Source organism: Dama dama, chromosome 12 (genome assembly GCF_033118175.1).
Source record: "Dama dama isolate Ldn47 chromosome 12, ASM3311817v1, whole genome shotgun sequence".
NCBI lineage: Eukaryota > Metazoa > Chordata > Mammalia > Artiodactyla > Cervidae > Dama > Dama dama.
In genome coordinates, this window is record NC_083692.1 from 49,641,615 (window position 1) to 49,785,793 (window position 144,179).

The 144,179-nt window shown below is 42.5% G+C and overlaps 2 protein-coding genes and 1 pseudogene across 3 annotated transcripts; all 3 read left to right on the forward strand.

The window, feature by feature from the left end:
* The first annotated feature begins 271 nt into the window (after positions 1–271).
* MYZAP (myocardial zonula adherens protein) lies at positions 272–117,300 on the forward strand. Of its 2 annotated transcripts, XM_061157246.1 has the most exons (13): positions 272–438; positions 13,702–13,788; positions 30,265–30,420; positions 34,004–34,096; positions 38,335–38,448; positions 42,199–42,351; positions 46,245–46,370; positions 47,343–47,471; positions 51,503–51,582; positions 53,005–53,110; positions 74,373–74,456; positions 97,922–98,022; positions 116,363–117,300. In XM_061157246.1, exons 1-13 carry the CDS (start codon positions 373–375, stop codon positions 116,457–116,459), a joined length of 1,392 nt encoding a protein of 463 aa, XP_061013229.1. In that variant the 5' UTR covers positions 272–372; the 3' UTR covers positions 116,460–117,300. The 2 variants fall into 2 exon arrangements, with proteins under 2 accessions (XP_061013229.1, XP_061013230.1); XM_061157247.1 differs by lacking the exons at positions 74,373–74,456; positions 97,922–98,022; positions 116,363–117,300 and adding an exon at positions 57,524–61,687.
* Positions 117,301–118,045: 745 nt separating this feature from the next.
* Positions 118,046–118,105, forward strand: LOC133067532 (U6 spliceosomal RNA; annotated as a pseudogene).
* Positions 118,106–137,210: 19,105 nt separating this feature from the next.
* On the forward strand, positions 137,211–144,158 carry POLR2M (RNA polymerase II subunit M). The gene is made up of 4 exons (XM_061157248.1): positions 137,211–137,460; positions 139,195–139,842; positions 142,513–142,717; positions 143,776–144,158. Exons 1-4 carry the CDS (start codon positions 137,348–137,350, stop codon positions 143,920–143,922), a joined length of 1,113 nt encoding a protein of 370 aa, XP_061013231.1. The 5' UTR covers positions 137,211–137,347; the 3' UTR covers positions 143,923–144,158.
* The last annotated feature ends 21 nt before the right edge of the window (positions 144,159–144,179 follow it).

The following is a 144,179-nucleotide window of genomic DNA, read 5'->3' on the forward strand; positions in this document are numbered from 1 at the left end:
CAGGATAGAGGATTGGTGGATTGGTAGATTGTGTTGACTGCTGGTAGGCACTCATGGTAGGCACTCAGTCCTGCCCTAGGACTGACCCTGGGAGGACTCAGAACCGTGGGGGAAGGTTGGTGACCAACTGCTGCTGGGTCTGCGCTCTCAGGAGAAAATGCAGCCTGACAGGTCAGGCGAGTGCGCGGGCCCCGCCCCGGCCCCGCCCCTTGGCCCAGCCCCCGCCCCGGCCCCGCCCCGCTCCCGCCCCGCCCGCCGGCGCTGCCGGCCTGCGCGGTTCCCAGCCTCCCCGCCTCCCGCGGGACGACCGCGGGCTTATTACACCCGGGAGCAGCGCCGCGCCGAGCCCGCCACCGACGCCGCTGCTGCGGGATGCTGCGCTCCACGTCCACGGTCACCCTGCTCTCGGGCAGCAGCTCCGGGGCGCCCAACAGGAGGGTGAGTAGCTGAGATTGGGAGCTGCTGCTGTCCCACTTCCCGTCCAGCCAGCCCCGCTTGGGGGTCTGGGGATGGAGACGCGCGAAACCGGTCCCTCGGCCCGACACTCCACCTGGACTCAATTTTAGCTTCTGTCCCAGCTCCACGAGCAAGTCCCTTCTTTTCTATGCCCCAGGGGCACCCCATGGGATCGAAAGACTTAAGGGACTTTCTGGAATTCCCAGAGATTTCCTCTCCCTTCCCGCCTCCTCTAGCAAGCCAAGTGTATTGGTGGCACCGTTTTAAAAAAAGCACGGGAAACTTTCTGCATTATCCTTATCTGGAGACTCAAAGGTGATGAATGTCTTTAGCCAAACTTTCCTCCTTCCAGAGATGAAAAGAAAGGGCCACTTGTCGCCATTTGGTGATAGAATAACACTGATTTGGAGTGGTCTTGACTAAGGTAGGCTTTATTTTACAAAGTAGAGATTGGTAGCTGGCCACCCAGTAGGCCGATTGTGGGACCTGGGTTTATACAAGGTGCTTTCTTTCTGATTTAAATATTAGCACAGTGGGCTCCGTCTCCACCTAGGTTGCCCTTTGGAAGTGCTGTTTCTTTGCCATCTTTGTTGCATCTTTTCTCATCGCTCCAGGTGCTCTGTGAAAGAATTGCTAGCCACATCTTTACCATTTCGCATCTCTTCCAAGACTGGTGCCTCAGAGCACACTGCCAGGGCCTTGGTTTGTGCCTTTTGTTTTTGTTGTTGTTCAGTTGCTCAGTCACACCTGACTCTTTTCGACCCCATGGAATGCAGCACGCCAGGCTTCCCTGTCCTTCATTATCTTCCAGAGCTTGCCCTAACTCATGTCCATTGAGTCGGTGATGCCATCCAACCATCTCATCCTCTGTTGTTCCCTTCTCCTCCTGCTTTCTATCTTTCCCAGCATCAAGGACTTTTCCAATCAGTCAGCTGTTCGCATCAGGGGACCAAAGCATTGGAGCTTCAGCTTCAGCATCAGTCCTTCCAATGAATATTCAGGGCTGATTTCCTTTAGGATGGACTGGTTTGATCTCCTTGTGCCTTGTAGGTTCATCTGTTCACTATGATATTCAGTACTCATCATCTCAATGCGTCTTTTCTGTGCTTGAAAGTTCTCTAATCTATTTCCCTGTGTCTGTCTGTCTGCTTAGTTGTGTCTGACTCTTTGCAGCTCCATGGACTGTAACCCACCAGGCTCCTTTGCCCATGGAATTTTCCAGGCAAGAATACTGGAATAGGTTGCCATTTCCTCCAGGGGATCTTCCCGACTCAGGGATTGAACCTGCATCTCTTGCGACTCCTGCACTGGCAGGCAGATTCTTTACCATAAGCGCCACCTAGCTCAAACAGTAAAGAATCCACCCTGCAATGCAGGAGACCGCTTGCATGCAGGAGACGAGGGTTCGATTCTTGGGTCAGGAAGATCCCCTGGAAAGGGAAATGGCTCCCCACTCCAGTATTCTTGCCCGGGAAATCCCCTGGACAGAAGAGCCTGGTGGGTTACAGTCCATGGTGTCACAAGGGTTGGACACAACTAAGCGGCTAAACCACCACCAACTTATTTCCCCTATGTTTAGCTAAACAGGTGGCTAAGTCCAAGCCAGGGGACCCTTTGACACTCCTGCCTGTTTTTTAGTCTTACAGATGTGCTTATTTCATTTTTACATACCTCACCCAAATGACAAGCAGTCGTCTTCAGTGCTGTTTTTCTTTAGCTCCAGAAGTACTCTGTTACTCCTGGGTCTGGGCCAGATGATAGGTTCAGATGTGTGTGAACACCAGACACTTAGGGTTGATGGAAGCCAGTCATTGACTTCATAAAGCAAGATTCCCGTTAAGTCCAAGTGGGTTTCCAACTACAGTCCTAGCCTTATACCAGGATGGGTATTTGTCTTTTTTCTGTGGAAATCCTTTTCAGTTGGAACATAATTGTGATTGAGAAAGAATGAAGTCGCTGCAAAACCAACCCTGAACTTGGTCAGGATCCTGTGTGAGACCAGATTGTGTGAAATTCTCTAGGACCCCTTCCAGAGTGGGTACTCATTGAGTGGCTGGAGTGATATGGGTGAATGCAAATGTGGTTAGTATAGTAGATAACCTTTCTGAAGATTTTTTTCTCAAGCATTTACTTTCAAGTATTTCTTTAGCTATACATACTGTGGTGTCTGATGGAATGAACACACTGTTGAGAAGGCTTTGCCCTTTGAGTAAGACATCTGAAATACTTCGGTCTGAAGTGGTCAGTGCCCTGAATCAGACTGTGGAAGGCTGCTTTGAGCACATGGGTACTTGCTCTGCAAAGAAGATAACTAAATATTTCCTTATGATTTCCAACTCTGTTCAGAATTTGCAAATAGCACTGGTACTGTGTGTGTTTGTGGAAACTGTGATCTTTGGTTGATTAATTGATTTATTAAACAATATTTATAGACCTGTGTGATGAAGGATTAGATATTTGGATTCATTCTACCTGTGGGTATAGACATTTGTCACAGACTATCATCATACAGAGTGATGGTTGTAATAGTAGGGTAGAGTGTTGACAGGTTGCATGGAAGCTTAAAGGAAAGATTCTTCTTGAAGCCTCTGAGGAAGGCCTCCCTCTGCAGCAGACATTTGTGTTTAGTCTTGCAGGGTGGAGTGAGACTTCTTAAGGCAAGTGACATAATTGAGATACTGAAAAAAAGAAGTATCATTTCTTCTAAATGGAACTCTTGGCATATACTGTTTATCAGTGATGTACTGGACCGCTTTAGGGCAAAACACTTATTTTTTTGGATGAACAAGGATAGGATGTCTTAAAAATAAAGTTGTAGACCAAACAAGTGAAAAGTTTTCCCTAAGTTGAAAGTTTTTCAATAAACTCTATATTGTTCTATCTTTCCTCTCTGACATGCCACGAGCGATGGTCTTGTGCAGTAAAATGTTAGCCATTAAAATAACATTTCTGTTTCATCCCAAGAGCTTACCAAATTAGGGACTGCTGGGGAACCGGGATGTGTCCGGCCAGGCCTTCAGGCCGACCAGAAATGGTGGTGACAGCTGACATTGAGCAGGGAGTTCTCTGAGTCAGCTGCCCAGGGTGGTGCAGCCAGACCAGACTGTCACTAGTTATCCTTCGTTTAATAGCTGCCACCTACAATTTGTACCTCCTTCTTATCTGAAATCTCTCAAGAGAAAAAAAAAAACAGATGGGAGAGTAATTTCTGTCAGCTGATAAACCTCTGAGAGGCATTTATGGATGCCAACCAACAGGGGTTGTAAAGTTAAAAAAAAAATCTGCCTTCATACCCGTTGTGCACTAAAAATAGTTTTATCTATGACAACAGCAGGAAGATATATTGGCTGGAGGATAACCATAGATAGATTGATGACCTTGGAGAATGGAAGAAAATGTTTAAAAAAAATATTGACATTGCTTTGTGATTTTGAGAGGAATTTTGTAAATGCAGTTAATCACACTGAATGAAGCTTTGCAGTGCAAGGGCAATTGTGTGGCCAGGTTGTGTGCTTTGCGGGGAAGGCATTTTTGCTTTGTGCAGCCAAATATTATTGGTTTAGCTGTTTGGTGAGGGTGGTGTGAGAAGATAGACTTGTCAAGGGTTCCCCCAGCATCACACCGTGTTGGTAATAGGAGATTGTTGACTGGTGTTACTGGTGTCATGGCCCCTCCATGGCACATTAAAAAATGAAACCAAATCCAGGAAGGCCAGAGGGCAAGGACTGTCTCCTGGCCTGCTTTTGCCAGTAATTTTCGTATTTGGCAGAGTCTTCCTCTGTTAAAAACTGGAATGGGCTGGCCAGTCATCACTTCCTCACTCAGGCAGTACTCTCCTGGGTCCCATTTCTGTCTGATTGACTCAAATAATTCTCCTTAGCTGGCCAGTGAATGGATCAGACAGGTGTTTACCTCACTTCCTTTTCCTTTCACAGAAACATCTGGGAGCATAACTTCCATATTGTCCTACTGGGCTCTGAGGAAGGGACGCAGAGCATTGTGGAGTCCTCAGCATCTGGTGGAAGGAAGCTGGGTGCAGCCTTCCCCAGGGAGGTGGTTGGCAGGGGGCCTGCACTTCCCAGAAGACTGGCTGGCTGCTCCCCTGGGCCCTCCTGAGCCCAGGTGAGGAGTTTTAGAACCTGGTATCCCCAGGATTCAACAAAAGACCCTCTGCCAGTCAGAACTAATAGTTATATGCTCAGGAAAAAAAAAATGCCCTGACTTCTCTGCTTTGGTTCACCCATCTCACTGTGTGAGATGTAGGATGAAGGGACCTGAGTTCTGAGGATTCTTAAGGAAATCTGAGATCCAGAGGCTGATGTTACCACTGAGCTTCTGGTCACTTATGAAACCTTTTCACATTAGCCTCAAAAACTGTAGAGCTGAACACAGGGAGTTGTGGGTCCTGGGCCAACTAACTAGAGACTATGTTGAAATGTTTTGCTTTAAAGTACTTTCAACAATTATGTGCCTTACTCCTTGTTTCTGCAGTCATGTCTCTCAGCCAAAAATGGTCCCTGTCTCACCCAGCACACAGAAGAGTAACACAAAGGTGTTTACCTCTTTTCCCTCCTTAGATAAGTGATATTTCTTGAATATCAGTCACGCTGTTGACTGTTCTTTGTCTTTTAAGGCCAGCGTGTCTCTCTAAAATGCAGAATCCAGCTACCTAACTCTTCTGCTTTAAGAGCCCCTTCGGTATTGCCAGGAACAAGTACAACCCCTTAGTTTAGCACCCAGGGCCTTCTGATCTGGCCTTTGCCCTCCCCACCCCCTGCTCACCAATACTCTGCTGATGTACCAAATTACTTGCTGTTCCCCAAGATTTTGATGCTGTTCCTCACCTCTGCCATTTTTCATGCCTCTTTTCTGATGAAGGGTCAGCTCCTCTGGGAAGCCTGCCTGAACCCCCTCTTCTGTATTCCCCTAGAGGCTCGTGACCCTCATCATTGCTCCTACCTATTATTAACTACTAGAGGAGAAGGTTTAAGGACCCTCCCTTCCCAGGCCTGGTGTAATAGGTGCTTAGAAAGAAGAGTGTCCCCAGGGTCCTCAAACAGCCATACTTGACATTGAGTTGGCAAATGGGAAAACAGGAAGAGAAGCTTGGGATGAAGTCAGCCTATGACCCCTGGTCCACCTGGGCAGGAAGCAGGTGCCCTGTGGATGGGAGTGTCAGCCTGGATGAGGAGCTTGACAGCTCTGGGAAGGCCTCCAAATAGTCCAGGTGCCTGATCCTGTTGTACTGTCAGAGTTTCATTCCTTTGGTTAGGTCAGTGGTTCAACTCTGGTTACACATGGAATACCGAGAAGCTTAAAATCCTCCACCTAGGCCCCACCCCAGACCGTCTAGATGAGAACCTCGGAAACTAGAGAATGACATCAGCATTGTTTAGGAAGCTTCCCTGGGTGATTCTAATATGTGGCCAAGGATCAGGACTCCTCCTTCTGGGGTTGCTCTCTCAGCTTTCTCGGACATGCAGGCAGTCCTGGGTCCATGTCCTCGAAGGTCCCTTTGACAAACTTTTTGGAAAGGCACAATGGAGGTGGGGGCAGGACGGGAGAGTCCTAACATGCCAGGACTCTGGTGTCTTTGTGTGCGTTCATTTACCTGTGATTTCTCTCTGGGTCTTGGCATTTGGGGCACATGGTGAGCCTGGTACAGAAGAGCCAGCTAGAACAAGAGGAAGAAGTCACTGTCCTCCTACTTAGTAATTTTGTCCGGAATCAGCTGTGACAAGAAAGTGGGTGCCAGGACACTTTATGCCACCTGAAGAAGTATCTAAGTATGGAGATCGGGGGGGCAAGTGATGACCCCACAGTCAGACCCTGTTTGGGTCTGTTTTGGCCTGTTTTGAATACTCTGAGCCAAGAATGGTTTTACAGGGCCTGCAGACCCTCAATATTTGCTATCTGGCCCTTTACAGAAAAAGTGTACCTCACCCTGATGTAGATGGTCAGGCCTGCAAGCTCAGGGTCAGAGGAACACTGAAGAGTCCTCCTCCAGACAGGGCGGGCCCTGTTCCACCGGCATGCCCCAGAGATTTTAATGCTTGTGCTGAGCAGAGACTGACCTCCCAGCCACAGCCATAGTGGCCACACCATCTGTTGTTAGGTGGAGCTGAGCAGGGACCCACGGTCACAGAGTGGACTGGGCCCAAGGGAAATGTAAATGCACTTGGCTCATTTCCATAGGGAAATCCATGTTTGTAAACTGATGAGCAAACGCAGCACCTCCCTGGGTCATCTTCTCCACCCCTTTTTATTTGAGATGGACAACTCTCCCTTAGGTGAGCCTGGATACTGAAGCTGAGAGCCTGAGGGTACGTGGATGGCAGAGTCCGCCCTAGACAGGGACCAGCCCTCTGCCTCCACAGAGTGGGTCAGAAACAAGTCCCAGAGGCCTGCTTAGCTCCCAGGCGCCCTGACTGCAGACAAGGGCTTGGCTGTGGATCTTCTTGTGGAGGAGGCTTGAATGCTTACTGCCCCCCCTGCTGTCCTCCTGTGGGGATTGGCTTGAAGGAAGTGGAAGGCTCTCTGGGGAGTGTCAGGTACATTCTCCTTACTGGGTTTTAGTTCAGCCTAGAAAGAAGCCCGTACTGACATTTACTGAGCAAGGGCCTATTACGTGTTGATCCTATGCTGAGTGCTCTAAGGGCTACACAAGCAGTTAAGGTACAAAGCCTGCTTGGGAACCCTGTTTTCCCCCTTCCAGTCCATGCTGTAGGGTGTGGAACATAATAGGAGGTACTCAATAATTGCTGTTGAATCACTGAACTCAGATTTGAGCAATAGTCCCTTCCTCTAGAAATTTAAATGGCTCCCTGATGTCTTCCATTAGAAGCCTTGCTTCACCATCAGGCATTTGTAGGTTAAGAGTTTGGCCCCTACTTGTGTGGTCATTTTCTTCTCCCACTATTGCTTAGGCTGCGGGCCCATTTACCATTCTCAGAACATGCCCTGTTTGTGTCTTTGGATCATCGGGAATGAATACCTCGCCTGGTAATTGTATATTGTTATTCTGATGATGGATTCTCCCAACATCATTGACCTGGGAAGTCCTTTCTGTCCTATATGCAGTTCACATGTCATCTCTAGAACACTTCTGATATACTCCACCTCCCGTTAGATGACTCTTCTCCTCCTTAAATTCCCAGGGTAAAAAAGATGATTTACTGAATGCTTAATATGTGCCAGAAACTATTCTAAGCCCTTTTCACGTATTAGTTTATTAAAGCCTAGCCACAGGGACTTGCCTGGTGGTTCAGTGGTTAAGACCCCGTGCTTCTACTGCAGAGGGCATGAGTTAGATCTTTGGTTGGGAAACTAAGATCCTTCATGCTACTCATTGTGGCCAAAAAAAAAGAATCCTTGTGACAATCCCAAGAGAGTCATTTCTGCAGTGTTGTTAGCTGAGTTTTACAACCGAAATAACTGAAACAATAAAGATTGAGTAGCTTTCCAAAGGTTTCACAGCGAGTAGGTGTCAGAATCAGAAGTGGAACCCAGAAGTGCAGCGCCATATGCCTTAACCACACACGACCCTGTCTGCCAGGTATTGTATTGTGTGATATTGCCTTGTGTGGGTATGTTTCTGGATTATGGGCCTCTTTGGGCAGGGCTCTTTCTTTTCCATATTGGTACCCTCATAGCCCTAAAGTGTCTTACAAGTAGTGGGTGCTCAGTGCTTGAAGTACACTGAGTCCATCTTCTTGCTTTTGATCCGCTGGAAGGGACCTTTGATTGTACGGATGGCAGGTCCAGGGCTAGTGTTCAGCTAAATAAGATTCAGCTCCCCACAATGTTCAGAACACAAGGTGGAGCCAGCTGCTATGGGAACCCCTGGGACCAACTACCTCACCTGCTTCTCAGGCACTGTCCAACCTGGGCTACTCTGGGTATTATGTACCTGAGTGTCAGGAAACCATGAAAGTGAGCATCATCAAATGCTCAGAGAGATAAGCCTTGATCTGCCTTGATCTGACCCAGTGGGAGATTTTCCCAGGGGAGATTCCTGAAAGTGAATGACTAATGGAGGCAAACTCTACAGGGTTAGCCTGTCAGGTACATTCAGGGGTTACTTAGAACTTCTGTTAAGAAATTCAGAGCACCTTTTAGACCTGTGGGATGTTCTCTTTGCTGCTTTGAAACAGTCCTGTGGGTCTAGGAAGGATTGAGGACCTCCCCCGCCTCCGCCGCATCTGATACGTGCTGTGCTGTGAGAAGCTGCTTCCATCATGTCTAGCGTTTTGCGACACTGTGGACTATAGCCTGACAGGCTACTCTGTCCATGGGATTTTCCAGACAAGAGTATTGGAGTGGGTTGCCATTTCCTCCTCCAGGGGGTCTTCCCAACTCGGGGATGGAACCCATGTCTCCTGCGTTGGCAGACCTTTCTCTGTCTCTAATATAGTCCCTCTCAATCTTTACTATTGCTGTAACTGACTGTTAGTTGCTCAGTTGTGTCTGACTCTTTGTGACCCCATGAGCTATAGCCTGCCAGGCTCCTCTGTCCATGGGATATCCCAGGAAAGAATACTGGAGTGGGTTGCCCTCTCTGACTACTAAGATATTTAAAAAATATTTATCTGTATTTATTTATTTGACTGCACTCACTGGGTCTTTGTTGCAGCATGCGAGATCTTAGATCCTCATTGTGGCCTGCAGGCTCTCTTAGTTGTAGCCTGTGGGACCTAGTTCTGTGACCAGGGATTGAACGTGGGCCCCTTGCATTGGGAGCATGGGGTCTTAGCTACTGGACCACCAGGGAAGTCCCTACTATGCTTTTTATTTTAAAAACTTACACATACTTGGAACAGGTGCAGACATTGAAGAAATCCCACTTTCCAAAAGATTACCACCACTACCACCAGCAGGTGGTCATGTTTCCTTAAAGACGTTTTTTTCCCCCATAAACATATACAAATTATCAGAGTGTATTTTAAAAACAGAACAGGTTATTTTTTCCCAGCACTGTCTTTTTTTACATGATAGTACATTTGAGCACCTTACTAAGCAGGGCCTGATCCTGTTCCAAGCTGGATTTAAATTGCATCTGTGCCGTCAGTCCATTGTGGATCAGCACTGATTACAGAATGTAAGCACCAGTCCATGCCCTCATGTTTCCATAAAGGCGCTCCTAATGGCAAGAGTAAACATGCTCCACAGGGGTGTGGGTGGAGCCGCAAGCACCTGACGCACCTGCCGGTTAGCTTTGAAGTCAGATGTTTATTTTACATTCTTGTTTTATGTGAATTCATTATCTATCACCAGGTAAAACTGATAGTGTAGAGAAATGCATTCTTTTTAGCCTGTGGCTTTGTGTTTCGTAGTGTACATATGGCCTGAGGAGGGATGCAGGCAGTGTATTGAGGAAAATCAGCATTCTGGGTGGACAGATAAAGAACTGTCTCCATCAGGGGTACGGGGCTTCTCAGTTTTGAGTGATTAGAGTCATGGAGTCCTTTCTGGACCTTGTCTTTTCTTCCGGTTTTCAGTTTATTCCAAAAACGATTGCCATTAGGGATTACCCCTCTAGGACAATCAGTCTATAAAGCTATCAGTTGCTATACTAATACCCACTAGATCCACTGGCCAAATTGTTTTTATCATGGAAAGCAGAGCCAGAAAGCCGGGTCAGCCGATATCATTTTGGAGCTTGTAGGCTGATGACATATTTAGATAATAATAAAAATATCTAACAGTGATAGAGGCATACTGTGTGCCAGAATCTTCCTTTACCTGTATTTTACCCTTGAGATTCAGAGAGATTAAATAGCTTGCTCATAGTCAGCACAGCCTAGTAGGTGTTGGAAATTGTGAATATGTGTGTACACCTGTGCAGGTGTGTATCTCTGTTTGCACATGTGTGTGTGTGGTATAGGGTATGGTACAAGAGAAAAGTACTTCCTTTTCTCTGCAAAACTATGCTGTGCATCAGATCTGGCCTACCAGAGATGATTACTGAGCATCACAGACTTGGATTACCTGCCTGGTGTGAGTTACATTTTGATGTTCATGCAAATGCCTGCTGGTTTCAACCAGCCCAAGTGGCCTGAAGTCAAAGGGTTACCTCTTTCTGGAGACCCTCGGATTCCCATCAGTGTTGTTTGTCAGCTGAGAGAGCTATGTGCTGGAATGGCTTGATTTCTCTATGACCAGCATGACTGGCGATGAGCTTTGAAGGTTTCATGCAAAGTTGGCCATGTAAGAGGGAGTGATATCTCTGGGGGTCAGGTCACATCTCTCCCTGGGGTCACTGGAGCCAGAACTTGCCCAGAGAACAGTGAGATGGAGAAGGATCTTGAAACCAAATCTTGTGGCTGAAAGGACTGGATTGTTTAGTGCAGAAGAAAGAACATTCAGGCTGATGAAGAGCAAAGAGAATTCTGCTACAGTCCCTGAGGGTACCCTGGGTCTGTTAGATAGGGGTTCTGAGGAAGAACTGTTTAAGTCTGTTGTCAGGAAGTTAGAGGTGTTAGGTAGCAAAATGGGGTGCCTCAGAGGAAGGCAGTGGTGAGAGTGGAAATGCTAATGTGTGTTCCAAATGGGCTGTCACCTTTACGGGGAAGATGTTACCCTCAGGCTGGGTGTCCACCTGCCAGGTATATTGTTGGTGAGGAGGTTCCTTCGTAGGCTAGCAGGTTGGATGTCAAAGGTCTTTTACAATCGTATCCAACCATGGGCTTCTTGGATGCAGGGTCCACAGAGGCTGCCCTGTGGACCAGTGCATAACTGTGATTGCAGACAAGGTTGGGGGGTGTGTATTAGTTTACTGGGGTTGCTGTAAAAACAAAAAAAGAAAAGTACTACAAGTCAAGTGACTTAAACAACAGCAATATATTGTCTCCTGATTCTGGAGATTGGAGGTCCAAGTCAAGGTATCGACAGGATTGGTTCCTTCTGAGAGAAGTGAGAGCAGAATCTGTTTCAGGCCCATCTCCTTTGTTTGCTTACATGGTGTGCTCCCTGTATGCTTGTCTGTCTCTCAATTTTCCCTTTATATAAGGACACCAGTCATTTGGGATTAGGACCTACCCTAATGACCTCATTTTACAAACTGTGGAAAATTCTTAGAGAGATGAGAGTACCAGACCACCATACCTTTCTCCTGAGAAACTTGTATGCAGATCAAGAAGGAACAGTTAGAACTGGACATGGAACAATGGGCTGGTTTCAAACTGGGAAAGGAGTAAGTCAAGGCTGTATATTGTCACCCTGCTTATTTGACTTACATCATGTGAAAGTACATGTATCAGAGTACATCATGTGAAAAGCCAGGCTGGATGAATCACAAGCTGGAATCAGGATTGCAGGGTGAAATATCAACAACCTTAGTTAGATATACAGATGATACCACCCTAATGGAAAAAAATGAAGAGGAACTAGACAGTCTTTTGATGAATGTGAAAGAGGAGAGTGAAAGAGCTGGCTTAAAACTCAGCATTCAAAACACTAAGATCATGGCATTTGGTCCCATCACTTTATAGCAATTAGAAGGGGAAAAAGTGGAAACAGTGACAGATTTTCTTTTCTTGGGCTTCAAAATCACTGTGGCCGGTGATTGCAGCCAGGAAATTAAGATGATTGCTCCTGGGAAGAAAAGCTTTGAAAAACCTAGACAGCGTATTAAAAAGTAGAGACATTATTTTGCCAACGAAGGTCCAAAGGTCCATATAGTCAAAGTTCCATTTTTTCATTACTGTGTACAAATGTGAGAGTTGGGTCATAAAGAAGGCTGAGCACTGAGAATTGATGCTTTTGAACTGTGGTGTTGGAGAAGACTCTTGAGAGTCCCTTGGACTGCAAGGAGATCCAACCAGTCCATCCTAAAGGAAATCAATCCTGAGTATTCATTGGAAGGACTGATGCTGAAGCTGAAGCTCCAATACTTTGGCCACCTGATGCAAAGAGCTAACTCATTGGAAAAGACCTTGATGCTGGGAAAGATTCAAGGCAAAAGGAGAAGAAGGTGGCAGAGGATGAGATAGTTTGATGGCATCATCGACTCAATGGACATGAATTAGAGCAAATTCCAAGAGATGATGGAGGAGAGTGGGGCCTGGTATGCTGCAGTCCATGGGTTGCAAAGAGTCAGACATGACTTAGTGGCTGAACGACAAGCACTGCTATAAAGACCCTATTTTCAAATAAAGTCATATTCTGAGGTACTAGGAGTTAGGACTCCTATGTATACATTTTAGGGGGGACAGAATTCCACCCATAACAGGGACAGGTTGTGCTACCATGAGTGTGTGGGGCTGTGGGCTGGGCACTCTGGGTGATGCTTTGACTCTCTGTTTTTTCCCTTTGGTGTTGTTTTTTAATGGCAGGATAAAAAACAACACATTTTCCACTTCTTTCCAGAATATATCACAGTAGGATCAGGCTGTGATAATAGGGTGAAATAAACATCATGTGGCATTAAGTACATTGTCATTGTGTGTGACCATCACCACCATCTGTCTTTCATCTTTTCAAACTGAAACTCCATATTCATTAAAGAATAACTCAGTCCTTGGCAACCAGCATTCTTCTCTCCATCTCTATGAATTTGGCCACTCTGGGGACTCTGTGTAAGTGGAACCATACAGGTTTGTCTTTTCATGACTGCCTTATTTCACTTAGCATCATGTCCTCAAGGTTGCTCCATGTTATAGCATGTGTCAGAAGTTTTGTTCCTTTATAGGGCTGTGTAAATATTCTGTTCTATGTATAAACACATTTTATTTACCTACTCATCCACTGATGGACATTTGGGATGTTTCCACATTTTGCCTATTGTGAATAATGCTGCTGTGGACATGGGTATATAGACTTCTTAAAAATTTTTGTGATTAAACATGTACCTGTCTGTTACAGGAAAATCCAACATAGAGTCAAGTAAAAAGCACCTTCCCACCCCTCCACCACTGTGTATAGCTTGGCCTCTACCCTTCTAGCTGTATTTTGAAATCAGATCATCCTGTACTGTAATGGAACATGAGCCATTTTAAAAAAATGCTTGAATTCTGTGAAACTATGCAGTAGTTTGCTAAAGAAGGAAAGCATAAAACAAGCAGGAAGGTGGGGAGAGCCTGTGATGGGCCCGGCGGAAGCTGGTCTTTCCCCAGCATCACCTGTGTGATTTGTGCTATCATTCCCATTGCTAAGGAGGCGACGGAGGCTCTGAGAAACCCCAGGTGATCTGGCTCCTTCTGCCCCAGATGCAGGTTTATAACTGGCCTCTCCTCTCTTCTCTCCCAGGCAAATGTCTGCAGACTACGGCTGACTGTACCTCCCGAGAACCCAGTGCCTGAGCCGAGTGAAAATAAGGTTGAAAGAAGAGAGCAGGTAAGCCATCTCGGAGGCGAAGTCTTGACCAGTTCCCACCTGTTTGTTGTCGCTGTTTTATGCTGTGCGGCATGTGGGATCTCAGTCGCTCGACCAGAGTTTGAACCCGTGTCCCCTGCAGTGAAGCACAGAGTCTTACCCACTGGGCTGCCAGGGAAGTCCCTCCCCTCTTTGTACCCTTTTATTTGAACCCCCTTCGCCTGCCGTCCTCCATCCAGGCTGTTCACAGAGCCTGCACGTCAGCAGCTGTGTGATGAAAGGCCGCCCCCCCACCATCCTCCCAGAAGTCAGGCTGCTCTGCCTGGCCGGCTGGGTGGCCCCGGGACCCTGCTGTCGCTTCTGGGTGAACGCCGGCTGTGTGTTGCCTTGCGACTCTAGGGGCGCTGGCTTTGGTGACAGGTGCAGTGGCAGGGGACGAGTTTTTCCTGAAAGAGCCCCGACCAGTTGAGTCAAAGGGCCCATTGTGAGCTGCGGCGGGGCCGGAGCCTTTCTCTGTGGCTGGAGCCAGAGGCTCTTGGGGTGGGGGTGCTGCCTGGGGAGGAATGGCCCCAAAGCAGCTCTGGCAAGGGCACCCGGCTGCAGTGGGGAGGAGCTGAGCAGGCCTTTTTGTGCCAGCTGCTCGGTAAGTGCTAGGCTGCAGAGATAAGTCTGACCTTGGCCTTGCCTTGAGGAACTGACAGATTTTCAGGTGAGACAGACATATAAATAAACCAAGCTGACGTGATAGTTCGAGTGTTAGGATCCTGAAGTGTGAGCAGGGATCAGGGAACATGGAGAATTGGGCTGTATCAAAGGACCCAGAAGCCTGTTTGAAAGGGCTCTCACTGGTAAAAATGGAAAAATTTCAAAATCAAAAGGATTAATGACAATGATGAATTATGACACATTGAATACTAAAAAAGCCCTCATGGGTGTATAGTAGTAGATTATAAAAGGGAAAGCTCTTTTTTTTAATATAACATCAGCTGATAAATTTAGAAAATTTCTTGTTTTGTAACCCCTATGCCAGGTCATCAATGAATGTAAAAACTAGTTGGTGAAAGATTACCGTGGAGCAGTATATTGATGTGGGCTCAGAGTATGACCTCACTGATCACTTATGGACTCTAGGGGGACAGTGCCACAGTATGGCAGCCAGTAGTTCTAAAAGGCGATCTGCTTCGGCTTTACCAGGACTGGGCAGCCTGGCATTCTGTGGCTTCTGGTATGATGCAGTTAAGAAGTAAATAATGTTACCTGTAATATTCATGCCAAACTTGTGTAACTGAATCTAGTAATTAGGAGTCAGAAAAATCCAAAATGTGAGATTGTCTATAAAAAAATTAGCCAGACTCCCTTAATAAATTTAATGTTATTTAAAAAAAAAGAATCTATTGGAGATAAAAGAGATGAGAGAGACTTAACATTATTATAATGAATTAAATGTTGATTAAATCCTGGGTCCTATATATATATATATATATATATATATATATATGTAAGATATATATACATATATTTATCTTTTGATACCATATCAAAGTTGTACAATTTTGAATATAAACCCATATATGACATGTTATTAAAAAATGGTACTTTTCTTACTCATGATAATGATACATTGATGATATATCTTAACTGTTCTTTCGGCTTCTCTGTATCTTTGAATATTTTCCAAAGAAAAAGTTTAGAGGTAAAAGGTCATAGGCAGAGGGAGAGTGTTCAGGTTTTGGCTGCTGAACCCTGGCTGATGACTAGGGGCCTGTGTTGCTGGAGGTGTGGGTCCCCTCTGCCCTCACTGATCCCCTCTCTGTCCGTCCTTTCAGAGCTGATAGAAGGAGGAGTGGCCAGGGGAGGAGGAGCCCAGAGGAGTGGCCCTGGGCTCTGTCCAGAGGTTCATGGGCAGCTCAGCACACAGCGAGTCAGAATGAGTGCTTGCTGGAGAAGGAGCTCAGGCTGGGGCAAGTGACAGGACAGGGGCCCCGAATGCATGGTAGAGGCAGTGGGGAATTGGGTCTGTTGGTGTTAGCTCTGAGCTGCACGCCTGGGGAGATGTCTGTGAGGGGCCCCTGCATGCTAACACTGGGGCGGTGGGTGCTGTGAGGCACTGGAGGGCGTGCCACTGCTCAAGAAGAGTCAAGTATTACCTAAGAAGGTGGCAGTCTGTTCTATGTCACAGGCATGTTGGTCTTCACGTTGTGTCCCGATTTATCTGTTGACCTTGAACAGTGCTTTTCAAGCTTTCAAAAACAGTTAGACCCTCCTTTTTTTTTTTTTTTTTAAATCAAAATGTCATCCTGAAGCCTCATGCAATCCAGGTGAAAGTGGTACTGGTGGGGGCCAGAGTCCTCCCAGTTTCCCTGCACCCCAGAGCCCTCCCACCCAAGAACTCCGGGAGCACAGGGCAGAGACTCCAGGGAGAGACTGTGCCAGGATGCTTCGGGCCTCGGCAGACCAGGTGTGCAGCCTGTGTGCCAATCTCTGATGCGTTGGTGACTCACTGCAGAAAAACTGGGGTAGAGAGGAGGAGGGTGGGGCCGGCTCTTACCCCAGAACCGAAGTTCTTGGGTGGTGGCAGCACTTGAAGGTCCTGGTGGTAACTGTGAGTCTGTTCTGGGTGATTCTGTCACCACGTCCTGGCCGGGTGCCTGGTCTTGAGTCACTGGGACCCAGAGGTGGGCACCAGTGAGGAGGCCCTAGGGCTGCTAGCTCCCCTGATGTGCTTCGGTGTGGCTGCTCCTCTCTGTGACATCGTATGTAGTCCACAGAATTGCAGGATACCAAGAACACTGGCGAGGTGACTTTTTCCTTTGGTTCCTTTGTCTGCGGTGTGACAGTTGGGGGACTGAAGCTCGCTCAGATAAAGAAGCTGTAAATGGCCTGATGGGATGCTGATAAAGCGAAACTTCTCAGAGGATTTCTGGGGCTCTGTTAGTGAGGGAGCCCACTGAAGGCAGAGCTGAGTCTTGTTCTTTTTCACAGTCCGGGAAGATGCGCAGAGTCTTTTTTTTTTTTATTTTTTTTGTTAGTTGGAGGCTAATTACTTCACAACATTTCAGTGGGTTTTGTCATACATTGATATGAATCAGCCATGGATTTACACGTATTCCCCATCCCGATCCCCGCTCCCACCTCCCTCTCCACCCGATTCCTCTGGGTCTTCCCAGTGCACCAGGCCCGAGCACTTGTCTCATGCATCCCACCTGGGCTGGTGATCTGTTTCACCATAGATAGTATACATGCTGTTCTTTTGAAATATCCCACCCTCACCTTCTCCCACAGAGTTCAAAAGTCTGTTCTGTATTTCTGTGTCTCTTTTCCTGTTTTGCATATAGGGTTATCGTTACCATCTTTCTAAATTCCATATATATGTGTTAGTATGCTGTAATGTTCTTTATCTTCTGGCTTACTTCACTCTGTATAAGGGGCTCCAGCTTCATCCATCTCATTAGGACTGGTTCAAATGAATTCTTTTTAATGGCTGAGTAATATTCCATGGTGTATATGTACCACAGCTTCCTTATCCATTCATCTGCTGATGGGCATCTAGGTTGCTTCCATGTCCTGGCTATTATAAACAGCAACAAATGCTAAAGGATCTTCTCTAGACAGGAAATGCAGAAAGGTTGTATAAACGTGAACCCAAAACAACAAAGTAAATGGCAACGGGACCACACCTATCAATAATTACCCTAAATGTAAATGGGTTGAATGCCCCAACCAAAAGACAAAGATTGGCTGAATGGATACAAAAACAAGACCCCTATATATGCTGTCTACAAGAGACCCACCTCAAAGCAAGAGACACATACAGACTAAAGGTGAAGGGCTGGAAAAAAATATTTCATGCAAACGGAGACCAAAAGAAAGCAGGAGTCGCAATACTCATATCAGATAAAATAGACTTTCAAATAAAGGATGTGAAAAGAGACAAAGAAGGACGCTACATAATGATCAAAGGATCAATCCAAGAAGAAGATAGAACAATTATAAATATATATGCACCCAACATAGGAGCACTGCAATATGTACGGCAAACACTAACGAGTATGAAAGAGGAAATTAATAGTAACACAATAATAGTGGGAGACTTTAATACCCCACTCACAACTATGGATAGATCAACTAAACAGAAAATTAACAAGGAAACACAAACCTTAAATGACACAATGGACCAGCTAGACCTAATTGATATCTATAGGACATTTCACCCCAAAACAATCAACTTCACCTTTTTCTCAAGTGCACACGGAACCTTCTCCAGAATAGATCACATCCTGGGCCATAAATCTGGTCTTGGAAAATTCAAAAAAATTGAAATCATTCCAGTCATCTTTTCTGACCACAGTGCAGTAAGAATAGATCTCAATTACAGGGAAAAAATTGTTAAAACTTCAAACATATGGAGGCTAAATAACACGCTTCTGAATAACCAACAAATCATAGAAGAAATCAAAAAAGAAATCAAAATATGTATAGAAATGAATGAAAATGAAAACACAACAACGCAGAGTCTTTTTTTAAAAAAATATTGATTTATTTTTGGCTCTGCTGGGTCTTTGTTGCTGTGTGGGCTTTTCTCTGTTTGTGGCAAGTAGGGGCTACTCTGTAGTTGTGGGGTGCAGGCTTCTCATCACAGTGGCTTCTCTTGTTGGGGACCATGGGTTCTAGAGCCTTTGGGCTTCAGCAGTTGCAGCACGTGGGCTCTAGAGCACAGGCTCTGTAGTTGTGGCACATGGGCTTAGTTGTCCTGCGGCATGTGGAGTCTTCCTGGATCAGGTATCGAATCCACATCTCCTGCATTGACAGGTGGATTCTTTACCGCTGAACCACCAGGTAAGCCCTGCGTAATGTCTTTTGAGGACCTGAGAAAGCTATGGGGCAGCTGGCTGCACATAAGCACCACTGCTACTGGGCCATTTTGTCTCCTGGCCCCAATCATCCCACCTGCCCCAAACCTGCCTTCCCCAGTCCACCAGATGACTCCCAGACACTTTGTTCCTCTGCTACTAGTTTCCTCACCTTTCAAGTAGGCACATGAAAGCCTGGTTGCAAAGAGTAACTGAGTTGGAGTATGCAAAGGTCCCCCAACAGCATCTGGCCTGTAATACTGATTAGAGAAAAGTGAAAAGTGAAAGCTGCTCAGTCATGTCCGACTCTTTGTGACCCCATGGACTGTAGCCCGCCAGGCTCCTCCTGGGATTCTCCAGGCAAGAGTACTGGAATGGGTTGCAATTCCTTTCTCCAGGGAATCTTCCTGACCCAGGGATCAAACCCATGTCTCCCTCCTAGCAGGTGGATTCTTTACTGTCTGAGACACAGGGGAAGCCCACTGACTAAAGAGGCGATGACTAAATGTCAAATGCTTCCCCTTGACTGTCAAACCTAGTGGCCCTGGTTCTTCACGTTTCTCCCCTGTCCCCTGGAGAAGTCATTCTCCTTTCTGAAATTGCCCATCCTGCATCTCCTCCCTCTTGGGCTGTGCCTGCTGCGTCTTTCGGATATTATTACGTCCTCCTCTGAGCATCTCTCTGCCAATACACCTAGGCCTGGCTTCCTCTCTCTGCACAGACCTCACCTCAGAGAACTCCTCTTTAGTGATGATACCCACCTCATATGTCAACCTTGCTCTCTCAAGCCCTGTCCTACTGGTGGCCATGCCGGTGTTCAGTGTTCTTTACATGGTGTTTCTTTTATGTACAGATATTTTATTGCTGTTTTACCATTATTTTTGTATTTAAAAATATGAAATCCAGTCTATGGCCATACCACCCGAATGTGCCCGATCTGGTCTAAAAGTATGAAATCTGGGTCATTTGTGTGCACAGATATGGGTGGCTCAGTGGTAAAGAATCTGCCTGACAGTGTAGGGGACGTGGATTCGATCCCTGAGTCAGGAAGATCCCCTGTAGTAGGAAATGGCAACTCCAGGATTCTTGCCTGGGAAATCCCATGGACAGAAGAGCCTGGTGGGCTACAGTCTATAGGGTCTCAAAGAATCAGATGTGACCGAGCACCCATACACATCCCATTTTATAGTTGAGGAAACTGAAGCATAAAGAGAATAAGTAACTTGCCTGAAGTGATACAGCCCCAGTCTATGGGATCTCAAGGAGTCAGACACAACTAAACATGCACACAGATAACCAGGAAGTGCTCGGCTTGATTGGAACATAGGTAACTCAGAAAATGTTCTGACCCACGCAGATGGGTGCATCCCATGCATCTCACATGCCCATTTCCTGATGACCAGTGAGAACGAGCGTCTTTTCTGTTATTTATTCCTCATATGTATCCCCTTCAGAGCCATGTACTTCAGAGGGACTGATGACGTCATCTTGGAAATGAGGCAGAGATGTTAAGGGCACTATGAGGAGGGTGTGCGGGTTCGAGGGGAGGGAAGGGAGAGGCAGTTCTCTGCACCCAACTCCCGGTACCCCTGGGAGTCTGACACCCCCTTCCCTTCTCTCTTCCTTCTCTTTTGAGTCCAACCTTTCCTTTTCCAGGATAATTCATTTTTACTAGAACCTTCTTCCTCACATAACCTACCTGATTAAGTCCTGGTTTTGGCCCTCTGACATAAAATGGCAAATGACGACAAAGGGTAGAAGATGATGAGTTGATGCCTCTCCTTTTATTTCAATATTTATGTGTTTACCTGGCTGCACCAGGTAAATAGTTGCAGGATTTTCGGTCTTCACTCTTTAGTTGCAACATGTGGGCTCTTAGTTATAGCATGTGGGATCAAACCCAGGCCCCCTGCATTGGGAGTGCAGAGTCTTAGCCACTGGACCACCAGGGAAGTCCCTTCTCCTTTGAAATAAAATAGCTATATTTGATTATTGTAAGAAAATAAATGCCAAAATATCAGTAGTGTGCATTGGTTCGCTTGTTGGTTCCATTGTTGCACTGCTGGTTGGACTGCAGGACTCAGATCCCGTCAGCCAATTCCTCTTGCATGACCACTCAGCCCATCTAAAATCCACTTAGTACTAACTCCTCCTTTTTTCCTGGTTGGTCTGCCCTCACCGGACAGGTTTACTTATCATCTCCCAACCCCATGACATCTGCTTCCTCCTCAGAATCCTTTCTAAGTCTCTAGCCTGTGCCTGGAGCCTCTCCCCAGCCATCTCTCAGTTTATCCAAGTCTCCTCATCCTCAAAGGCCTGCTTCCTGAAACCCTCCTGCCTGCCTGCGCTTGGGTGATTATTCCCTCTCTTGAGCATCAGGACACCCAGGCAGCCCTCTCCCTTAGCACCTAGCCATCTGCTGCTAAGTACTTCACATATGTACACATACATATTCTTGCCAAGTCTGGATAAAACATGTACATATGTGTGTGTGTATGTTAGTCGCTCAGTCGTGTCCAACTCTTTGTGATTCTCATGGACTGTAGCCCTCCAGGCTCCTCTATATACATGGGATTTCCCAGGCAAGGATACTGGAGTGGGTTGCCATTCCCTTCTCCAGGGGATATCCCAACCCAGGGATTGAACCCAAGTCTCCTGCATTACAGGCAGATCCTTTCCCGTCTGAGCCACCAGGGAAGCCCTATGCACATATATACACACACATAAAATGTGCAGTCTTTTAATTTTGTCTCCCAGACCCTAGATCTCCACCTTGCATATAGTTGGTGCTTAGTGAGTGACTGGATTATGGTGATTCAGTTTTGTGTTAGTTTCCTTGGGCTGCCATAAAACGCACCACAAACTGGAGTGGGATGGGGGGCGCTTAAGCAACAGAAATCTATAGAGTCACAGTTTTGGAGAGTAGAAGTCCACGATCAAGGTGTCAGCAGAGCCCTGCTGTCTCTGAGAGCTCCAGGGAGGCAGCCATCCTTGGCTTTTTCAGCTTTTGGAGGCTCTTGGCAATCCTTAGCTATGGCAGCATCACTCCAGCTTTACCTGATGTTCTCCTGTGTGTATGTGTCTCTGGATCCAAATTTTCCTCTTTTTACAAGGCACTAGTCATGTTGGGTTAGCTTTTACTCTAATGACCTCTTATTAACTTGTCCCTGTCCCCAAATAAAGTCCAATTCTGAGGTTCTGGGGAGAAAGACTCCAACATCTATCTGCAGAACACAGTTCAACCCACGATAAGTTTCTTTGTGAAATATTATCACCTTACATTGTATTAACAACTTGGGTGAATGAGCGATGGACTTTTATTTACATATTAAAAGTCGTTAATTATAGGGGAGAGGAAATGCTGATTAGTTTGTAGACACACATTTCATGTTGAGGAATTGATGACATGTTTACTAAATTGTTGAACAGTAAAGTTGGTAGTGGATAATTTTGAAATTTAACCCCTGTCATTTTCAAAGAACTTTGTGAATGTATACATATATATTCCTATCCAAATCTGTATGCAGTATACTTTTATAGAGACATAGACACACACACACACAAATAAGAGACCAAACCAACACCAGCTATTACACCTTTATCACATTGTATCAGGGTCTCACTATATAGTTGAATTTTAGAGAATACTGTCTGAGATCTGCTGATTCTGAGTCTGTGCAGTGGTGAAGTTTTTCCCCATTTACTAAGTCGCTTGAAGTGGATAATATTTTGAACAGCTAATATCGCACTGTCATAGATGTCCTTGGAATGATTTATGTTTCTAAAGAAGCTGTTTTTCTGTAGACCTTGGAGAACCCTGACTGAGAGAGAGCAGATATATGTGTATGTATGAAAAGTCGGGGGCTTTCATAGTCCAGTAAAATGGTTAAAAGGAAACCGTCACCATTTGGTTTTATAGTCTTCTAAGTCTTGATAGTCTTCAAAGCCCCGGATGAGTAAGCCTGCTGAGTTCTTGTCCTTGGTGTGACTGTTTATACAATATCCCGGGCTGTTGCCAGGTGAGGGAGTACACTGCCGTGATTCAGATGCGGCTGGGGCCTCCCTGGCGATAGTGTGTAGGACTCTCTGTGCCTCTCAGAGATAGCAGCCCCTGGAAGGGCAGAGAGGCCTGGCTTCTGGTCCTGGCTGCCTGACCACTCAAGGTCATGGGCAGGCCACTCAAGTCATCTCCAGGGGCCTCGATTTCCTCTTCTAGCAAGTGGAAATGTTAGCCTGGAGCCAGCATTTTCCTAAATTTCTTTAGTTCTGGGACTCTCTATTCAAATAAATATGTATGACAGTGCCATCTGTAGAACAGTGAAGGTGCAGTGACTGGTTTGACATGAGGCCGGGGCTCATTGGCCGCCCCAGCAGTGTGCCCCACCCCCACCTCATCCGACGCTGAGGAGAGATGGGAGACTCTGTACAAAACTGCTGACGCAACTCTTGCCTCTTCCTAACTTCCCGAGACTTTGTGTTTCTTTCCTCACGCGGAGAAACCAAGGCCAGTTCAAGCGTGAGCATGTCGTTGTCAGAGTGAATCTGATGACTGCGATGGAACAGCAAAAAGAAGCCAGAGGAGAAAGGTGGACAGACAGGCAGAAGCATCCAGATGGACATGGAAAATCTAGAAGGAAATCAGATACTCAGAAATCTAAAGCCACCACCACAAGCAATAGAATCTGTCAGTATCTGTTAGTATGCCCAGCAGTGCACCAGATGACTTACATATGTTATGCCGTGTCTTCCTTGAAACAAGCTTCTGAAATTGATGGTATTATCCCCATTTTACCATTCAGGACCTTGAAGTAAGTCACTTGCACAGGCCACACAGCTAGTAACGCTTTGCAGTTCTTACTCAGGTCTGTGCCCTGGTGAGTCGTCATGGTGACGTCAACTTGCATGCTTCCTCCTATCAGGAAGGACTGGTATCAGTCAAGGTAACTTACCTAAGGTGTGTACTGTACCACTGGGTTCCAGAAAAGAACTGACCTCCCGCCTCCCCCCAGATACTCTTCTCTTTTTTCTGGAGTTTTTAGGCCCAAGCAGCTATTGTCTGCTTAGAATGGAGTATTATCTTTGAGAAGTTACTCTTATAAGGATACTATTAGAACTACATTTTCTTGTGAGATTTTTTTTTCTTTTTGAGCTGCACCAGGTCTTAGTTGTGGCATGTGAACTCTTCTTGTGGCATGAGGGCTCTAGTTCTCTGCGTGCGTGTGTGCTAATTTGCTTCAGTTGTGTCCAACTCTGTGCGACCCTATGGACTGTAGCACACCAAGGTCCTCTGTCCAGGTCCTCTGGATTCTCCAGGCAAGAATACTGGAGTGGGTTGCCATGCCCTTCTCCAGGGGATCTTTCTAACCCAGGGATCAAACCTGGCTCCTGCATTGGAAACCTTAGCCACTTGGACCCCCAGGGAAGTCCCTCTTGTGTGATTTCTGCTTGACTAGAAATTTTCTTTTGCTTCTCATCTTTAAGCATTCAAAGTGATCTTTTTCCAACCATAAGTTTATGTAGGAAGTGGTCTCTATTCATTCTTGTGAGATAGTTAAAAATAACAAACATCTTAGTTACTCAAAGGTCTCCATTTGTCTGAGGGGACAAGCCTGCCCATCCCCTCTATTCCAGAGGGAATAGTCCTAGTCCTCTTCCAGACTGTGGAAGAGCCCCAGAGGCTCAGTTATAGTGTCCATTTTTGTTATAATCAGGCTAAACAATGTCAAGCATGAATAATGAGCAGGAACCATAATTTGCTATGATGGGCACACAGGTCAGACCACATTCCTGAAAGTGATCGCCTCTGCCTGCAGGATGGATCTAGCACCCAGACACTCAGCACTTAAAGAGTCCCCAGGTCATCTCTTGCCTTCTGGCTGGAAGAAGTGTTAGTTGCTCAGTTGTGTCTGACTCTGCAACCCCATGGACTATAGCTCGCCAGGCTCCTCTGCCCCTGGGATTCTCCAGGCAAGAATATTGGAGTGGGTTACCATTCCCTTCTCTAAGGGATTTCCCCAACTCAGGGACTGGACCCAGGGCTCCTGCATTGCAGGCAGGTTCTTGACCGTCTAAGCCACCAGGGAAGCCCTCTGGCTGGAAGAAGTCCAAAACCAAAAGTTTTGAAAATGGCTTCTAGTTTTCAAGTCACTCAATTCATATTTCAGGCTGTCGAAGTCATACTGGCAGCCGGACGTGTGAGCAGCTGTCTATCCTGGCCTCTGGGGTCAGAGGCTGGCTGTGGCAGTCTACCAGCATTCGTTTGGATTTATGGTAGGCTGTATTTCTGGTACTGTTTATTCTCTGAGACCCCTTCTATTTTTTAATTAATTAATTTTTTAATTGAAGGATAATTGCTTTACAGAATTTGGTTGTTTTCTGTCAAACCTCAGCATGAATCAGCCACAGGTATACGTATATCCCCTCCCCTTTGAACCTCCCTCCCATCTCCCTCCCCATCCTCTAGGTTGATACAGAGACCCAGTTTGAGTTTCCTGAGCTGTACATCAAATTCCCGTTGGCTATCTATTTTACATATGGTAATGTAAGTTTCCATGGTGCACTTTCCATACATCTCACCCTCTCCTCGCCTCTCCTCATGTCCGCAAGTCTGTTCTTTATGTCTGAGACCCCTTCTTGACCATGGGATGTTTTTCTTTTGTAGAGTCAGTGTCTTGGATGGCCACGTACTCCAAATATTCTGGCACAGGCACAGTTCCAACTGTTTTCTCTTTCTTCTTGCCTTCGAACTGTACTTATTGAGCATCTACTTATGCTGAGCACTGAGGATCTAGCAGTGACTACAACAGATAGAGCCACTGTCTCTGTAGATAACCTCTGCAGAGGTGATCTCATTGTAAGATCTTATATTCTGAGTTAGGGTTTAGAAAATATGGTCATCTATCACTGAATTTATACCCCTGCTTTCTAATAGCAATAAAATCTCTACAGCAGGACTTTAGGCTGAGTTACTTTTCTATCGTTTTTCTTTTCTAAGGCACTTGCTGCCAAGTATCTTTAGGGAAAACAGCCAGAGCATGAGCCTGTAAGCAAGTTGTAAGTCACGCAAACATCCCAGGGAACAGTTTCATTGAGAGAGTCTCTGTATAGTTTACTGATGATGCCTGTCATGAATTCTGTTGTTTTGCACAGAGGGACTTGGGATGCTCTTTCAGCTGATTATGTCCTTTCCCCTTCTTTGGCAAAAACTTTTTCGTTCTGTGCCTTTATTAGGGCTTTTGTTTTCATGGCAATTTTATCTGCAGTTGTTTTATGTCCAGGAAGCTTTTAGTAGGCCCAGTGTACATTTTTTAAAATTTGATTTTTTTAAAATACTGAGCAGCATTGTAAAGAAGTTGAAAAAGCTTTTAATTATGGAGAATTTCAAACATAAACAAAAGGAGACTGAATTGTGTAATGAATATTGGAGCCTTCACCCAGCTGACAGCCCTCAATCCGTGGTCAGTCTCGCCCTATCTCCACCGCCATCCACTTCCTCCACTCCGTGTCCCAGATGTCATAAATAGTTTAAGTATATTTCTCTGAGAGATAAAGATTATCTCTTAATATAATCACAATGCTGTTATCATGCCTAAAAATTAATATTTATCTTATGGGGAGATTATTTTAAAGGACATGGGAGGAGAAAAATTTAGCTATAAACACAGTGCCAAACATGTCAAATCTTTTTACTTTTTTTTTCTGGGTTTTCTAGTTTTTGACCAAAACCATGCTGACGTTTTGTAAAAGTAATAGAAGTCACAGCTACTTTACAGTTTTTTCTGGATATAGATTTTATGCTTGGGGCAAATATCACCCCCTACCCCCACCCTGTGGCTTCATCTTAGAGGAACAAAGGATTTCTCTTCAGGGGACCAACTTTACATACTCTGGGTAATTCCCCAGAACCTCTTCCAACTTTCAAAGCTTCTTATTCGTTCAGCAAGTATTTATTGAGAACTCATTAGGTGTCCATCACTGTTAGATGCTGGGGATTATGGTGAAAAAGAATTCAGATAAGACCCTAGGCTTCTTAGAACTTTGATTTGGTAGGGAAACGGGCCTTACATATCTCGTGATGCTAACAGTCACTCCATCATGGTTGTGGTAAGTGTTGTAGAGACCTGACTGTGAAGAGTTGGTGAAGATGACCTTGAAAGAAGAACATTTCAGCCCAGCAGTGGCTCTGCAGTGAGAGGGAATAGTCTGTGCAAATGCCTGAGGCACGAAGGAGGTTGGCTGATAAAGGAACAGAAAAGAGGCCCTGAGGCTGGAGTGAAGTGGGGGACTGTAGGGAGATGGATCCTGGGAGGCTGGAGAAGAGCCTCCCATCCGGGGCTCGCCTCCTCCCTGCGGCCCTGGATCTGAGCGCCTCCCTCTTGGCCCCCGTAACCCTGAGGTCTGGGGCCACATGAAGCTGTGAGCTCTACTTCCTCTCCTCTAGGTTATCCTAAAGGTTTTGGTGGCTCAGATGGTAGGAATCTGCCTGCAGTGCAGGAGAGCCAGCTTTGATCCCTGGATCAGGAAGATCCCCTGGAGGAGGAAATGGCTACCCACGCCAGTATTCTTGCCTGGAGAATCCCATGGACAGAGGAGCCCGATGGGCTACAGACCGTGGGGTCGCAAAGAGTCGGACAGGACTGAGTGATTAACACACAAGCTATCCTGAAGGCTTTGTGGTTAAGGAAAGAGCCTAGATTTGGAAACACAAACAGGCACTTGAATACTGCCACCTTGGAAGAAATAGTAATACATACACAGTAGGGTTAATGTGGGGATTAAAGAAAACATTGTATAGTAAAATGGCTAGCCAAAAAATATTTTCTTTCTTCGTAAACACCCCTTCCCCCTCCCCATCACCGCCCAGCAGCTCCTCAGGAGTCCTCTCCCTCTGGGGTGGCCCATGCTGATGGCCCTGCTCCTGTGTTGGGCCCTTCCCCGTGGGTCTCTCATTTAGATCCTGACTTTGTAATAATTTTTTAGTTGTCAATTTTTGAAAAAGTATTATTGAAGATGTGGAGTCCAACTTTCTAGATATTTTACTCAAACACGCACTTGCAAAACAAAAAATAGAAATATGAAATGTACTATTTTTTACTTAACAGGTCTTTGATATCTTTCCATTTGTGTAACTTTCAGATCCACAACCTCTCGGGATGTGTTTCACAGACCATGTTGTCCCTGGCTGGTCTGTATATACCTCCATCTGTGGTGGTCCCCATCTCCCCTCACGGGCAGGGAGACAAGCTCTCTTGATCTGGTCACCTGAGCATTTTCCTGTAGGCCAGTCCACCTGTGAAAACCTTTGCTTTTCAGAAACAAGTTTTCCCAAAGCCTTAGGCCAGCATCAGCTTGTTTTTCAGGAACTGGGTGGAGCTGGTGACTGAAAGATCTTGCTTTTGTTTCCTGGTACGTGGGAGTTTCATTAGAGCTTTTCCTCTTCCTGATTCTACGCGTAGTAAAGCTGGGATATCTAATCTGAGCTTCTCACTCCTCTGAGTGCCATTTAACCCCCTACTCACCTAAACTTAGGTATCAACATTAAGAGTTGCCTCAGTGCCTGTGGGAGCCAGGTATGAGGGGCTCTAGTGAAAGCATTTTCCAGAAGCAATGCAAGTGTCCCACCCCTCATATTTTATCTCTTAACAAGTTTGTACAGAAGAGTGGGAAGCAATGGATGTTTTGTTATTTTTTAAGATTAATTTAAAAATTTTTGGCTGTGCTGTCTTCATTGTTGCACGTGGGCTTTTTCTAGTTGCAGCGAGCCAGGGCTACTCTTTATTGCGGTGTGTGGGCTTCTCACTGAGATGGCTTCTCTTGTGGAACACAGGTTCTAGCTGCGTGGACTTCGGTAGTTGCAGCACATGGGCTCAGTAGTTGTGGGGCATAGGCTTAGTTACTTCGTGGCATGTAGAATCTTCCGGGACCAGGGATCAAACCTGTGTCGCTTGCACTGGCAGGTGAATTCTTAATCACTGGACCACCAGGGAAGCCCTTCTTATTAATTATTTTTCAAAAGGTCACATTGTAAGTGAATGATACATGAAGTTATAAAGAAAAAAAAATCAAATTTCATTCTGACCTTCAGCATCCCTGCTCCTCCCCACCACCCCCTCTTTAGAGGTCATTACCAGTACCAGTGAAGTTGCTCAGTCGTGTCCAACTCTTTGCGACCCCATGGACTGTAGCTTATCAGGCTCCTCCATCCATGGAGTTTTCCAGGCAAAAGTACTGGAGTGGGTTGCCATTTCCTTCTCCAGAGGATCTTCCTGACCTAGGGATCGAACCCAGGTCTCCCACGTTGCAGGCAGACACTTTAACGTCTGAGCCACCAGGGAAACCCCAGCTTAGAGATCATTAATGATTAATAATTTGGTAACGTTTACAAGCTTTGATTGGATCAAAGGTGGGATCATAAAGGACTTACTATTCTGCCACAAATGAATGATTTTAACATGCACATTGTAGTTTTATATGTCAAAGATATTTTGCAAGTGCATAGAAAGAATTTATGCAAAGGTGGTTTAAAAATTAGTGCAAGAGCAAAGTTACCGTTATGAAACTCAGCCTTCTGACCTGTGACATTGTCAGCCCCAAGGAAGATTAGTTGTAGGCTGGTTTTTCTCTGCCTTCTTTAAGTTGTCTTTAAGTTGTTCTTGTCCCATCTCTTCCATGTTGTGATGGCCTACTCTGTCCCTCTACATCCAACAAAGCCTATGGGGAGGTGTCCTTAGTATCAGACAGAACTGGGCTTGAACCTAGGTGTGTGACCATGAACAAGAGACGAGACTTGACCTCTCTGAACTTAAGTTCTCTCTGCTATAAAGTGGAAAGGACAGTCATTGTGTTGTGGTGTGGCTGTGGAGATTAAATGTGTGAGGAACATGTCTAGCTTAGAGAAGGTGCTCAATAAATCTTAGTTTCTCTTGGCCACGTCTCCCCCTTCCCAAATGTATTTGCACTTCAGCAATGATGGGAGTTGTAACTGAGAGAGCCAAGGAGCAGAGGATTCTTTCGGAGTGATGTCATGCTGCCTCTGCCTGACTTTTCAGAAGTATTTCATGAATAGTCACAACAGGGGACCCCGCCTCCCTTCCTCAGAACTGGCTCCAGGGTCAGCTCTAACGTCAGAGGACAATCTGGCTGCCAGATGGCTGTCAGCATTCTCCCCCCCAACATATCTCAACCTCCTGCATTTCAGGCCACACAGTTAGTGATGACGATAAAGTCAGACAGAGGAACCAGCATAAAAACAGCTTTACCAAGAATGTGAGATTTCAGACACTCACTCTTGCTATCAGGGATGGCATAAGTCCATTAGGCACCTTTCTCAGAAGGCGCCTTTGTCAAAAAGGTACCTTCTCTAGGAAGATGGGTTCCTGTAGAGGTGCTGCTTGATAAAGGGACAGAGCTTTGGTGGAAATTAGGGCAAGGTGCTGGTCTTCCAGGGGAAAGATAGGCACAGGCCAGTTATGACTTGGTGAGTAGAGACCAGGTTGGATTTCTACTGGCAATGCCGCCTCTCTCCCATTGCCAGGCATCTCAGTGCTGGGCACAACCTCCACGACCATGTTCAGTGGGCCCATGATGACAGCTGCCTCTACAAAGCCTAAGAGTCATCATTCTCTTCTCTTTTCCTCCCCTCTTTCAGCATCGTGACCTGAGCAATGGAGAAGCAACCAGGAAACTTCCTCAGGGTGTTGTCTATGGTGTGGTACGAAGATCAGATCAAAACCAGCAGAAAGAAATGGTGGTGTATGGGTGGACCACCAATCAGCTGAAAGAAGAGATGAACTACATCAAAGACGTGAGTAGTTTAAGGATTTTTTTTTCTGTTTTATAGTCTTGTTGTAGCATGTAAGAGGGTTGAGTTGGAAGCTCTGATATGAACGTAATGAGTCATTTTGAAATAATTCTAAACATTGTCATTTTGGATGTAAAAACCACTACAGATCTTCATGGTGATGTGAAAAGTGTTAGTCACTCAGTTGTGTCCGACTCTTTGCAACCCAATGGATTGTAGCCTTCCAGGCTCTTCTGTTCATGAGATTTCCCAGGCAAGAATATGAGAGTGGGTTGCCATTTCCTTCTCCAGGGGAGCTTCCCGACCAAGGATAGAACCCAGGTCTCCCGCATTGCAGGCAGATTCTTTACTGTCTGAGCCACCAGGGGAGCACACATGTAATTTTGCAGTGAGGTATAGAATGAAGTTCTATATGTTACTAAGTAAGGAGACTCAGTAGACCACATAGCTTTTTTCTTCCATGTATGATAAGGAGGCTCTTAGGTAGTTTTGCTTATTATATTGGACACTCCTAATGTAAGAGTTTGGACAGTTGTATAAATTTGGATGCTTTTGGCTACAGGTAGCAGAAAAGCCAACTCTAAAAGGAAATTTTTCTCATGTGGGGATAAGTCTAGGGATAGGTGCACTCCAGGCAGGGCTCTCCAAGCACCAGTTCTACTTCTGAGATTCCCTTGGTTCTTTCCTCCTTCAGCCTCAGGCTTACAGCATCATCTGAATATATGATGGTGTCTGGAGAAGGAAAAGGAGACAATCATTTCTGGTTACCCTTTAGAGACCTGTCATCAGACTTGCACTTTTGTCTCATTGGCGAGGACCCAGGTCACATGCCCCTTCCCAAATCCATCACTGGCAAGGGGAATGGGCCTTGTGAATTGGTTTGATGCTTCAGGCCAATCAGTTGGGTTGAAACAGATGCTGGGAAGTCAACCACAATAGACATTGTCCAACCCAGGTCAATTAATACCATTTCTTTGTAATTAATATTACATTTCTTTTAAAGTGTACATTCTTTGGAGAACTTTTGAAAAATATAAAGATGTATGAAGAAGAAAACAAAATCACCCATAATTCTATAATTCAACCAGAACAGTTGTTAACATTTTGGAGTATTTCCTTGTAACCTTTTCTTTTCTTTTTATCTATCTATCATCTATCTTTCTTTCCTTCCTTCCTTCTATCCATCCATCATCTCCATTCCTTCTTGGTCTACCCAGTGTCTCCCTAGATTGAATAGTGCCTTTGTTGTCAAACTGGAGTGATTAGATAGAGAGGATATGAGCTGTCTCAGACACTGGCCTGTGGACTAGAAAGTACTCGTGAGAAGCAGGGGCAGCATGGGCAATGGAGTCCCCATGGATCTTGGTTCAAGGTCCAGCTCTTTGACCCAGCCAAACTTTTGCCCTATCTGAGCTTCAGTTTCCTCATTTACAGATCATGGGGGCTGAGAAGGGACTGTTAAGGGTCAAAACTAGCTCTGTTTTATTTGGCTGTGTTTGCCCGTAGGGCACAAACACGTGTGGTCAGCTTTTGTTGTGAGTTTTTGAGAAGAACATCTCTTATGAAATATCAAAAAATAATAAATGTACCTTTATTAATGTGTGTTGAAAGATTTGGATAGTTGTACAGTTTTAAGGAATAAAAAAGATAATAAATTCTTAACAGAGAAAATGAAGAAAAGCCAGGTGAGCCATACTCATACACAAGCGGGCAGAGCCTGTCTGACAACTGTCAGCCTCAGAGTCCCAGTCATCCGAACCCTGAAGATCATTTTTAACCATTCAGAGTAGCCCATTCCTATGTTTCTATGTAGGGACAGCTTGTACCTTTTTGGTTGCCCCTGTTTTTCTCATGCAAATGCTTATGCCTTTCTCACTGAGATGCCCCAAATAACATGGCACCACCAATCTGCTAAGCAGATTGGGAAGTCTGTCTGCTAAGCAGATTTGTGAGTTGTAGATTGCCCAAGACAAAGTGGTAGGTTCAGGCTGTCAGGTGTCCAAATCATATGGGAATTTCTGACCTGAATTGCCAACCTCCACTGTGATCTACAATTTAAAATTAATTTTTTGGTCCCACCTTCTGTGGCTGGCTTCAGATCCATCCCAGGCTACTCATTCCTGAGTGTGTTTATGGGTTTGTATGCCTTCCCTCACTTGTGGGTGACTCTGGCAGTATTTGCCAACGGGAGTCACATCCAACTCCACCCACTCCCCTACAGTGAGTAGGCTGAGAACCAACTCAGCCCCACAGATGAAAGCCATTCGGTCTGCCCAGAATGAAAAGGTTGTTGCTTTTGGCCTCATTTCCCCCAAAATGTTTGTATTCAGTGGTGAGAAAGTAGATTCTATCATTACAATTCATTTTGAAAGGGCAAGGTGTTGTGACTTGCTTTCTTCTGCCCTGAAATCTCCACCAATATCCAGTCATTCCTAGTAAACATACAGTTTAAAGCAATGTGCTAGTTGTATAAATATAGTTTCAAAATTGAGTCTCCACATGTTGTGGCCTGCTTAACCCCTCATTCTAACCAAACTGCTGCTTTTGAGCCTTTCCTGTGATAGAAGTTCCAGAGCCTTCTGGAGAGGGCTCCTTTGAGGCTGCTTTTTTTGTATGAGAATCCCTGAGTTCTTCATTCAACCAAAGGAGAACCAGAAGAAGAGTGAAGAAAGAGGCTATCTGTTAGGTTTTTTGTTTCTATTGAGAATATATTTAAGGCCCCACTACTCCTCTGGAAGTGGTATTACAGAGAAATTTAAACAGAGTTTGTATAAACAGGTGTTTGGGGGAATCACCATGACTTTTCTTATATTTAGTGCGTTGTGTAGTGTTGGTGATTATTGAGGAGCTGACTTTCACATTTATGGGCTCTCTAAGCTCATAATTTTCTTCCTTACATTCCAAACATTTATTTGTTCTTTTGCAGTCAGGACAGCAATAGGGAAAATTAGAGGTGCCTTTTTTTTGTTTGTTGTTTTGGTCTGCCTAGTCATGTTTTTTGGCATCCCTGGTGGCTCAGTAGTAAAGAATCCACCTGCTGATGCAGGAGACGTGGATTTGATCCCTGGGTTGGGAAGATTCCCTGGAGAAGGGAATGGCCACCCACTCCAGTATTCTTGCATGGAGAATCCCATGGACAGAGGAGCCTGGCAGGCTACAGTCCATGGGGTTGCAAAAGGGTTGGACATGACATAGCGACAGAACAACAGTAGTCATGTGTTTATGAAGTTGACCAGTTAAACAGTTTCTACTTATAAAAATATGTGATAGGAAAAGGGGAAATCCTGCCTGAATATGATTTTTAGGGTGGTAGGTAAATTTCAATAAACCATTTTTTCTTCAGAGCATGTTATTTGATAATTAATATTTGTTAATAATTATATATAATCCACAATGTGTATTTATTATTATCACTATTATTTGGATAATTCCCTTGTGATACTCTTTCTTAATATCCCAAATTGTCCTGTTCCTCAGATTATTTTTTTGTGAGGCCCTTCTCTCCTTAGGGTTTCTTAAATGTTTTGGAAATCTCACATGAAAATATTGTAGCTTGATCTCTAACCAGCATTTTTGTGGGCCGCAGGTGAGAGCCACTTTGGAAAAAGTAAGAAAGAGAATGTATGGAGACTATGATGAAATGAGACAGAAGATCCGACAGCTCACCCAGGAACTGTCAGTAAGTAGCACATGTGAAGGGATGCTAGCACTTAGAACTGCCTCTCGGTTGCCTGTGCCCGAAGATACTTGAGTTTATCATGTTCCTTGTGAGTGGACTCATAGGAACGTGACTGTGCTGGGTCTTTGGTGCAGCTCGTGGGCTCTTCAGGTCTGAGAGCCCATAGTGCATATAGTTGCCTCATAGCACGTGGAATCTTAGTTTCCTGACCACGGATTGAACCCACCTCCCCTGCACTAGAAGGCAGATTCCTAATCCCTGGACCACCAGGGAAGTCTCTGGAATCATATTTTACATGAATTGAGGGACTATTATCACAGGATGAAGTTTATTATTTGAAGGAAAATTTTTGTGGCAAGAAGAATTTTCACTTTCAAAGCATTCTCTCCAAAGTCAAGAGCAAGATGAGGAAGCCAGCTCTACTATTATTATTTGACATTGTACTGGAGAGACTAGCCATGGAATTTAGCAAGAGAAATAGATTTAGAGGTATAAAAATCGGACAGGTAGATGAAAAACTATCACAGTTCACAAACTGTATGACGACATACCCAGAAAACTCAAGCGAACCAATGAAAAAACTGCTATAAACAGAAGAATTCTGTAAGGTATCAGGGTAAAATATTAATGGACATAGACAAATAGATTGCATTATGCAAAAAACTAGTTAGAGGAAATAAAAGCAACAAAAAACTGCCAGATATGTGGAAATAAATTTTAATAAGTAGAAAGACATATATATCATGTACTTGGAAAGGAAGATTCAACATCATAAGACATTAATACCGTTCATGTTGATATGTAAATTTAATATAACCCAGTAAAAGTAGTAAAGGATTTTTATTTTATGTTGTTCTTTTACAACTAAACTAGGTGGTTCCATGGTGTATAGAAAATAAATATGAAGAGTTAAAATTCTGGGGGAAGAAAAAGGCAATGAAGGAGACTAGCCCTTTTAATATTACAAGAAATTGAGAAAGCCTCAAAGATGAAAATAGCATAGTATTGGCACATAAATAAATAGACATTAATGAAAAAGAGCCCAGAAATGTAACCCAATCTATGATAAATGTGGCACATGAAATGAAGGGAGGAAAATAGACCGGTCAGTATATGCTGTTGGGACAGACTTATATCTGGACAAATTCTGGGTAGAGTTTGTTAAATTTAGTGCCAGAAGAAAATACATGTGAATTATTTTACACTCTTGGAGAGGGGAAGGTATTGTCTTATGAAGAGATGCAATTCCAAAATCACTGAAAGAAGAGTTGATAATTTTGACTACATTAAAATGAAGACTAGTGCTGGCAAAAATACCAAAGTCAAATGACAACCTGGGAAAAATTTTTTGCCTTTGTACTATAGGTAGTAGGCTTAGAGAAGGAAATGGCAGCCCACTCCATTGTTCTTGCCTGAGGAATCTCGTGGACTGAGGAGCCTTGTGAGCTGCAGTCCATGGCGTCGCAAGGAGTCAGACACGACTGAACGACTAGTAGGCTAATATCCTGGGTACTTAAAAAGCGCCCATGAATCAAAAAGAAAAAGGCCACACCTCATAAAAATAGGCAAAATATTTGTGACAGATAATTTATAGTAAAGGACAGATGAAGAGATCTTAAATTCCTCATTCTCAATAAGAGAAACTCAGATTAAAATGGTCCTGTGATGTTGTTTTTATCTAGCAGACTGGCAAAACTGCAAAAGTGGAACAAGGTGCTGTGTTAACTGTGCTATAGAGGAACAGGCAGATTGTTGCTTGGAATGTGGTTTGCATTACTTTTAGGGAGAGCAGTTTGGAATATCTACCCAAATTACAAATGCCCACATCCTTTGACTCAGCAGTTCTCTTCCTAAGAATTTATTCTATAGAAAAACTCTCACGTATGTGAAATGATGTATGTATAGACTTAGTTGTTAAACATTGTTTATAATAGTAAAAAGATTGGAAACCTTACAAGTCCGTTTAAGAAAGAGAAAATAAAAAAAATATTGCATCTCTACAATCACAGAGTTGTGTAAAAATAAAAATGAATAAGTTCTTCAAAAATATGCAGAAAAATTTTAAAGATATAGAGTAAGTGGTGAAAAAGCAAGACACAGGAAAATGTCATGTATAGTATACTACCATTTATGTAAACTAAGAGGAGAAAATAAGTATATCTAGATTGTTTTGTGTGTGTACAAAAAATTACTGGGAAGATCATCAAGAAAGTAATTAACAGTGGTTCCTACTTGAGGTGCAGAGTGGACACGGTGGTAACTGAGCAGATGGGACAGGAGTGAAAAAATATTTCGTTTAGTGTCTAATATTTAGAAATATTTAGTGACTTTTCTACTTTTAAAATGTTTGAACTCTAGGAATATATTGCCTACTCAAAATTAAAGAAAAAATAAGCTTCCCCTGGTTTAACCTAGCTAATGCTTTATGGGAAAAACATTTAAAAGAATACTTGTGGTTAATAACCTTGAAGGAAAAGTCTGTTCTGTATGACGTACTTCCCATAAAAGTTAATATCTACAGTAAAGGAGCACAGTTGCACCAGTCATGTATTCAGTTCAGTTCAGTTCAGTTGCTCAGTCGTGTCCAACTCTTTGCGACCCCATGAATCGCAGCACGCCAGGCCTCCCTGTCCATCACCAACTCCCAGAGTTTACTCAAACTCATGTCCATCGAGTCGGTGATGCCATCCAACCATCTCATCCTCTGTCATCCCCTTCTCCTCCTGCTCCCAATCCCTCCCAGCATCAGGGTCTTTTCCAATGAGTCAACTCTTCGCATGAGGTGGCCAAAGTATTGGAGCTTCAGCTTCAGCGTCAGTCCTTCCAATGAACACCCAGGACTGATCTCCTTTCAGATGGACTGGTTGGATCTCCTTGCAGTCCAAGGGACTCTCGAGAGTCTTCTCCAACACCACAGTTCAAAAGCATCAATTTTTTGGTGCTCAGTTTTCTTGTATTAGAGTCTAGTTTATGTCTGGACTGTGAAATTATCTGCTTAAGTAAGACCTACTACCTTGATTATGTGGAGTGGGAGTATACAGGCATATCCAACTTGTCATTCTCATTGACATGTAGGAAGAGATTTGTGAAATTGTCACCTGCCAATGGAAATTCACTCTGCCATCACTGACACTGACTGTAATTAAAACCAAAGGATTGGATTTGCAATAGATGCATAAGCAGGTCTCTGCTCCTTGCTTTCCATGGCCACGTCCTACACACCCTCGTTTTCTCATCTAGACTGTCACAGGAGCTCCGTCTCTACCCGCAGTCTCCTCCTCCTCTGGGTCACACCACAGACTGTAGCCAGGTTAAGATGCTAACATGGGACTTTCCTGGTGGTCCAGTAGTTAAGACTTCACCTTCCAGTGCAGGAGATGTGGATTCGATCCCTGGTTGGGGAACTAAGATACCACATGCCTCATAGGCCAAAGGTCAAAACATAAAACAAAGCAATATTGTAACAGATTCAATAAGGACTTTACAATGATCCACATCAAAAATAATCTTTAAAAAAATGATGCTAACTTATTGGCTGTATGAATGTGCCCTGAGCAGGAACACACCTCCTGCCCCTGGCCTACTATTTCTTTCCTCTCCCAAGGGTACACCTCTCGCTGTCTCATGCCTGACTGCTTCCTATGGCTCCCACAGGCCTCACAGGATCGACCCTTGAGCCTCCCAGAACCTTACCTCTGGTTCTATTGCCTCCTGGCCTTTCTATATACCCAGCCCGTCTTTAAGGTCTAGCTTAAGACTGGGCTCTGATGAAACTCTCTGAAACACATTAAATGTACATCCAACAAAGACAACACAACAGCAGCAGCCACAAAACAACTCCTAGGAACTGGGTGAGTCAGAGCATATTCCTTCTATGGTGAGTAGACGAAAGCAAGATGGTACAAAGTGGTATCCAACTAGATTCTAGTCGTAAAGGCAGCTATACATTTGCATTCAAATCCCTTCTGTCCTTCCCTTTCCTCCCTATAAAAAGGCATGTTCTGGGGGCTGCAGAGTGTTGTGAGAAGTAAGTGAGGCCCTGTTGGCCAAGGGGTGAATATCATCCAGAGGAAAAGTTGTCTTGCCTTTCTGCTCTGTTGACTTTGTAATGTAAAGCTGTACTTGAAATATCATTGACTGTTATGTGTCTGCCCTCAGGAGAAAGTTGTGACCTAGCTGAAGATTTTTGTGAGCATGTATGGTTTGGTTGCGTGTAACTGTCTCCTCAATCTATCCAGGTTTCACAGGCAAAGCAGGACTATCTGGAGAATCACATCCAAACCCAGTCGTCAGCCCTGGACAGTTTTAATGCCATGAACGCGGCATTGGCGTCGGACTCCATCAGCTTGCAGGTACTCATCTGCTCCCCATTGGCCAGGTTGTCCTCTGCTCCAGTGCATGTGAGCTTAGCCAAGGGTGGGCCCTCTGTCTTTGTATTAAAGTGTCACAGAATGTTCTCGGCTCATTATTCAGAGTACACTCGGCCACAGCAAAGGCTGAGCCAGGGAGACGGTTAAGGAACGAAGCTGATGGAAACGCTTCCAAGCTGAGACTCCCAACCTTGCAGTTGCAGTTGTTTTTGCCCTTATTAAAATGGGGCTTTAGATCCTAAGTTCAGCGCTAATGATGTCACTTGTCCCACTAGACACCTGAGTGGTCCTAAGCATCAGTGCCTGAAGCAACATATCACCTGCTCCCTCATGCTGCAGTGTTAGAAGTCTCACCAGTCACAGGAAAGATGGACTTAACCCAAGGCAATCCTCATTCATTCATGATGAGTAACTCCCAAAGGCTATTAGGCATGTTTTCCTAATTTAGAAATTATTTTGCATTAAAAGAAAAAATCATGTGCCTTCCAAAGAACACCTAGTAGTGCCAGACAGGGATGCCCAAAAGAGTCAGGATCCTACACGTGTGCAGATGTGTGTGGTCAACCCACATAAAGGGGATTCTTCTCGTTATTACTTTGATTTGTTGGGAGTTAATCCCTCACATGCTGCCTATTGTTACTCTTTCAACCGAACCCCACCATGTACTATGCAGATTAACTTGCAAATGTTCAGAGCCAAGCATTAGATTCAACATTATATTCAACAGCCTCCTCGGGCTTTAATTTCCAAACATGCAAATAATAGATTCTGTCCCCTTCCAACTTCATTTGGCTCTTATCTCTTTACCTTCCTCTTCAAAGTTCACACAAGCTATTTCATATCCTTTCTGGTTCTCTATAAATAATTTGCTAGATAAGCAAACAAATTTTTATGTTGGGATGATCCACTTCCCCTAGGATCCAGTATTTTTTGTGACAGATGATTGGGCAGTAGTGCCAGCAACGAAGCTAGGCTATAGTCCCATAGTGGGCCTGGGCCGGCCTTGTGTTTGGATTTGTCTGGAAGCCCATTTCTGGTGGGGCTCTGAGTCCCACCCTTTTCCTGGCTCCCCTTAGAGCATGCCAGTTTTCCCCTGGCCTCAGGCCAGGCCCTGCTTTGGGTCTGGTTTATTCAGTAGCCTTTGTTTTCCCTTCCTCCTGCCATCAAGGGGGCTTGCCCAGGCTCCCTTTTCTTCCCTCTTGTACATGTTCTCACCCTGGTCAACCAGGAAAGGCTGCATCTTACTTGATTTCACATCTGGTTGATATCTGTTTTTTTTTTCTTCCCATCATAATTCTGATTTGCCACCCCCTGTTGACTGGAAAAACAAAAACAACACACAGCCTAAAAGCTGAGAGTTCTGTTTTATTCAGTGACCCCCCCTGAGGACTATAGCCCAGGATTCAGTCTCTCAGAGAGAGCTGAGGAACTATTCCAAAGAAGTAAGGGAGGACCAGGATATACAGGAGTTTTGGCTGAAGAAAAAAAAATGTAGTCAAACATCAGAAGGTTGCTGTTAATCACAAAAGAGAGACATCTTAAGTTAATGTTTTTAATGCTTTTCTATGTGTGATAAGATGTAAGAGTCTGGGCTAACGGACATTATTTCTTTGGTATGCATCTTAACTCTCTAGGCTTAGTGTCCTGCTTTTTCCCCATCCTGAATTCCCCTCAGGGCACACTGTCAGGTGGGCTGCCCTGGCTGATGGCTTGATGGCCAGCGGCATTCATTGTTTTCTGGAATGGCGGGCAGGCAGGTAGCATTTTTGTCCCCATCACTGACACTCCAGGCATTCACTTCAAAGGTCAGCTGTTAGAACAGGGTCCACCCTAACCCAGGGACCCTGACTGATTCCTCATCATGGTCTAGTCTCTTATGCCAGGGCAGTCAGAGGAGCCTTATAATGAAAAGATTAAAAACTGTTGTTTGAGAAAAATAAAAAGAAGAAGTGGGTGGAGGCAGGGGAAGGGGCAGAGTGGAGGAAAGAAAGATACTGTCTCATGGCCAGGAAACCCAAATGAGTCTGAAGATATTAACTTCTTACTTCTTCCATTGTCTAGTCTACCCCATTTTCATTATTAATGACAACAAGACCAGGTCTTCAGTTTGACTTTATAGAATGTCAAAGCTGGAAAGAACAGTTGAGATGATCTCCAACCCCCTTGTTTGATGGATAAACAAACTGAGACCAACAGAAATGACTTGAACGAAGTGTGTAGCTCCAGTCCTGGTCTCTTGGCACCTGATACAGGTTCTGAGCACAGGACTGGTCTCTGTAAAGCCAGTGGGACTTAGAGAGAGGATGCTTGGCCAAGTGGCTTTTCAAGCTCCTTGCATCTCCAATATTCTGTGATTCCAGCCTCCAAATGGCTTCTGTATTTTCTTTAATACCTATATACCACCATTAAAAATCCTTTTTACTGACTTGAATACGTTTAGGAATGAGGCTTATTATCCAAAGTGGAGGCTCAGGAGTGGAGGAGCTTCAGACACTGGCCAGCTACAAAGAGGACACAGGTGTTAGGAAGTGAGTCCAACACCAACATCTTATATTAGAAGAATTTCCAACTCTTCTAATAGAGAGTTGTAGGTAACTTCAGGAGGCGGTAGGAGGTGGTAGAAGTTGCCTTGTGTCTATTGCTAGGAATTCTGGAGTTGTGGAAGTCATTCCTCTGTAATGAGAGTTAAGCATGAAATAGCAACAATATTAATGTAAGCATTCCTGCTTCAGTGGGCGGTCTGGATTAATAAGCATCAGGCATTTGTCAGGCACTTGTCACAGACTCTGTTCCCTGATCCTCCCTTCATCACCACCCTCCTCTGCCTGAGGGAGGAATGTGAAGCATATGCAGCATCATAGTAGCCTCAGCCATATTGTTGCTATTCTGGCAGCTCATCTAAAAGTATTGAAGTAAACAGCCTGTTTAAGAAAAAAGGGGGAATACCTCCTTTTTATAAAATACCTATTTTGTTTTCTGACTTAGGAATTTGGAAAATGTAGAAGATTTTAACAGAGAAGAAAGTTAATACCATCCATATTCCTGTCCTTAGTGAAAGCTGTTATTTGAATTTGGGTAACTCTCCTAGTCTTACCCCTATCTCCCTGGTGGGTCAGCAGTAAAGAATCTGTCTGCCAGTGCAGAAGATACGGGTTCAATCCCTGGGTTGAGAAGATCCCCTGGAGAAGGAAATGGCCACCCACTCCAGTATTCTTGCCTGAAGAATACCATGGACAGAGGAGCCTGGTGGGCTACACTCCACGGGGTTTCAAGAGTTGGACACAACTTAGTGACTAAACAACAGTAAGAATTACAACCTCCTAGTCTTTTTTTTCCCCTGGGCATTTGGACAGATGCTTATGCATTTTTTTTTCAAAGTGGGGTTCTTCTGTATTTACTGTTTTCAAACCCAATTTCTTTACATGTGAAATTATGTATCATTAACATTTTTCCTTGGAAAAGGTTTTGATCCATTTCCATCCACCCTAGGCAGTGACATGTGGTGTTGGCAGCAGCGATGGGGAATTATGGGGAAGCTGACTGGCCCACCCATTACAGGGCTGCAGACCTCCTGACCACCGGGGGGCCCTCAGGCACTCTAATATCAGGGGCCCAGGCTTGTAGCTCCTGTTGCTGATGTCTCCCTCAATGGTTAATGACAAAGGGATGTCCGGTGTGGCCTGGCCTGTTTTCTCACACCGCTAGATCTGGTTTTTATTTTCATCCCATCAGAAAACCCTCGTGGATGTTACTTTGGAGAATAGCAACATCAAGGATCAGATCAGAAATCTGCAGCAGACGTACACAGCCTCCATGGACAAGCTGCGGGAGAAGCAGAGGCAGTTAGATGCAGCGCAGGTTGAAAACAAGCTGCTGAAAATGAAGGTAAATACAGGAGCATGGATTTCCTGCTCACGTCTTCCTTCTCTCTCTCCTTCCATCATCAACTCTCCCATGCCGTTTTCTCTGTTCTCTTCTCTGTTGGGTTTTGTCACCCTTCTATAGCCAACCCCGCAGGATTTAACCTGAAGGCACTGAGGTTTCTGTGTTCAGAGCTGTCCATGCAGATTAGGGGGGGACCCCATACACACCCCATTGGGCTCTCCTGCCTTGATCCCAATGACCTCAGCTGGCGAGACCTCATCATGGCACTGCCCTTATATACTGAGAGGGCCCTTGGGATGCCTGTAGGTTTGGGGCTTGAGAAGCTTCAGTGTTTGGGACTTCCCCGGTGGTCCAGTGGTTAAAAATCTGCCTGCCAGATTCATGGGACACGGGTTTGATCCCTGGTCTGGCAAGATCCCACATGCCACGCGGCAACTAAGCCTGTGCACCACAACTACTGAGTCCTCGCTCTAGAGCCCGTGCTCCACGACAAGAGGACCCACTGCAGCGAGAAGCCTGAGCACCAAAACAAAAAGTTAGCTCCCGCTCACTGTAATTAGAGAAAACCCGCACGCAGCAATGAAGACCTAGCACAATCCAAAAATTAATTATTTAAAAAAGAAGCTTCACTGTTGAGCTTCTCTTTTAGATCCCAAGGCCTTTTTGTCTGGTTTGACAGTGAAGAGCTGAGGGGCCCCCTGGAAGAAAATGGATGGGTGACCAAGGACTCTGGGCGGTGTCCTTCCTGCCCCCAGGCCTGGCTTATTCTGCAGCTCAACCTCTAGGGCCCTGGAGGTCTCAGTGCTCCTCCCAGATGTGAAGCGTGGAGCACTCGCTCGTCTGTGGGTCTGCTCCTGGCTCAGGTTAGAGTTCCTCCCCAGTACCAGGAGCAGAGCCACAAACAGCTCCCAGGAGTCACTCAACAAATTATTTCCTGAATGAATTTGTTTTCATTTGAACCTGTGCTTCTCCGATTATGTTCAACACAGCCTAGGCTGTTCTAGAGGAGAGTGCCTTGTGGGTTGTGTACCCACATGATTTATTGCACAAATCAGAGTATGTTTGGGAGTGAAAGGAAGTGCTGTTAAGAATTAGGGGAGTAGCCTGGGCCACATGGGCCTCTCCCTAAGGGCTACCCATGGGGCAGCTGATGGGGATGACAGGCTGCTATCCCACACCTTGTGGTCTCCACGATGGCTGCCCATGGGCCCTGCCATCACCACCCACTTGGCCAAACACAGCCACCTGGGGAGGGGAAGGAGCCAGGGAACTACACAGTTAGTCAGTTTCTCTCTGCTTTCCCTTCAAACAGGGCTGTTCTTCTATTTATGCTTTCATGTATTGTATTTCTGCGAAAGAGTTACTTCGCAAAAAAGGGGTTTGTTGCTGAAATATTCTGAAGTGACTGTTAGGACATCGGGGGAGACTTTGGTCCAATCTTTGGAGTAAACATCATGTAACCTCTTAAGGTTGTAGTATACCTTGCTTATATAGAGATTATCTACCCAGCTAACTCAGCTCTCTTGAATTAGCAATAAGCTGGAGGGAAGAGACACAAACACACTTTCAGAGGCATTAATGGTCTGAGCTTTACAGGCGAGGGCAGGGCCTGGGCAGAAAGGAAGCAGTAGCCACCCCCAACGTACGCCTGCCTGCCCACTTTACTTTTTCTCATCTCCTAAGCTGGATCTGTGCAAGCCCCCAGGAGCCCCCAGATTAGGTTCTGCAAACCACATGGGAGCGTTTCCAAATGCAACAATTGGGAAGTATGGGAAGGATGAGTCCAGATTTCTCACATGAGCTGAAGTCTTCCCTAGGGACTGATTGTGAGTGCAGCTAATAAGATGGTTTTAATTCCATGTGGCACCTTCTCTTCAAAGACTTTCCTGCTCATCTGACTTAATTTTTTTTTTAGTGTATGCTCGTAGGGGGAAAATATCAAACAAATATGAAAGGTAACGTGGAGGTAGGCATACACCATTTTACATTCCTACCACCATGTAGGAGAATTCCAGTTTCTCCCCATCCTTGCCATTACTGATTACTCTCTTACTGATTATAGCCATCCTTGTGGGTGTGAAGTGGTAGTTAATTATAGTTTTGCATCATTGATAATCAGTGATGTTGAGCATTGTTTCATGCATTTGTTGGTCATTTGTATATTTTTTCTGGAGTATCTGTCAGATCCTTTGCCCATTTTAAAATTAGGTTATTTATATTTTATTGTTGAGTTGTAAAAATTCTTTATGTATTCTAGATACAAATTATTAGATGTATAATTTGAAAGAATTTCCCCCCACTCTCTGTGTTGTCTTTTCAATTTCTTGATGTTATCCTTTGAAGCACAGCAGTTTTTAATATTGAATATTGATGAAGTCAAATTTATTCTCTCTCTTTTTTTGTCAGTTGTACTTTTGGAGTCATATCTGAGAAGCCATTGCTTAATCAAAGGTCACAAATTTTCTTTCTAAGAGTTTCATAGTTTTGGCTTTAACATTTTAAGTTTTTCATACATTTTAAGTTCATTTTTATATATGGTGTTTTAGTGACCCAACTTCATTCTTTTGTATATGACAAATCTGATTGTCCCAGCACTATTTGTTGAAAAGACTCTACTTTTCACAGTGAATGATCTTGGTAATTGTTTAAAATTGTTAATTGTTTAACAATTTAATTGCTTAAACAATTAAACAAGATAATTATTTAAAATTTAATTTTTATATCAGGTAAATTATTGGTTTCAAAGTCGGCTCTTTGTAAGAAATAGAACATCTGTGTCTGCCCTTTCCTCTCTTATTGCCTCTTTCTTCATATGGAAAACCTTTTTATTTTTTAATTTTATAGTTTATCCTGCTCTGACCCAATTCTGATAATGTAGTGGTCTTATTTTCATCCCACAACAGAGTGAATTTGTTTTCATTTGAATCTGTGCTTTTCAAATTATGTTCAGCACAGCCTTAGGCTGTTCTCGAGGAGAATGCCTTGTGGGGAGAATACCCTCATGATTTGTTGCTCAAATCGCTTAGATTCTTGAGTACTCAAGACTTTCAAAAAGCATGTCTTTCTGAAGCCAGTTAGAATGTGGGTATATTACCTAGTATAGTGAAGGATAGGGAAGCCTGGCGTGCTGCAGCCCATGGAGTTGCAAGAGTCAGACACCATTTAGCGACTGAATAACAACAATATTACCTAGAGAAAAAGCATTGTTAAAACTGATAGAATAAAATATGATAAAATTTCAGGAGCAAAAGAACATTACACAGGAAAAGGCACTGAAGAAAAGGGTTAATAAGACAGTGCAGGGGCTTCCCTGGTGGTTAAGAATCCACCTTGCAATGTAGGGGACATGGGTTTGATCCCTGGTCGGGGAGCTAAGATCTCACATGCTGTGTGGCAACTAAGCCTGACCGCTGCAATTACTGAGCCTGTGAGCCACAACTCGAGTCCGAGTGCCGCAGTAAAAGATCCCACGTGAAGCAACAAAGATCCTGTATGCCCTAAGACCCAACGCAGCCAAATAAAAATAAAAAAATAAGACAGTGGAGCACATTTTAGAGAGAACTCAATTTTAAAGCAGTTAGATTTGAGGTGCAGTGTTGATAGAGAAGTATGTTTCTACCTTGTGAAAAAGTCACTCATGGACCACCGTTTCCTGGTGATATTAGTATCAAGGAAATAAGTTTACAGGGCTCCTTTTAATGTTCCACGTACCAGCTCGCCCCTTCTCCTTCTTCTGTCTCTTCCCCCATCAGTTCCTGCTGCCTCTGTCCCCTGCAGAGCCCTGGCCCCTGGGCCCACTCCTCTGTGCGTTCATGCTTGACACATACAGAGTGTAAGGGGCAGACTCGCCAGAACCCGCTGCAGCTGTGGCTCTGAAGTGAGTCTCTTTGCAGGTGGAATCCTCCCAACAAGCCAACGCGGAGGTGATGAGAGAGATGACCCGGAAGCTGTACAGCCAGTACGAACAGAAGCTGCAGGAGGAGCAGCAGCGGCACAACGCGGAGAAGGAGGCTCTCCTGGTGTGTATGTCCCCCCTGCTCACGGAACAGCCAGGGGGCGTTGGGCGCATTATTGTCGGTGAGCTTTAAATGGGAAGGTGTGTGCTCGGAGGTGAGTCAGTGGACTCTAACATGGGTTTAGCAGGTGCCCACTCACTCCTCTCCCTTCCCCCTCCCTTTCTTTAACTCACCTTCCTCCCTGCTTAAAAGAGAACTCAATCTCTGTCTCTCAGTACACCCCTTTCTCCAGCCAGTCTGACCATTTGCCAGCATCCAGGCTGATCCTGGCTTCCTGCAGCTGTGCATTTCCTCACTGCATCTTCTCCTCCTCCCCTGTTCCAATCCTGCTTATGCTCCCTGAGAGTCTTGAAGATGCCAGCATCTCTAGGAATGAAGTCTTTCCCCCTCACACAGCTGCAAGTGTCCCTTGTCTTGGGGAAGCCCATTCTTTCTGTTCTTTGCTGTGGAATTCTCTTGTCCCTGTTATTAGAGCTGTGCTGGCATCTCCCATCTTGGCTTCTCTAGCGGAGCATTGATTCTTTGAGGACAGGGACTCCGATCTGCCTCATCTTGTATCCTCGCAGGCTTAGTACATGTGCTGAATAATTGACTGAGTTGGTGTTTGGGAGAAACATCTGGGCACTCTGCATTCAATTCCACTTCTAGCCCTAATTCCCTTTATGTTGTTGGCAAATACAGTGATACTTTGAGCATCTTGTCAGGAGATAAATAACATTTGTAGGCTCTTTTTTTTTCCTCAAGGGGAGGAAAAAGGCAGAAAGGTAACTAGGCCCTTGCAATGTGTCTTTTCTTCATTGGTTAGAACCAGAATAATGGAATTTTAGTTCATGATTCTCTGAGACTCTTCTAGGCTCCCGGGTCATGCCGGATCATGCTTCTAAAGAGACAAGATGATTTTCAAGGCCTGAGCTGTTTGAACCCTGATTGGTAGTGACTGCGTGCTTTGCTGAGAAGAGTGCATTTCTTTTGCAGGAAGAAACCAATAGTTTTCTGAAAGCCATTGAAGAAGCCAATAAAAAGATGCAGGCGGCAGAGATCAGCCTAGAGGAGAAGGACCAGAGGATCGGGGAGCTGGACAGGCTGATTGAGCGCATGGAGAAGGTAACATAGCTTGGAGCCCGCTTGCCCCTTGCCCAGCCTCCCTGTAGTGTAACAGCTCCCCTCAGGCCTGCCCAAAGGTGTGAGAAGCCCTCACCACAGATCCCTCTCAGTCCTACAACTTGTGACTTGAAATAACAAAGACAGAACTATAAAATAAAGTATATGGATGTAAAGCCATTATCTTTCAATTAAAAATAAATCTAGAAAAAAAGAAACAGCAAAAAGTAAAGTATATGGAAGTTCCACCAAGTCCTAAGTGTTCCTATGTTGAAAATTTTGATGCTTATAACATCATTAAATACAAAGTTATTTACAGAAGTTAATCTTGTAGCAGCCCTGCTTTTCTGGGGCCCTCAGCATGAACTTAGTTTACTTGGCAGGCCGTTAAGCCCTATTTCCATGTTGCATCGACACCCCAAGCCAGTTGTTTCTGGGACCAGGGTCTGAAGGGTGGGTTATGTGTCAGAGTAGGGGACATTGCTCTCCTGGGTGGGGGTGGAGTGGGGAGAGGCCTGCAGAAGACAGGAGCTCAGCTGGGATAATGAGCCAGTCTAGAGAGAGGGAAGAAATGAGGTGGGAAGTGGAGAAAAGAGGAGAGGTGGGAGAGAGGAAAGAGAAAAAGGAAGAAAGATGAAGGGAGGGTGACCTTTACCAGGTGACAGCTGACTTCTAGGGGAGAGTGGTGGTTGAGGACCAGAGCTGTGGCTGGGTTCTAGGAAGTGGCTCTTTAGCTGTGTGAGTTTACAAAAGAGAGAGGACCAGCCAAGGCCACCCCTTGGCATTCTGTGACCCACACTGGACACTGAGAATCCTCAGGCCAGTGATGGAGGGCGGGGGAACGAGAGGGGAAGCAGGGTCAACAGCTGGGCTTCCGGCTGGTTCTGAGAAGAGGGCTGACCTATGATGTCTGTGGCCTGGTCCCCTCTATGCTCCTCTGACCAGGAAGGTGGGAATAGCCTTAAACAGAGCTTCTCGGCTAATATCTTTTGAGGGGAGGGACTTGAACAAATAAAGAGTCAGTTAAAATTTCACCTCTACTCTCTGGGAAAGCAAAATCCCATCTTGTCTTGAAGAAAGGGTCAGTGGCATGGTTAGGGCTGACGTCAGTACTGCTTGTAGATGGTGGTTGTAGTGACTGGGCAGTGAAGGCATTTTCTAGAATGCAGGCGAGCTTTCCCCTACATCGCCGCTCGCCTGCAACAGCAGAAGGTGCTGGTTAAAGCACACTCCCCTCGAGTGACAGGCTGTCCTACAGCAAACAGGACCCAGGTGAGCGGGTGGTCTGGGGAGGGGTGTGGGCAAGGAAACCGTCTCACAGAGAGACTATCCATGTTTTAGAGTCACATGAACCTAGGGTTTGAGTCTTGCCTCTCTTTTTAGTTGCAGGAAGTTACTTGACTCTTCCAAATTCAGTTTCCTCTTCTGTAAAATGTTGATAATAGTAATTCTTATTCTTAGGCCTTTTGTGAGGAGTCAACAAGAAAAATCCAGACCAAATGTTAAGGGCAGTGCCTGGCATATAGAGAGTAAGGGCTCAAAAAATGTGTGGCTCTGATTTTTAGGTTGTGACTTGCATAAATGTCTGCCCCTGGTGTCAGCTTTTTTTTCTTTCCTGCTGGACCTGTTTTATAGCTTAGTTTCTTTGTCTCCTTGGGCTTCTGGAAAGTGCCCAACATTTTCCCACTGATGCCCACGTGGAGCCTGTGTGGGGGTGTGTGGCTGGGGCCTAGGGTGGTAGTAAGGCTGGCCCTCCCTCCCTGCGGTTGTGTGACGTAAAATGTTCCCCACGTCCTCTTGGCTTTATCTTTAGTGATTGAGAATCTGTTGTCTTTTCTTGTAACTTTTCTCATTTAGGCTAGCAAAATGCTTGCTTTAGGTGGCTAAGATTAGATATGCCCATTTACTGTTTTTCGCCCTTCATGGCCAAGTCTGTGAGAGCAGGAGCCATGCCAAGCCTCTGTCACACACTGAACAATATGCCTACAGAGTGTGTATCCTGTTCTCACGTATTTTTGGATTTTTCTCGAGGACAAGCCATGTGCTTTTGAATGGCTTCTCTGCTATACCCCTTAGTTTACTGATTCTGAACATTGTGTCCAAAACAGCTTTCTTTTTTTTCTTGATGAGTTAAAAGTCTTTTAAGGAGTGTGTTTTATGAGACCCTTCTGCAGAATAGATAGTACACTTTGCCTTGATCTTGGTGGTGGTTCCATAAGGTAATGTGAATACAGATATGTCACGTGATTGTGCAGTGTCCACTTAAGATTTGTTGTACCTCAACTTAGGAAAATATCAAAATTTAAAGTATACTGTAAGCTAGGCCTTGCGCTACTTTATGACAGCTTTTTGGGGAGTTGGAGGGAAGGCTCGCTTGTTAAGGATTCATCACTATTATTTCAGGGCTCATGTAAACTTCCAGCCAGTGGCAGAAACCATGGGGACAGTTAGTCTGTGCATTCACTGTAGAGATTTAAAAGAAGTAGCAAAACCCCACGAAAAAGTTGGTCTTCCTTCTTTATTCTGAATATGTCGATGATAACATACCCTCCCTTCCAGAGGGTACTGCTTCCCACTCTGACTGTCCCTACTCTGCCACTGCTGACAGCTTCAGAAGTTGTGGGAGTTCAATTTTCAAAGATTTGCTTTTAGTATTTGGTGGAAAAGAAGTTTGGGATCTGTATAACTAGTCAGAGCTTGTTGGGCAGAATTTCTGAGGGTAAAGATGAGACACAGCCATACTTAGAGAAAGCCCCCAAGCAGAAGGGTCTCCTTCCAATTAGTGAGCAAGATTTGATAAAATTTGATAAAATTTCATTTTAAGGAAATTTGTCATACTAACAGATGTATTTCTGGTGCAATTTTGGTGGTAATGGGCGCTATACCTTTATTAATATTTTTAACTTTGTTCAAAGAAGTAAATGTCCAGATTCTTTCTACTTTTTTAAGGTAAACTAAATTTATATAGAAATGTGTGCAAATCTTCTTAAAAAATATTTATTTATTTGACTACATCACGTCTCAGTTGTGGCATGTGGGATGTAGTCCCCTGACCAGGAATCAAACCCGGGCCCCCTGGATTGGGAGTGTAGAGTGTTAGCCACACCAGACCACCAGGGAAATCCCCATACAAATCTTACGTGCACAACTTATTGGTTCCCTATTGATACTGCGATCATTTACCACAGTTAGTGGCTTTAAAACATCATAGAGTGACCAGTGACCATCTTTAGTTTGGGAGGTCAGAAGTCCTAAAATCAAGGTGTGGGCAGGGCTGTTGGGAGCTCCAGAGGAGCATCCATTTCCTCGCTTTTGCTCCCTTCCAGAGACTGACTATATTCCTTGGCGCACGGCCCCATCCTCCAGCTGCTAAGTCAGCATGATAGTGCCTCCCAGCCTGTGTCCATCTCTTGACTCTAACCTTTCTTCCTATAAGGGCGCAACCAGATAATTCAGGATAATCTCCCCATTGCAAGATTATTAACTTAATCATGTCTGCGAAGTTCCTTTTTCCACATAAGGCAACATGTTCACAAGTTTCAGGGGTTAGAATGTGGACATCATTGCGGCAGATTTATTCTGATTTTCATGGTATGTTTTTACAAGTAAACACAGCTGTGTAAACACTACCCCAGTTAATTTATAGAATATTACAGAATTCCAGACCCTCCTGAGGATTCAGAAAATAATCAAGAAATTTGTAGTATCACAGACCACTGATTTAGAGTATTGATTATCATTATTTAGAACTATAAATTTTCATAAGACATCTGAGCCTGGGCTGATGAAATACTTTTTAAAAAATAAATCTTGAATGGCTTACCCATGATATTTGTCTCTAACTCATAAATACATCTATAAATACACGCTGGCAAATTTAAAATTTTGAGATTTGTTTGGACTCTGGTGAGTAAGTGTATAAAAGCCCATAGGTGTCACATAGATTTGAACTGACTGGTATTGGAGTTGCTTGCTGTACATTCTCTAGCCAACTTGGGATCCATCAGTTAAATATTAATGTCTGTCTGTTTTAGGAACGCCATCAACTTCAGCTTCAACTCCTGGAGCATGAAACAGAAATGTCAGTGGAAATAACTGATTCTAACAAAGAAAGGTAAGGTATACTGTCTTTTGCCTTATAGTGGATTTAGATGGTGGGCACACTGTGTTTGTGTGGGCTCACTTGGTCCTTGCATTTCCATTCGTTTGGTCATCACTCATTGCAGACTGATAACATGTAAAACACTGGACTGAGAGCTTCCAGCCACATCTTGCAGCCCAGGGGTGGTTGTTAGAACAGTGGAACACGTCAATGCCTATCAGTAGTGCCAAAGTTCTGTCTATAAATGTTCCCCATAACCTTGAGCTCCATAGGATGCACCTTGTTGATGAGAAAATTCAACAGTGACTAATACCATTGCCGTGGAAACGAATTTTACAATGTCTTTGTTTCCAAACATTCTTCAATAAAACCTTGCCTTGTCCCTTGGCTGTGAGTGTATAAAGCCCTGCATGGAAATGCAGGAGCAATGAACTGCCTATTCTGGAAACAGAAGGCAGAGAGTCCACACGTGGCCCTCTAGTGAAGGGAAACGAGGTTGGCGGGTGCTGAGCATTTGAGCAAGTTACTTAATCTGCCTGAGATCCTTTGCTTCTCTGTAAAATAAGAATTCTTTTTTAAATTGGGAGGAATTAAAGTGATACTAATAGTGCCCATCTCATTGGGTCATTATTGTGAGAGAACTGTTGGCTGCACAGCCTGCCACAATGTATGCTGAAAAATACCTGTTCTCCTTCCTCTTATGTGACATCAGAGTTTGCAGAGTTCTAGGAGTTTTCCCTAGTCTTTAAGGTTGTGCTAAGGAGGGACCCAGCAGAGATGGGAAGTGGTAAGCAGACCACCAGACCCTTTGTCCATGTTCTAGTTTAGTGACCCCAAAGAAAGAGTCCATCTGCTGGTTCCTTGGGTTTATTTGAACCAAATAGAGTCTGAGGATAATCTGTGCTGGGTTTTTTTTTTTTTTAATATGAAATATTTTCTGAGGTGGTCTATTCTGTTTTGATGGAGGAAGGGTGTTTCAGCATATTTCCCATTTTCTCAAAATAAATGATGTGTGAAACAACTGTAATTCCTGCCTTCCCAGGACTCTGCCACTTGATTTCAGATATGTTGTTGTGTTGCTGGACTCTTCTCTGTTTTCCTAATTGTGGCAATTACTGGATGTTCCAATGTTGTATTAACCCCCAAAGAAACAGTCTCTCATATCTGTAAGTGGTACAAAAAATATTCTCTCTCAGCTCTTGGGAGGTAAAGTAACTGTCTTTACACAGGGTGAAATTTGTGAGTGGGAACTTGAAAGAATCCTTTGTTTCTTCTCCAGCGGGGTGGTTGGTCGGTGGTTAATAAACTAGGATACATACAAAGTAGGAAGAGTGCATCTTGTTCTGGGCAGTGTTTCTTTCGAGCTGTGACTTCGTGTGCTGGTGTTGCTGCGTTGGTCGAGGGTTCACTGGCTCTGTCTTCTATCTGTGTTAGGTATCAGCAGCTGGAGGAGGCGTCAGCCAGCCTCCGGGAGCGGATCCGACACCTAGATGACATGGTGCATTGCCAGCAGAAGAAAGTCAAGCAGATGGTTGAGGAGGTAAGTCATTGTGAAGGGTCATGGGCGTGAGATTGCTTCCTATGGTGGGGACTCTTCAGCCCCAGAGACAGATAGGACTCTCAGCTCCGTCTTCTGTGGTTTGCAGTGAACTAGCTCAGGCCGCTGCTGTCTTGGCCCAAAGGAGAAGCTCCTCATATGTCCCCTTTGGACTAGTGATGATCCCTCTAAAAGAGGGCTCTCTCCAGATCAAAAGCTTACAGTTAAGGAAGCTGGGAGGCACATTTCATAAGTTCACCCACCTATGCAGGTGGGTGCCTTCAGCTCAGGGACAAAAGTGTCCTTTTTCTCTTTAATTGTATAGTATGAAACCAAGGTACATGCTTACTAATTGTTGGACATAGTTTACTATCCTGTTTTTCTAAATGAAAAAACAGGTGAGTTGAACATTTATATTTCTCTAGGAGGAAAAAAAACTTCTTTTAAGTTGTGTTATAGTAACCTGTCTCTCTCTTGCGGTGGTGCTCCATAGGAGAAAATCCATGCTGTGTACAACATATTAGCTTTTTCTTACTCAATTAAAAAAAATCAGAAACAAGAGCAATTAGTACTAACAAGGTTATAAGGATTCCCTAGGGACTCATTCTCTAACTTGCAAAGAAAAGGTTTCATTTTAATTAAACATTTGTTTGGCAGCAGAAAAACTGAAAAAAGCATTATATGTGCTTATATTAAGCACAACTCTGAAAAGTTATTTGTTAATGGATTATTAAAGTGAAAAGTATCTATTTCTAATAATTTACACATGTGATAGACAAATAGAAGATTAAACATATATATTTTTTAAAATTAATCTCTAAAATGTTGGAGCTATGAGTGGGGCTAAAGTCAAGGAATTGTGAGGGTGGGGAGGGACACCTTTTTAAATTTTGTGTAGGATAAACACACATTAGATAAAATCCTCACCCAAATGAGAAACCCACTTACACAGTGTGATTGCCCTGGGTGGAGGAGAATAGGAGAAGGGGGAGCAGGGGCTCCAATGAGGAAATCTTGATGCAGTTTCACGGTCCCTCGGCCCAGCTAGGCAGGAGCACGGCCAGCAGCGGTGATGGGCAGGTCTTGCCCCGTATCAGCACTGTAGATGTCAGGGGTGTTTCCGAAGGAAAAGCATCACTTTGTCACAGTTAGCATCTCAGGAACCATGGCAGTCAGACTGTGGCTTTTCTGCTTCTGACTTCACACTCATGGTGTCTGGGGCCAGCTGCCCCTCATTTACCCAAGGGGCTCCTTGGCTGTGGCATACTCCATTTCTCCCGACTCACCACAGGGTACTGTCTGCACTGTTTCCCTGTCTAATATTAGAGAACAGGTGAACAAAGCCTTATGTGCATTGGCTTCTGATTCGGTTTTAATGATCGGTCTTTTTTAAAAAATATAATTTTATTTATTTATTTTTTGGCTGCTCTGGATCGTCATTGCTCTGGGCTTCTATGCGTTTCTCTAGTTGCGGTGAGCATTGGCTACTCTCTAGTTGCAGTGCGTGGGCTTCTCATTGTGGTGGCTTCTCTTGTTGTGGACCATGGGCTCTGGGGTGCATGGGCTTCAGTAGTTGTGGCATGAGGGCTTAGTAGTGTGATTCCTGGGCTCTTGAGCACAGGCTCAATAGTTGTGGCACACAGACTTAGTTGCCCTGAGATCTTCCCCAACCAGGGATTGAACCTGTGTCTTCTGCATTGGCAGGTGTATTCTTTACCACTGACCACTGGAAGCCCTGATTGGTCTTTTTAAAAAGACATTTCCAAGTTTAGAATTCTAAGTTACTTCTGGAATCTAATAAACATACCGATTTGAAAGGAGTAGGGGAATAATTAGGGCTTCCCAGGTGGTGCTAGTGGTAAAGGACGTGCCTGCCAATGCAGGGAGACATAAGAGATGGGGGTTCGATCCCTGGGTCTGGAAGATCTCCTGGAGGAGGGCATGGCAACCCACTCCAGTATTCTTGCCTGGAAATCCCATGGACAGAGGAGCCTAGCAGGCTGCAGTTCATAGGGTCGCGAAGAGACACAACTGAACTGACTTAGCACGGCACAGGGGAGTATTTATATATGCAAATAAGGAAGCATCTAAAGATCACTGTCCATATCTTGCTTTAGTGTCTCTGATGTAATATCTCCCAAATATAGCTGTTCTAAGTGCCGGTGATGTGGTCTGAAAGACCCAGCCATTGAAGTGAAATCGCAGGCTGAAATTTAGGATGGCATCATCAGAGGCCAGCTGGGGCCAGCTGGGTTTCAGCAGTTAGATGGAGACAGAGAAAGAGAGCTTTAATTCTAAATTTAAACTAAAAATTACTTCTATCAGGTAATATAAGGTGTTTGTCCTGTACACCGTGTTAACTCATACAATAGGAGGATGGTTTAAAATCTCAATCGCTGTAGCCAGTGCTAACTTTTTTTAAACGTTAGAAACAAGGAAAAGGGACAAATGCGCACACAGAGGTGTCCCGGATGAGGTTGGAGAGTACTAGAACTCCTGTAACCCAGGGCATGGTTGAAGGACTTGGACAGGAGATGGCCACGGGGAGACGTGAGAAGGGAGTTCACAGTTTAGGAAAACTGTCATGGAGAAGAGGGAATATATTTTCGTTTGTGTTGCAATGCAAAGCCAGATTGGAGCCACTGGGTGGCACTTGCAAAGAGGCACATTTCAACTTTCTGTTCAACATAAAGGAAACATTTGTAGTACTGGCTGCCCTGAAAGATATTAAGCCTTTAATCAGGTATACATTTATGAGGAGAGAACACGAGATAGAAACTCTTTATATAAAGGATTCTCTATTGTTTACTAGGCTATGCTATTGGTAGGATCTCAGCCTTTTCACTGCTTTGCATAATGAATGAAATCAGCAAAGATATACTAAATTTGGACCAAATTTTGAAAAATCTAGATGGCTGAATTAGTCATGGCTAGAAGTCAGAGTCCTCAACTCTGGCTTGAGAAGAGAAGTGCCTTTCTATCTGTGAACTCCAGGCACCCAGACATGGAGGCAAATTTGACTGGAGGATAGAGGCACCCTTTACGTGTCACCACTGTTAGGGACAGTTTTCCCTCTCTTCTGTGAAGTCTGAAAGCCTGTCCCTGTGATGGCTTCATACTCAACAGGGGTAGGAATCCAGTCCTCATCCATTATTGCTGTCATCTGAGTCATAATGTCTGTGAAGAAAGTTAGTTTATTAAAATGATAGGCTTCCTTCTTCTCAAAACATCTAGGTATTATTACTGAGGTTCTTTGAATCCAGACATGTTAAGCAGTATATTCACTTCCACTCCAGTGGAGTGTAATTTCTTAATAATATACTAAATAAAAATTAACCAGTCTTGGTATTGTCATCCTTAGCTCAATAATGATTTTTCATTGTGTGGGACAGTACACTTCCACAGGGATTTGTGCATGTAATAGGGGGCCCTTTTGAAATGAAGGATTAATACATATCTTATAGGGTCAAGTTCACTGAGAAAAGATACAGAGTATCTGTGTGAAGTGTGAGAGCAGATACCTCCACTTAGCTAGATCGTTGTACTCAATTAAGTCTCCTTTTGTGCTGTTTATCAGGGATTGGTCATCTCCCTCCCACCACTAGTTCTTCTGACTAGTTCTGGATCTGACAAATAGACACACACACACACGCCCAAATATGCCCCTTTTAGACTTTCAAGAGTTTTCCGGAATATACAGAGGCACTGAAAAAAAATAACAGTCATGAGGAAACTCACTCATCCATCCATTTACCAGATCCCTGCCTGCACTTTCTCTTTGCTGGGGCTGGGCACCAGTAAGGGGCGAGACAGATAGTGGCTCTGCCCTCATGGATCTTACTCTCTGGTGTTAGCTGAGTTCCAGTCATCCTTGCTCTTGGGCTTCATTCTTCTGTTGCCAAGCTGTCTTGGGACTGGGTCTTTTGTCTCAAATCAGGTAGAGTTCTTTAGCTTGCTGCTAAAGGACACAGGAGATCAGGGATGAGCACGCGGCTGCAAGAAACCTACAGCTCGAGCAGTGAACACCTGACCTATCTTTAAATATCTTCAGTCAACAGGGCCTTGACACCTCTTTCCCTGCTCTCATCAAGGCCCAGTCCCGTGCCAATCGAAGCAGCTTTCTGCCCAGGGGAAAATTATCTGGAGGAAAGCTATTTAAAAAATTTAAGTTCTCTCTGCTCTGAGAATCTACCCTTTTAAATGGATCCACCATTTGTTAGCACACAGTTTATTTTAAAATTCTTGTGTGGTGTGGTGTGCTGAAATGTACAATGCAAAACACGTTTTCGCCAAGTACCCTGTGTTTAGAGGATTCAGAGTGCTCGCCCTCACTGATAATTAGCCACCTGGGGGAAGGGGAAAGGAGCCACGGCGATGAGCCCACAACCCTAACCCGCTCAATTGCCCTGTTTCCAGATCATGTCCCACGAGCTCTTCTCCAGATTTAGTCTCCGGCTCTTTGGAAGATGACAAAATGGTAGCCTGCTCTGGGTTGGAAGCAGTTGCTTTCATTGTTCGTGGTTAGAAGAACACTGTATTCTCGCTGCTGGGAAGAGGTGGTGTGTATGTGTGATGAGCTGATGAACAAAACACGAAGAACATGCTATTGAAAGGAAAATGTGATGACGTAGGGCTCTTATTTGTGGAAACACCCACATTCTGTAACCTCAGCTTCTATGGCCTGACACCACACAGTCAAGAGAACTCCAAGAACCATAGAGTATTTCTAGCAATGTGGGTTCCTAGGCATCAAAGAAGGAACTGTGGTGAAAGATAGTACTAAAATATAATTTAAAAGTGCCAGGTGGAGGCTGGTCCTAAGATCTTGGAGACTGAAGCCTTATTTATGGAAAAGCTCTCAAGGACACCTGCCAAGGAGATGGGAAGCAGGCTCGAAGAACCTCAGTGCTCCGGGAGGAAGTGCTCCCCACCTGATCACACCCCAGGAAATACAAAAGCAGCCAAGTGTCTCTGTCGTTTGATTATATTTGTATGTAAGAAGTGGCCCTGAGGATGTCATAGTGCTGAATCAAGATACAACACTAATCAACTTAGCACTCTCCTTGTTTAAGTACATTTGGTTTGCTTCTATCACCGTGAATACACAGCTCAACTCACTTCATTAAAAGAAGTATATCTGATGAAAAGAGAAATGTATTTGGCTGAAATGTCCATAACATCTTATGGGAAAACCTGAACAAACTTTTTGACCCACCCAATGTATTGACATGAAATATACTTCATGCATGCTATATTTTTATAGAGGCCTTGAGACAGCCACAGGCCCTGGTATCTCAACTAAATAGTGTTGCTGAGAATTGTAATAGCAGCAGTGGTAATAATAGTCAGTGGGTGGTATTAGCCTAGTGCTGGAGTGAGTTCATCAAGGGGGTGGGTGTCACTTAGACGTTGGGTAGTTTTTTCCACTCCATCCACTTCTCTGTGGCCAAGCGGGCAGGTAAATGCTTTCTTGTCAGTAGCTGGCTTTGGTCTTTCGTTTAGATGTTTCTGTGCAGCAGAAAGGGAGCACATGGATAACTTTGCACGTGAGTAGTGAACTGGTGATGTAGTTTTACTCCCCGCCAGTGTTCTGTTTGAATGTAGATCCACAGATACTCTGCTGGGTTTCCCAACTTCCACCAGGGAACTTGGAATCAGATCTGAGAATCGCTCATCTAGATATCACTCTAGCATAGGGACCTATGCTGTTTCTAGAGATTCCATTACTGCCCTCATGTTTTTCAAAGTCTGTGGAAAAGTTACTGGCATTTGTTCTAGTGGAGTAGACTCGCTACTCAGCTTCAAAGAATGAAATAATATCAAACCAGGGAATGTAATGACTTCTAGAGAAAGTGGGGCACCCATGTGGGCCTCCTTCCTAGGACTGTGTGCTCTTGCCTGCCCTGGGAGTTCCTTCCCTCTTCTGGGCCATGGGTAGTGTCCTGGGGCCAGATGAGCCTTCTGCTGTGGGGCAGAGAATGAGTGAGCGGCTGAGACTGTCTGCAAGACCCTAAGAGTACCTCTGAAATTTCGCCTTACCTAGACGCCCCACGCACCTCTGCTTTGGCCTGAGGCTGGTTCCTGGGCTGGTTGGGGACCTCCTCAGATCTGGGTCCCCTGCCTTGCAGGACCTCCCTCCATCTGCTCCTCCTTGCCTTTGCCCATGTCCCTCAGTTCACCACTCCTGCCAGGACAGCGATATAGTGTGAACTTGACTTACTACATCAAACGTGAGTTAGGTGCTCAAACCCTGCCCCACCCCCACTCACACTACCCCCCATCCCCAACCCTTAATTGGATCCTAAGCCTGGGACTCTTTTTTAAGGCTATACTTTTGTCCTAGGGCCACTCACTCTCCTACCCAAAGGAGACACTACTCACAAGCTGAATTTATGGTAGTTGAAAATGTTACAGTTTTCAATTCTGGTGTTTAACACTGCATTAGCCACTTCTTGATTTAAAAATCTTAGATGCTTGATCTAAAATGTGAAGGTTTTAGAAGGTGTCAGAAAGTTCACACAGATGTAAACTTTTTTTTTCTGTGCATTATTGAAACATTGCAGGTTCATTGTATTGCTGGTACTGGTTAATGTATTCACGATTTGACCTGTCCTTTCAAGGGAGAAGGTCTTTTCTTTGTAAATGTCACTGAACCCACGTTCTGTTTGTTGAAATCATTTCTGATTGGCTCAGATATATTTCTCAGAGACTTGGGAGCTCACATTCTGTCCATAGTAGTTTCTGTGACTGCTTCTCATCCAAGTAACTCTCAGAGAGTGGGTGTTTATTGTGTTGCGTGGCTGTGCATCTAGACCTCCATGCCACCGTTAACTCTCTGTGGGTGGTATTGTTAGCACCATTTTTTAGTACAGGAAGCTGAAGCTTAGTCTTAAAAAAATAAGTTGCCAGCAGCCTCTCCACAAGTGATGACGGTGCTAGGTCTACACCCAGATTTTTGACTCCAAAGCTAGCCTCGTTCTTTGCTTCTTATTTTTTTAGCAGTTGGAAAAAATTATAATTTTTTTTTTGTTTGGCCTCACTGCACAGCATGTGGGATCTTAGTTCCCTAGCCAGGGATTGAACCTGTGCCACCTGCATTGGAAATGTGGAGCCTTAATCACTGGACCACCAGGGAAGTCCCTGGAAAAAATTTTAAATATGGAGAATAATAAAAATAAAACCCATGTACTCTCTTCTGGAATTGAAAGATATTAACATTTTGAGATATTTTGTATTTTTTTCTAAATAAAGAACTTTAAAGAAGTTCTCATTTTACTCCTCCCATTTCGAATCTTTGTCCTTCTTACCCTCCACCCCATCCTGCCCCAACGCTTCCTTCAGAGGCAACTGGCCTCTATCCAGACCATGTTTCTCTGCTTTTATTACACATACACATGTTTATTGTCAATATATAGCTTAGTTTCTGTGTTTAAAAAGGTATGCAGGGAGTTTCCTGGTGGCCTAGTGGTTAGGATTTGGTGCTTTCGTCACAGGGGCCTGGGTCTAACCCCTGGTTGGGGAACCATCCCACATGCTGTGTTGTGTGGACAAAATACAAATAAATAATAAAACTGTGTAATATTTTATATATAGTGTATAAATAAATTTCATTGTATTTATTTTTAAACTTACTCTTTTCCCCAATTTTGTTTTTGGTGTTGTTCCATATACTAGATCTTAATTATTCATTTTGATGGCTCTCTAATATTCCACTATCTGAATATATTATAATGTATCCTCTTGATAGACATTTAGCTTGTTTCCAATTTTTTATTCTTGTGCAAACAATACTGTACATGTGTCTATGCTTATCGAGGGAATAAACTTAGAGGAGGAATTGCTGGGGACTGGGGTTGGGACAGTCTCACCGCTGTCAATCCCCAAAGTACACATAGACTTCTACCCGTCATGTGTAAGGGCAGATTTCCCCACATCCTCATCACCTCTTAGACTATAATTTTAGCCAGTTGTGAAATAATATTTCTTTGGCTTAGTTTTAATTCGCATCAGCCTGGTAGCTGCTCATTACAATTAGAGAAATTGACCCTAAACTTCTTGGCAGTCAGGCTCCCATTATAAATTGGTTGTTCACATCTTTTGTTCATTTTTCTGTTTGGTGTTTCTTTTTTCCTGCTAATTTGTAGGAATTCTGTGTATTGCCAATATTAGCTGTTTATCAAAAAATATTTGCATGCTATTATCTTTTCCCAGTTTGTGGTTTTTGGTTGTTTATGGGGTTTTGTATAATATACACATTTAAAAATTTTTGTTATGAAATTATCAATCTTTTTGTGCTGTGTTGTGCGTCTTGTTTGTCATAAGTTTTAGAGTTTTGTTTTTCATTTTTAGGTCTGTAATCACCACCGTCCCCCCCACCCCCGACATTGTTGCCCACCGTGCTTCCTTACTCTGTTTTTCTCCATAGCACTTTATCATCTTGTGATATACCTACACTTACCTGTTTTGCTTGTTTATGTATTGTCTCTTTCTCTCCACTGGAATGTAAGCTCTCTGAGGGTAGTGGTTTTTGTCTGTTTCATTCATGTCTGTATCCTCAACACTTGGAATAGTCAGACATATAGCAAGTGCTCAATAAATTTTATTGAATAAATAAAGAGTAATCTGTATGGAATTTATTTTTTGTGTATGTAATATGAATAGAAATTTCACCTTTTATTCCCTTATGGAAGGCTTGTTTCTCTGACACCATTCATTGAATAGTGCATCCTTCCGCCCCTGATTTTTTTCACTCGGCCTTTATCAAGCTGAAGTAATTTCCTCTGCGCCACTGCCATATATTCCTGTTCCCTGCCTCTGTGCCAAAGTTTGCAGGAAAGTCAGTCCCCCACACACAGCAGTGGGAGTGGGGGTGCTAGGCCCTGTTTATGGAGAGCGCTCTTCTGATGGGTCAGCCAGTAAACATTTAAGAAGCACCTTTTATGAACTAAATGCAAAGACAGACCTGAGTCCTCAAAGTCCTCAAAGGATTTTCTGGTTGACATTAAAGCTGTTATAACTCAAGGCAGAATGTAAGGGTTGAGCAGGCAATGAGCTGTGTGCTGAGGACATAGAAATTGGAGAACACTGTGGTTAAGTTTGTAGGCGTCAAGTAAATTAAATGTCTTTGCATCTTGCCTCTGCTGCTCACTGGGCTTTATATCTTGAGCAATTTACTTATCTTCTCCCACATTTAATTTCCTTATCAAAAAATGTGAGTGATGATGATAATACCTGCTTCAGGGGTTGTTGATGGAAAGAATGTACACTAAGGGCGTAGGTCAGTGCCTGCAAATACTCACTAATTCTAGTGTGCATGGAGAAACTTTAGGGAGGAGGTGATATTTGACTGGGTCTTGCAGCATGGGTTAGATTTTTCTAGGCAGGGATTGTGTAGGTGGAAAAGGATGTGCCAGACTAGACATAGAATCAATTAAAAGCACAAACATGAAGGCCAGAAAGTATAGGGTGAGTTCAGCAAGCAATATCCCGGTTTGAGTGCACTGTAATGATGACAGGGAGTAATGATGAAGAGACTGGAAATGTAGGTTGAGCTTAACTGTGGTGGAGTAGCAGCAACAACCTGAGAAAACATCCTTTATTTCTCAGCTCCTAATTCCTCAATGGCTCCCCATTGCCAATGCCTCTGGCGGGGGTTTCTTGAAGAATCAGATAGAAGAGGGGCAGGAAGGGCAGCTCAGAGGCTCCCTGGAGAGTTCTGGTCAGTGCAGGTGAGGGTCCATGTTCCAGGGCATCTGAACTTTAGGAACATGTGTTTGTGTGATGTGCACGTGCGTGTGTGTGTGTGTGTGTGTGTTTAATTGAAGCCTCCTGTATTTTTTGTTTTGTTTTGTCTTAGAATTGACACAATAAGTAAACAAATTTTTATTTTTTTAAAAAGTTTTATTGGAATATAGTTGATTTACAATGTTGTGTTAGTTTCAGGTAGACAGCAAAGTGAATCAGTTATACATCTACCTATATCCCCTCTTTTTAAGATTCTTTTCCCATATAGGTCATTACAGAGTATTGAGTAGAGTTCTCTGTGCTATACAGTAGGTCCTTATTAGATATCTATTTTATATATAGTAGTGCACGTCTATCAATAGGAACCTTTTTAAACTACTGTTTTTTTTTTTTTTTTTTTTTTGGTATCAGCTTTGTGTCAGGTGTGGAGCTGGGTGCTTCTGTATACAGGCCTACCTCAGAGATACTGAAGGCTGGGCTCCAGACCACTGTAATAAAGCAAATATTACAGAAAAGTGAACCACATGAACATTTTGGTTTCCCAGTGCATATAAAAGTTATGTTTATACTGTAGTCTATTAAGTGTACAATAGCATTATGTATAAAAAATGTATAGGCCTTAATTACAAATACTTTATTGCTAAAAACTGGTCACTAACCATCATCTGGGGCTTTCCTGGTGTGGCTCAGTGGTAAAGAACCTGCCTGTCAATGCAGAAGATGTGGGTTCCATCCCTGAGTTGGGAAGATCCCCTGGAGAAGGAAATAGCAACCAACTCCAGTATTCTTGCCTGGAGAATCCCCATGGACAGAGGAGCCTGGTGGGCTACAGTCAACGGGGTCTCAAATAGTCGGACATGACTAAGCGACTAGACAACAACAACAGAAGCATCATGTGAACCTTCAGTGAGTCGTAATCTTTTTGTTGCCGGTGGAGGATTTAAAATATTATAAAATATTGTAAGAATTATCAGAATGTGACACAGAAATACAAGGTGAGCAAATACTGTTGGAAAAATGGTGCTGACAGACTTGCTCAATACAGGGTTGCCACAAACCTTCAATTTGGGAGCAATGCGGTATGTGTAAATCACCATAAACGAAGTGCAGTAAAACGAGTTACGCCTGTACATCCTCTGATTGTTTAGCCTGAAACATCTCTACCCAGGAATCCCTGGGTATTCCTGTTCAGTGTATGGTCTTTTGTCTCTGATACTGTGTCCATCCAGGGAAGCTTAGAGGACCCTCCTTCCTGCTTTCCCACCTCACCTTCCTCTAAACTCACGGAGAGAAGAGTAGCCTTAAGACGTAGGGCCCCAGCAAACCGTTTGTAAAAGAAGGTATTGCCTGCCAGTGTTCTTCCCTGCCTGGCCTAATTTGCAGGCAGCACTGCCGAGATAGGCTGTCATCACAGGGAGGACAGAGGCCACCCTCTGGACCTCAGGCTGGTGTGAACAGAAGAGCCCAGGCCTTGTCATCAGAGAGACGTGGGTTTAGGTCTCAGCCCTGCCAGCATCAAGCTCTTGGGTGACCAACTGTCCTGGTTTGCCTGCAGATGAGAAGGTTCCTGACACATGAGACTAAAACCTAGGAAGTTCCAGGCCAGCTGGGACGGGCTGGTCCCCTCTTGGTCCCGCGGTCTGAACCTTTTCCTCACCCCATTAGCAGATGGCCGGTGCATCCCGTCTCTGGGTAGGAGGGGAACCAAACATCGCTTGCCTGCTCCCCTGTTGTGCTAACTTGTGCACTTCTTTCTCCATGCGCTGGTTCCCTGCAAGTGGAGACCAGGTCTCCCTGGCTCATGGCTGTGCTCCTGAAATCTAGCACTGGGTCATGGCTGATGTTGAGGAGTGAATGAACAGTGAAACTATAGGAACCCCAGTTCCTTCATCTATGGGGGTAATGACTCTGAGGGTTGTTTCTGAGAATAATGTGCTAAACCAGCAAAAGCCCTGGTGCCCAGTATCCTCTTTTTCTTCCTTGCCAGTGGATGCCCGCAGATTGGGATGCCAGTTTATCTGCCCTTCACTGATGTTTGTATAGTCCAGTTATGAGTGGGTACCAAGGAGATTTAGGGGGCTGGTTCTTCTTCAGTAGAAGTGGGGTGATCTTTAATATAAGATAGAAATCAAACCAAATTAGATTACTTTACCGCAGAAGCCAGTTTCAACTGATCCTTTAGAATAGTATAGTTCTATGATTATATATTACTTCAAACTTAATAGAAAAAATTGATTAAAATGTGTGCCCTGTTCATATCTGGCCTGGCTGAATGCCACAAGACACATTAATTGAAAATGAATTTCTCCAAACCCAATCAAACATCATGAAGATGAAAAATGTACCTTTTTCCCTCCGTTCCTTCATTGATTTTTCATTTTCCCTACTCAGAGCTTCATTTAGCAATTTTTCAGTTTCGTTTTGTTGTGGCCTTAATTCATCCCTCCGCTCCCCCCAAAATGAGATAATGTCCCATTTTCCTTGTCCTTTTTAAACTGTCCTTTCATGCTGCATTAGTGCAGGGCAGATCCTTGTCTTGTCATAGGTCCCTGTGTTGTATCATTTTTTAAGAAAAGAAGGTAACTTTATTTTAAAATTCTTTCTGTGGTGGTTTTTACCAAAGGGAATGCACTTTAACAAATACACAACTATGAAATTACACTGTTACAGCACTTATAAAATACAATTAAGAGAAACTGTAGCAAAAAAAAAAAAAAACCTTTTCAGAGGAAGAGTATTAGATATCAGTTGTTCTCAGTTTTCATGGTGAGGTGTTTGGGCATCAGACATGATTCCTATTTTGTTGCCAGACCACAGCATGTTGAGCTGAAAACTAGGCTGGGTTAGGACAAGAGGGAGCAAAGAGAGGTGATAAAAACCCCCGGTGAGTTCTAGAAAATTCTTGCCTGTCCTATGCCAGCCGTAACGCAGTCAGTCCACTAGGTCTCTGGGTAACTGGGGGTTCACTGTGAGTAACAATAATAGGGATCTTCAATCTATTTTTCTGTCAGATTTTCAAATAATTGAACAGCATGCATTTCCCATGAAAAGTCAAGAAAGACTCACATTCAAGTATCCTGTTGCTTCTCTTTGACCTAGAATTCAGAACTCCGATTCTCTCATTTTGGCTAGAGGCTTTGATTGGCAGTTATCCATTTTTGGTATATTTTCAATGGGAAAATGACTTCTTTCTTTACCAAGGTGGTTTAAAGTAGAAAGTCTTTTTATTTGTTTGTTTTATAATTTGCTTTGTTTTTAACATCTTTCATGTCAAATTAGGGTTCTATACCATTCATCTTAATGGCTTTATGGGTCCATTAGGAAGAGTAACAGAGAGAGGTATCGGTGAAAGAGGTTTGGAAACTTTTTATTAATGTGTTGAGTTTCATGATAAACACACATACAAATACCAACCATCACACTGATTTTGAATAAAAGTGCTTGGTTTACTTTACTTGGCTATTCTTAAAATTAGAATGAAAACAAAACAAATTTCAGAGAAAATAAACAATACTATCATAAACTTAGGTTGGATTAAAAAAATGTAATTTCCTTACTCTTACAAGATTTTAAACAATTTAATTCAATGTGACAGTTTTAATGTATCTTCTAATATCATGCCCTGTTTCAATGTGTCTCTTGTTTTATGAAAGGCATTTGCGAATCTATGTATATTATCATTTTCCAGCTGGTAAAAGAAAACACTTTAAAGCATAATTTCTTAAAAAAAAAGTATCAAGTGTTATCTAGTATTTAATACTTATTTGCTGCTGTATTTCTTATATTCATTCATTTCTCTCCACATTGCCAACCTCCGTACTGAGTTATGTTTCATGAGTCTTGCACAGTCGAGTACTATTCACATCCTTTTAATTATAGGCTATATCACATTCTGACATCTAACACGAAATGACCCGTGTCTTTCGTGTCTGTCACCAATGTGGAAAAGATTCCAGGAAGCTGACAAGCCTTGCAACCTCCGGGGGTTGTTGTGAATCCATGAGGACCTTACTGAGTTTTTGTATAATTTCATTTTAGTATGGTTGACATACAAGGTCTTCTTTGAAAGAAATTGGGAGGGATCCTTTCACTATAGGAATCTGTTTCCAAAGCAGTTTATAAAAATGTGTGGATGGATAGCAGTGATTTCACCTCCTAAGAGAACTGCTCTTTCATACAAGATAATCGATACACTAAACATCCGTACCGTGTGGGCTTGCTGTATGGTGCAAGGGGAAGATCTAAACAGACCGTGGTAGTGGCAGTGATGGTTCGTGCTAGGGGTTTGCTTGAAGGGCTGAAATGAACAGAGACAGATGTGGAGGCAACCTGAAGGACTTGGCAAGAGCTAGCCTGGGAGGTGACTGTGGAGTACTTCCTGCCAGCAATTTTCCTGGTAGAGAAGGGGATGAAGGGTGGGAGGCCATGCCTGGTGAAGGCACCAGCTGGGGCAGAGGTCCTACTGTGTTCACAGCACAGAGGATGGAGTGGCTTCTTCATAGGGTTCATTGTGGGCCAGAGCTGGCATGAAAGGAAACTGGGGAGATAAAGTGGGACCACAGCAGAAGCATCTCATGTCCACACTAGGGAACTGGAACATTAGACTGCGTGGGAGGGTGGTTCTGTTTTGTTACTGTTTTCTTTTATGAAAGTGTAGTTTATTTACAATGTTGTGTTAGATTTAGGTGTCCAGCAATGTGATTTGGTTATATATAACCAATTCTTTTCTATTATAGGTTATTACAAGATGTTGAGGATAGTTCCCTGTGCTATACAGTAGGCCCTTGTTGGTTATCTGTTTTATATATGGTAGTGTGTGTGTGAATCCCAAACTCCTAATTTGTCCCTCCCCCTTAGAAGCTTGGGAGGATTTGTGAGTAAGAGAGCATCTCAGAAGTAGAGCCTAGAAGTGGACTTGGTCCAGGTGACTCCAGTTATAGTTGAAAGGGATTGCTTGGCTCCAACCATCTATCCAGGTAACTCAATTGTGGTTAATGTGAAGAAAAGCTGTTACCATTTTAGAAACTAGATGACCCCCTAGACCCACCTTAAATATCAAACTGGCCTGTTCCTGCATGATCAGTTAGGCTGCAAGACATATTCAGTTTGAATTACAAAAATTTAAAAAAAAAAAAAAAAACTTGCTAATGAAGACAAAATTAGATATCAGTTCAGTGAGTGAGCATCAGGTAAAAGGTTCTAGATTTTACCAAGATGGGTTTCTTCCCTTTGTTCTATAAGAAGGTTTACTATTTGATTTTTTAGATTAATTAATTGATTTTTGGCTATGTCACGTCTTAGTTGAGGTACTCAGGATCTTCACTGCGGTATGGGAGCTTCTCTCTAGTTGTGGCTTGTGGGATCTCTAGTTGAGGTGCCTGGGCTGAGTAGCTGTGACCCATGGGCTTAGTTGCTCTGTGGCATGTGGGATCTTAGTTCCCCAATCAGGGATTGAACCCATGTTCCTTGCATTGGAAGGTGGATTCTTAACCTGGCTCATCAGGGAAGTCCCCCTGCTGTTTGATATTTAAATTTAACTGTTGCAACAAGATTACATCCTTGGGTAAGTAAGATAGAAGCACTTATTTTCCAGGCTTCATCTAATTTCTTGTTTCTCAATGTTTTGACTTGAGCCTGGTAACCTGGGTCATTTACCACCACCTGGTGACAGCTAGATTTAAGTGCAGCTTTGTGAAGTGGACCTAAACCTCTTAATAGTCAAATTTACAAACTGATACCAGTCAAGTGAGAGCAAATGTGCCAAATGGATTTCACTTGCATACTGCCTGCGTGGTTCCCTGGATTTTGGGATGCCCCCAATTTTGGGGGGTGCTTTGGAGGTTATGTATTTAGCAAGTTTGGTTCCTCTGGGCCTCCCAGAGTCTCTTCTAAACAACTTTGTTTCTGAAGTCTACAGGGTGGATTGTTGAGAGGTAATGGATGGACAGATTCTTTGATTCATTCATTCAATGTCTGAGAATATGAAGCTGATCAAGGTCTTTACTCTCGAGAAGCTGACAGTCTAGGGAGGAAGAAATACCAGTAATAACATAGTAGTAGCTGATTTTTGAGTGTTTATGTTAATATGCGAGTAAGATATAGGAGACAATATGTTAAGGCTCTTTGAAGTTGGCAGTCAGAAATAACAGCATTTTTCACACAAATGGGTGATTTAGATATTACGGAAAAGAACCAAAGGCTTGGGAGTCTGATGTTAGCTAGAATAATAGCAAACCCAGATACATGTGGGCATGCATGCTTAGTGGTTCAGTCATGTCCAACTCTTTGCAACCCATTGGACTATAGCCCAGCAGACTCCTCTGTCCATGGGATTTTTCAGGCAAGAATACTGGAGTGGGTTGCAATTTCCTTCTCTGGGGGATCTTCCAGACCCAGGGAGGGAACCTGCACCTCCTGTGTCTCTTGCATTGTGGGCAGCTTCTTTACCCGCTGAGCCATTGGGGAAGTCCCGCCCAGAAACATGAGAGTCTGCTTATTTTAGAAACTGGATGACTTACTTGGGAGAAGACATGGGGTGTGCTTCAGGAGCAGACTGTAGGGGAATAACTTGAAATTCAAAGTTGGCACCCCTTGCAGGCATGAGGGCCCGCTATGCTCTGCCTGCCAGCTTAAGCATCCTTGGTCCCTAGTTTGAACATGTCAGCTCTGACCACAGAATATACTGTACAGGATGCTTCTATGAGAAATGCTCAAGGATGAAAGCAAATGAGCGTGCACGGCATTCATTTTTAGTGCAAGAGCACAATCACTTCTTGAAGCCTCAGTTGCTGAAAACTTGAGCCTTGTCATCAGAAGCTTCAGATCCCTCACATCCTTCCCACACCCATTTTTTCCTCCAGAACAAGGTGCCCCCTCACACTAACATTAGCCCAGAAGTCTCCCCTCAGCTCTCTTTCCCTAGATGATATCTCTGCTTTGCACTGATTTCTTTTTAAAACTAAAATCTATGGGAAAGGTGAGTAGAATAATCTTGGTCTCTTCCTATGAGCTGTTCATGAGGATATCCTTAACCCTCTCACTTCTCTTGATTCACTGATTACTTCAGAGATGGTGCAACCAATGTGTGTGAAGTCACTTGTGTTATTTGATGAAATATTACTCCTGACTTTGGAATATTTTAGTTCCCTTCAGTACACATTTTGCCTATCATTTAAAGACTTTAGAGGTCAGCTTTTAAGAATTTTAACAATATAAGAAGGAATGAAAAAGGGACACGATAAGGATAATTTCTGCAAATTTTCCTACAAAAAGTGAAGGAAGTGTAAATAAAACATACTTTTGTTTTGCCCATAATCCTACCCTAACTGCAGAATGATTTCATTTATCTAACTTCTCTTCCAGCTTCTACTTTCATCATTGTAAACTCTTGTTTTTCTATCCCTCGAGGCTTTTTGTAAACACTTTTCCATTTTGTAATAGATTTGTTTTTAGTGTTTGTGCAATATATTCCATCAAATTGATATTCCATAATTTATTACCACTTCCTTTAGTGCTGGACATTAAGGTTATTTCCATTTTCTCTCTATTATAAATAATAGGAGTAAGAACATCTTTGTATATATAGCCCTGTTCCTACATCTGAATTATGTCCTTAGGATAAATTCCCAGGAGTGGGATTAGTAGGTCAAAGGGTATGAACAGCTTTATGGCTCTTAATATTTATTGCTAAATTGCCCAAAGGGTCATTCTAATTTACAGCACCACCTGCAACACATGAGAATAGCTGTCTCTCCCAGCCCTTCCAGCACCATTTTTTTCAGTCAGTAGTTTCAGGCAAATTTAATAGATATGAAAGGATAACTAGTGACTGTTTTTAATTGTTAATTAAAAGAATTTTTTATCAACATTGAACATTTTTCCTTAAGTATGTTTCTTGTGTTCTATTTTGTATGAATGGCTTGCTTTTCATGATGGAATATTATATTTTTGACACCAGGTGGAACTTAAAATATTTTATCACAAAAACGTCTAATTCACTCAGGACAAAGAGGGTAAGAATGAATCATTGCCTAGATTCAACAAACAGCAAGATTTGGCCACATTTGCCTCATCTCCACCTTCTTTTCCTTTTATTTTTTCCTTTGTGCAATTATTTTAAAAGGCAAATCCCAGACATTCTGTGTGTTTCACTAGGCATCTCTAAAACATGTGCACTTTTTCCTTCTGTAATCATAATTAGTTATTATTACATGTTAGTTTTCACAGCTAACAAAACAAATAATAATTCTTGGTCCCATTTGATATTGGTCTGTAGTAGCATTTTCCAAAACGCCTTTAAAAAGTCTTTTAACAGGACTTTGCTCCAATCGGCATACAGAGAAGTCCACTATACTTGGTTGTTAGGTTTCTCAAGTCCTTTGATCTAGAGCGTGCTCCGTTTACTGCCCTCTCACCCCCAACTCACATTTACCCCAACCCAGGTACTGCAGGAACTAAGTCAGCTGTCCTATAAATGTTCCCACATTCTGAATTTGACTTTTTGTCTCCTTATTAGCTTGATTAGATTCTGTTTCAACTTTTTTAAGTCGGGGGAGGCAAGACTACTTCCTGGGTGATTCATTTTGTTCTGCTCTGGGGGCACATATTGTCTGGTGATCCCACTTCGGGTGATGGTGAGGCTGGCTGTGCATTCAGGTGGTGACGGCCCTCAACACAGTTATCAGGTTCCTCATCAGCTTTGCTCCTCAGTATTTCATCTGTCCATGAACGTTGCTTGAGTCTGTTAGTAATATTTCCTTGGTATCACACAATGGTTATTTCCAAATTCTCTCCTTCCTTCTCCATTTATTACCTGGAATTCTTCTGTAAAGTAAAACTTCTTTCCTTATAAACTGGGACTTTTTTTTAGTAATCTCAACATGCAGTTTGTGCAAGTAAGGCAGGATAAATGCTTTATCCTTTTCTCTAAATCTTCAAGTTTCTAAGGAGTTGGTTCCACTGTCATTTCCAATTGTTGCTGCTTTTTCTTTTTTAAGAATCATAAAATGCTCAGGGTTTTAAAAAATATATATGTTCCATGTGTTTTACTTAATTACACTCTCTTTGATGTACAGATTATCCTGTCTTTGACCCAAGGGAGACCCTTCATGTCCTTGTTTTCAGGTAGAATAAGGTGTCTCAGGCTTCAGTTCAGTTCAGTTCAGTTGCTCAGTCATGTCCGACTCTTTGCGACCCCATGAATCTCAGCACACCAGGCCTCCCTGTCCATCACCAACTCCTGGAGTTTACTCAAACTCATGTCTATTGAGTCGGTCGTGCCATCCAGCCGTCGCATCCTCTGTTGTCGCCTTCTCCTCCTGCCCCCAATCCCTCCCAGCATCAGGGTCTTTTCCAATGAGTCAACTTTTTGCATGAGGTGGCCAAAGTACTGGAGTTTCAGCTTCAGCATCAGTCCTTCCAATGAACACCCAGGACTGATCTCGTTTCAGATGGACTGGTTGGATCTCCTTGCAGTCCAAGGTACTCTCAAGAGTCTTCTCCAACACCACAGTTCAAAAGCATCAATTTTTCGGCGCTCAGCTTTCTTCACAGTCCAACTCTCACATTCATACATGACCACTGGAAAAACCATAGCTTTGACTAGATGGACCTTTGTTGGCAAAGTAATGTCTCTGCTTTTTAATATGCTATCTAGGTTGGTCATAACTTTCCTTCCAAGGAATAAGCGTCTTTTAATTTCATGGCTGCAATCACCATCTGCAGTGATTTTGGAGCCCAAAAAAATAAAGTCTGACACTGCTTCCACTGTTTCCCCATCTATTTCCCATGAAGTGATGGGACCAGATACCACGATCTTAGTTTTCTGAATGTTTCAGGCTTATCTAATATATTTTTTAAAAAGAAAACAAAAATTATGTGTTCATACTGATACTTCCATTTGAAATCTAACAAAACTTTTTTTTACCTCTTTGATTTCATGTTCATATTTCTTTCTCTTACACTAAAGACTTTGGTTCCAAATGGTGTTATACAATCTATCAAATAGTTTCAAAATATAATACTAATATTACTATCCAAATTTTCCCAGTGAGAGGTTTTTTGCAATTCTTTTTATCTTTAGAATACATCCACTAAAAATATCCAGTCAAATTACCTTGTTCTAACAGTGCCTGAATTACTTCTTTTAACCAATTTGATATATAGTTAAGTTCCTTTATTTCAGTTTGTTTTCAAATTTTAGGATTCACTTTCCCCCCCTTTTTGGTTTTTATTTTTTGAATCTATAAAATGTGCTTCCAAGATTGAACCTATGTAACAAGGTTATTATCAGAAAAGTCTTTCTTCTGTCTCTTCCTTCTAATTTCTCCCTCTTCCTGTTGGTAAATATTAAGACTTGTTTGATCTTTGTAGTGTTTCTTTTTGCAAATATTCATTCATATGTCTTTAGCAGTTTTACACCAAAGCCAGCATACCATACATTCCTTACAATATACTGTATCAGGGTTTTAGAGATCTTCACTTTTTCTTGAAGGTTACAAGGAAATCCATTGTTAAGATGTACCATAGTTTATCAGCCACTTATTGATGTCTTTGTGTGTGTGCGTTTTCTAAAATCCTATGTCCAAGTCATTTCATATTTTGGCTAATGTATCTATAGGATCTATTTCTCGAAATAGAATTGCTGGGTCAAAGGTTAAGTGTAATTGTACACTTGTACTGCTTTTAGTTATTGCTAGAGTCCCTTCCATAGGAATTGTGTCATTTTGCACCAAGAGGGATTTTTAAAAAAAGGTTTTGTAAATGCTCAAATTTCATATAAAAATTGTTGGAAAATTAGTGCATTCTTCCAAATCACATGTTATTTATTGAACCCACACTCTGTTCCCACTATTGTCCAAGGCATGGCCTGGTACAGAGCACTCTGGTTCCTGCTTTTAGGAAACCTGTGATTTGTCCATGGAGACATGATTCGTGAATGCAAAACAAATGGTACTCCAAGGTACATATAGTATAAAAACAAAGGGAAAAATCCCAGCTCAAGCCCCTATCTTTCAGAGGACTTTCCTGCTTGCCCCAGGCCTCATGAGTCCTCAATCCTCTGAATTTCATTATTACTTTCAGTGACAGTGACCTTTTTCCCAGAGCAAAACTTTTGACACTTAGTTGAACAAATACAAATATACAAACAGGATCAACAGAGCTGAATGTTTGAAATACAGGCTGTGGCATAAATTCAAGCTGAATACATTTTTTATGTAGAGTTACGTCTGCACTTCCCAAAGCATCAGTGAAGTTTTACTAAGGGTTCCGTGGCGAAACAGTGCAGAAATGTTAGGCTAAACAAACCTAATGAAACATCAACCATGTTTGATGTCCCAAGCTTACCTGGGCACAGAACCCCCCTCTCCATGGAGCACCTCATGTTAATACTGTTGCACAGAACACAGAAGAACCAATGTGTAGTTTCTGTTTGAATGAAAGCCAAAGGCTTCTCTTCTAGTTGATTAACTTGTACATTTCTGCATCTTTGATTAACAATGTCCAATTTGTTTCTTTCTAGATTGAATCACTAAAGAAGAAGGTGCAGCAGAAACAACTCTTAATATTGCAGCTTTTAGAAAAGATATCTTTCTTAGAAGGAGAGGTAAGAAGCTATGTTTCTTCATGCTGGTGTCTTCCCTACCATTAAATTTTATGTTGCTGAGCCTACTGCCGACACTTAATTAAAAATATGGCTATTTCCTGGCCTTATAAAATTGATTGAAGGTTAACTGCCAACATTGAAAATGAGGTTCTGACAGCTAGTTTTTCTTTACCATCTGACTCTCCTCATCCCCTCTTGCTACTCACCTCTGCGTTTTGGCTCCCATTTTTCTTATTCAGGAATTTTCTTAGCAAGTTGGATAGGCTGCTGCTGAATACTGATAACTCCCCACATCTGTGTTGTGCTTTATAATTTGCCAAGTATTTTCACATACATCTCTCACATGATTTTCTCAACAACTTGAAGAAAGGCAAGATGAGGTTTATTCTGTCAATAATAACAATAAAAAGGCACAGGGAAGGCAGGTGGCTTTTCTCAAGGTTACACAGTTCAGTGCCAGAGCCAGGCTGAGAGACAGACTCCTCACCCAGTGCTCTTCTGTGACATCGAGTCAACACGCTTTAGAGGTGACTGGTTGTTTAACCACTAAGTCATGTGCTACTCTTTGTGACCCCATGGACTGTAGCTCCTCTGTCCATGGGATTGCCCAGGCAAGGATTTTGGAGTGGGTTGCCATTTCCTTCTCCAGGGGATCTTCTTGGCCCAGAGATCGAACCCACATCTTCTGCTTGGCAAGTAGGTTCTTTACCACTGAGCCACCAGGGAAGCCCAGAGGTGACTTAATTTCACTGAAAACTTCTATGATATTTAGTATTCATGACTTTATGGCCTTTTGAAAGGCATTTTGGGAATTTTGTGGAGGTTCCAGGGAAGGAAATTACAGAGTTGAAAGAACTTTAAGAGCTTAGGTGTTAACAGAAGTGGAAGCCTTCTGTTTTCTCTGAAGGCTTTTTATTAAGAACTTGGCATTGAGCCTCTTCATTTAAGGCTCCGTGAATCTCTCCTTGTCTGTGTCCCCTTTATAGTCCTTCCCCAGTGAGAGACAGCCCAGGAGAGAATGGTGAAGTAAGGACACAGGAAAGTAATGGCAGTAATTCAGCTCCTAGTGTGTGTTGGGCGCTTTTACTTTCTGTATCTTTTGTATACCATAGAGGCTAAGAGTGGAATCAGACTCGCCTAGGATTGAACCCTACATTCTTATTAGCTAGGTGACCCTGGAAAAGTTTCTTAGAATTAGAACCTGAGGATGATAACTGCACTTATGTGTGTCCATGTGATGGGAGTGCATAGAAAGTGGCTGGCATGCCTAAGCAATCAATCATTTTTTCTTTATTAAGAGGGATGAGTTAGATTATATTTCCTCCATTTTATAGCTAAAGAAAGTGAGGTTCAGGGATGTTGAGGAACCCGCCCAAAATGACAATTTTAAGTGAGTAAGCCTGAGCACTTAACCACCATGTTTGTAGGGGTGGCGAGCAGGGTCTTTGTTTCTCCTGTTTTGGGGGGCTGCCTATAAAGGTCATAAGCAGAAGCCCCTCATGGCCCAGAGGGACGTGAGAGCAGACTCAAAGCCCGTGGGCTCATTGTCCTGGCAGCTGAGTAAGTGGACGTTCGTCCTGTCCCCTGAGTCCAAGTCTAGCTTTATGAATGGAGACTTCTATATCGAAGACTGTCCTCTGAGATCACAGTTCCCTGTGGAGGAATCACAGCTCCACAGTGAGAGTCAGAGAGCGTGTGACTTGGTGAAAGTCATGGGTCCCGAGAGAGGCTGGTTCCAGGGAGGAGATGCTGACAGGAGAGGCAGAGGGTTACCCAAGACCGTGCCCACCCCCTCCCGTCTCCCCCGGCTGGCTGTGCTACCAAGCCAGCTCCCCTGCTGGGAAATTACAAAATGCCCAAGTGGGGACTGTGCTTTGAGAAGAGCCTCACACATATGTGTGCTTTTGATTTGGTAAACTCCTCTCTTCTCTTCATCTGGGTTGCCCAGACTCTGAGATGTGGGTGTGAGTCCACTAGTTTAGTTAGGAGGTGATCCCTGAAAGCCCCAGTGGGGAGAGGAGGAATGAGTCAGGGAAGGCATGAAGGCCTCTACCGACGACCTTACTGAGATTACCACTGGGGATGGCTGCTGCTCACTTGCCCTGGGTGTCCGGGGCAGATGGCACGCACTGGCCTCTGAGATATCCTTACCAGAAGGTCTGAAAGCTGGGGCATTTGTCCACGAACTCCCATCAGTAGTTGGTTGAGGCCTGCTCTGGGAGGTTGTGGCAATTCTGGCCTGCCCTAGGCAGAGCCAACTGGCTCTGGTGGGCAGAGGAAGCCCCCCCCAAGTAAAAAGTCAGGAAGGCATGTCAGGAATTGGTGAGTATCCAGAGCATGGGGGTGGCGTGGCCATGTCTGCTGTGTCTATCCAAAAAGTCATTCAGAATGGCTTGAAAACCATTTCTCCTTGAGCATTTAAACACTGATTATAGATTTGGTTGATTAAATTTCCCTAAACTATTTAAATTCTACTACAAATTTAGAATGGCTAATTCCTTTTGATCATCCATCTTAAATAACAGATAAAACATATACAACATGTCAAGACTTAATAATACGTTTACACTTTAACTTATTCTAAAATATTAAGTATCTTGGGTTTAATGTATATCTTCATTGTTTGTGTTTTTGGTTTTTAAGATCTTCGAAAGGCCATTGTTTCACTTATTTCAGTGTTTTCTTAGAGTTAACCTAAATGTCATTGTGACATTTTCCAGACAGTTGCACTGATCTTTCATATCCAGAGGACAAGGAATACCTTTTCTGAGCAGCAAAGCCTACAGGATGCTGACTCTTGGAGGGACACATTCTTGCTTTATGGTATAGGACTAGGTGACTTCAAGGTGATTCAAACTCAGGACCCCTTATCGTTGGTGTGTGCTGACCTATCTTTAGTACTATTAAAAATGTGTATATTCCTTATTAACACTTTACCATTCTTTGTTGGACTAGGTAGAGACTTTACCTCTTAGGAGATGAGTTTGAGCTCTTGGTTTTCCTCTTCAGGTTGTGTGAGCAGTTGATGATGTTACAAACACACTGCTCACTGTCATCTCCTTGTTAATTGTGTGTGATCACGATGCCAGTGCATCTCTGCCTCTCTTTCCACCTGCTTGTTGTATGACCACCAATGCCAAGCAGTCCTTCCAAGGGCCCTCAAGTCCTGCATGACCTGACTTATAGTTCCTTTTGTTATTTTTTCCTACTCACCACAGAAATCACGGAAAACAGACATGTAATTAACACTCTGTAAAAGAAACTACATGGCCTTATATATGAATGCTTTTCAGTTTTAAAGATCAATAACAAATGATAACATATCTTATTATTGTCATCTTTGCTATGAAAACTTCCTTTCTCTACACTTTATATTAACTTTCCTTTTGTAGGACATCATGAACACAAGGCATTTCTCAGACTCACGTTGCTTCCACGGTGATTTTTCCCTTAAGTTTCGAAGCTCAGAATATCACAGCTCATCTGGGGAGAGAGTTCTGCAGTCCCTTCCTCTCCCATGTAGCAGAGTTCCTGATGCCTGTGGAGTCATTCTTGCTGTTTGGCAACAGGCATGTCAGACCTGTTCCCATTGTTGATCAATCCCAAGATATGATACTGGCCTGTTTCCAAGGAGCCCTGGTTTTAGTGGAGAACTATACTGCTGACTACCTGGGCATGAGCACTGGTAGTGGGCTAAACTGCTGAGCTTACGTTAGGCCCATTTTCTTTGTTTTGTTAATTTATTTTTTATTGAAGTATAGTTGAATTACAGTGTTGTGTGAATTACTGCTGTATAGCAAAGCTGTTGTTGTTGTTCAGTCCCTCAGTCGTATCTGACTCTTTGCAATACCATGGACTGACATGCCAGGCTTCCCTGTCCTTCACTATCTCCTGGGGTTTGCTCAAACTCATGTCCATTGAGTCATTGATGCCATCCAACCATCTCATCCTCTGTCACCCCCTTCTCCTCCTGCCCTCAATCTTTCCCAGCATCAGGGTCTTTTCCAATGAGTTGGCTCTTTGCATTAGGTGGCTAAAGTATTGGAGCTGCAGCTTCAGCATCAGTCCTTCCAATGAATATTCAGGACTGATTTCCTTAGGATTGACCATTTTGATCTCTTTGCTGTCCAAGGGACTCTCAAGAGTCTTCTCCACCACAATTCGAAAGCATCAATTCATCGGCGCTCAGCCTTCCTTATGGTCCAACTCTCACATCTGTACATGACTATTGGAAAAAACCATTGCTTTGGCTAGACAGACCTTTGTCAGCAAAGTGATGTCTCTGGTTTTTTAATACACTGTGTAGGTTTATGATAGCTTTTCTTGCAAGGAGCAAGTGTATTTTAATTTAATGGCTGCAGTCACCATCTGCCGTGATTTTGGAGCTCAGGAAAATAAAGTCTCTCACTGTTTCTGTTGTTTCCCCATCTATTTTCCATGAAGTGATGGGACCAGATGCCATAATCAGTTTTTTGAATGATGAGTTTTAAGCCAGCTTTTCCACTCTTCCTATTTCACCTTCATCAAGAGGCTCTTTAGTTCCTCTTCACTTTCTGCCATTAGGATGGTGTCATCTGCATATCTGAGGTTATTGATATTTCTCCCTGAAATCTTGATCACAGCTTGTGATTTAATCAAGCCTGGTATTTCACATGATGTACTCTGCATATACGTTAAATAAGCAGGGTGACAATATACAACTGTTCCAATTTTGAACCAGTCCATTGTTCCGTGTCTAGTTCTAACTGTTGCTTCTTGATCTGCATACAGGTTTCTCAAGAGGCAGGTAAGGTGGTCTGGTATTCCCATCGCTTGAAGAATTTTCCACAGTTTGTTGTGATCCACACAGTCAAAGGGTTTAGCATAGTCAGTGAAGCAGATATTTTTCTGGAATTTCCTTGCTTTTTCTATGATCCAGTAGATGTTGGCAATTTGATCTCTGGTTCCTTTGCCTTTTCTAAATCCAGCTTGTATATCTGGAAATTCTCAGTTCACATACTGTTGAAGTCTAGCTTGAAGGATTTTGAGCATTACCTTGCTAGCACGTGAAATGAGCACAACTGTGCAGTAGTTTAAACATTCTTTGGCATCACCCTTCTTTGGGATTAGAATGAATGCCTTTTTCCAATCCTGTGGCCACTGCTGAGTTTTCCAAATTTGCTGGCATATTGAGTGCAGCACTTTAACATCCTCATCTTTTAGGATCTGAAATAGCTCAGCTGGAATTCCATCACTTCCACTAGCTTTGTTCATAGTTATGCTTCCTAAGGCCCACTTGACTTTGGATTCCAGAATGTCTGACTCTAGGTGAGTGATCACACCATTGTGGTTATCTGAGTCATTAAGACTTTTTTTGTGTAGTTCTTTTGTGTATTCTTGCCACATCTTCTTAATATCTTCTGCTTCTGTTAAGTCCATACTGATTCTGTCCTTTACTGTGCCCATCTTTGCATGAAGTGTTCCCTTGGTATCTCTAATTTTCTTGAAGAGATCTCTAGTCTTTTCCATTCTATTGTTTTCCTCTGTTTCTTTGCATTGATCACTTAAGAAGGCTTTCCCATCTCCCCTTGCTATTCTTTGGAACTCTGCATTCAGATGGGTTTATCTTTCCTCTTCTCCTTTGCCTTTCATTTCTCTTCTTTTCTCAGCTGTTTGTAAAGCCTCCTCAGGCAACCATTTTGCCCTGTTGCATTTATTTTTCTTGGGGATGGTTTTGGTCAACACCTCCTGACAATGTTATGAACCTCTCTGTCCATAGTTCTTCAGGCACTCTGTCAGATGTAATCCCTTGAATCTATTTGTCACTTCTAATATATAATCATAAGGGATTTGATTGGGGTCATACCTGAATGGTTTTCCCTACTTTCTTTAAGTCTTAATTTTGCAATAAGGAGGTCATGATCTGAGCCACAGTCAGCTCCTAGTCTTGTTTTTGTTGACTGTATAGAGCTTCTCCATCTTTGGCTGCAAAGAATATCATCAGTCTGATTTCGGTGTTGACCATCTGGTGATGTCCATGTGTAAAGTCGTCTCTTGTGTTGTTGGAAGAGAGTGTTTGCCATGACCAGTGCGTTCTCTTGGCAAAATTCTGTTAGACTTTGACCTGCTTCATTTTGTAGTCTAAGGCCAAACTTGCCTGTTACTCCAGGTATCTCTTGACTTCCTGCTTTTGCATTCCAGTCTCCTATGATGAAAAGGACATCTTCTCTTTGGTGTTAGTTCTAGAAGGTCTTGTAGGTCTTCACAGAACCCTTCAACAACTTCTTCATCTTCTTCTTCTATGGGGCATATACTTCGATTACTGTGATGTTGAATGGTTTGCTTTGGAAACAAACCGAAATCATTCTGTCATTTTTGAGACTGCACCCAAGTACTGAATTTTGGACTGTTTTGTTGACTATGAGGACTACTCCATTTCTTCTAAGAGATTCTTTCCCACAGTAGTAGTCGATGATAGTAGATAATATGGTTACCTGAATTAAATTCACCCATTCCTGTCCATTTTATTTCACTGACTTCTAAAATGTTGATGTTCACTCTTGCCATCTCCTGTTTGATCACTTCCAATTTACCTTGATTCAAGGACCTAACATTCCAGATTCCTATGCAATATTGTTCTTTCCAGCATCGGACTTTACTTTGACCACCAGGCACATCCACAACTGAGCATTGTTTCCGCTTTGGCTCAGCCTCTTTATTCCTTTTGTGACTCTTTCTCTGCTCTTCTCCAGTAGCATACTGATCTGGGGGTGGAGGTGGGGTTCATCTTTCAGTTTCATGTCTCTTTTCCTTTTTATGCTATTCATGGGGTTCTCAAGGCAAGAATGCTGAAGTGGTTTGCTATTCCCTTCTCCAGTGTACCAGTATAGCAAAGTGACTCAGTTATATTCTTTTTCATTATGGTTTATCACAGGATATTGAATATAATTTCTTGTGCTGTACAGTAGAACCCTGTTGTTTAAAGACCATTTTAGTAGTGACAAAATTGGGGAAAATATGTGTTTTTTTAAGATTCTGAGGTTGCACTGACATTTTCCAAATTTATCTAGTTGTTTTGCTTTATAATATAGAGTCCTGTTGGCCATTAAGAATTTCTCTTATGTTGACCTATTCTAACACCAGGAATTTTTATTCCTTGACTTTCCATTCTCTGCTTTACTGTAATGATGCCAATGATGGTGTTTTAGTTATCTTCAAAAAGTTTTGGTGGACAGAGCGAGTAACCTAGTCCTGTCTGATTAATAAACTAGCTACCCTTTGTTAAGGGCCTGACTTCATACTCTGGAGCTAGACTGCCTGAGTTCCAGCATCAGCTCTGTCACTTACTAGTTATGTGGTCTTGAGCAAGTTACTTAACTGCTCTGTGCCTTAGTTTGCTCATTTGTAAATGGGAGTCCTCTGCACAGAGTTGTTAGGAAGACTAAATTAGTTAATACTAAGTGATTAGAAAAGTACATGGCTCCCAGTAAATGCCATGTGTTTACTGTTTCTTCAATAGCTGGGTCCCAGGGACTCCTTCTGTTGTCAGCTGATTTACATATCCTCTTTGTCTTTCTCTTCCTCCTTCTTTTAAATAGAGTGTAGATTATTTTGGTCCCTGAATTCATCATATGTACTTACTGGTGCAGAAACTCATTAGATTTTGCAACCCCTTCCCCCACCAGATTCTTAGAAATTTGTGCTAGCCTGTCCCCATCAGACTAGGTTTTCATCAGCTGATTCAAAAATCTCCCTGATGCAAAAATATGCCCATTCTATTTGCTTTTTTTCCCAAATATATTTTTATTCACTCATCTCTTGAAGAAGAAATACCCCATCCCTTATTTCCAATATATTGTGCTTTATGTGCGTAGTTGCTCAGCTGTGTCTGACTCTTTGTAACCCATTGACTGTAGCCTGCCAGGCTCCTCTGTCCATGGGATTTTTCAGGCAAGAAGACTGAAGTGGGTTGGCATTTCCTTCTCCAGGGGATCTTCCAGACTCAGGGATTGAACTTGTGTCTTCTGCATTGCAGGCGATTCTTTACCTGCTGAGAAACTTTTATTTAAAAAGTTATTGAGCATCTGGCTTCATAAGGTTCATCAGCTTTCTGAAACTGAACAGATCCCATTTCATTTTTCTCTGCTGAAAATCCTAAACTTACATTCCAACTCCAAAGTCAGAGGAAAGGAGTCAGATGTCTTGGTTTTGTCCATCCTGCATTTAACGTGTGTTGTGTGGTACATAAACCTCTCAACGTGTCTGCTGAGCATTCCTGGGTCAATTATGAATCTTCCTGTGTGATGCTGGGGTAGCAGCACCAGGCACCACGTGCAGGTTTTATGGGACGTGCATTCTTGTTTAGAGCTTGGGCTGCAGCTCCGGCTGCTCCCTCCCTGGGGCCTCGGGAGCTGGGGAAGGAGGTGGCTGCCATTCATCTGTGACATAATTTTCCAAAAATGCCAAGAAGTGCCATGCCAGGTCCTTCCTTTCTGGAAGGCACACAGCCTTCCAAGTTCCTGGGTGGTCTGCATTTCACAGCTCAACACAAGGTGGTGGTATTTGAGAGGAGGAAAACCCTGGAACCTGATTCTCAGTCCTAGGAGCAATCTCTTCTGCAGCCCACGCCAGGCAGTCAGCTGCGGCTGCTCTTCAGTCAGAGTCTGTGAGGCTCAGAGCAGAGGGTGTTTGCTTTCCTGTATCAAGACCTACCTTTTAAAATTATTGTTTTTAAAATATTTCTGTCATCCTGCTCTAATTTTCCTCCTGTTGCCCCTATTCAGGCTCTCATCATCCTTTTTTAGGTCCTGTCAACCTTGTATTAATTCATACAAATAAAGCAGCTTTCTAAAGTGTATGGTGACAGATGTTAACTAGACATCCTGCCGTGATCATTTTATAGTTTGTACAAACACCAAATCATATGTTGGATACCTGAAACCAACAGAATATTATATGGCAATTAAGCCTCCATTTTTAAGAAAGTATGTAATTTAATGAGTGTTGATGGTTGTATGTACCTGTGAAAGCACCACCGCAGACAGGATGCAGAACGTTTCCATCACTCTCAAGATCTATTTCCCTTTGCAGTCCATCTCCCTCCCTATTCCCCACCAGGCAACCAGGGATCTTTTTTTGGCCTTGTTTGCATTTTATATAAATAGAATTATATAGTTGTGTGCTCTTTCATGTCTAGTTAGCTTCCTTCACTCAGTGTAATGATTTGAGATATATGCATCTTATATGCATTCTTTTTTTGTGGCAGGATATTTTTTATTGTATTAAGATACCACACTTTATTTCTCCATTCCTTATTGATACACATTTGGGTTGTTTCCAATTTGGGGCTATTGTGAATAAAGCTGCTGGGAACATTACTGTATAAGTCATTATGTGAACTTAGGGTTTAATTTTTTTTTAAGTAATTATTTTAAATGAAGCAAAGATGAATATTTTTAATGATGAAAGGTACAATTCACAAAAAAGGTAGACATCATAAAGTATTAGACACCTTAACAACAAAGAAACAGGCACATAAAGCAAAAATCAGAAGAAATATAAGGGAAAAGAAAAAATATATAATCATGGTGAGACATACTAACATTTCTCTGAGAATATTTTATCAAGTACAGAAAAAATAAGAATAGGGGCATCCTGAATGATGTCATTAATGATTTAAATATAACAGATTTCTATTAATTAATTTATATTAATCATATCCTAAATATATTTGAAATTTTATATCTCATATGTTATTAGATGTCCATAGGACATTTAGAAAAACTGGCAAAAAGATAAACATTACTAAATTTCAAAAAGTTTACTAAATTTCTTTTTTGTGTGTGTGATTCAGTTATACATATACACATGTTATTTTTGAAATTATTTTCCATTTTAGGTTATTATAAGATATTGACTATAGTTCCCTGTGCTATACAGTAAACCTTTGTTGCTTGTTGCATATCTATTTTTTAAAATTAGAAATCTAGCATTCTATTCACACTAAGTCAAACAAGTGGAATCTAAATGTCATAAATTTTTTAGTTAGGAAAAATTTCATAAGTTTTCTAAAATATAGATTATATACATGTATGCAAAAGCTTTTCTACTATACTTGACAAAGACTTGAGAAAGAACACAAAAAAAGAGATGGAAAAATTGGGAAACATAAACTAAATGAAATGGTGCACTGAATATGAAATAGAAGAAGTGAAACAAGCTAGATAAAAGTAAAAGATCCTCATATAGTCCAGTTATTTTTAAACATGGCTGCTCATTAGAAACATATCTGGAGTGCTGGCAAAAACAGCAATACCTGGGCATTTGTATTTTTCAAAAAATTCCAAAATAATTCTCAAATGCATATGGATTTTTAAATGATTACAGGTTTTTCTATTAAATGATAGTTTTGGTGATACAGAATTCTGTAATTTTTCTGTTGACCAATCATAATACAATGGTACTGAGTAACAGTTACATAATCACAATAGTGAAAGATGTTTATCAGTTTTCATAATCAATAACAAGACAAAAAATAAAAGATAATTACAATTGGAAGCCATAATGGGAACATGATTAACCTAACAATATAAAATAATTACATATAGTTTGGGGGGTCAAGCAGAGTGATGTGGTAAGTGAAAGTGCATACATGCATATGTTTTCATCCTCTCAGCCAGTCTATGTCTTTTGGTTGGTGTATTTAATCCATTTACATTTAAGGTAATTATCCATATGTATAATCCTATTACCATTTTCTTAATTGCTTTGGGTTTATTTTCTGTAGGTAGGGCTTTTCTGTTCTCTTGTTTTAGGCCTAGAGAAGTTCCTTTAGCTTATGTTGTAAAGCTGGTTTGGTGGTGCTGAATTCTCTTTAATTTTGTCTTGTCTGGAAAGCTTTTGATTTCTCCATCAAATCTGAAGGACAGTCTTGTTGGGTGGAGTATTCTTGGTTGTAGGTTCTTCACTTTCATCACTTTAAATATATTGTGCCATTCCCTTCTGGCTTGTAGAGTTTCTGTTGAGAAATCAGCTGATAGCCTGATAGAAGTTCCTTTCTATGTTATTTGTCATTTTTCCCTTGTTGCTTTTAATATTTTATCTGTCTTTAATTTTTGTCAGTTTGATTACTTTGTGTATCAGTGTGTTCCTCTTTGCATTTATCCTGCCTGGGACTCTGTGCTTCCTGGACTTGGTTGATTATTTCCTTTCCCATGTTTGGGAAGTTTTCAGATATTATCTCTTTAAATATTTTCTCAGGTCCTTTTTCTCTCCCTTTTCCTTCTGGGTCCCCTATAATGCTAATGTTCATGCATTTAATGTTGTCCCAGAGGTCTCTTAGGCTGTCTTCATTTCTTTTCCTTCTTTTTTCTATATCCTGTTCTGTGGCAGTGATTTCTACCATTCTGCCCTCCAGGTCATTTATCCATGCTTCTGCATCAGTTATCCTGCTGTGGATTCCTTCTAGTGTATTATTGATCTCTGTTTGTTTGTTCTTTAATTCTTCTAGGTCTTTGGTAAGCATTTTTTGCATCACCTCAATCTTTGCCTCCATTGTTTTTCCGAGATCCTGAATCAACTTCACTATCATTATTCTGAGTTCTTTTTCTGAACGGTTGCCTATTTCCACTTCATTTAGTTGCTTTTCTGGAATTTTATCTTGTCCCTTTATCTGAGATATAACTTTCTGCTTTTTCATGCTGATTAACTTTCGGTAATGTGATTTTATTTTAGTTGCTGTGGGATTGTGGTTCTTCTTGATTCTTCTGTCTACCCTCTCTGATGGAGGAGGCTAAGAGGCTTTTGTAAGCTTCCTGAAGGGAAAGACTGGTGGTGGGAAAAACTAGATCTTTCTCAGTAAAGCTTTAATCCAATTATCTGCTGATGGATGGGGTTGTGCTCCCTCCCTGGAAACTTTTTGGCCTAAGGCAACCCAGCCTGCGGGTCTGTGTGGTCTATGGTCAGGTTATGGTGGCCTCCGAGGTTTACACCAAAGGCGACCTTCCCAGACAGCTGCTGCCAGCCCCATGCACCTCCCGCCGCCCCCGTCCCTCTGGGGAGCCCCTGGCAACCTCCACCTCCACAGCGGACCTTCCAACACCGCCAGGTGGTTTTGGTCCAGTTTCCTGTGGAGTCACTTCTCCTTTCCTCTGAGTCTTGGAGCACGCAAGGTTTTGTTTTCACCCTCCAAGACTGGAGTCTCTGGTCCCCCAGTCCTGTGGAAATTTTGTAATCAAATCCCACTGGCCTTCAAAGTCAGATTCCCTGGGGATTCCCAATCCCTTTGTCAGGTCCCCAGGCTGGGGAAGCCTGACATGGGGTTCCACACCTTCACAACAGTGGGAGAACTTCTTTGGTGTTATTGTTCTCCAGTTTGTGGGTCACCCACCCAGAGGGTATGGGATTTGATTTTATCGTAATTGTGCCCCCCTACCATCTAGTTGTGGCTTGTCTTTGGATGTGGGGTATCTTTTTTTGGTAGGTTTCAGTGTCTTTCTGTTGATGCTTGTTCAACAGCTAGTTGTGATTCTGGTGCTCTTGCAGGAGACGGGCACAAATCCTTTTACTTGGCCATCTTGAACCTGAAGCCTGGGTTTATTCTTGTTGAGTGAATTCCTAGTAATGGGATGGCTGGGATGTATGGTAGATAAAGATCTAACTTTTTAAGAAACTGTTTATCAAAGGAGTTTACTTTCCCACCAGGAGTTGGACTGTTCCAGTTTCTCTGCATCCTCACCCTTAATACTGTCAGTTTTTTTAATGTAGCCATCTGGAAGGTATGCGGCAGTATCTCATTATGGTGGTATTTCTGTGGTCACCACTAATGCTGAGCATGTTTTAAGTGCTTAATAGCCATTTGTATATATTATTTTTTAAAGTGTTTGTTCACATCTTTGGCCCATTATTTTGTTGAGTTTTACTTTTCTTTTTTATTGTGTTAAGGGTTCTTTATGTATTCTGGATACCAGTTCTTTGTCAGATATACGTATTGTGAACATTTTTCTCCCATTTCTTGACCTGCTTTTTTATTTTCTTAATGATACTTTTTGGTATCCATTTTTATTTTTGGTAAAGTTCAACTTATCAATTTGTTATGGTTTCTGTTTTTTATGTCCTAAGAAATCTTTGCCTACTACAAGGTTACAGAGATTTTCTCCAATGATTTCCTCTAAAAATGACAGGTGTTTTGCTTTTAAATTTAGTTTTAAGATCCATTTGGAGTTAATTTTTGTATTTTGTGTGAAGTAAGGATTGATATTGTTTTTTTCACCATAGATATCCTATTGTTTCCTTTAAATGCCTCTTTATTCTGATATTGATCATTTGTCCCCTTCCACCCTTCTTTGATCAATCTAGCTAGTGTTATTAATTTTGCTGTTTTTTTTTTAAACTAAAATAGCTTTTGGCTTTGTGTGTTTTGTGGATAGAGAATATTATCTGTTTTCTGTTTTATTGAGGCTTTTTGCTCTGATATTCATTATTCTCTTCCTTCTAATTATTTTGGTGTTACTTTGCTCTTCTTTTTCTAGCTTCTTGAGGTAGACCTTAAGTCCATGATTTTAGACCTTGCTTCTTTTCTAATATATGCTTTTAAATCTATGAATGTCCCTTCCCAGCTCTGCTTCACTTGCAACCTACAAGCTTTAATAAGATGTATTTTCATTATCATCCAGTTCAAAATATTTTCTAATTTCCTTTGAGATTTTTCTTTGACTTATCAATTATTTAGAAGTGTGTTGTTCAGCTTGCAAATATTTATGGTGTTCTTAGATATCTTATTGTTTTTTATTTCTAATTTAATTGTTCGGGTCCTAGAACATGCTTTGTATGGTTTTCATTCTTTTAAATTTAGTTTGACTTGTTTTATGGCTCAGCATATGGTTTCTCTTGGTTGAGTATTATAAAAAAATAAATATTCTGCTGTTTTTGTGTGTGTTCTATAAATATCAATTAGATTTAGGTTGTTGATAATATTGTCTTGATTATTTATGATTTTCCTGGTTGTTGTGTAACTGTTCTCTTAGTTGCTAAGAGGTGGTATTAAAGTCCCTTGCTATGGTTTCAGACTGTCTATTTAATTTTGTTTTTTACTTCATATATTTTAAAGCTCTCTTATTAGGTACATACACATTTTTGACTGTTGTGTTTTGGCATGAATTGATCTCCTTATTATGCAATACTGGTCACTACCTTTGTTCATACTCTTCGTCTTAAAGTCTCTTTTATCTGCTATTATAATTTCTGCACTCTTAAGTTTATTGTTTACATGGTATATTTTTTTCCATCCACTTATTTTTAACTGATCTGTGTTATTTAAAGTACATCTCCTATAGACAATGTATAGTTAGGTTTTGTTTCTTTATACATTCGATATTCTTATACTGAAGTGTACAGTCCATTGACATTTAATTTTTATTGATATGGTTGGATTTAGTTCTGCCACTGTTTGTTTTCTATTTAGTCCCTCTGGTTTATTTGCTGGTTTTGTTCCCTTTTCTTGTCTTTTTTTGGACTATTCCAAAATTTTTTAGAATTCCATTTTAATTCATCCATTCATCAATTGGCATTGTGTCTTTGAGTGGTTGCTCTAGGTACTATAATATACATCATTAAGTGTTCACAGTCTACTTTTGGGTAATAGTGTACCACTTAATATAAAACATAGAAATCTTGCAATGATAAGGTCCATTAACCCTTCCCCCTGCTACCTGAGTTACCTTATGTATTGTATCTATATATTACTATAAACCCACAGTATATTGCTAGAAGTTTTAAGTCATATGTATTTTGGAGAAATTAAGAGAAAATAGTTGTCTTTTATGTTTACTCATGTAGTATTTATTTCTGATAGTCTTCACTCATTCCTGAAAAATCTGAGTTTCTGATACCTCTCTTCAGGGTGAAACATTTTTATTTAGCATTTTGTGTAGTACAGACCAGATGGGGACAGATTCACTTAGTTTTTCTTATTTGAAAATAAGGCCTGTAATTCACCTTCATTATGGAAATATATAGAGAGTTCTAGGTTGACAGTTTCCTTCATTAGTATTCAGTGTCTTCTGGTTTTCATACTTTTTGATGAGCAACCTTTGGTAATTCAGATTACTGTTTCCCTATATATAACAGGATGACTTTCAAGATTTTTCTTTGTGTTTTTCAGTAGTTTGTGATATGCCAAGGTAGGTTTCTCTTTGAATTTGTTGTCTGAGTTTGATGAGATTCTTGAATTTATATAAATTTATGTCTCTTACCAAATATGGGAAAATTTCAGCCATTCTTTGTTTTCTCCAAGAACCTGAAGTACTACCTCCCACCCTACTGCCCCCCACATTAGTTCTTTGACTATTGTTTCTGCTCCAGTTTCTCCTTTCCTTCTGTGATTCCAGTGTCCCTATGTTAGGCTTTTAAAAATTGTCTCACATATCATGAAGTTTCATGTATTATTTTCAACATTATCTTATCTTGATTGAATGACTTCTATTAATGTGTCTTCAAGTTTACTGACTCCTTCCTTTGGCATATCCATTCTTAGGGCAATCTAGTGATTGATCTAATTTCAGGCATTGTATTTTTCTGTTAAAAAGTTACCATTTGTTTTCTATTTATATTTTATATTTCTGTTTTTTTGTTTTTCCTTCTTCATCAGTGATGTGCAGGAAAATAGACTTGTAATTGCTTTAGAAGGTAAAGAATCTGGTTAGACCCAACTGCATCCTGCCTTGCTATGGTGTGTGATGGGTTAGATTTCAGTTCAGTTCTTTAAGCCTTGACTTCATACTTCTTTCACTTTGCTCCACATGTACATGGTTCAGGGGTCTACTGGAGACTGCAACTGAGTTTATACACAGAATATAGAATTTCAGTCTTTTCTGACCCTTCCATTTTGGCTTCCCTCTCACTCTTGGTAACCCTTCTATCTCATAGACTCCTACTGGTTTTTTTTCCTACCAGACAGATGATCTTTCTACCAAATTTTTACTGTGTTTGTGCTGCCTCCACTATGACTATTCTGCTCTTGGGCAAAGCTGCAAACAGAAACAAAAGAATCACAGAGAACCCAGCCAATGCTTGTCATCTGCTCCACATTTTACCTCCTGTCTAAAACTTACCTGTCCTTCAGTCTCTGAAGGCCTCAGCTGTTGTTTGTCTTCTGTCCAAGGTTGATAGCTATTCTTTGCAGGAGTCTCTTTTTTTTGAATTATTTATTTAAATTGGATGATAATTACTTTACAATATTGAGATGGTTTTTGTCATACTTCAACATGAATCGGCCACAGGTATACATGTGTCCCCCCATCCTGAACCCCCTCCCTCCCTCCCCATCCCATCCCTCTGGGTTGTCCCAGAGCACTGGCTTTGGGTGCTCTGCTTCATGCATCAAACTTGCACTGGTCATCTATTTTACATATGGTAATATACATGTTTCAGTGCTATTCTCTCAAATCATCCCACCCTTGTCTTTTCCCACAGAATCCAAAAGTCTGTTCTTTACTTCTGTGTCTCTTTTGCTGCCCTGCATGTAGGATAGTCATTACCGTCTTTCTAAATTTCACATATATGTGTTAATATACAGTATTTGTGTTTTTCTTTCTGACTTACTTCACTCTGTATAATAGACTCCAGGTTCATCCACCTCATTAGAATTGACTCAAACGCATTCCTTTTTTATACCTGAGTAATATTCCATTGTGTATATGTCCTACAACTTCCTTATCCATTCAATTGCCGATGGACATTTAGGTTGCTTCCATGTCCTTGCTATTGTAAATAGTGCTGCAGTGAGCACTGGGGTATATGAGTCTCTTTCAGTTCTGGTTTCCTTGGGGTATATGCCCAGCAGTGGGATTGCTGGGTCACATGGCAGTTGTATTCCCAGTTTTTTTAAGGAACCTCCACACTGTTCTCCATAGTGGCTGTACCAGTTTGCACTCCCACCAACAACGTAAGAGGGTTCTCTTTTCTCCACACCTCCAGCATTTATTGTTTGTAGACTTTGATGACGGCCATTTTGACCAGCGTGAGATGATTCCTCATTGTGGTTTTGATTTGCATTTCTCTAACGAGAGAAACCCAAGTAAGACGGTAGGTGTTGCGAGAGGGCATCAGAGGACAGACATACTAAAACCATAATCACAGAAAACTAGCCAACTTGATCATAGGACCACAGCCTTGTCTAACTCAATGAAACTAAGCCATGCCGTGTGGGGCCACCCAAGACGGTCGGGTCATGGTGGAGAGGTCTGACAGAATGTGGTCCCCTGGAGAAGGGAATGGCAAACCAGTATTCTTGCCTTGAGAACCCCATGAACAGTATGAGAAGGCAAAATGATAGGATACTGAAAGAGAAACTCCCCAGGTCGGTAGGTGCCCAATATGTTACTGGAGATCAGTGGAGAAATAACTCCAGAAAGAATGAAGGGAGGGAGCCAAAGCAAAAACAACACCCAGTGGTGGATGGGACTGGTGATAGAAGCAAGGTCCAATGCTGTAAAGAGCAATATTGCATAGGGACCTGGAATGTTAGGTCCATGGATCAAGGCAAATTGGAAGTGGTCAAACAGGAGATGGCAAGAGTGAATGTCGACATTCTAGGAATCAGCGAACTAAAATGAACTGGAATGGGTGAATTTAACTCGGATAACCATTATATCTACTACTGTGGGCAGGAGTCCCTTAGAAGAAATGGAGTAGCCATCATAGTCAACAAAAGAGTCCGAAATGCAGTACTTGGATGCAATCTCAAAAATGACAGAATGATCTCTGTTCGTTTCCAAGGCAAACCATTCAATATTACGGTAATCCAAGTCTATGCCCCAACCAGTAATGCTGAAGAAGCCAAAGTTGAACGGTTCTATGAAGACCTACAAGACCTTTTAGAACTAACACCCAAAAAAGATGTCCTTTTCATTACAGGGGACTGGAATGCAAAAGTAGGAAGTCAAGAAACACCTGGAGTAACAGGCAAATTTGGCCTTGGAGTATGGAATGAAGCAGGGCAAAGGCTAATAGAGTTTTGCCAAGAGAACGCACTGGTCATAGCAAACACCCTCTTCCAACAACACAAGAGAAGACTGTACACATGGACATCACTAGATGGCCAACACCAAAATCAGATTGATCATATTCTTTACAGCCAAAGATGGAGAAGCTCTATACAGTCAGCAAAAACAAGACCTGGAGCTGACTATGGCTCAGATCATGAACTCCTTATTGCCAAATTCAGACTTAAACTGAAGAGAGTAGGGATAACCACTAGACCATTCAGGTATGACCTAAATCAAATCCCTTAGGACTATACAGTGGAAGTGAGAAACAGATTTCAGGGACTAGATCTGATAGACAGAGATCCTGATGAACTATGGACGGAGGTTTGTGACATTGTACAGGAGACAGGGATCAGAGACCATCCCCATGGAAAAGAAATGCAAAAAGGCAAAATGGTTGTCTGAGGAGGCCTTACAAAGAGCTGTGAAACGAAGAGAAGCAAAAAGCAAAGGAGAAAAGGAAAGATATACCCATTTGAATGCAGAGTTCCAAAGAATAGCAAGGAGAGATAAGAAAGCCTTCCTCAGTGATCAATGCAAAGAAATAGAGGGAAACAACAGAATGGGAAAGACTAGAGATCTCTTCAAGAAAGTTAGAAAAAGGGAACATTTCATGCAAAAATGGGCTCAATAAAGAAGAGAAATGGTATGGACCTAACAGAAGCAGAAGATATTAAGAAGAGGTGGCAAGAATATACATAAGAACTATACAAAAAAGATCTTCATGACCCAGATAATCACAATGGTGTGATCACTCACTTAGAGCCAGACATCCTGGAAAGTGAAGTCAAGTGGGCCTTAGAAAGCATCACTATGAACAAAGCTAGTGGATGTGAAGGAATTTCAGTTGAGCTATTTCAAATCCTGAAAGATGATGCTGTGAAAGTGTTGCACTCAGTATGCCAGCATATTTGGAAAACTCAGCAGTGGCCACAGGACTGGAAAAGGTCAGTTTTCATTCCAATACCTAAGAAAGGCAATCCCAAAGAATGCTCCAACTACCGCACAATTGCACTCATCTCACACGCTAGTAAATTAATGCTCAAAATTCTCCAAGCCAGGCTTCAGCAATACGTGAACCGAGAACTTCCAGATGTTCAAGCTGGTTTTAGAAAAGGCAGAGGAACCAGAGATCAACTTGCTAATATCTGCTGGATCATCGAAAAAGCAAGAGAGTTCCAGAAAAACATCTATTTCTGCTTTATTGACTATGCCAAAGACTTTCACTGTGTGGATCACAATAAACTGTGGAAAATTCTGAAGGGGATGGGAATACCAGACCACCTGACCTGCCTCTTGAGAAACCTGTATGCAGGTCAGGAAGCATCAGTTAGAACTGGACATGGAACAACAGACTGGTTCCAAATAGGAAAAGTAGTATGTCAAGGCTGTATATTGTCACCTTGCTTATTTAACTTATATGCAGAGTACATCATTAGAAATGCTGGGCTGGAAGAAGCACAAGCTGGAATCAAGATTGCCAGGAGAAATATCAATAACCTCAGATATGCAGATGACACCACCCTTACGGCAGAAAGTGAAGAGGAACTAAAAAGCCTCTTGATGAAAGTGAAAGAGGAGAGTGAAAAAGTTGGCTTAAAGCTTAACATTCAGAAAACTAAGATCATGGCATCTGGTCCCATCACCTCATGGGAAATAGATGGGGAAACAGTGTCAGACTTTATTTTTTTGGGGCTCCAAAATCACTGCAGATGGTGACTGCAGCCATGAAATTAAAAGACGCTTACTCCTTGGAAGGAAAGTTATGACCAACCTAGACAGCATATTAAAAAGCAGAGACATTACTTTGCCAACAAAGGTCCGTCTGGTCAAGGCTGTGGTTTTTCCAGTGGTCATGTATGGATGTGACAGTTGGACTGTCAAGAAAGCTGAGCGCCGAAAAATTGATGCTTTTGAACTGTGGTGTTGGAGAAGACTCTTGAGAGTCCCTTGGACTGCAAGGAAATCCAACCAGTCCATCCTGAAGGAGATAAGTCCTAGGTGTTCATTGGAAGAACTGATGCTGAAGCTGAAGCTCCAATACTTTGGCCACCTGATGTGATAGTTGACTCATTGGAAAAGACCCTGATGCTGGGAGGGATTGGGGGCAGGAGGAGAAGGGGATGATAGAGAATGAGATGGTTGGATGGCATCACCAACTTGATGGGCATGAGTTTGAGTAAACTCCGGGAGTTGGTGATGGACAGGGAGGCCTGACGTGCTGCGATTCATGGGGTCACAAAGAGTTGGACACAACTGAGCAACTGAACTGAATAATGAGTAATGTTGAGCTTCTTTTCATGTGTTTATTAGGCATCTATATGTCTTCTTTGGAGAAATGTCTGTTTAGTTCTTTTGCCCACTTTTTGATTGGGTTTTTTTAATGGTATTGAGCTGTATGAGCTGCTTATATATTTTTGAGATTAATTCTTTGTCAGTTGCTTCATTTGCTATTATTTTCTCCCATTCTGAAGGCTATCTTTTTACCTTGCTTGTAGTTTCCTTCATTGTGCAAAAGCTTTTAAATTTAATTAGGTCCCATTTGTTTGTTTTCATTTTTATTTCCATTACTCTGGGAAGTGGGTCATAGAGGATCTTGCTGTAATTTATGTCAGAGAGTGTTCTGCCTGTATTTTCTTCTAAGAGTTTTATAGTTTCTGGTTTTACATTTAGATGTTTAATTCATTTTGAGTTTATTTTTGTGTATGGTGTTAGAGAGTGTTCTAGTTTCATTCTTTTACACGTGGTTGACCAGTTTTACCAGCCCCACTTGTTGAAGAGACTGTCTTTTTCTCCATTGTTTATTTTTGAGGAGGCTGTATTTAACTGCTTCCTCTTATATACTAGAAGTGCGGCTCTCACTCTACATAGAAAATTGCAGTGACCTCCTTGACTGATCTTCCTTCCCTATAGTTTTATTTCCTCCCAATACAGTTTTCACTTGGAGCCCAAGTGTTTGAAGTAAAATTTGAGTCTGGTCTTATGGGCCTGGGTGTAGAGGCTTGGTGATAGCACACACAGCCCTTCATAACTAACTCCTCCGTCCCTGTATACTACAGTCAGGTGCCTGTTCTCAACCTAGTATTCTTCCATAATTCTGGATTACTCATTCCTTTTATTTCCCTTACTCTCTGTCTCTTGCATAACTCCAGAAAATCTTCACAGACAATTCAGTCCTCCATTTTGAGTTAGACATCCCCTCTGAAGTGCCCCCATGATATTTTCTGGGTCCTTCTGGCATGAGACTTAGGAGTTTGTTATGTTGTTTTCTGCTTAGATGTCTGTAACCCAAAAGACTGAATTCCTCAAAGGTTACAAATTATGCCCTATTTCTTTAGCTGCCAACTTCCTCCCCTCACTTGATTTTACATACTACCTGATTCCCAGCAGATACTCAAAGAGTTTTTTTTTTTTTTTTAACTAATAGTATTACATTTTTAAAAGTTAAAGATTTTCATATCAGTGCTTCAGTGAATAGCTGATTCAGGGTTTGAACCCCGGTCTCCTGCACTGCAGGCAGATTCTTTACCATCTGAGTCACCAGGGAAGCTTGATTTGTACAAGAATTCCTTTGAAATAGAACAAAAGACTTAGGACTACAAGTCCACTAGTCACTGTATACCAATTGGGGTACATTTGCTAACGTTGCCTTTATGCCCCCTAACTATAGGTACTCAGCTCTCTGCATTTTACCGAATCCTCATGATTACAGTCTACACTGAGAAAGAATGAAACAGTGAGAGTGTTGATTGTTAATGCGCAGGCCTCTCTTTCTGTATGAATGGGAGAGTTCAGATACTGTTGGGAAGCAGTGTGTGTGCGTGTGTGTGTATGTGTGTGTGTGTAAATGGTGGTGAACCCCTGGCAGTTAGCCAACACCATTCTCCCAGAGCACCAGGTGACGGATGCCGAGCCCACAGATCAGTCATGGTTTGTCAGCAGCTAGGGAACCTGGAGCGCGTTCTCTTCCTTTACACTGTTTCCCATTTATCAGAAGGGATTCCTAGACCTTTACATCCTGCAGAACGTGAGTCTGCACCAGAGCTGCTGCTTTGCACCTTGGTATCACCCACCCAGAGCAGGAGCTCTTTCAGAACAAATGAGCTTCTGTTTCCAAACAACTTTTCAACTTTCATGTGTTGTTGAGTGTCTTAGAATACAGTGCCTTAGCTTCAGTATCAGCTTAGAAAAGACAAGTGCTTAATTTTTTTCTGGTTATGCAAATAAAACACTCATTCCCTGGTGGCTCAGTTGGTAAAGAACCTGCCTGCAATGCAGGAGATCTGGGTTTGATCCCTGGGTCAGGAAGATCCCCTGGAGAAAGGCATGGCAACCCACTCCAGTATTCTTGCCTGGAAAAGAGTCCTATGGACAGAGGAACCACAAGTTACAGTCCACAGTGTCACAAAAAGTTGGACATGACTGAGCGACTAACACACTTTCAAAGGCATTTATACATTTATTCAATACATATTTATCTTGCATATACTACATACTGTGTTCTGAGGAATACAGTCAGGAACATAGTTATGGTTATTGCCTCATGAAAATTTAGCCTTACAGAAAATACATAGAACTTTAAAAATGAAATAAAAAAAATCTCTATACACAGAGATAACCACTGAATTTTTTTAAAGGTGTGTCTTTCTGTCCTTTGAGTTTTAGGCAGCAGCACTTCATCTGTTTTCATTTCAGCATCCTCAACTCTCTTGCTCCTTTGTCCTTCATTTCCCCCATGGGGCAAATTTCCAATTCCTGAGCATCTAATCATCAACCTATGTAATGTTTGGCTCTGGCCTGGGAAAAAAAAAACTATTTCAGAATGCTAATTTTAATCCCAAGGAGCTTGTTCTACTTTATATGTTTGAGATTCTGAATTTTCCACACCTACGAAATACTAATTATTAAGTTACAGAGGTATTTCCCTCTAAATTAAGTTAATAGACTTAAACTCATTTTATAGTTTAATGAGGGAGTTTTAAAACATGAGCTGTACCTTATTTATAATTACAAAAAAAGTGATAAATATCTAAAGGTCATCAGTAAGAGACTAGTTAAATAATGTGGATCCATACAATGGAATGCTATGAACCCATTAAAATAGTTTGTTGACATAAAAAGAAAGCTAATAAACACGGAAGGAGTCACAACACATTGTTGAGTGGGCGAAAAGCAGCAAATAATGGTACAGAGTGGGATATTTTGTTTGTTTCCATTCAGGTAAAATTGGATACATATGTATGTCCATGCGCATAAAGCTATCTGTAAGGATTCAGTCAATGTATTCCTTCAATTCCTACTGTATAAGAGGCACTTAAAAATACACCATGATAGATGTCTGTATCTAGGGGAAAATCCGGATAATACATATAAATTGTATCATACGTATTTGTGAGGGAACACATTTGCTTTACTAACAGCCCTTTTCCCTCTCATCTCTAGAATAATGAACTACAAAGCAGGTTGGACTATTTAATAGAAACCCAGTCCAAGACTGAAGTGGAAACCAGAGAGGTTGGAGTGGGCTGTGATCTTCTACCCAGGTATTTAAGAATTTCCTATTGTTCCAAATCCAATTCCCCTTTGACTCAAGAAAATACTTTGACTATGCTGTTGTTCCCAGAATTGCATTCTTTCTATCAAAAGTATTTCTGCAAAGAGAAGTGGTGGCTGCTGAGAGGTCTGGCTGGTTCTGTGGAGTGGGGAGACTGTGTGGAGGCCTAGGGCATGCATGGCCCAGAAGAGACCTGGGGAAGCCACTGCAGAGAGAAGATGAGCCCCATCAGCAAGTGTGTGCATTTGGTCCTTTATCTATTCATTTATTTGTTCATTCGGCACACATCTGTTGAGTACCTCCCCTGTGCCAGACAGTGATGATAAGGAGAGGAATTAGATAGGGTTCCTGCCCTGGAGTGCAGGCTGCAAGAGAAATCAGGTGTACAGGCAGACATTCTCAACAGTGGGAGAGGGCCCCGTGAGGTGCTTTAGTAACAGAGTAGGGAGACTCTAAACCCTGCTGCTCCCTAGTACTGTAACAGTGTTGTCACGCACTAGACCAGATTCACAGATACATCATCTCTTCGGTCATAAGCAGATAAATAGGAACTATAGCCTGGTTTGTTCAGCTGCCTTTCTGAGCTAGAGGACTGAGCCATGTGTTGTTAAGCTGCTCACAAGCCCAGTACCTGGGTCTCTCCCTAGTCAGGTTAGCGCGTGTGACTCAGCAACCCACCCCGTGTCTCCAGGTGCTCAAAACTGTGCTTGGCTCCAAGAGGACAGAAAACGAGTGCATACCAAGGGCACCGATGGGCCATGGCTTGTGATTCGGGTAACCAGAGTCACGAAGCACCACCCGCTGTGTTCAGGACGGCGTACTCTTGTGTGGTTAGGAGCCTGTGTGTGTGTGTGGTAGACATGAGTAGGTCAGGAAAATGTAGACTCCTGGCCTTGAATGGTTACATCCGTGGGAAACAGGAATGAGCTGATCGCCAAGCTGGGCTGTAGAAGACCCAGCTCTCGTCCTCGGGGTTACGAGCTGCGGGCCATGTTCAGGCTGGACTCTTGTTAGCTGGGGCCTCCGTTTCCTGACCTGGTAAGTCAGTGAGTTGACCAGGTGACTTCTCAGCGCTAACCAGTTCTCACACTGTAGAACTATGTCTCACATCCCTGTTTATTCATTACTGATGTTGTCTTTTTTTGTTCATTAAAATGAGATACTTGCCATTCTCAAAATACTTACCAAAAGCAGGATTAAGGTCTTTTATTTATTTTTTTGAGATAAGTCTCATTTACGTTGCTTGCTTTTTGGTAAAAACAAGGCAGTATTTTTCATTCTGATTCCATTAACAGAAAATGTTTAAAAAAGAAGGAAAAAGAATGTATAAATAGACTCCAGGTCTCATCAATGCAGGGGATAAAGTACTTGACAAAAATAGGACCCAAAAGAATGACTGATCATACCCAGGGACAACTGTTAAAATATAAATAGTTTGGCTATTTTCCTCTTTTTTTTATTTTTCGAGAACCAAGTGGCTTAGTCCCCTCTAATTGCCCACATAATAAATCTTATTTGGTTGAGACGGGTACAAAACTATGTCTGAAACCAATAAATTGTTTGTTTTCTAATTCCCACATTTTGGCCTAAAACAGGGTTTTCAGTTTGTATGCCGAGGGATAGCCTGAAGCAAACTTTTATGGCTAAGTTATGAAACCACAAAGCGGTGTTCATAATGGAAGTGCTGACAGACCCTTAACTTATGGCCACGCTGAACTTGGAAGCCACTTCAGTATCTAAAAGCAGCTTTTCCATAAATGTAACATTTGGTTTCCCCCAGGATCCATCTTAGCACTTTAACTACCTGGGGCAATCAGCAGAGGAAATGAAAACTACGTCTCCCCATTTCCGAAAAGGCAGGGTAATCTTTCATTCTCTCTCTCACAAGTATTTATGAAGTGCCTACTATGTGAGAGGCGCTGTGCACGGCTGGGGGGCGAGGCGCACGGCCTCTTGAGAGGTGAGGCGGGGCCGGGGTTCCCACCTGTGCTTTTTGGAACTGTGCGCTCTGTGCTCGGGCTCCAGGAGGGGCTTCGGGGTGGGGGTGACGAGGTAAGCAAGGAGCAGGCCTGTGCGGACCGTCCCCCCTCACAGAAAAAAAAACAACCCGAGAAACTCAGTGTTTAGTGTGTTTTATGTGTTAGATTTCAAGTAAGATTTTGCTTGAATAAAGACTTCTGTGGTCACAATCAAATGGGAACCCCCAGCCCCAGATCTAATCTCCCTGTTTCATAGATACCAAAACTGAGGCCCAGAGAGATACAGGGGTTTCCTAGAAGCCACAGAGCCAGGATTTGAACCATACCTCTGGGAGTCCTGGTGTGGTACATTTGTAGTTTTAAAATGCTCAGTAGAGATTGCTAAATTGTGTTACATATGTTCTAAAAGAATCCCTGGTTCTAACTGGGGACTTCAAACTGGCATCTAACTAATAAAAGATTCCATGGTGTTTTCAAGAATATTTTAAAAACAGGCTCCCCAACTATCTTAGATCTGTAAAAAGTAATGAATTAAGCCTGTTATGCAGGTGAGTTCTGTTCTTCCTTCTGGGTCTTCTGCCGTACCCTCCAGCTGGGAAGGTTCAGGCTGTGGGGGCCCCTGCCCAGCCAGCTGAGCACAGCCCTGCGCCAGTTCCTCAGTCTCCGTTAATCCTCTGTGATTTCATCCTTACAATGGGAATGAAGATGACAGTATCAAATCATATTGGACTGTTACGAGGATTAAATGAAAACATGTATGTAAAGAATTTAGCATGGTAACTGCAGTTAAGAACTTAATAAATAGCTAGTATTCCTATTATCTAAATCAAAACTTGACTTTACATATGAGACACGGTATCAAGTATTTTTTTTTAACATTTTATTGGAGTATAGTTGGTTTACAATGCTGTGTAACTTTCAGGTACAGCAAAGTGATTCAGTCATACATGTGTTCATTCTTTTTCAATTCTTTTCTCAATAGGCGATCACAGGATATTGAATAGAGTTCCCCGTGATATATATATAGTAGGGCTCTGTTGGTTATCTGTGTGATACATAGCAGTGCCCGTGTGTTCATCCCGAGCTCCTGGTTTTTATACATAGCAGTGTCCGTGTGTTCACCCGAGCTCCTGGTTTACCCTCTCCCCGGTGCTTCCCCTCTGGGAACTCTAAGTTGTTGATGTAAGTCTGCTGCTGTTCTGTCAATAAGTTTGTGTGTTAGCTGCTTAGTCGTGTCTGACTCTTTGCAGCCTCATGGACTGTAGGCTGCCAGGATCCTCTGTCCATGGAATTCTCCTGGCAAGACTACTAGAGTGGATTGCCATTCTCTTCTCCAAAATAAGTTTGTATCACCTTTTAAAGATGAGATTCCACATATGAGTGATATTTGTTTTTCTCTTACTTCACTTAATATGATAATTTCTAGGTCCATCCATGTTGTTGCAAATGGCATTATTTTGTTCTTTTTTATGGCTGAGTAAATATTCTGTTGTAAATATGTACCACATCTTTATCCATTCATCTGTTAATAGACAGTTAGGCTGTTTCCATGTTTTGGCTATTGTGAATAGTGCTGCTATGAACATCGGGGTGCATGTCTTTTTAGATTAGAGTTTTGTCTAGATATATGCCCAGGAGTGGCACTGCTAGATCATATGGTAATTCTCTTCTCAGTTTTCTGAGGAATCTCTGCTCTCCATCATGGATCCACTAACTTACATTTGCACTGACAGGGTAGGAGGGTTCCGTTTCTCAGCATCCTCTCCAGCATTTGTTGTTTGTTGACTTTTTAATGATGGCTGTTCTAACTGGTGAGTTGGTACCTCATGGTAGCTTTGGCTTGCATTTCTCTAATAATGAGTGATGTTGATCATCTCTTCATATGCCTCCTGGCCATCTGTATTTCTTCTTCTTTGGAGAAACGTCTATTATGGCTTCCTGACCATTTTTCTGATTGGGTTGGTTGGTTGACGGCTTAATCGAGTGGCTTGTGCTCCAGTATGTGTTGAAGTTTTCAGCTCTCAGTGGTTTACACTGGACACCGTGTAGAACTCTGGAAGCCCCAGGGGTTGATGAGGTCTTTGGTCAGCTGTGTTGCAGGTGTTGCGGTGTGCCCCAGGCCCTGGGCACAAAGCCCGTGCTGCTGTGGAGCTGTGTGGCGCCTGCGGCCCGTTTCTCCCTAGACCTGCAGGTTTCACATGCTGTGCTACTGCTAACAGCATTTGGTGGCTAAGAATCTGCCTGCCAAGCAGGAAACCAGCTTTGATCCTCGGGTAGGGAAGATCTCCTGCAGTAGGAAACTGCAACCAGCTCCAATACTCTTGCCTGGGAAATTTCACGGACAGAGGAGCCTGGCGGGCTACAGCCCCTCGGGGTTGCAAAGAGTGAAACACGACTGACTTAACAATTAGAGCTGCTCAGGGAGCTTAGGAAAAATAGAGCAGCTCTAATTGGAAGTCAGTTGACTATCAAAATCTTCCCCTAGGTAAGGAAACCGAGATTTGGAGAGCTTAGGTAGCTCACACCTCTCTTTCGTACAAGTCCTCACTCCTGGCTGCCTACTGGCACCACTTCATCTTCATACCCACCCTATCCATAGCTGAGCACATTTTTTTCCATCAAAGTTAGATCCTCTAATTGTGGTTAAGAGCAGGCTTGGAAATCAGTCCTGGATCTGCCTCTGGGTATATCTATAACTTTGGACTAATGCCTAACCTCTTTGAATCTCAGTTTCCTTACCTAGAGGAAGATTTTGATAGTAACTCCTACTGAAACTTGCTAAGATGATTCAGATATAAAGTGTCCAGTGTATATGGCCATGTTTGCATATTTCTGTTGATGCCATCACCACAGTCCCAGTTGCCGTAAGTTCAGTGTTCTGCACTCACCTTTGAGCTTTGCACCTGGACTCACTCACTGGAGCGGGGCTGGCTTTTTCCTTCATGACTTGCTCCATACTCTCTACTCCCACTTCCCCAGCCTCCAGGTTCTCCTTCTCAAATTCTTCTCCTCCTTCGTCTCATCTTTGTGTTGCATAGGTTTCTGGAAAGCAAGGAGAGAGGGAAGGGTTCAAAGGCATTCACCATGATGCCAGGGGCTTCTAAACACCTAATTAAAGGCAAAACTCACGAGTCAGATTTGAGAAGTTTGCTATATATTAATTAAGGCCATTGAGAGCAATTTTAGGTCAGCTAGCCTTCAAAGAGAAAAGTGGAAAACAAAGTACCGAAAGAAAAGAGACTTCTCTCCTTTGTCCTTTAGTGAAACTCAGTCTCCAGTAAACTCATAAATTATGTCTTAATAGGTACATTTTAATGAAAAATATTCCTTGCAGTCGTAAGTTCCCGGCGCATAGTAAGTACTTTAAAGTGCCTACATTTTCATATTTCTGTTGTAGAAACCAGAACACAAAGTAGCTTTTTGTCAAGGCATTATTTGCTGACTCTGCTTTTGTTTGCCCCAGGGAACTGCCCCTTTATGGATTAATAAAGGTTAACAATAGCCTTAATGTGTTAAAGAAAATGGCTGAATTTTCATTCTGTGGTTGAAATTATTTGTGTTCTTGACTTGAAATCCTGTTGTTTCTTAGTGATCAACCAAAAAAACTCACCTCACTTCTTTTTGAAAGGTTGAGATATGAAAGCCTGTTTCTGAAACCCAGAGGGTTCACCTTTATAAATATTTCTGAACTTTATGGGCTTTTAGGATAGTGTCACCAGAGACTATTTCTGTTCTGTGGAATTTTCACAGGAGTTGGCACAAACTGCCATCTGGCTCATGCCCGTGGCACTCCACTAAACTGCCTGGTCGGGTCACTGGGGACTCCTGAACTGCTGTATCTTGTGGATTCCTCTCTGTAGCAGGTGACGGTGAAACTGTTACCACTCATTCCTCAAAATCCATCGTCCTCTGGTTCCCTTCATCATTCATCTGTGTAGTGGCAGTTCTGTGTCTGGCCTGAGTGAGCTGCTGAGGTCATGAAGATAAGCAAGATGTGGTTTTCACACTTCACGAAATTATAGCTGGCAGAGGATGTGCAGACCAGCAGGTGCAGTGAGATGCTTCCAGGAGTGTCACAAGCCTCTGTGACAGTCATTTTCAAGGGGAGGAGGAGAGTGTGGAAAAGACATTGAAACTCTTGGGGAGAGTTATGTGAAGATTAACATCCCCCACACCCTTTAGAAGCCTTTCTAATATACCTTATTAAGAAGTCGTCTCCCAACCATAGTTGAAAATCACGGAACGGTAATAGGTGTTTGTTGTCGTTGTTGTTCAGTCACTCAGTTTTATCTGACTCTTTGCAACCCCATGGACTGTAGCCCGCCAGGTCCCTCTGTGCATGGAATTTCCCAGCAGGGATACTGGAGTGGGTTGCCATTTCCTTCTCCAGGGGATCTTCCCAATGCAGGGATCGAACCTGCGTCTCCTGCACTGCAGGTAGATTCTTTACTGCTGGGCCACCTGGGTAGCTGTATATAGTTATAAAACTTTTTTCTTGTGATGATTTATTAGCAACTCTCAAGCAATACAGTATTATTACCTATAGTTGCTATGCTGTACATGACATCCTCATGACTGGAAGTTTGTACCTTTTGACCCCCTTCACCCATTTCACCCCTCCCCCAACCCCTTCCTCTGGCAATCATCCATCTTTTCTCAGTATCTGTGTTTTTGTTCTTTTTTTTTTTTTAAACATATGAATAAGATACTTTGTCTGGCTTATTTCACTTACCCTAATGTCCTCAAGGTCCATCCATGTTTTGCAAATAGCAAGGTATTACTCTCCTGCATTGGCAGGTGGATTCTTCACCACTGCACCACCACGGAAGCCCGATGGGAGGTGTCACTGATGGGCAAATTTAGCAAAAGTGAGCCTGTGGGAGGAGAAAACTGAGAAGATCTGCTCAAGGAAACTGAGGGCACAGAGAAAGGAGTGACAGTATCTGTCACTGCTGTGGAGAATTGGGGGACGAGGTCTGATTCTTGAACTACAGGTACGAATTCATCAGATTGATTTGATGAGGGGACAGCTGAGGATGGCAGAACTGTGAAGCAGTGTGTAAATGAGGAAAGGCCAGGCGGGAGACAGAACAGTAGATGGTAGAGGCCTTTATACCCTGCAGGGGAGATGAGAGTCCATCCAGGAAGCAAGGGGGAAAATGAAGAGTTTGAAGAATAGTAATATGCTCCAATTGTCCTCTTAGGAAAATATCTTTGGCAGCAAAATGGATACGGGCTAAACCTGCAAGTAACAGAAATCATTTCTGCCTGTAGAGTCATGTGGTCTACCCAAGTGCAAGGGAAACTGAGAAAGGTAGTTATATGTCTACGAGGAAAAAGAAATGGGACATTTTCTCCATTTTAATCACAAAATTGTTACTTCTGCCTCCTAAATATCATCTTAACATTCCCTTGTTGCCTTACCTCCAGTGTGATTTTTACAGTTTGGGTTCTCATGGTCTCTCTCCCTTTCTAAATAGCAAAACTCTGCTAAATAACCTCCGGCTTCCAGACTAAGGCCTTTACAGTCAATCCTCAGAGGTGCCAAGGAATCTTGCTAGAATAAAAATAGGGGCATATCCTGCCCTCCTTAAAAACCTACAGTGGCTCACTGTCTCATTCTGGACCCCTTAGAAGGGCACAGAGGGCCCTTCTTCCCCCTTCCACTCCAACCTCATCTTCTGCTCTGGTCCTGGCTAAATGTGTCTCCTTTTTACACTGTGGCCTCTGTGTTCACCCTTCTTTGCCTGTACTGCCTGTGCCTGGAATTCTTCCTTACTCACCTGAGGAACGCCTAGGCATCCTTCAGGAGTCACCTTCCTAGGGCTGACTTCCTCCCAGCGAAGCTAACTTGTTCTGCCCTCAGTTTGCCCGTAATGTGTTTGTTCTTGTGCTGCTCAGGGTCCTGGCAGGACGGGGAGACGGAAGACACTTAAATGAAATGACTGTGCTTTTAGGGAAATAAAAAATGGACACTGGCTTGCTCTGGAGCTAGCGACAGTGGAAGCTGTTTTCAGCCTGGGCCTGAAGAGATGGGGAGAGAAAGCTGGTAGAAGAGATGAAGGGGTATAGCAAAGCATAGCCTTTGCTAGAGGAATGTTACCAACTACTAAGCTGTGGTCTGAGCAGAGGGGGCAGATGACATGGGATCCCTGTGCTCCATTCTCTCATTCTCTGCCTCCAGCTCCTAACAGGCCCAGACCAGCAGGAAGGTAAAGGGTGCGGGTGTCCACCGATGTCTACCTTCTGGTCAGCTCCCAGGGTATAGGGTGGAGAGGAGAAGGGGAATGGATCTGAACAGGCAAGTACAGAGCATCCAGTATAGCTCCTTATGTCTCTATACAGTACCTAAGACATTACGACTATTTAAGTATGTATCTTTCCCATCTAATCGTGAGCTCCTGAATGCATGGTTTTTTGTTTAATTTTTCTGAATCATGGATACCTAGCAACCTTAAGTTGCTAAAACTACTGTCTGGCTCCAGGGAGAAGGGGGTTCAAGATGGCGGAGGAGAAGGACATGGAGCTCACCTTCTCCCACAAAAACATTAACCACACATCTACAAGTGGACTGATTTACACCGCACATCTACTGAATGTTGAAAGAAGGCCTCAGACTTTGGAAAGGGCAAGAAAATCTCCACATAACTGCGTAGGACAAAAGGAAAAAGAAGGAACTGGGATGGGGTCTGCACCCAGGGAGGGAGCTTTTAAGAAGGAAAGGTATACCATATCCTGGGGTTGGAAGAAGTAGTATCCAAATGACTGTACAATGGAAAAAAGACAGTCTCTTCAATAAATGGTGCTAGGAAAATTGGGCAGCTACATGTAAAAGAATGAAATTAGAACACTACCTAACATCATACACAAAAATAAAACTCAAACTAAAGACCTAAATGTAAGGCCAGACACTATAAAACTCCTAGAGGAAAAGAGAACACACTCTGATGTAAATAGCAGCAATATCGTTTTGGATCCACCTCCTAGGGAACATATCTCAACTTAATAACCATTTATGACAACTCCACAGCCAATAAAATACTCAATGGTGAAAAGGTAATAGTTTCCCTGCGAAAATGTGAAATAAGGATGCTCACTCTCACCACTTCCATTCGGACCACTTCTATTCAGCATAGTCCTGGAAGTCTAGCCACAGGAGACAAGAAATAAAAGGTATGCTAACTGGAAGGGAAGAGGTAAAATTGTCACTGTATGCCGAGAACATAGTAATATATTATATATATAGAATATATATAAATTTTATATATATATATATAAAATCCTAAGAACGCCACACAAAACTACTTGAGCTAATAAATGAATTCAGCAAAGTAGCAGGATTTAAGCCTAACATTCAAAAATTGGTTGCATTTCTTTACATTAACAATGAAATATCAGAAAGAAATGTAAAAAAAAAAAAAAAAAAAAAAACCTCTTAAAATAGCACCAAAAAAAATTTAGGAATAAACCTGACCAAGTAGATGAAAGACTTATGCTGTGAATTATAAAACAATAATAAAGGAAATTAAAGAGAGTTCAACGAAAGGGAAGATATCCCATGCCCTTGGATTGGAAGAATTAATACCGTTAACACATTACTGACCAGGGGGTTTTTGCAGAAACTAACACCTGTGGCTGGTGACTTGTTATGTAAATGAATACTGAAACATCTCTAGTCAATAATGTTCAGGTAACAAAACACATATTAATACATCTCTGATCAGTAATGTATTAAAATGGCCATGCTGCATAAACAAGTCTACAGATTTAATGCAAACCCTATCAAAATACCCATGACATTTTTCATACAATTAGAAAAAATAATCCAAAAACTTGTATGGAATTATAAAAGACCCAGAATTGCTAGTCCTAAGGGAAAAAAAGCAGGAAGCATAACTCTCCCAGACTTCAGACAATATTACAAAGTTACAGTATTTAAAACAGTGTATTATTGGTACAAAACCAGACATATGGATCAGCAGAACAGAGGCCAAAAACAAACCCACACATCTAAGGTCAATTAATCTCCAACAAAGAAGAAGAGAATATAAAATGGGGAAAAAGTTTCTTGAGCAAGTGGTGCTGGGAAAGCTGGACAGCAGCATATAAATGAATGAAATTAGAACACACCCTCACATCATGTACAAAAATAAACTCAAAATGGCTTAAAGCCTTAAACACAAGACATGACACCATAAAACACCCAGAAGACAGCATAGGCAAAACATTCTCTGACATTAAATTGTACCAATGTTTTCTTAGATCAGTCCCCCAAGGCAATAGAAATAAAAACAAAAATAAACAAATGGGACTTAAGTAAACTTACAAGCTTTTGCACAGCAAAGGAAACCATAAAAAAATGAAAAGACAATCCATGGAATGGGAGAAAGTATTGGCAAATGATGCAGCAGACAAGGGCTTAATCTCCAAAATACACAAACAGCTTATATAAGTAGACAACAACAACAACAAAAAGCCCAATGGAAAAACGGGCAGAAAACCTAAATACACATTTCTCCAAAGAAGAAATATAGATGACCAGTAGGCACATGGAAAGATGCTCAGCATCACTAATCAGTAGAGAAATGCAAATTACAATGAAGTACCAACACACACCAGTCAGAAGAGCCATCATTAAAATATTAACAAACAATGAAAAAGAAGTTACAACAGAGAATGCAGAAATACAGAGATTACTACGAGTAACTATATGCCAATAAAGTAGACAACCTGGAAGAAATGGGCAAATTCTTAGAAAAGTACAAACATCCAAGTCTGACCCAGGAAGAAACAGAAATTATGAACAGACCAATCACAAGCACTGACATTGAAACTGTGATAAAAAACCTTCCAACAAACAAAAGCCCAGGGCCAGATGGCTTCACAGTGAATTCTATCAAACATTTAGAGAAGAACTAACACCTATCCTTCTCAAACACTTCCAAAAAACCGCAGAGGGAGGAATACTCCCAAACTCATTCTATGAGGCCACCATCACCATGATACCAAAACCAGACAAAGTTATTACACAAAAAAGAAAACTACAGGCCAATATCATTGATGAACACAGATGTAAACATCCTCAACAAAATACTAGCAAACAGAATCCAACAACACATTAAAAGGATCATACATCGTGATCTAGTGGGGTTTATCCCAGGGATGCAAGGATTCTTTGATATATGCAAACCAATCAATGTGATACACCATATTAACAAATTGAAAGACAAAAACCATATGACAATCTCAACAGATGCAGAAAAAGCTTTCAACAAAATTCAACTCACATTTGATAAAAGCTCTCCCGAAAAATGGGCACAGTAGGAATCTACCTCAACATAATAAAGGCCATATAAGACAAGCCCACAGAAAACATTATTCTCAATGGTGAAAAACTGAAAGTATTTCCTCTAAGATCAGGAACAAGGCAAAGGTGCCCACTCTCATCATCATTAATCAACATAATTTTGGAAGTTGTAGCCATGGCAATCAGAGAAGAAATAAAAAGAATCCATACTAGAAAAGAAGAACTTAAACTCTGTTTGCAGATGACATTGATGTTATACATAGAAAACCCTAAAGATACCACCAGAAAATCACAAGAGCTAATCAATGAATTTAGTAAAGTCACAGGGTATAAAATTATTACACAAAAATCCCTTGCATTCCTATACATTAACAATGAAAAATCAGAGAGAAATTAAGGAAACAATCCCATTCACCACTGCAACAAAAAGAATAAAATACCTAGAAATAAACCTACTTAAGGAGACAAACGATCTCTATGCAGATAACATTGATGAAAGACACTGATGAAAGAACTCAAAGACGATACAAACAGATGAGAGATATCAAAGAGAGATACAAACAGAGATATCAATATCACGTTCTTGGATTGGAAGAATCAGCAGTATGAAAATGAAGATTGCTTTGGGTTGTAAAGTCAGATTTCATGCAATCTTTATCAAATTACCAATGGCATTTGTAACAGAACTAGAAGAAACAATTTTATAATTTGTAGGGAAACACAAAAGACCCTGAATAGCCAAAGCAATCTTGAGAAAGAAAAATGGAATTGGAGGAATCAACCTTCCGACTTCACTCTATACTACAAAGCTACAGTAATCAAGACAATATGATACTGGCACAAAAACAGAAATACAGATCAATGGAACTGGCTAGAGAGCCCAAAGATAAACCTCTGCACCTATGGGCACTTTATCTTTGAAAAATGAGGCAAAAGTATACTGTAGAGAAAAGATAGACTCTTCAGTAAGTGGTACTGGGAAAACTGGGCAGCTACCTGTAAAAGAATGAAATTAGAACACTTTATAACACCATACACAAAAACAGACTCAAAATAAATTAAAGACCTAAACATAAGACCAGAAACTGTAAAACTCTTAGAGGAAAACACAGGCAGAACACTCTGACATAAAGTGCAGCCAAGATCCTCTTTGACTCACCTCCTAGAGTAATGGAAATAAAAACAAAAATAAACAAATGGGACTTAACTAAACTTAAAAGCTTTTGCACAGCAAAGGAAACTATAAACTAGATGAAAAGACAACCCTCAGAATGGGAGAAAATAATTGCAAATGAAACAACTGACAAAGGATTAATCTCCAAAATATACCAGCAGGTAGCTCATGCAGCTCAATATCAGAAAAGCAACCCAATCAAAAAATGGGCAGAAGACCTAAACAGACATTTCTCCAAAGAAGACATATCGATAACCAACAAACACATGAAAAGATGCTCAACACTGCTTATTATTCAGTTCAGTCGCTCAGTCGTGTCCGACTCTTTGCGACCCTGTGAATCGCAACACGCCAGGCCTCCCGGTCCATCACCAACTCCCGGAGTTTACTCAAACTCGTGTCCATCGAGTTGGTGATGCCGTCTAGCCATCTCATCCTCTGTTGTCCCCTTCTCCTCCTGCCCCCAATCCCTCCCAGCATCAGGGTCTTTTCCAATGAGTCAACTCTTCGCATCAGGTGGCCAAAGTATTGGAGTTTCAGCTTCAGCATCAGTCCTTCCAATGAACACCCAGGACTGATCTCCTTGAGGATGGACTGGTTGGATCTCCTTGCAGTCCAAGGGACTCTCAAGAGTCTTCTCCAACACCACAGTTCAAAAGCATCAATTTTTCGGCGCTCAATATGCAATTCAAAACTACAGTGAGATATCATCTCATACTGGTCAGAATGGCCATCATCAAAAAAATCTACATACAATAAATGCTGGAGAGGGTGTGGAGAAAAGGAAACCCTCGTGCACTGTTGGTGAGAATGTAAACTGATACAGCCACTATGGAAGACAGTATGGAGATTCCTTAAAAAACTAGGAATAAAATTACCTCAAGACCCAGCAATCCCACTACTAGGCATACATGAAGAGAAAACCATAACTGAAAAAGACACATGCACCCATGTTCATTGCAGCACTACTTACAACAGTCAGGACATGGAAGCAACCTAGATGTCCATCGACAGATGAATGGATAAGGAAGTTGTGGTACATATCCACAATGGTATATTCTTCAGCTATAAACAGGAACGAATATGAGTCAGTTCTAATGAGGTGGATGAACCTAGAGCCTATTATACAGAGGGAAGTTAAGTCAGAAAGAGAAAAACAAGTATCGAATATTAATGCATATATATGGACTTTAGAAAAATAGTGCTGATGAACCTATTTGCAGGGAAGGAAGGGACATGCAGACGTAGAGAACAGACTTGTGGACACAGTGAGGGAAGGAGAGGGAAGGATGAATTGAGAAAGTAGCACTGGCATATATACACTATCACGTGTAAAACAGAGAGCTGGTGGGAAGTTGCTATATAACACAGGGAGCCCAGCTTGGTGCTCTGTGATGACCTAGAGGGGTGGGATGGGAGCAGGGAGGGAGGGTCACAAGCGAGGGGACATGTATATAATTATGGCTGATTCGTATTGCTGTATGTCATAAACCAACACAACATTATAAAGCAATTATCCTCCAATTAAAAATGAAATAAAAATATTTTATATTAAAGCATTCATATAGAATCTAGAAAAATGGTACTGATGAACCTATTTGCAGGACAGGAATAGAGAAAGACGTGGATACAAGGGGAAGGAGGAGAAGAAGAGGGTGGAATGAACTGACAACACTGAAATATATATATTATTATCATGTGTAAGATAGATAGCTAGTGGGAAGTCACTGTATCAAACAGGGACGTCATCTACAAACAATAAATGCTGGAGAGGATGTGGAGAAAAAGGAACCCTCTTGCACTGTTGGTGGGAATGTAAATTGATAACAAGCACAATGGAGAACAATATGAGATTCCTTAAAAACAAAACAAAACAAAAAACAGGAATAAAACTACCATATGACCCAGCAATCCCACTACTGGGCATACACCCTGAGAAAACCATAATTCAAAAAGATGCATGTACCCTAATGTTCATAGTAGCACTATTTACTAAGACATGGAAGCAACCTAGGTGTCTGCTGACAGATAAATGGATAAAGATGTGGTACATATATACAACAGAATATTACTCAGCTGTAAAAAGAATGAATTTGAGTCAGTTCTAGTGAGATGGATGAACCTAGAATCTGTTATGCAGAGTGAATTAAGTCAGAAAGAGAAAAATAACATTTATTAATGCACATATATGGAATCTAGAAAAATGGTATTAATGAACCTATTTTCAGGGAAGGAATGGAGACACAGACATACAGAACAGACTTGTGGACACAGTGGCATAAGGAAAGAGTGGGATGAATGGAGAAAAGTAGCATTAACATACATATGCTGCTGCTGCTGCTGCTAAGTCGCTTCAGTCGTGTCCGACTCTGTGCAATCCCATAGACGGCAGCCCACCAGGCTCCCCCAGTCCCTGGGATTCTCTAGGCAAGAATACCGGAGTGGGTTGCCACTTCCTCCTCCAATGCATGAAAATGAAAAGTAAAAGGGAAGTCGCTCAGTCATGTCCAACTCATAGCGACCCCATGGACTGCAGCCCACCAGGCTTCTCCGTCCATGGGATTTTCCAGGCAAGAGTACTGGAGTGGGGTGAACATATATATACTAACGTGTAAAACAAACAGCTGGTGAGAAGCTGCTATGTAACACAGGGAGCCCAGCTTGGTGCTCTGTGATGACTAGAGGGGAGGGAGGCTTAAGAGGGAGGTGATATATATGTATAATTTATGGCTGATTTGTGCTGTTGTTCAGCAGAAACCAACACAACAGTGTAAAGCAATTCTCCTCCAATTAAAAAATAAATTAAAAAAAAATAGGAAGGTCAGCTTGGTGCTCTGTGATGACCTAGAGGGGTGGGATGGTGGGAGATGGGAGGTAGGCTCAATAGGGAGGGGATATATGTATACTTATGGCTGACTCATGTTGTTCTACTGAAGAAATTAATGCAACATTGTAAAAAATTGAGCCATTGGGGAAGCACTTAAAACAATTACCCTCCAATTAAAAACTGTTTTTAAAAAAGATACACTTGAATAATGGGAAAAAAGCCAACAAACAACAAATTCTGGAGAGAATGTGGGGAAAGAGAGGCCTCCTATATTGTTGGTGGGAATGTATGTTAGTGTAGCCACTATGGAAAACTGTGGAAGTCCCTAAGAAAACTAAAAATAGAATTACCATATGATTCAGCAGTCCCACTCCCAGGCATATAGCTAGACAAAACTCTAATCCCAAAAGACACATACCCCACTATGTTCGTAGCAGCACTATTCACAATAGCCAAAACATGGTAACAACCTAAATGTCCATCAACAGATGAATGGATAAAGAAGACACAGTATATGTATACATACAATGAATAGTACTCAGCCATAAAAGGAGTGAAATAATGCCATTTGCAGCAATGTGGATGCAACTAGAGATTAGCATACTAACTAAAGTCAGTCAGAAAGAGAAAGACAAACACCACATGATATCACTTACATGTAGAATCCAAAATATGACACATGAACTTATTTATGAAACAGAAACAGACTCATAGACCATAGAGAACAGATTTGTGGTTGCCAAGGGGAAGGGAAGGACTGGGAATTTGGGATTAGCAGATATAAACTATTACACAGAGGATGGATAAACAACAGGGTCCTGTATAACACAGGAAACTATATTCAATATCCTATAATAAACCATAATGGAAAAGAATATGAAAAAGAATGTCTATATATAACTGAGTCCACTTTGCTGTACTGCAGAGACTGGCACACATTGTAAATCAACTATACTTCAATAAAAATAAAATTAAATTAAATAAAAACAAATACCTCGTTAAACTTAAAAGCTTCTGCACAGCAAAGGAAATCATAAACAACAAAAAGACAATCCACAGAATAAGAGAAAATATTTGCAAATGAAGCAACCGACAAGGGATTAATCTACAATATATACAAACAGCTCACACAGCTCTATGTCATATAAAAAAACAAAAAACAACCAAAAAATAGGCAGAGGCTTTAAATAGCCATTTCTCCAAAGATGACATACTGATGGCCAAAAAGCACATGAAAAAATGCTCAACGTCAATAATTATCAGAGAAACATAAAATTACAGTGAGGGATCACCTCAACTAAGTCAGAATGGCCTCATCAAAAAGACCATAGACAGTAAATGCTGGAGAGAGAGTGGAGAAAAGGAACCTTCCTACACTGTTGGTGGGAATGTAAATTGGTACAACCACTATGGAAAACAGTATGGAGGTTCTTTGAAAAAACTAAAACTAGAATGACTATATGATTTAGCAATTGTACTCTTTGGCATATATCCAAAGAAAATCGTAATTGCAAAAAAAAAAAACACATGCATCCCAATGTTCATTACAGCACTATATACAACGACCAAGACATAAAAGCAACTTAAATGTCCATCAACCAAGGACTCGATAACAATGTGGTACATTTATACAGTGGAATATTACTCAGCGATGACAATGAAATAATGTCATTTGCAGCAACATGGATGAACTTAGAAATTATTACACTGAGTGAATTAAGTCACACAGAGACAAATATATGATACCACTCATATGTGAATCTAATATTTACAGAACAGAAACAGACTTGGAGATAAAATAACAAACTTATGGTTACCAAAGCGGAAATGAGGGGGGCGGTTAAATCAGGAGCTTGGGATTAGCATATACACTCTATTATACATAACAAAGATAACCAACAAGGACCTGCTATATAACACAGGAACTCTGCTCAATATTCTGTGATAACCTATATGAGAAAAGAATCAGAAAATGAATATACGTGCATGTGTAACAGTAAAAAAGGCTGACACCGAAGAATTGATTCTTTTGAACTGTGGTGCTGGAGAAGACTCTTGAGAGTTCCTTGGGCTGCAAGGAGATCAAACCAGTCAATCCTAAAGGAAATCAACCCTGACTATTCATTGGAAGAACTGATGCTGAAGCTGAAGTTCCAATACTTGAGAGCAGCATGGAAATATATACATTACCATATGTAAACTAGATAGCTGATGGAAAGTTGTGGGCTTCCTTAGTGGCTCAGATGGTAAAGAATCCGCCTGCAATGCAGGAAACCAGTTTGATCCCTGGGACAGGAAAATCCCCTGGAGAAGGGAATGGCTACCTGCTCTGTTATGCATGCCTGGAGAATCCCATGGACAGAGGACTTTTGAAAGTTCCTTGGACAGCAAAGAGATCAAGCCAGACAGTACTAAAGGTAATCAACCCTGAATATTCATTGGAAGGACTGATGCTGAAGCTCCAATACTTCAGTCGCCTGATGCGAAGCACCAACTCACTGGAAAAGATCTTGATACTGGGAAAGATTGAGGGCAGGAGGAGAAGTGGGTGACAGACGACAAGATGGTTGGATAGCATCACTGACTCAATGGACATGATTCCATTGAGCAGACTCCAGGAGAGTGTGAAGGACAAGGAAGTCTGGCATGCAGTCCATATGGGGTCACAAAGAGTCGGACACGACTTAGTGACTGAACAACAATGAGGACTTGCTAATATAATACAGGGAGCTAAACCTGGTGCTCTGTGACAACCTAAAGGAGTGGGAGGTTCGTGAGGGAGGGGGATATTCATGAATTCTGATTCATGTTGATGTATGGCAGAAACCAGACAATACTGTAAAGCAATTATCCTCTAAATATTTTTTTTTAAAGTTAACTAAAAATCATGGTCCCTCTCATAATATTTAAATGAAATACTCAACTATATTACTGCAGTCTATTTTTAAGTGTTGAAAAAGGATTTCCTAGAGTTATCTTATCACATGAAGCATATGGTGAGTTTTGTTTCATATTCCTGATTTGCCTTTTTTCATTTCTCAGCCAAACAGGTAGGACTCGTGAGATCGCAATGCCTTCCAGGAACTATACCCCATACACACGAGTCCTAGAGTTGACCACGAAGAAAACGCTGACCTAAGCACTTGGAGATGTGCACTTTTCACTGATGGACAAAGGCCCTGGAACCCTGCAGCCTGAGGTCTGGAAAGGGTGACTGTTGCTTCCTCCTGTACACTGTTTTAAGTCCCAGTGGAAATTGCTGAGGTTTTGCTCCACTTCTAAAACATGAGGCAAAGTGGAGGTGGAGGGGGGAGGGCAGAAGAGAGAGGTTTCTTCAAGGTCGTTTTTCAAACACCCAACCGGTGTATGTGTGTACCCTGCTGTCCTGGGCTGGCGTTAGCTTTCCATGTAAACACTTGAGTGCTGGCAGGAGAAGTCGCTGTTTTCTATTTTACTAGACTTTGGTTGGGAGGAAAAAGGGTATTAACTTGAAATTTCATGCTATTCATGCCAGGATCATTTGTTACAGCATGAAGGTTTTACTTACCCGTGAAAGTATTAGAGGCAGTGTTTTTCTGCTACAGGGAAGCCTGTCCGTAGGAGGATGGGCACCTGGGGAAATGTGACCCCAGGAAGGAAGGGGCAGGTGCCGAGGACCCGTGCAGGGGCGTGGGAGCCTCAGCTGGAGCCAGTCCTTGTGAGGGCAGACACGCTTCATTCTGATGTGCTAATCCCTTGGTTTAATTTGTGCCTTATGCCTTTATGGGGCCAGCTGAAATCACTGTATTTCTTGAACCTGTGATTTACTTTTTCTTTCTCACTTTAAATGAAAGAGAATTTTGGATGTTGTAGAAATTTAATCACTTAATATTTTCAGTATCAATTAGTGTTTTTGTTAAAAGAATGAATAATTTGTTCATGCATGCTCTACTTTGATATTATAACCTATGTCACATATGTTTAATAAATGCCATATATTTTGTTCTACTGATGCTGTCATTGTGTCATTTATGACCATGTAGAAGGGTAAAGAACAGAACCAGGTTCTGGACTGTTCAAGTTAGGGCACCATAATCTTTCAATCAGTAGAGTCCCTAGAATCATTTATAAACTGTACAAGAGGGTGTGTGTGTTTGTATGTATTTAAACCCCGAAATTTATCTAGTTAACTTACCTTCTAGAAAGATTAAGATGCATTCATGTTTATAAAACATTAAGATCATTTTTACTTAAAAAAAAAAATCCTCCTGTGTGCCCAAACTCCCTGTGCTGTGGCTAGCCATTCAGTTGTGTCTGACTTTGCGACTCCATGGACTGTCACCCGCCAAGCTCCTCCGTCCATGGGGATTCTCCAGACAAGAATACTGGAGTGACTTATCACTCCAGGGTATCTTCCCTCCTCCAGGGGATCTTTCCAACCCAGAGATTGAACCCAGGTCTCCCGCATTGCAGGTGGGTTCTTTACCAGCTGAGCTACCAAGGAAGCCCACCCAAACTCCCTACCCCTTACCTTAAAAAAAAAAAAAAAAAAAAGAGCCAAAGAAAGAAAGCAAAGTAACTCAGTTGAGTAAATGACCACAAGTCAGCATAGTGTCAAGAGGAAATGGGATATTTTGAAGTCTCATTTGTATTTAAATTGTGGTTGTGGGACCTTGGATGTGTCATCAAAGCTCTCTGAATATCAACTGCATGTTCTACTAACTTGGGATAATCATGCCTACCTGATTGCTTCAGCAGCACATATACTAAAATTGGAACGATATACAGAAGATTAGCATGGCCCCTCAGCAGGCAAATCAAATCCATTATGATTATACAGTGGAAGTGACAAATAGATTCAAGGGATTAGATCTGATAGAGTACTGGAAGAACTATGGATAGAGGTTCATAATACTGTAAAGAAGGTGGTGATCAAAACCATCCCCCAAAAAAATACAAGAAGTCAAAAAGATTGTCTGAGGAGGCCTTACGAATAGCTGAGAAAAGAAGAGAAGCAAAAAACAAAGGAGAAAGGGAAAGATATACCCAACTGAATGTAGAGTTCTAAAGGATAGCAAGGAGAGATATGAAAGCCTTCTTCAGTGAACAATGTAAAACAAAGAAATAGAGGAAAACAATAGAATGGGAAAGACTAGAAATTGCTTCAAGAATATTAGAGATACCGAGGAAATATTTCACGCAAAGATGGGCACAATAAAGGACAGAAACACTACGGACCTAACAGAAAAAAGCAGAGACATCACTTTACCAACAAAGATCCATAAGCTATGGTTTGTGAGAGCTGGGCCATAAAGAAAGCTGAGTGCTGAAGAATTGATGCTTTTGAACTGTGGTGTTGGAGAAGACTCTTGAGAGTCCCTTGGGCAGCAAAGAGATCAAACCAGTCAAGCCTAAAGGAAATCTGTCCTGAATATTCATTGGAAGGACTGATGCTGAAGCTCCAATATTTTGGCCACCTGACGTGAAGAACTGTCTTCTTAGAAAAGACCCTGATTCTGGGAAAGATTGAAGGTAGGAGAAGGGGACGACAGAGGATGAGATGGCTGGATGGCATCACTGACTTGATGGACATGAGTTTGAGCAAGCTTCGGGAGTTGGTGATGGACAGGGAAGCCTGGCGTGCTGCAGTCCACGGGGTTGCAAAGAATTAGACATGACTGAGCAACTGAACTGAACTGAAAAGCAGCAGAAGAGATTAAGAAGAGGTGGCAAGAATACATGAAAGAACTGTACAAGAAAGGTCTTAATGACCGGGATAACCATGATAGTGTGATCACTCACCTAAAGCCAGACATTCTGGAGTCCAAAGTCAAGTAGGCCTTAGGAAGCGTTACTATGAACAAAGCTAGAGAAGGTGATGGAATTCCAGCTGAGCTATTTCAAATCCTAAAAGATGAGGATGTTAAAGTGCTGCACTCAGTATGCCAGCAAATTTGGAAAACTCAGCAGTGGCCACAGGACTGGAAAAGGTCAGTTTTCATTCCAGTCCCAAAGAAGGGCAATGCCAAAGAATGTTCAAATTACTACACAACTGTGCTCATTTCACGTGCTAACAAGGGAATGCTCAAAATCCTTCAAGCTAGGCTTCAACAGTATGTGAACTGAGAACTTTCAGATGTACAAGCTGGATTTAGAAAAGGCAGAGGAACCAGAGATCAATTTGCCAACATCTGTTGGATCACAGAAAAAGCAAGGGAATTCCAGAAAAACATCTGCTTCATTGACCATGTTAAAGCCTTTGACTGTGTGGATCACAATAAACTGTGGGAAATTCTTCAAGAGATGGGAATACCAGACCACCTTACCTGCCTCTTGAGAAACTTGTATGCAGGTCAAGAAGCAATAGTTAGAGCCTGACATGGAACAACGGATTGGTTCCAAATTGGGAAAGGAGTACATCAAGGCTGTATATTGTCACCCTGCTTATTTAACTTCTATTCAGAGTACATCATGTGAAATGCCAGACTGGATGAAGCACAAGCTGGAATCAAGATTGCTGGGAGAAATATCAATAACCTCAGATATGCAGATGACACCACCCTAATTGCAGAAAGCTAACAGGAACCTAAAGAGCCTCTTGGTGAAGGTAAAAGAGGAGAGTGAAAATTATGGCTTAAAACTCAACATTCAGAAAACTAAGATCATGGCATCCAGTCCCATCACTTCATGACAAATAGATGGGAGTGGAAACAGTGGCTGACTTTATTTTTTGGGGCTCCAAAATCACTGCAGATGGTGCCTGCAGCCATGAAATTAAAAGACACTTGCTTCTTGGAAGAAAAACCATGACAAACCTAGACAGGGTAATAAAAAGCAGAGACAACACTTTGCTGACAAAGGTCTATACAGTCAAGGCTATGGTTTTTCCAGTAGTCATGTATGGATGTGAGAGTTGGAGCATAAAGATGGCTGAGTGCTGAGGAATTGATGCTTTTGAATTGTGGTGCTGGAGAAGACTCTTGAGAGTCCCTTGGACAATCAGGAGATCAAACCAGCCAATCCTAAAGGAAGTCAATCCTGAATATTCATTGGAAGGACTGATGCTGAAGCTGAAGTACCAATACTTCAGCCACCTGATACAAAGAGCCAACTCATTGGAAAAGACCCTGATGCTGGGCAAGATTGAGGGCAGAGGATGAGATGGTGGGATGGCATCACCAAAATCAGTAGACATGAGTTTAAGCAAATCCCAGGAGACAGTGAAAGACAGGGAAGCCTGGCATGCTGCTATCCCTGGGGTCACAAAGATTCAGACATGACTGAGTGACTGAACAACAAGCATGACATACAAGTTCATGAAGTGTTCCATATTTTTTACACAAAAATAAACTCAAAATGGCTTATAGACTTAAACATAAGACATAACACTATAAAACTCCTAGAAGAGATCACAGGAAAAACATTTTCTGACAAACTGTACCAATGTTTTCTTAGATCAGTCTCCCAAGGCAACAGAAACAAAAACAAATAGGACTTAATCAAACTCACAAGCCTTTGCATAGCAAAGGAAACCATAAGGAAAACAAAGAACAAAATAACCTGTGGAATGGGAGGAAATATTTGCAAACAATGCGACCAAGAAGGGCTTAATTTCCAAAATATCCAAACAGCTCACACAATAACAAAAAAAGCAAACAACCCAACTGAAAAATGGAAAGGAGGAGACTTCCCTGGTCTAGTTGCAGGCTGTGCTCCCAATTCAGGGAACCTGGGTTCGATCCCTAGTCAGGGAACTAGATCCCACATGCTGCAATCAAGCGTTCATGCCACAACTGAAAGATCCCTCATGCCAGAACAAAGATGGAAGGTCCTGTCTACCACAACTAAGACCCAGCGCAGCCAGATAAATAAGTATTAAGGAGGAAAAAAGAAAAACGGGCAGAAGACCTAAACAGACATTTCTTCAAAGAAGAAATACAGATGACCAGCAGGTTCTTGAAAAGATGATCAACATCACCAATTATTAGAGAAATGCAAGTCAAAACTACAATAAGGTACCAGCACCCACTAGTCAGAATGGTCGTCATTAAAGAGTCAACAAGTAAAAAATGCTGGGCAGGGTGTGAAGAAAGGGAACTTTCCTATGGCTGCTGGTGAGGATGTAAGCTGGGGTAGCTACTGTGGGAAACTGTATGGGAGATTCTCTGAAAACTAAAAATAGAATTACTATATATCCAGCAATTCCACTTCCAGGCATAGATCTGGACAAAACTCTAATTCAACAAGAGGCAGGCACCCCTGTGTCCACAGCAGCACCAGGCACAGTAACCAAGACACGGAAACAAGCTGGATGTCTATTTACAGGTGGAGGGATATGGAAGATGAGGTCCATAGACGATGGAATATTACTCAGCCACGAAAGAGAACAAAGTAATGCCATCTGCAGCAACATGGATGGAACTAGAGATGATCATACTGAGTCAGAAAGAGAGACAAATACCCTATGATATCACATATCTGCAGAATCTAAGATATGACATAAATAAACCTATCTATGAAACAGAAACAGTATCATGGACATAGAGAAAAGATTGGTGGTTGTCAAGGGGGAGGGCGTTGGGGGGAGGGATGGAGTAGGAGTTTGGGATTAGCAGATGCCAACTGGTGTGTGTGTGTGTGTCTGTGTGTCTGTGTGTGTGTCTGTGTGTGTCTGTGTGTGTATGTATATAAAATGGATAAATAACAAGGTCCTACTGTGTAGTACAGAGAACTATATTCAATATCCCATGAGAAAGCACAATGGAAAAAAATATATAAAAAGGAATATATCTATAACAGAATCACTTTGCTGTACAGCAGTAATTAATATAACACTGTAAATCAACTGCACTTTAATTAAAAAAACCACACCTACCTGATAAGCTAACGTGAGTGCCGACTGAGGTAGGTCACGCAGAGGCCTGTCCTGGGGCTTGGTGCACAGGAGGGTCCTGCCATCCGGAGGTGTGTCTTAAAGCACCACTGTTGAGTCCTGGCTACCTTCCTTCTCTAAGATGCTTTAGCAAGAGAAGCCTTTTCCTAGCGCAGCGTCAAGGAAGAGAATTTCAGGAAAAGGCAGATCCTGGGCCCAGGAGGTAGTGAAGCAGGACTCTGAGTGGCAGAGGGTTCTGGGAGCCCCTGGGCCCCTGGAAAAGCTGGTGGGGAAATAGCTTCTAAATGAAATGTGGTGGTGTAAAAAATGTCAGTTTTGGTGACAGCGAGAAAGAAACAAAGACTGTTCGGCAAACACTCCACACCCTCCTTCTTAAAACCACCAAGAAAGGAAAAAAAAAAAATCAGTAATTTAAAATTCAAAGAATGCTAGGAATCACTCTATAACATTAAAGGTGGTCTGTCCCCGGGCCTTTTGTATTTATAAATTTTTAAATATACCTGCAACATGTGGAGAATTCTAAACATTATTTGAACTATTCAGAAAGACAACTGAAGGGACTTCCTCAGTGATACAGACTTGAAACTGAAAAAAAACCCAGAACTGATCCTTCTCACCCTTTTGTCAAAATTAGTGACACTCAATCTACTCTCTGAAACAGACTGGCATTTGTTCTTCAACCTCCTCCTAAGCACAGGTTTCATGGAGAACTGGAGAGAAAAACTCTAATATCACATAGCAAATTTACTCTGAATTTATTCCAAAAATGTATTCATATAATAATGCTTCAATTAATATTCTCATTCCAATCCTTCCAGACTTTCTTAAACACACACACACAGACCATTTATTGTTTTAGAATACACAGGACTCTATACAGAAGGAGAATCATGGCACTCAGGAGTGGAGGCTCTTGAGACTATCTCAGCTTAGTCACAAGTGTGTGCCTTGAGCAAGTCACAGAACCTCTTTGAGCCCCTGTAAAATGGGATCAGTGACAGCTCCTTCTCAACTGTCACTGTGTGCAGATGAAATGAGTTAATATCTGTGGGGTTCTAAGAATAGTGCAGGGTGCACAGTAAGCACTTGCAAAGTGTTACCTATGGTTGATAACCACATTTCGTTTACACACTACAGCATTCTATATAGGTACAGATGTATAGAGCTACACTGATGTTTCTGACAGCTAGCTGGATTCTACTTCATTGGTGTACTATGGTTTACTTGCCCTATCCCCAGCTGTTGGAATTTTGGAATTGTCTTTACTCTTTTTAAAGCAATCCTCTGATAAGTTCCTAGAAGAGGGATCACTGGGTCACAAGTTAGGTACATTTCAATCTTTCAGTGCATGTGGTCCAATGTGGCCTCTGGAGATCTGAGTCCACTGAAACCTCACCAACAGAACGAGAATATTCTTTCCCTACCTCTCTGCCAACACTGGGAATGAGAAATGAAGGCATGTATAAAGTTGGTAGCTTTAGGCAGGCCTGCATCCCTCCCCCCAAAAACAGACAGAGCAGGAAGCACCTTCAGGATACGGCCTGTGGACACCTGAGCTCCGGACTGTGCAGGTGTGAGCTGCAGGTGTGCAGGCGTCCCCATGGTCCAGAGAGCAGGGCAGGTGGCAGGAAACAGGACTGGGCTTACTTAGGAGCTGGCGTCCTCCGGAATCCTGGAATCAGAGAAGGCCTGTCGCTTAGTGAGTCAGAAGCTAGAGCTGGCCATCGTGACAAAAGATTCACCACATGTCTGATAGGAGGTTTGAGTTTGGGTGGCACGTACCCCAGGGAGCTCTTTTTAGGGCTAGCACGGGACAGAATGTTTGTGAAGTGTCTGGAGCTTGGTGATGTGACATGGTCTCCCCAATAGAGGGTGCACCAACCAAGACTGATCCCCAGCTGGTCCAAGTGGATCTGTCTACTCCCGGCACCCTCTTTCTCCCCAGTAAATGCCACTGGCCTGCTCCAGGATTCCTTTCTGTCCTGCTTCAGGCCACATCAGACCATAGTGCTCTCCTGGACATCCAGACTCAGAGGCCCAGTTCAGTTCATCTAGCACATGCTAGGTGCTGGGGAGACACGGATGTGTACCCTCCAGACCTTCATCCTTTCCAAAACTGTTCCCAGTGAGTCTATCTCCTCCCGATGTTTGCTTTCTCTGAATCCCATGGGTATTTGTTTCCATCCTATCTTTTCTACTCTCACATCTGATGACAGACCATCATGTCCAGGACAGAGGAGCCTGGCATGCTGTTGTCCATGGGGTCACAAAAAGAGCTGGACACAACTCAGATACTGAACAACAACCATACAGGTAAGCTCCTTGGGGGCAGTTTCCTATAGAGGAGGGGGACAACATTCCACACCTCAACAAGCATGGAGAAATCTACAAATGAAAAGTATCCAGAAAGAGCCTTGGCTAGAGAAAGTAAAGGAGACTCAGAGTTACCGACCTAGGCATAGCATGCAACCACTCCAATCTTCATAGCAATTCTGTGTAGAAAATGTCACTACCACCGTTGTGTAGGTAAAGAAATGGAAAGGCAAAGAGAGATGAAAATTGTCTGAAACCACCAGACCTGTCTGACTTCAGAACAGGAGTGGGAAGGCTGGAGTTGGTATTGTCACTAAATTGCAATAGTCCCATGGGTGGCTCTCAGGTGCAGTGCCCCCACGAGCAGCTCTGCCCATGAAGGAAATGGAATTGCACCCCGAAGAGGCTGGCTGGGCTGATCATGTGAAACAGCACAGGAGAAGTTTTCAGAGACATGCCTACAATCGACACCAACATTGACCCCTGCTATTAGTACTAGTCATTACTGTGAAGGAGGTTTTGTACCATGAATATCTGCAGACCCAAGGATTTCCTTTTATTGAACACATATTACAGACTTAATGAATAATGCTTACTTGTGAGTAGGGCTGTGTAGAAGGAAAGCAGGGCAAAAAAAAATATGTCGGGATAAACAGGATTAAATAAACCATAGACTCCTTTCTCTTATATGCAAATTTGAGAATAACTCACTGGACTTTGTCAGTGGAGGACAAGCCCCAAAGTAAGACTGGAGATGAGTTTCTGGAAAGAGACCAGTGGGAGACTGCTGCTAAATCTGGAGGTAATTTGTTAGGCAGGATTAGATTGCTAATACATGGTGTGAAGTATAAATCAAAGAAGTTTTTGCATATGGATGTCCAATGAATTGTTTTAGCACCGTTTGTTGAAAAGACTATGCATTTTCCACTGAATTGCCTTTGTACCATTGTGGAAAATCAACTGGTCATACTGGTGCATAGGTCTATTCTGTACAGTCTGTTATAATGATCTAGTTGCCGTCACCAGTCCCACGCTGTCTTGGTTACTGTTCAGTTCAGTTGTTTAGTTGTGTCTGACTCTTTGTGACCCCATGAATCACAGCATGCCAGGCCTCCCTGTCCATCACCAACTCCCGTAGTTTACTCAAACTCATGCCCATCGAGTCGGTGATGCCATCCAGCCATCTCATCCTCTGTTGTCCCCTTCTCCTCCTGCCCCCAATCCCTCTCAGCATCAGCTTTATCTTAAGCCTTGAAGCCAGGTAGTATGGGCTTTTCAACTCTGTTCTTTTTCAAAGTTGTGTTGGCCAGTCTAGGTCTTCTGCATTTCCATATGAGTTTTACTCTCTGTCAGTTTCTCCCTATGGGCTGTTGGGATCCTGACTGACATTGCACTGAATAGATGGGGCTTTCCCGGTAGCTCAGTGGTCAAGAATCTGTCTGCAGTGCAGAAGCCACAGCAAACATGGGTTTGATCCCTGGGTTGGGAAGATCTCTTGGAGTATGGCAGAGTATGGCAACCCGCTCCAGTATTCTTGCCTGGAGAATCCTATGGACAGAGGAGCCTGCGGCGGGGCTGGGCCGGTCCGCAGCCTGCGAGCTCTTCTCTGGATTTTCTCGGTCTCTTTGTTCTGCGAACGGCCGGCAGTGTGTTCGGCCGGTTAATTTACTCTCTCTCCTTTGGTCTCCCACAGTTCAAGTTGGCAGCTCCTAGAAGCTCCCTCCGATTGTCCTCAGGGCACTCAGGCCCGGACCCTACTCCAAGCAATGCCGCCTAAGATTCCCTTCCCGGGACGGATGTCCGTCCTTAGCTCTTTTGTCTCACTTTTAATCTTTTATATTTTGTCCTACCTCCTTCCGAAGACAATGGGCTGCTTTTCTGGGCGCCTGATGACCTCAGCTAGCGATCAGAAGTTGTTTTGCGAAGTTTGCTCTGCGTTCAGTTATTCTTTTGATGAATTTGTAGGAGAGAAAGTGGTCTGCCCGTCCTACTCCTCCGCCATCTTGGCTGAACCGCCTCAGAAGGCACTGGTGCAACAGATTAAAATCCCTCTAGAAAACACCAACTACACCGGAAGGGGCCTGTAGATATCAAGAAGTGTAAGCTGGAACGAGGAGCTATCTGAAACTGAGCCGAACCCACACTGACCACAACAGCTCCAGAGAAACTCCTAGATATAATTTTACTTTTTTCTCTCTCTCTCTTTTTTTTTTTTTATTTTTTCTTTTTTATTTTTTTCTCTTTTATTTTCCTTTAAAATCCCCTATTACTCCCCCATTACTTGTTAACTTTCATTTCCATAGATTTTTACGATTTTTTTAATTAGGGGAAAAAAAAAATTTTTTTTCTTTTTCTTTTTTTTCTTTCCTTTTTCTCTTCTATTTTCTATTTTTCTTTTTCTCTTATTTCTTTTAAAGTCCTCTAGTACTCCTCTACTACTCCTTAATTTTCATTTTCAATACACTATAACCTTACAAAAAAAAAAAAAAGAAGAGAAGTCCTATTTTTAAACCGAAGATTATTCTCTCCCAATCTTGACTCTCTGTTTTCTACCTCAGAACACCTCTATTTCCACCTTTCCCCTTCTCTTCCCAATCCAATTCTGTGAATCTTTGTAGGTGACTGGGCTACGGAGAACACTCTGGGAACAGACAGCTGCGTAGATCTGTCTCTCTCCTCTTGAGTCCCCCTTTTTCTCCTCCTGCTCATCTCTATCCCCCTCCTCCCTCTCCTCTTCTTCATGTAACTCTGTGAACCTCTCTGGGTGTCCCCAACGGGGGAGAATCTTTTCGCCATTAACCTAGAAGTTTTCTTATCAGTGCTGTATAGTTGGAGAAGTCCTGAGACTACAGGAAGAATAAAACTGAAATCCAGAGGCAGGAGACTTAAGCCCAAAACCTGAGAACACCAGAAAACTCCTGACTACATGAAACTTTAAGTAATAAGTGACCGTCCAAAAGCCTCCATACCTACACTGAAACCAACCACCACCCAAGAGCCAATAAGTTTTAGAGCAAGACATACCACGCAAATTCTCCAGCAACGCAGGAACACAGCCGTGAACGTCAACATACAGGCTGCCCAAGGACACACCTAACACATAGACCCATCTCAAAACTCATTACTGGGAACTCCATTGCTCTCCAAAGAGAAGAAATCAAATTCCACGCACCAGAACACTGACGCAAGCTTCCCTAACCAGGAAACCTTGACAAGCCAATCGTCTAACCCCACCCACGGGGTAAATCCTCCACAATAAAAAGGAACCACAGACCTCCAGAATATAGAAAGCCCACCCCAGACACAGCAATCTAAACAAGATGAAGAGGCAAAGAAATACCCAACAGGTAAAGGAACATGAAAAATGCCCACCAAGTCAAACAAAAGAGGAGGAGATAGGGAATCTACCAGAGGAGCCTGGTGGGCTACAGTCGACAGGGTCGCAAAGAGTCAGACACAACCGAAATGTCTTAACACGCACGCACACACTGAATGGACAGATCATCAAGGAGAAAACCAAGACCTACTGTTGATTATCAGGCCAACTTGGAGCTGGTGAGACTAGGTGAGTTCCATGCTGCTGCTGCTTCCGTCTTCTTCAGTTGGGAAGGTATTAGGTAAAAACTTTCATGGAATTCTGAACAAAATATTATAAGAAACATTAATTTGTGCCCAAGGGCCATAAAACTGATGTAATTTGAATGCAATAAAATATAAATAAATGGCAAACAGTTCTTGGGGGTTTTCTCTTAATTTTTCAACACATACTTTCGAGTTTTAACATAGAGCATTTACAGCATTCACCTTCCTGAATTGGGGTGGGACAGGGGTTGAGAAATAATTAGTAGGCAATTTTTTGGCCCTGGGACTTTTCTTGTAAATGTTTTCTTTGGCAGCCATACTCTTGAGAACAGGAAGTTACTCTCTTGTTACAGATTTAAGACTTTTCTGAGCCAAATAACAGAAAGCTGGATTAGTTCTGAAATGAAGGGGGAGAAAAAACAACTCTTGGCTCTTGCTGGAGATTAATGACATCTTGCAAATATTTTAATTCTCCCCTTTCCTCTTAACTTGCCACCTCTTAAACAAAGCACATTCAGCCTGAAAAATCTTAACTGGTCATTTTGTGGTCCAACCCTAAAATAAAATATCTTTATGGTACCCACAAATTTATTTAAACAAAACTTTTGATGGACTGGGGGAAGGAAATAAATGCTGTCTCAAGTTGACCTATTCTGTCACAAAGTCCCAAAATAGAATTTAAAATAGAAAATGTAGTTGTAAAGATGCTACAGTATCATAAAGATTTATCATTTTCTTTGACCCTTTAAAATGCATTTTGCTATAGATAAAAATGATAAATCAAGCTTTGTAAACAAAGCCTATATTTTGTTAGAGATGTTTGCAAACAACTTCTTAGCAACTGTTCAAAGTAACAGGATTATATCCTTTGACTACAGCATTTATTAGTCTGACTACAAAACAAGCAAACTGGTTTGCCCCAGAAAAGACTAAGTTCTTTTGAATTAATATCCACTTTTTACATTTGATTCTAGGGAAGAAAAAAAACAAAACACCCAACAACTTGCAATGTCAATGAAGTTTACAACCAGTGGGGACAGTAACTACAAAATCAGGGGTCTTAATTCCCTGACCAGAGACTGAACCTGTGTGCCCTGCAGTGGAAGCGCAGAGTCCTAACCACTGAACTGCCAAGGAATTTCCTGTAGGAATTCTTAAAACACAGATGATCTTTAGGAAAACAGATTTAGAAGTGAAGAACACCTTCCTATAACAGGTGATCTCTAGGAAGTGATCTACTAGTGATCTAGTGAGTTTCCATGGTATTATAGTCATCCCTCAGTATCAAAAGTGGGGGAACTGGTTTCAGGCTCTCTGTTCCCACAGATACCAAAATCCACACATGCTCAAACCCTTATATAAAATGGTGTAGTATTTGCATAAACTTATCCTCTCATATAATTTAAATCATCAAGATTATTTATAACACCTAATATAATGTAAATGCTTTTTAAATAGTTGCCAGTACACAAGCAAATTCACGTTTTGCTTTTTTGGAACTTTCCAGGATTTTTTTCCTCTTTTTCTGAGTATTTTGGTTCCATGGTGGTGGTGGTTTAATCACTTAGTTGTGTCCGACTTTTTGCAACCCCATGAACTGTAGTCCGCCAGGCTCCTCTGTCCATGAGATTTTCCAGGCAAGAATATTGGAGTGGGTTGCCATTTCCTTCTCCAGGGGATCTTTCCAATCCAGGGATTGAACCCTTGGCTCCTGCATCTCCTGCAATGCAGGCAGATTCTTTATCACTGAGTCACCGGAGAAGCCCCATTTTGGCTCTGAGGTTTGTTGAATCTGTGGATGTGGAACCCACACATATGGAGGACTGACTGTAACTGCAGCCTCTCAAAAAAGAAAAGGCCTAAAATTTCACTTATACTTATGTTTCCACATACCAAACTCAAATGTCCTGGTACCCGGGAAGACTGCATCAAGGTGGTAAGGGTCTGTGGTAGGACAATGGGGGTGAGTGGCTAGTGGTGAGGAGGGGCAGGGAGGATGCTCACCAGGATCACTAGTACATGTCTATCTTAAAGTCACTCGAAATTCATAATTTTGAAAAACTCTATGCTGTCAAACAAACTCATCTGTAGACTGCATGTATGCTAAGTTGCTTCAGTCATGTCTGACTCTGGGACCCTATGGCTCCTCTGTCCATGGGATTCTCCAGGCAAGGCTACTGCAGTGCACTGCCATGCCCTCCTCTAGGGGATCTTCCCGAACTAGGGATCAAACTTGCATCTCTTTTGTGTCCTACATTGGCAGGCAGGCAGGCAGGTTTTTCACCACTAACGCCACCTGGGAAGCTCCATCTGTAGATGCGATGTGGCCAAAACCCCACAATCTGCAACCTTTTATTTACATTTTCTAATGTTTTTCTTTCTGTGCATTATAAAGAAAAAACTTATTCCTTTAAACCACTTTTTTTCTCTAGTCAGCATGAAGTGATGTTCCTCCCACATCATTCATTATAAGTTTATCTGTCTTCTGCTATTTTGACAACTTCAGGGTTTTTTTTTTAACGTTATAAACAATCTTAAATTACTCAGAGCTGTCATCCATTAAATATAAAAATTAAATTAAGCCCAAGAATTCTAGGTGATGGAAAACATGATCCAGTCCCATAAGATATGGGCAACCATGGGAGTCCCGCAAAGGCTGATAAAACCCTAAATTTCATCAATGTTGGATGACTATTTATTTAAAGGGAGCTACCTGCTTCCTGGTTTCCTGCATACCAAATATTTCTTTTCAACATTTATGAGCTTAAATAGATGCAGATGTTGCCAAAGAATGTATTATAACATCCATCATCCTAGAATCCTACAATTTAAGCACTGAAAGGCACCTTGGAGTTCATCTGGTTCAATACCCTCATTTTAAATGGGAGAAAACTGAGGCCTAGGAAAATTAACTGGATACAGAGTTGGTGGTACACAGACCGTCTCTTCTCAAAATCATGGTTGTGTATCAACAAATTTCACCACTATCCCTTCACTTCACTTCTCTGATCTGGATCACCTTTACTGTCCATACACTATGCTTGACTATTCTCTCCTCCAAATGTTGGAGAAAACCAAGGAGGACTTTCCCCCCTTGGTCATTCTCCCAATTCTATGCTATGTGGGCCTCCCTTCCTCCTTTTCTCTTATTCCCCCTCGCTGAAACTTTTCAGAGTGGTATTCTTCTTTATGCAAGACAGAAAATTAAAGATGACCAGACACCTTTTGATTCTGGCCAGGGTCTCACAAGAGGAGAGGGGTGGATAGTTTTCTCTAAATCCATTTTGCTGCTGATCATCAGTTTCTTTGTTTCATGGCCTCCAATGTACATTGGATTCCAAAGAGTTAGACATAAAACGGTGTACTGGCACCGAAGCAGAGACCTGGTTCTTCTTTCCCTCCACTAAAGGCACAACTCTCAAGTCCCTCTCCTATGACACTTGGAAGAAAATTATTAAATCTCACCCCTTAGTGACTTTGCAAATTACCTTCCTTAAACAACGCACTGGATGTTTTACCAAGAATCTTAGGTGACAAGACCCAATTAAGTATAGAAGGATCTGCCCTTCAGCACAGAATCTGAACCAACTCTAACCAAAGTTTGGTTTTAACATCCTCGCTTTTTGCCCACCCTACATATTCTCTAAATTGTGAAAAGGTGGTCTTCTGCGGTCCTTCTGCCACCTCAACTCTCTGTTGTAAAACTTTCTCTGGTCTACTCTTCCTTTCCAATGCCTCAAAATTCTATTTTCTCCCTTTCTCTTCTAACAAACCCCACTTTTTCGTGTAAATCATCACCTCAGCCAGCCTTTTGTGAGACAGCCATTTGGAACAAATTCATACTCAAGTGTAAATGACTGATAGGCCACAACTCCTTCTAGAAATAGCTACTGTCTCAAAGGAAGATCCTTGTTAACCTAGTGATTTTCTTATCGGTGGAATTTTAGCCAATCCATCAAAGGGAAGTGAAGTAAGTCAGAAGAGGGGAAGTAAACTAAGTCAGACTTGGACAAAGAGAACAGACTTCTGGTGGCCAGAGGTGGATGGAAGTGGTGGGAGGGAGTGGGTGGATGGAATGGGATCAGCAGATGCAAACTAGTTTATATAGGATGGATAAACAATAAGATTCTACTGTATAGCACAGGGAACTATATTAAAGGTCCTGTGATAAACCATAATGAGAAAGAATATAGAAAAGGGTATATATCCATAACTGAATCACTTTGCTGTATAGCAGAAATTAACACAACACTGTAGCTCAACTATCCTTCAATAAAGTGTAAGTAAAAAAAAAGTCTTTCTCCTAATGGGAGAGGAGGAGCCTCAGCTACAATGTCTGTATAATCTATAACACATATCAGCACATGCTTTCTTTTTTCAAGATGAATTCAAGGGTGGTTTAATATTTAAAAATTAATAAAATGTACCATATTGAAAGAATATAGGAGTAAAATCATATGATTATCTCAATGTAATTTTTTTGCAGTTTTAAACTTTTTATTTTGTATTGGGGTGTAGCTAATAAACAATGTTGTGACCGTTTCAGGTAGACAGCAAAGGGACTCAGCCATACATATACATGTATCCATTCTTCCCCAAACTCCCCTTCTATCCAGGCTGTCACATACATTGAGCAGAGTTCCATGTGCTATACAGTAGGTCCTTCTTGGTTATATGTATTTTAAACATAGCAGTGAGTAGATGCTTTCTTTCAAGGAGGGTTTTTTTTTTTTTTCTGGTTTATGAGTTTATTCATATGAAAAATCATGGAAGGACTTCCCTGATGGTCTAGTGCTTACGAATCTACCTGCCAATGCAGAGACACCGGTTTAATCCCTGGTCTGGGAGGATTCTACGTGCCACGGGGTAGCTAAGCCCACGTACCACAACTATGGGAGCCCGAGTGCCTAGAGCCTGTGCTGGGCAACAAGAGAAGTCGCCAATGAGACTAGAAGTCACCCGTGTGACGCAACTAGAGAAAACCTGCTTGCAGCAATGAAGACCCAGTGCAGCCAAAAGGACAAACAAACAAAGTGTTTCTTTAAAATGGGCAAAGGATCTGAATAGACATAAAAATAAAATTCAGAGAGGTGTTATTTAATCACCATCAGTCACATATCTAACCAATAATCTTCATTAATGTTGCTAATTACAAAGTAAAATCACCTGGAACTTCCCCTGAATTCTCTCTTTCCATGCTAACAGAAATATCATCAAACACTGTGGTGGCCTGAAATGAGAAATTTGTCACTAAACAACACTCAACCATGTGAAAGTCTGAAGGGAAAAGTGTTCTTTTCCTTTGACTTGAATCTTATTTGGCTGGGATTTTCTCATCAGAGTCTTCCTATTTTTCTTCCATGGGCAACTGCCCCCTTGATTAATCCCATTTCCCTCAGTCTTAGTTTTTCCAAGCAGCTGAGCAAACAAAAATGGAGGCAGCCATTTTAACGTGCTTCCTCCCTCAAGCCCTCTGGGATGGGCCGTCCGTTCATCCTGTTCATAAACCAATGGCCTGAATGTGCTTGGAGAAAGCAGCAAGGATCTTCTGTCAGGATTAATTTTAATAGTTCCACAGTCTGTCACTGGGGAACCACAGTCCTGGAAAATGGCTTTAAATTACTATTTGCTGATAAAGAGAGAGATATGAGCTGAAAATTTGGTTCCTTGTTTCAAACAGTTTGGATAACTCATGTAAGACTTTACCTGTAGTGTGGAGTGTGTGCACTTTACAGCCTAAACTCTTGGGCAGCTGAGGAAAACCTTTTGTTGCGGTGGGATCACAGTGAAATGCAAAGGCGGGGAATGTGACATTCTGTAGAAGTATAAAAATTTTACAGCTAGAAGGGAGATGAATTTGTGGGTAAATTCCTCAGCATAAAGCTTCCTATGAAACCTTCTATTTCTGATATCTGTGGAGAGAAACTGATTCCCCTTGTTGCCCCTTCCAGTTTTTTGTCTCTCTACCAGTTTCTTCCTCTTTCCTTTTTTCACTCTGTTTTTCTCACACCCAATTCCACTTGCCTGTTCCTTCCCTAGCAGGAAAGTAATTCTCTTCCCTAATTGGCAAGCCTGCTGTCAGTTATTTGTTAAGTTCTGTGCTGAGGGACAGACAGATGAGGCAGCCAGCAAGACTGACCCATCAAGGGACTTCCCTGGTGGCTCAGGCTTTGTATTAGTCAGGGGTCAAGACTGAAGGCAAAAGAAAAGGGTGGCAGAGCATGAAATAGATAGCATTACTAACTCATTGGAGACAAATCTGAGCAAAATCTGGGAGATAGCGAAAGACAGGGAAGCCTGGCGTGCTGCAGTCCACAGGGGTCGCAAAGAGTCAGACACGATTTAGCAACTGAACAACATTAGTTAGGGGTCATCAGAGAAAAAGATCCAGTAGCGTGTGTGTGTTTGTGTATCAGCCATTATCAGAGAGAGATTCATTTTAAGGAACTGGCTCAGGTAATTATCACTGCAGGGTAGACCATCAAGTTAGAGAGCCAGGAACTTACAATTCAAGTCTAGAGGCTGTCTGCCGGCAAAATTCCTGTGGGGTAGGGGGGTGGGGTGTGGCCAATCTTTGTTCTCTAAAGGGCTTCAGCTGATTGATGAGGCCCACGCACATTTTAGGGGGTGATTGGATGCACTCAAAGTCCAATGATTTGAATGTTAATCTCAGCCAAAAAATAACTTCACTGAAACATGTAGAATAATGTTTGACAAATTTATTCACTTGTGGGGCTTCCCTGATGACTCATGCCCATGCAGCAAACATGGGTTTGATTCCTGATCTGGGAAGATCCCGTATGCTGTGGAGCAACTAAGCCCATGCACCACAATTTTTGAGCCTGGGCTCTAGAACCACAGCTGTTGAGCCCACGTGTCACAATTACTGAACGCTGCGAGCCCGAGAGCCCATGTGTGGCAACAAGAGGAGCCACTGCGATGAGAAGCCCACACACTGCAACTAGAGAGCAGCCCCTGCTCGCGCCAACTACAGAAAAGCCTGAGCAGCAAAGACCCAGCACAGCCAAAAATAAATAAATAAAATTAAAAAAAAATCTCTTCACTTGCTAAGCCTCTTGGTTACTGATTAGAGAACTAGATAGTTGGTGCACCCATTGTGAGGAATTCAGATTTGTATTATAGTAACTTGAAAGCCTAAACTATGTTGTGTAAAAGATTCTATCTCATACCACTGAGAATATTTTCATGAAAATTATGGTCAACATTTATATTAAAAGCTTAAGATCTTCAATATAGAAGGGTATTTAATGAAGAAGGTGAATATGAGGGAAAGACAGGGAAAAAATTATGAGAGGGAGATTCTATCAATTAGTATCTGCTACCTGCCTTAGGGGAGACAGAAAAGCACAAATACAGCTCCTTGATAGAGTTCCCTGACTTCACAGTTTGTTAGAAATCACCATGCACACACACCTGGAGACGCACGGTATGTTCGAAGCACTACAGTTATGCTCAGAGAGCAATTTGGGTTGGAAAAATCTAGAAGTGCTCAGGGAGGAGGCGAGACTTAACTAAGATGTATAATGGGCTAGGGGAAAATGGACAGCCTTCCACAAAAGGAAAATAGCTGGGGGAAAAATTCTGAGGCTTGAGAGAAAGCATCCTTGCTTGGAGGGTGCCTGTGGCCCAGGTCAGAAGAAAGGGTTTACTATCAGTGGGGTCAGGGGGATAGGGGTGAGGAGGTGGAGAGGGAATAAAGGCCTTCAGGTCAGGTCCAGGAACAGAGGGAGAAGGCTAGAGTGAGGAAGGCCTTGGGGGAGCTTGCCACAGGACAGATACCTGACAAGGGCCTTACTTAAGTATTTCTCATTTAGAAAGATACGGAGCAGGTTACTGAAATGCTTGTTTCAAAGCAGAGTTTATGTTGAGACTTTGGATACGATAAACTGATCAGAATGGACTAGATTGCAAGGATACAGACACAGTTTCAGCTGTACCTCCTGAAGTAGCCTCATATTTTATCTAGAGCTTCCGTCTGATTGGGAGGAAATTGTTTGTTAGCAAATGTAAATGTTCCGTATCAAAGAAGGGAGAGACTGGGGTTGGAGGTTATAGGGTCTTCCAAACCTCAAAACTGATGTCTGTTACGACTATAGCATGCTTCCTACTTTTTTCTTTGGGATCCAGCTCTCTTACCTGAACTATAGAGAAGAGTTAGGTGTTACACCGAACAGTTAGCAGTTACACCGCTTTCCTCAACAGCCTAAAAAACTTCCTCTTTGGAAGATTTTTGAATTGGGGTGGCAGAAAGACCACCTGGACTTTTGTGTCTAAAACCTGATGTTCTCAGTTACTAGTTTTGTGCCCTGGGAAAACTTCAGTTTTTGTGCCTTTGTTTTTCTAAGGGCAAAATGGGTAATTGTGAAAGAGAGGTTCTCCATTGGCTTGTGCAGCACCTCTATCATCACCTGTGTGGGCCTTTGAAATTGTGTGTGTGTGTGTGTTGGGGAGATGCATTTTGTATTGTTACAAGGACTCACGAGTGTGTGCGCTGGGGCGGGGGGGTGCGTTTTGTACTGTTAGGAGGATTCAGGAATGCCAAACCAACTACAGGGCAGAAACCCAGACATCAAACAGACGCCAAATATCTTGCAATACCTGAGGCAATCCTGCAAACGAGGAAAAGTCTTGCTTCAAACGCCACAGAGCCGCCTTAAGAAACGCTGATGGTTCTGAATGATCCTTCCAACATTAATGTTTGAGGTCTTCACTAAAGCCAGAACTAGGAAGGCGACGCCACAGGCCAGGGCTTCACGTGCCGGGTACATAGCCCAACTTCACTAATGGTTAACCAACTCATCACTCATGTTTCCACGTGTCTTTCACTTCTTGGTTATTCCTTCCTTGGTGCCCATAGCCGTCTTACAATTCTTCCATTTTTTACTTGATTAACGTCTGCTCTCCTCCCGCACTCAGTAGACTCCTTAAGGGCAGGGCCCCAGGAACTCAGCCAAGACTCAAGGCACAGGTGAAGAACAGGCGACTAGAAAGAGCGCCCCGCCGGCGCGTGACGTCACCCCGCTATTCCCGCCCCGGTTGCCACTCCCTCAACTCTGTCCGTGTTTGTTTCCGGCGTTTCAATAAAGCTCGATTCGGCTAGAAGAAGACCTGTTCTTCCGGGAAAATGGCGACTCCCGCTCGTTCGCCGGAGTCCCCGCTGGCCGCGGATCTGGCGCCAGCTGCGGGGGCTGCCGAGGACGCCGAGTGCCCACCGCCTAGCCAGCCTCAGCCCCCGCAGAATGTCCTCGCTGCCCCGCGGCTTCGAGCCCCAAACTCCCGAGGACTTGGGGCAGCGGAGTTTGGCGGAGCTACGGGAAATGTTGAAGCGCCAGGAGAGACTTTTGCGCAACGTGTAAGCTTGGGTCCGGCGAAGTCACCGCAGGGTTCCTCGGGTTCGGCACCCTGGGACGCCCCCCTCCCCGCCCCCATCCCGCTCTCATTCCTGGAAGGTCACCTTGTCTTAGATCTGTTCCAGGCCCGCGGGCTAGTGGCCGGCCTACAGTCACAGAGCCACCGCGTAGAGCCGGGCGCCGGGCGCCTGTGTTTCTGGCTCCCCAGCGTTTCGGCTCCTCATCATCAGCTCCTCGTTGATTTTATTTACTCAGTGCCTGTGTCAGCTCTCCAAGGGGAGGGTCTGTATCCCAAATCCTTCCGCTGCCTTTCCCCCAAATAGTGCCCCAAACACCTAGTCAGTTTCATCTCTAGATCCTATATATATATATATATATATTTTTTTTTTTTTTTACAGGAACTGTAGGAAATGGGAAGAGTAGGGTAAAAGAGTGGCTTATTAGGCAAAGTAAGTTTGATTCACACTTAGCTGTTAGACTTAATGGATTTTAGCAGAGGATCGGTGTAACAATAATGATTTTTTAGAAAGCTTATTTTAGCAGGTTGGTGCAGGATAGTTTGAAGGAATAAGAGGCAGAAGAGACTAGGAGATATTTTCAGAGAAGTTCCCCAATAAGGGGATTGTAAGAAAGTGAACTAGAAGGGTAGCTGTGTAATTGGGGAGACTAGATCAGGCTTAGGATCATTTGAATATATGGTTGACAGAGGTGGCTGAAGTTTCCCATCTGTATGGAGCACCATTAATAAAAGTAGGAAAGCTGGAGGAGGGTAATAGTCTGAGATTGATTTTACTTACTGGAGCTGAGTTAATGGAAAAGTTAGTTATATATGATTAAAAGCTGGAGAAGTGGTCATGAGGCTGGAGAGAGAAGAGAATGTTGGGAAAATACAGACATCTCAACTGGGAGGAATGTTAATAGAATCGGGAGAATGAATGTAGTGTCATAAATAGAGGGTGTGAGCTGTAACCTTCCCTCCACATTTATTGTATGGCTAAAGAAAAGGAAATCAGAAAAGGAACTTTTGCCACTTAGCCAAAGTGGCAAATGATCACTTGGGGACTTCCTGGTAGAGACAACTATTTTGACTGTGAGAATGAGTGAATTAACTTTTTAGTCTCAGGACCTTAACTCTGAAGACTTACTGAACATCTTGAAGAGCTCTTGTTGTATGTGTGTTATATCAACTGATAGTTACCATTGTCTTAGGAGTTACAAGTGAGAATCTTTAAAACACAAGAATACAAAAACACACACTTTCTATTAGCCATCAGAACAACGTTATCATCCATATCATGTGGCCTCTGGAAAACTCCCCGGTACTCATGGCAAGAAAATGCGAGTGAAAATGACAAACAGTACCTTAGTTATTATAAAACAGTTCTGACCTTGCAGATCCATCCACCTCCCCTCACCAGGAAGGTCTTGGAAATCACACTTTTAAAAACTGATTTAGGGGATGTCTTATATTAATATCATGCTTAAAATACTTTTGCAGAAATTCTAATTATTAATAGATGAGACAAACGAGACACAGTCCCTAATCATCCTGTTGTCCCTTGTTTTGAGGGGTATTTGGGTAATGATTCTCTTATTTCATCCCTGTTTAGGGGCAGCTGGCAATCAGTTTTTTGACTTAAAGGTCGATTTCTCTCCCTTTGAGAATACTACTTTGTATATCTCAAGTTTAAAAACATGGCTCTATGTAACGTATACCTATTCTTTTCCTTTTGTAGAAAATTCATTTGCAAATTGCCCGACAAAGGTAAAAAGATCTCAGATGCTGTCGCCAAACTGAAAGCTGCCATTGCAGAACGTGAAGAAGTTAGAGGAAGAAGTGAACTCTTTTATCCTGTTAGCTTACACTGTAAGGAGAGGCAAAAAGCTATTGCAGTTGTTGATGGGGACAGAGATAAGGCCCAGAATTCTGACCAGATACTTGATACTTCATCACCCCTTCCTAGCTGTTCCTCTGTAGCTAACATCACATCATCTCAGACAAACTCACGACAACAGGGACTGGCACATCTGACTCGCGGAGGTGACGTTGAGGCAACTGAGGCTGAACACACAGTGAGTGAGCACCCAACTTCTAGCAGCGGAACCCCAGCACCTTCCTTATCTGAAGCTAGTGAGGGTCTCCCTCAGTATTGTGCCTTAGGTCAAGTGGAGGATCATCCTGGCAGCTCAGACAACCTGTTCATTGATAGATTACAAAGGATCACAATTGCGGACCCCACTGAACACCACTCAGAAGGAAACCAGAGTCCTGAGAACTTGGCCAGCCTCTGGACTGGGCCGCAGAAAAAGCCTCATTACATGGAAGTGCTGGAAATGCGAGCCAAAAATCCCATGCCCATGCCACATAAATTTAAAACCAATGTGTAAGTACCATCGCAAACAGGCTTGTCACAGGAGCATGATATCTGTTAAATTCCAAAAACTGGGAGACTGCTTTAAGTTCAGTGGACTTGGTGTGAGAACTGCTTGTACTTGGGAATGAGCATATTGTAGAAGCAGTAAAACTAACATGGCTGGAGTGGAGGATTCCTGCTAGAAAATGCTTTCTTTTTTTAGCCAAGTAATTGTAAAGGTTTTCAGTAGCAGATGGAGCATTAAACTTCAGGATACTTAGGCAAAATTTTATATAAAACATAGAGAATTTATTATAATTTTTTCCAGAACCATATTCTTGTACATAGTTCCTCCTCTAACTAGACTATAAGCTAAGAGGAAAACAACTGTAGGAGCCGACAGCCTTTCTCAGTAAAAAATATTTGGGTGCTCACTGTATGTAAGCAGTAGGTGCTGTGACGACACAAGAGTAAAGATTCTGTTCCTCATAGAGTTTAGGGTCTAGATGAGGACTTGAAGCTTACAAACTTGGAAGAACATTAAAGTATATAATCATTTCAGGAGGAAGGGAGCTGAGAAAGGATTAAAAAAGCTAAACAAATTTGGGCAGGAGAGGCAAGTGAATTGTACTTCTAAGTTCCTTGTTATAGTTTCGTTTCTGAGATCTTCAGAAAAAAATCTCTTCAAAAAGAGTATTATTTACTTATGTGCAGTTATAACACACAAATCAGGGAGTAGTTTAAAAACAGTAATATCAGATACAAGGAGCTTCCCTGGTGACTCAGGAGTGAGTCAGGTGACTAAGAATCCACCTGCCAATGCAGGAGACGCAGGCTCAGTCCCTGGGTCAGGAAGATCCCCCCTTAAAGAAGGAAATGGCAACCCATTCCAGTATTCTTGCCTGGGAAATCTCATGAACAGAGGAGCCTGGCAGGCTACCATCCATGTGGTTGCAAAGCGTCTGATACAACTTAGCAACTAAACAACAACTGATACAAAGTTTAACCACCACTGCTTTTCTTTGAAAAACTGAAAGCTTGTAGTTACAAGTACCTAAACTGATTTTTTTTTATTATTATAGAGACTTTAAAGTTCAATCGTATCTCACTATTCATTTTTTTAAACCTCAAAACTATTTGTTCTGCATAGAACACCAGAATTAATTTTTAGTTAGGAATAAAAAGTAATCTTTGATTAGGTAATAACTCATCTTGTATGTGGTGAGGTATCTTTCCTCACTTATAGGGAGGCAGAAAACCAGAAGCATCATCTAGTCAATACATACAACAGAGAATACGCTGACCCTGATTCTGTACTGTGGTCCTTTAGCTGGAAGTGGGAGTAGAGGAAGGGAATATCCGTGAAGGTTCCCAAGGGAAGTTTGTGAGCCATAGAGACAGGTGCACTCATCAGAAGAGGCTGGGCTTTGGGGAACCAGGCGGTAGACAGTTGGAAGTAGCAGGGGATGCAGCTGTCCCTTGGCTGCCTCTTGCATGCTTTTCTGGCTCTTCTGATGCGGGAGGCTGCCTCTCATCTCTTCTAGCCCTGGTCTACCCAGAACTTCAGGTTTGCAGAGTCAGTTACCTATGAAACCCGGCCACATGGCGGTGATCTGGGCGCCTAAGGTTTGTCCTGTACAAAGTAGAACTCACTTCTTTCCAGACTACTTTGTCCCACATTCCCTAAGCCAGTAGTGTTGCCACCGTCTTTCTTCCCATCCTTTCCATCTCTGCCAGCCATGGGACCTCACAGTGTATTTCCTGGACCTTCATCTCTAATCATCCTTATGTTCATCCTTTCTCCTGTCAAAGTGAAGGTTCTCATCACTGTCCTGGCCCAGTCTTAACTCTACCAGTCCATGCTGTCCACTGCTGCCAGAGTGCAGTTTGTAGAATATAAACCTGACCCTGTTATGTAGACTAGAAGTCTTCCATGTGGCCTCACCTAGCCTGCTGCCCCAGCCTTTTCTGTACTTTCCATCTCCCATGCTTCCTGTGAGCTGCAGCCCGGTCAGTCCTTACTCTGGGGAAATGCCATCAGAGATCCTATCATTTACATGCTGAATCCTTATTATTCCAAGACTCCTCAGACTGCACTCTTTTTGAAGTGCTTCTGCCAGCCATCCTGTCTCCCCTTACAACAGGCCATTCCCTTGTCTGTGTTCCACTGGGCCTGTGCCATAGTACCTGTGATATTACATTACACTGAAACTTTACAAGTTTAATTCCCTCTGCTAGACAGTAAGCCCCTTTGCAGATGTTTTTGAATGAGAATAGGCTCAAGCTTGAGTATAAGCTTTTGGGGGGGCTTCCCAGGTGGCTCAGTGGTAAAGAATCTGCCTGCCAATGCAGGAGACGTGGGAGATGAGGGTTCGATCCCTGGGTGGAGAAGAGCCCCTGGAGGAGGAAATGACAACCCACTCCAGTATTTGAAGAGAGAAGGGAAAGGCAATGAGTCTAGCTATCTGTTAGAGGAATGCATTGGCAAATTACTCGCCAAAAAAGATGCCAATTTAAATATTTGTTTTTGAGGTAAATGTATTTAAAAAGAATGTTTTATCTATGCATGCATATAGTGGTAAAGGCCTTACTATTACCTTGGTAGAACAGTTAGCTGCCAAGGTTAAAGGCCACTTTTGTTGAATGCTGCAAATGTGTGTCTGTGAAAAGGTGGTGTAACATAAGGGTTGCTTCTTCCAGATTACCTTCACAGCCGCACGATTCATGGAGTGCTTGTCAGAGGAGAGGGTCTCCCGTCTCCTCAGAGGAGAGGCGGCGCAGGGACAAGAAGCATCTCGATGACATCACGGCGGCCCGGCTTCTGCCGCTGCACCACCTGCCGACACAGCTGCTCTCCATAGAGGAGTCGCTGGCTCTGCAGAGACAGCAGAAGCAGAGTTACGAGGTATTTAGAGCATGGCTTGTTCCTGTCTGCACGTAGGATGCTGCTAACATGAGTCAGAATTTACTCCAGGCCTTCGGAGTAAATTTCGGCCTAGCTTTCACAAAAGCTAGGTTGGCATGGATTTTCAAGGCACCCGTTTTTAAAAGCCAGTTTTCATCCTCTCAGTCCATTCAAGTTATTGCCTAGTTGTAACTAAGCATTGAGGAATTGTTTCTTACCTTGTTTGACCCTAAATGCCTGTCTGAAGTTATTTTTAGGTTGAATTAAGCCATTCAGTTTGGAGTTGGTTTCCTTGGCAGAGCAGTAATAATTCCACTTCAGTCCCACCTACCGGTACTACCCGTGGCCTGAAGGGGGAACTTAAATTTGAGTTCAAGTGTTTTGGGGGCAGCCTGAGAAAAGTGAGGAGCCAGATGAGGAATGAACATTGCGGCTTGCCAGTCAGTCAGTGACACCGTCACTGGGCGTCTGCAAGCACATCGCCACTGTTTAAGATCTACTTAGGCTTTTTATTGCATAGTAATTTTCATGGGAGTTAATTTGGAGAGGGATAATCAGGTTTTAGTATTCTTTGATTTTTCATTATGGCACTGAAATGTCACTCTCGAGCCTAGAAGCCATGATCTAATCTAGGAAAGAAGACTCTTCCAGTTGGAGGGTCAGTACAGCATTGGTGGTTTTTGACATTTGATGGCCCAAATTGTTCTTCAGGGTTGTGTATACACATGCACGTGCCCACATGCTTGAAAACATTTTCCTGTGTAGTATAACTGTTGCAGTGCCAGGCTGGTTCCTCAGCTCCTCTCATAGAAGTTGGATATTTCAGTGCAAACTGTTTATCAGTAGAAGTCTGTCACCACCGCTGTGGCAGGCTGGTAGCTCTCTCCAGCCCGCCCTGTGATGTCTGTGCCTCATTCCCTCAGAGGGAGGTAGAGAACCCAGAAATAAAGGGGCATGCCATTCCAGTGAAACCGGTTCTGTTCCAGTGACTTCCCATTGAAAAATTGTAGGGAAAAGGTATGAGTGTCTAACTTTTTGCTTCATTTTTTGTCTTAAAGGAGATACAAGCCAAGCTCGCAGCACAGAAGCTAGCTGAAAGACTAAATATTAAAATGCAGAGCTATAATCCAGAAGGGGAGTCTTCAAGGAAATACCGAGAAGTAAGGGATGAAGATGATGATCAGTCCTCCGAGGATGAATTCTGAAGATGGGCATTCAGATCATCTCCTAAATTTCTGCCTGTTGAGATCTCATTATCTTACATCAGACTGCCTAACAAGTATCAAGATCAGTGTCAAACATTGTTGAGAGAAAGAATTTTGTAAAGTTACACTAAGGAAACGATAAAAATAGCCCACTTTCAGATGACAACTTTCATGTGCTTGAAAAGTTGAATATTTGAATATTGTATTTAATGACACTATATTAAATTTTGGCAGTATGTCCTGTGTTGGTCTGATAT

Coding starts and splice junctions, on each gene's coding strand:
- MYZAP (XM_061157246.1), top strand. CDS start 373: ATGCTGCGCTCCACGTCCACGGTCACCCTGCTCTCGGGCAGCAGCTCC. Junction 47,472..51,502: donor TGATTGAGCGCATGGAGAAG/GTAACATAGCTT, acceptor TGTCTGTTTTAG/GAACGCCATCAACTTCAGCT. Junction 98,023..116,362: donor GGCTGTGATCTTCTACCCAG/GTATTTAAGAAT, acceptor TTCATTTCTCAG/CCAAACAGGTAGGACTCGTG.
- POLR2M (XM_061157248.1), top strand. CDS start 137,348: ATGTCCTCGCTGCCCCGCGGCTTCGAGCCCCAAACTCCCGAGGACTTG. Junction 137,461..139,194: donor GAGAGACTTTTGCGCAACGT/GTAAGCTTGGGT, acceptor TTCCTTTTGTAG/AAAATTCATTTGCAAATTGC. Junction 142,718..143,775: donor AGCAGAAGCAGAGTTACGAG/GTATTTAGAGCA, acceptor TTTGTCTTAAAG/GAGATACAAGCCAAGCTCGC.